The sequence below is a fragment of the Manis javanica genome, chromosome 3, assembly GCF_040802235.1.
Source record: "Manis javanica isolate MJ-LG chromosome 3, MJ_LKY, whole genome shotgun sequence".
Taxonomy (NCBI): Eukaryota; Metazoa; Chordata; class Mammalia; order Pholidota; family Manidae; genus Manis; species Manis javanica.
The window spans coordinates 113,878,100-114,022,278 of NC_133158.1; the positions used below are offsets into that span (position 1 = coordinate 113,878,100).

At 40.1% G+C, this 144,179-nt stretch overlaps 4 protein-coding genes across 11 annotated transcripts in view; all 4 read left to right on the forward strand.

The window, feature by feature from the left end:
• The first annotated feature begins 9,097 nt into the window (after window positions 1-9,097).
• On the forward strand, window positions 9,098-91,197 carry ATP13A3 (ATPase 13A3). 7 transcript variants are annotated; one of them, XR_005062880.2, is made up of 35 exons: window positions 9,098-9,623; window positions 10,417-10,460; window positions 32,782-32,881; window positions 34,138-34,311; window positions 34,960-35,142; window positions 35,444-35,514; window positions 37,031-37,111; window positions 38,273-38,342; window positions 43,962-44,096; window positions 44,571-44,643; window positions 46,920-47,051; window positions 48,051-48,230; window positions 48,373-48,530; window positions 49,267-49,455; window positions 50,983-51,044; window positions 54,934-55,084; window positions 57,347-57,463; window positions 58,067-58,084; window positions 58,173-58,326; window positions 58,428-58,548; window positions 61,817-61,941; window positions 63,967-64,142; window positions 64,625-64,747; window positions 64,829-64,908; window positions 65,517-65,559; window positions 65,648-65,757; window positions 66,062-66,158; window positions 67,060-67,132; window positions 68,763-68,940; window positions 70,256-70,443; window positions 74,678-74,766; window positions 80,842-80,922; window positions 82,440-82,526; window positions 87,805-89,295; window positions 89,480-91,197. XR_005062880.2 is itself a non-coding variant. In XM_073231888.1 (35 exons), exons 4-35 carry the CDS (start codon window positions 32,831-32,833, stop codon window positions 87,973-87,975), a joined length of 3,741 nt encoding a protein of 1,246 aa, XP_073087989.1. In that variant the 5' UTR covers window positions 9,098-9,623; window positions 10,417-10,460; window positions 16,831-26,020; window positions 32,782-32,830; the 3' UTR covers window positions 87,976-91,197. The 7 variants fall into 7 exon arrangements, 6 of the variants coding, with proteins under 6 accessions (XP_073087989.1, XP_073087988.1, XP_073087991.1 ...); XM_073231888.1 differs by adding an exon at window positions 16,831-26,020 and having other exon boundaries at window positions 87,805-91,197; XM_073231887.1 differs by having other exon boundaries at window positions 87,805-91,197.
• A 2,680-nt stretch (window positions 91,198-93,877) lies between these two features.
• GP5 (glycoprotein V platelet) lies at window positions 93,878-98,095 on the forward strand. The gene is made up of 2 exons (XM_017664680.3): window positions 93,878-94,640; window positions 95,732-98,095. The coding sequence occupies exon 2, from the start codon at window positions 95,734-95,736 to the stop codon at window positions 97,441-97,443; it is 1,710 nt and encodes a 569-aa protein (XP_017520169.3). The 5' UTR covers window positions 93,878-94,640; window positions 95,732-95,733; the 3' UTR covers window positions 97,444-98,095.
• A 24,326-nt stretch (window positions 98,096-122,421) lies between these two features.
• On the forward strand, window positions 122,422-132,149 carry LRRC15 (leucine rich repeat containing 15). The gene is made up of 2 exons (XM_017664679.3): window positions 122,422-122,559; window positions 130,262-132,149. The coding sequence occupies exon 2, from the start codon at window positions 130,267-130,269 to the stop codon at window positions 131,998-132,000; it is 1,734 nt and encodes a 577-aa protein (XP_017520168.3). The 5' UTR covers window positions 122,422-122,559; window positions 130,262-130,266; the 3' UTR covers window positions 132,001-132,149.
• Window positions 132,150-137,970: 5,821 nt separating this feature from the next.
• Window positions 137,971-144,179, forward strand: part of CPN2 (carboxypeptidase N subunit 2) — a 9,389-nt gene continuing 3,180 nt past the window's right edge. The window contains exons 1-2 of one of the 2 annotated variants that reach the window (XM_017664681.3): window positions 137,971-138,122; window positions 142,852-144,179. The exon at window positions 142,852-144,179 is cut by the window's right edge and continues 3,180 nt beyond it. In XM_017664681.3, the coding sequence (XP_017520170.3) occupies window positions 138,120-138,122; window positions 142,852-144,179 (1,331 nt within the window). In that variant the 5' untranslated portion in view covers window positions 137,971-138,119. Of the gene's footprint in view, window positions 138,123-138,174; window positions 141,375-142,851 lie in introns of those variants that run through there. The other variant, XM_037024172.2, reaches the window with a different exon arrangement.

Here is a 144,179-nt window from a genome sequence, read left to right on the forward strand (position 1 = left end):
ATATACACAATGGAATATTCAGCCATAAGAAGAAAACAAATCCTAACATTTGTAACAACATAGATGGAGCTAGAGGGTATGATGCTCAGTGAAATAAGCCAGGCAGAGAAAGATAACTACCAAATGATTTCACTCATTTGTGGAGTATAACAACAAAGCAAAATTGAAGGAACAAAACAGCAGCAGACCTCACAGACTCCAAGAAGGGACTAGTGGTTACCAAAAGGAACGGGTTAGAGAGGGTGGGTCAGGAGGGAGGGAGAAGGGGATTAAGGGGCATTATGATTAGCACACATAATGTAGGAGGGGCACAGGGAAGGCAGTATAACACAGAGAAGACAAGTAGTGACTCTACAGCATCTTACTATGCTGATGGACAGTGACTGTAATGGGGTGTTGTCTTGCCAATGGATTTCAGCCCCAGGCAAGTTCGCTATGGATTCAATGTGACCAAAGAAATTGACAGCAAAACTTTCTTGGGGTCAAAGGGTTATACCCAACTTTATTTCCAGGTGGCAGTTCAGTCACTAGAACCCCATTCATTCAGAGTGAGTCTGCGTGCAGCAAGCCGGTCTCTGCCTCTGGGCCCCTCTGTCTGCACAGCAGTCCTCTGGGCCTCTCTGCCTGCACAGCCATCCCCTGGGCCTCTGTCCTCAGCACTGCCCCCACTCCAGCCTCTGCTCTGCTCTTCTGCAGCCTTGCAGCCCTGCCACCGTGTAGCACCCAGAGCACTCGGCAGAGCTTTTAATATGGAGTCAAATTTCCCACAGGTGTGCAGTGAGCTAGTCAACCAGGGCCAGGTGAGAATCCTGGCCACAGGAACTCTCATTTTATCCACAGGTGTGTATGGGGGACTTAATAATATGGGTGAATGTAGTAACCACAATGCTGCTCATGTGAAACCTTTTAAGATTGTATATTGATAATATCTTAATTGAAAAAAGAAAACAAATCACAAAAGCCTAAAAAACTTAAAAAGGAATTTTTAGTAAATCACCAAAAGAATTTCACTTTGCTTGTCTTTACTGATAATATGAGCTCTTTGTGTTTAAGGAGTATGGTGACAAGGAACAGTGTAGAAATGGTGAGATTTTTCTGGTATTCTCCACCTTGAAGTCTTGTTGTCTTCCATTTTGTGCCTGTAGCTGTTTCAATTTGTAGAACCTGGAGCTGTTTGAACTCTGCTTCCTAGGCTGGTTTAGATTACAGGTGAACTCGTGGTGGAGGCGTTTTGGATCAACTCATTTTTGAAATGTTTATGAAAGAAATTCTTTGGCAATGGGACTTCCACACAGGAGCTCAATCAGTATGCCTTAATTTACTGATTCTGGTGATTCACCTTTGCTTTGAGGAAAAAAAAAACAACAACCTCAAAAAGAAGAGCAAGTATGTTTTCATCTTTGTTTCTGTAAGGAAGCAACTGCTTTCAGCAAACATATGATAACAAACAGCCTTCTGGTGATTGTGAGATACTGTCCCATGATTTATAACATGATGAAAATCTATCAACTCAAGTGGGGCAATCAGATGCCCTCTGACCTCCAGTCATTTCACTGAGCAATTCTTTTTCGGTGCCAGGAGCCTAAAAGAAATAGTTGACCACCTGTAACTGGGCTTGTTCCTCATTTACTCTAAAAGCCAGAGCTACTAGCTCTGAAAATAGGTCACAAGTGACTAGCAGTCCCTGAGACACTCATAGGAAGTATCTGCAAAGGTCAGGGCAAGTTTTAAATGATTATACAGGCCAGTGAATGATAGGCTTTAAGGAGCTTCTCTGCTTGGCATCTGAAGCAACCACGTCGGGGTGCTGCCTCAGAGACAGAATGACAGGTGTGGAGATGTGAGCCTGATGTCTGAGCCCCATAAAAGAGGTGCCTTTACTCTGCTGTGCAAAAAGCCCATGTCTATATAGGGGTATCTTCTTGCAGGACTCAAGGGATGATCATGAGGGATTTACAACATTAACTTCAGAAACCCAATATAATATCCCCAAGTGGAGAGTCAGGGTTGGTAAGAACAATCTCTGAATTAATTCTAACCCTGGGTTTTGGGATCCCATGAAGTCGGACATATATTTCAGTTAACACACATTTTCACAGGTCATTTGTTACTGAAGTCTACATCTTAATGTTATTTCACTGGCACAAATGTTAGGGTACAGTTACAATCTTGACATTATTTTTCACTTGTCTTATTGGTCCGGAACACAATTTGAGACCTGGTTGACCCTAGGGACTACTAGACTCCTAATAACCACTTTTTTTCTGTAAAGGGCCAGATACTAAATATTTTGGGCTTTGTGGGTCAAATGGTCTCTGTCAGAACTACCCAACTCTGCTGTTGTACCACAAAAGCAGCCATAGATGATATGTGAACGAATGAGCATGGCTGTGTTCCAATAAAACTCTTTTTATAAAAATAGGCAGCTGGCTTTGACTTGGGGCCCTAGAAGGTAAAAGTGCAGACTCTGTAGTCAGGTTCAAATCCTGACTCTGTTACTAGCTGTCTGACCTTAGAGAACTTGTTAATCAATCTGTGCTTTTATCTTTTCATCTCTAAATTGATTATAGTACTTATCCCACAGTATTGTTATAAAGATTAAATTTGTCTATTGCGAAGTACTTAAACAGTGCCTAATAGATAGTAAGTGCTGTATAAGTGTTCGTTTGATTATTAACCATCCTGTGAGGTGGGTAATATTATTCCCATTAAAACCGAAATTCAAAGAAATAAATGCATTGTTTCTGAGAAGGCTAAGACTTGAACATAGTTTTTCCAGCTCCAAGATAATTGCTCTTTTCTCATCAGAGGTAAAATCATTACCTCTAAACACAGAGAAATTCCTCCTAACAGCCTATCAGGCAGGCCTTGCTCCCAGACCATCATTTAAAGGGTGCTTGTATCTCTTCTCTCCCCAAGCCCTGAGGAATTACTATAAGAGGGAGTGTGTTAGAGCTGGTTTATGTGGCTCCTTAGAGCAGATTGTTAAACTTTTAGGATTTTGTGAGCAGCTTTATCTGTTGGTAGTTTGAAATTGGCCCTGATGGGAGTATTGACACTGAGAAATTGGCAGGTCCTAGAAATCAGGTCCTTTTTTCCTCTAGCACATGACCGACTATATGCCAGCAGTGAGCACTCCTTCAGCAGGGGCCCTGTGTCCTGACAGCAAGTAGGCAAATGATTTCTGTGGCATGTGACCTGCCATATCCCAGGGCACCATGGCCTGAGAAGAATACCGGGCCCTGGCTTTTGCTTCATGGCAGAGACAAAAAGATTACATACTTGGCTTTGCAACAGAAACGAGCCAGTGGGGGCCCCTGGACTCTGATTTCTAGACATCTGACTTACAGCTCTGCTCCCTGTTCCTGTTCTGACACACACACACACACACACACACACACACACACACACACACACACACACACACACACAGCTAAACAGGGACAGAATGGATTAGGAAGAGCTAAAGGAAAGAGGTTGTCAGGCAAGGCAGTGAGTGCTGTGGTATTTTTTTAGCCTTTCTTAAGGTGAAGTCTTCCTAATCTAAACACGTGTCCTCTAACCTTTTTTGGAAGTAGCAAAGGAAATACAAAAGAGGGCTGGAGTCAGTCAAAAGGACAGTTAGACTAGTCACTTCCTCTTGTGAAGTTGTGAACCTCATTTTTTGGCTCTATAAAATGAGAGTCATAACTATGTAACTGTCAGTCTGATAGAGTGGTTGTGGAAGTCTGTGATATTTTGTTACTCACTTACTCTGGGGACTTACTACTGAGTACCAGCATGTGCCTGGGCCTCCGCTAGGGCTTAGGGGCCTGAGCCGGGTTAGTTAGGTCATGAGGAAGTCAGAGTCTGGGTGCTTGAACAGATAATCCCTAAAGTCTAGATCCCAGAGGATGGATCATTATGGCTTCATTTGGTCATATAGATGAAGAGTTTGGCCCTGGAGCCAAGTTTCCTCAGGTGAACCTTGACTGCGCTCGTTTACTAGCTCTGAGACCTCAACTGAGTTATTTAACATCTTTTCTTATTCTGTAAAATGGGATTTTTACGATTCCTCAGTTTCATCTATAAACCCGGAGATGATAATGGTACCTGCTTCCTAGGACTGTTCTAAAGATTAAATGAGATAATACATGTAAAGTGTCCTCAGTTTCTTCATCTATTAAAAAATACAGATAATAGTAAACAATACTTTTTGTATAGGCATTATAGTGATGATCAAATTATGCACGAAAATATTTAGAAGTAAAGAAACAAAAATATGAGTACAACATGATTATTACTCAAGGATGTGAATGTAGTGAAAAAGCTGCACAGAAGAGGGACAGTTAGCCTGGGAGTTAAGAAAGGCATATGATGTTTGAGACTGCCATTCATTCATTCATAAGACTACAAACATTTGAGCATCTACCATATGGTAGGCTTCATCTCGTTCTGGACATATATGAATAAACCAAACTGGCATGGTCTCTGCCAGTAGCAGTACCCAGAGATGGCTTAGGGGTAGCCCAAGGTGTGCCATATGTGCCACTTCCCCGCAATTCCGAAAGTCCTTCCTTCATTTGTAAAAATGGACAACTGATGCTTTTTCAAACTTAATAATAAAGTGCCATGCAAACACAGTTTCAAGACAAACCTTCATTTCCTTTCCAAAAGATTGCCATGTTTAAGCCCTGTCTAGAAAAATTCTGGAACTGCAGCTGGTCTCCATCTTCACAGAGCTGGAAGTCTGGTGGGAGAGACAGGTGTTAAATATGTACATAAACTCACAGGTAATTAAAATCATGACAATGGCTATAAAAAAACTAAATGGAGGTCATCAGAAAATAAAGGAAAGAATGAGTGAAGAAGAACTGATGTGTACATATTTAAGCCAAGAGCTGAACTTGTAAGAGTTAGCCAGGCCAGGAAAAAGGGAAGAGAGAGAAAGAACACTTTTGCAAAGGCACTGAGGCAGGAAAGAGCTTGGTGCAATTGAGGAACTGAAAGGCCTGTTGTGGTTGGAATGAGGTGAGGTAGGCAAGGAGCTCTGGGGTAGGAGGAGCGTGAGCGTGGAGGAGTAAAGGCAGGAGGGCGGCAGACCAATCCAACACTGGGCCTTGCAGGTCAAAGAAATTCACGTTTCATTCTCAGTGAAATGGGAAGCAATTGAAAGCCTTCATCAAGAGCTGTGCTCCAAGTCTCATATTCTAGCTGCTGTGTGAGAATGGACTGGAAGGGGGGTGAGGGTGAAGCAGAGAAATGAGCTGGAGGCTAAGGCAGAAGTCTCAGGTGAGCCATGGAGGTTGCTTGGATTATTCTAGTGGCAGTAGAGATGGAGAGATATGGAAGGATTTGAAATGGACTTGGTATTGATTAGAAAGAATGACTTCCAGGTTTCTGGCTTGAGCAGTTGGGTGGGTAACAATGGCTAAGGTCAAGAAGCCTGGGAAAAGAACCGGCCTGGAGACAAAGGGTAAGAGTTGAGTTTTAGAAAAGTGAATTTATGAGGTAGCAGTGAGATATCATATGAAAATGATAGGGAGGTGTGGCCCAGGAACTCTGCAGAGAGTCCTGGCTGTGAGTTACGAATGTACGTACTGATAGCAGCCACAGCCACAATGCAGGAGGTCACCTGAGGAGTGCCTGTGGTCAGTGCTTTTATCCTTTCTTCAGGTCCCAGACAGCTTTGAGAAGCTGATGAAAGCTGTACTTCCTTTCGAAAGCTGTACTTCTTCCTTTCAAAGTACCTGCATTCAACTTTAAGGAACTTATAGACCCCCTAAAGCCCATCCACAACTGTTGAAAGGTTGATGTGACAAATTTAAAAAATAAACGATAAAACTTGTATAGAGAGAGAGAGAGAAATGGGTCTTGAACTGAGCCCTGGGGACCAGCGTCCTTTAAAGGCAGGACAGAAAAGCACCCACAGTAGGTGAGCAGGTATAAATAGAGAGGGAGGAGGAATTCCAAAAAAGAATTAGAGAAACTAAGAAAAGCATTTCAAGAATGCTGAGCTGTCTAGAAAGACAAGGTCTGGAAAGTGTCCACTGGAGTTGGCAACAGTGTTAACCTTTGAGAGGCTGTACTTGTGAAGGGCTCTCTACAGATGAGGCATTGCCTCTGCAAAACCTGCAGTGAGGGTGAGACACTGGATGCACATATGGGCTAATGTGAAGATTTGTGGGTGTTCTCTCTTGATGGTCTGTAATTTCTCAGTGAAATAGGAGGTAAGGTGAGGGTGAAAGGGGGCAGCAAGCAAGAGTGGGGGTCTGGGGGATGGAGAAGATGCAAAATAGTCTTTGTGGAACGTAAAGTTAGAACCTTCTGGGAGGACTATTATCTATTTGTGGTTGTGATCATGGGTTGGGTCTAAAGGGTGAGTTGGATCAGAGGAGGAAAGGGCTGGGCCCAGCATGAACAAGCAACCTGGACCCAGAATCATCATGGGTGAGGAATCAGCAATCCTTCCAGACCTTCTTAAGACTTCCTCCACTCTTTCTTCCCTTGGGCTTCTCCTTGTCTGGTTCTGCATTCTCCCTCAGCCTACAAACACGCTCAAGCCTTTCCCAGTGGCTCAGCATCTCCTCTAGTCAGTGTCCAAATTCTTCCCTTTCCATACCCAAAACAGCATAGTAGGGCACTTTTTTAAAAATTTTAAGTACTCTTTTTCTTCCTATTACCTGGCTTCCTCTCTAGACTAGACTATTCTCTAGTCTTCCCTTACCTGGCTGTGTATTTATTGCCTTACTCTGGGGATTTTGGCTGCTTCATAAGCCTGGGGCTCTTTAAAAAAGCCTGAGTGCATTGACAGGTTCCTGCCAGATGCCTTGGAGGTACACATGCAGCCAGAAGCTAGGGAAACCTCTGCAGGCTTTTAAGTAGGAGCATTTTAGATAGTTCATTCTAGATGCCAAGTGGAGGATGAGTTTGTCTGAAGGAGACTGCTAGGAGGCTGCTGCAACAGTTCAGGCTGGAAAGGGTGGCTGGACTCATGCCATTGGGAATTGATGTAGAGATCGAGGTTTTATAAGAGGTGAAATACACAGGACTGGGTGATCAGATAGGCAGAGGGCTGAATCAAGAATGACTCAGTCATTTCAACTTTCTGATGACTGTAGGTGGTGCTGCCAAAAGCTGAGGAAAGGGCCACTAAGGAGGTAGGGGATCAGTTCAGTTTTGGACATGTTAAGTTGGGCTGCCCCTGTGATATCTGCAGAGAGCTGCCTGGCAGGTGATTGGATATTTGGGAGTAATTTCTGTAGGAGAGGTCTGGGCTGGAGGTCGCTGGTTTGGTAATTGAAACCATGAGGCGGACATGATTCCCTAAGACATCTGAGTAAGAAGAGCTGTGGGCTTAAAGTGAAGTCTTGCACTTAAGTGCAGATTCACAATTGGTGTCACTTAAGGTTGCCAACCAAAGAAGGCAGAGGCTTTCTTTACTGAGATGTGAGAATTGGGAGATTGCACACTTGGAAACCAAGGTAGTATTGAGATTCCAAAAGGTAAGAGTCATCATCTGAGGTGTCGAATGTAGCAGAGAGATCCAGAGAGACAAGGTCTGAGGAATGAATGCCTGCCAAATTTGAGAATGAAGGTCATGGGTTACTGTTGCTTGAGCAAGGATGAGGGAAGGGTGTGTGTGTAGTAAGAAGAATCCAGATTGCCAAGGGTTGAGAAATAGGGAGGTGGAGATAGCCAGGGGGGAACCACTGTTTAAGAGGTCTGCATGAGAGGGAGAGAAGCACTTGAAAGCTAACTGGAGAGGGCTCTTTTAAGCCAAGGGTTGGTTTAATAGTTTTCTTTTAGAACTTGAGAGACTTGAGCTTATTTAAAGGCTGAGGGGAAACAGCCAAGAGCCAAGGAGCTGAAGAGGAGGGAGGAGGGGTGTTTAATGGCTCAACCCCATAGAAACAGCTCCTTGTTTACCTAATATTTTCACATGCCTTATCTCATTCAATTATTTGAACACCAGTGAGGTTTCAAACAAACAAACGGTGAGACTGAGACCACGGATTGGGAAGAGGCTCGGTCCAATGTGATCTACACACCACACGGTGTCAGAAAACATGTGGAAACTGTTGGGCTCTATACAACCTGGCGAGCCAGGAGCAGCAGGTTCCTGGCTCCGGAGGAGGTGATATCCGTGTCGTGGACTCTGGGCGAGCGTTGACCCAGATGAGGTGTCACCACTTGTAGCAACCCCCAGGAATCGTCGCCGAGTGCTGTAAACGGGAGCCGGAACGCTCTTTGCCTTAGACCCATTCTTAGGCTCTGGCAGCTAAGAATTCTGTTAGCGGCAAAGTGGAATAACAATAACGGCGATGGCCCGGCCTCCAGGGAGAGGAAGAGGTAGACTCAGGTAGACTCAGGGGAAAGACGGCCGGAGCCCGAGGTAGCAGGTGGCTGAGCGCGCTCGTAGCGCGCGCGTCGCCGAAGGGACGCGGTGAAAACTAAACTAGCGATTTGTGTATCCGGCTGGGGCCCTGCCTGTAGATAAATTTTCTGCGGAGGAAAGTATTTAATATGCTTCCAGCACTGTCGGAAGAAACTCCTTCACGCTAGAGGCGGTGGACTGGGCGCGGGGGGAGCTTTCTCCTGGATAAGCCTCCCAGCCCTCCGCGGAGACCTGGCTCGCCAAGCCAGTTGTCAAATAAGAATTACAGTTTTTTGTTTGTTTTTGGACGGCAGGGGTTGCTGTTAAGGAACGAAAGAAACCCGGGTTGGGAGTTTGGATCTGGCTTCCTCTGCATCATTTTAGCACAAGCTTCCTCCGTAACCTTGACTCTGGACAAGTACAGTGTAGGTCCTTTACTGGGCCTCAGATTTTCTGTACATAAAATGGGGATTTAGACTATGATCTTGTTTTTGCACTGCCAGGGTGGCGAATTCCACCTCTTCCTGTCAAAAAAAAGGCATCCTCCAGCAGTAACTCCCCGCCGCAACAAAAGCTTTTTTGGAGAGCTCTCTCCTGCAGGTGCTTTTCTTTACCCCCTTAGGGGGAAAAAGGCGAGGAGGTGGGTGGGGCCCAAGCCACCGCCCCGCCCACATGATCTGGGCCCGCCCCTCACGTCCCCTCTGCGCCTCACCGCCCTCGGCGCTGGGATGAGGCAATCACGTGACCTCACATCCGGCGCGGGAGTCCCGAGATCGCCGCGCGCGCTCCCTTGCTTGCCCGCCGGCTCTCCCCGTAGCTTGGTCTGGGCGCCACAGCGGAGGGGAGGGGGTGTTCGGTTCGCTACGTCTCTGGCGGCGGGAGGCCGTTTCGAAGTGCTGACTACCCCCCTCCCCTGCCTGCCTCCCCCTGCCGCCCTCCCTTGTTCTTGTTCTGCCCTGGCTGCACTCCGCCGCCGCGGGCGCAGTGGAGGAGAGCGCGGACGCCCCTGCGCCGGGCTCGGCCCGGGCCCAGCCGCGGCGCCTCCCTCCACTCATTCAGAACCCGCAGCGCGCGGCGGCGCGGGTGGCGGTCCGTCGCCTCGAGCCGGAGCGACCTGCGGCCGCCGGCGCGGGACGAGGGCGATGGGGCTAGGCTGAGGCGAGGCGGCGGCGGCGGCAGCAGTAGCGGCGGGCCGCGGTTCCGGACGCCGCGGCCCATCGGCTGCCCCTGTTGGGAGGCCGCCGAGGAGACGGCGCGGCGGCGGCCGGTGAGTGGCCGGGCTCTCCCAGGTCGTCGGTAGGATGAGGTGGGCGTGGAGCGGGTGGGAGGCAGTGATGGGGGAGCTTGGATGTGGGGATTGGTATTGTCGGATACCAGGTGAGCTTATGGACGGCCGCCTCCAGCCAGAATTGTGCATCAGTTCTCGGGGGGAGGGTGTGTGTGGGGTGGCGAGGGGAGCGGTAAGATCGCCGAATGGCTGTCGGGGACAGGTGAGACGAGAAGGAGGGACACACCTTGTGGATGTGAAGGCCTGGTGTGGGCATGCTGCTTGGGGGAAGACGAGTATATGTTGGGGCTCCGGAGTGGGATGGTAGACCAGCCCTTTTAGAAAGTCGGAGATGGCGTGGTCGGAGATAAGGGGTATAGGCAGGGTGCTTAATTGGTTTCTGCATGTGCTGACTGAAGGAATAGTGAATCCATCCTTAGCCACAGACTAGTAGAGCTCTTTTCTAATCACCGCTTTTCACAGATAAACTAAGTGAGGCCTGTAGAGGAAAGTGAATTTTGACTTCCCTAAGGCCTCTCTCTTTTATATTGAAGACTAGAAAAATCCAGGGCCCTTTTCTCAGATATTTCCGTGGCCATTTTTATGGCCTTTCCTCCTCTCCATTCCCTTCATAAACTTAGATTCCGGTGGGTGTATGACCTCTTTTTTGGGGGATGGTACCTAGTGGGCCGAAGGAATCGGATTGGAGATTGACAGTAACTCAGTTTGGGGCATCGCAGTTTGGAAAGCTTTTGTGACAGGTGTTTATTACCGTCGTTTCCTCTTCCCATAGATCTGACAGAAACATCCTTGGGTCTTGGTGTCTGGACATAGGAGGTATGAATCATTCACAAATTAACTACTTTCAATCATCAGTGTCTTAGAGCTATATTTAGTGGTTATATTAGTGCAAAATGAATAGGTATGGAGTCGTAAACGTAGAAACAGAAACCTATGTTTCTTACATGCAATTATAAACCAAATGAGAACATTTTCTGTATGTAATGACTATTTTAGATCTGAGTCAGGAAGTTTAGAATTTTTTAAAAATCTTAGAAATGTAGGAAGGTTAAAGCCTACTGCAAAATGAACAGTATCTTCTAAAGGCTTTGTACAGCTAGAAGTGAAGGTGTTCTATTTTGATTATCTTTTAAAGTGTGATTACATAGTTAAAAATGCTCTACCTTTGATGAAAACTCAGCCTCTTTACCAAGACATATGTATTTTTGTTTCATTGGAGTATATGTGACATTCTTTTATGAGGAGGATTGTAGTTGAATTGGCTACAATTGCCAACATAAATGTATGTGGACATCCCATTCTGGTTTAACAACTCCTTTTTTAGGGCACATCTGTTCCTGGAAGTTTGAAATAGTAAACCTATTATTAATAATTTTTAAGGAGGTTTGCTTTTGCTACCACCCATGTTTTTACATTATCCACCATTAGATCAGGTGATGGTGAGACAGTTAAGTGAAATTTTTGAATGTAGAACAACAAAGCTTGTTTCGGGGTAGGAAAAGTGGTGGCACTAATTGCCTCAATGTATAAGTAGCGCAGTTATAAATTACTGAAAATATTAAGTAGCAGTTTATTTTAAAAGTAAAGGTGACAGGCTTCAATTTGATGGCGATGTTCAAATTATGTAGTAAGAGGGGCAGTTTCTTTGTCCAGGCCAACTGGAAAGCTTTGTTTGGGGTAATTATAATTTTAATTTACAACTGATTTGAGATAAATAGGATAAATTCCTGCATAGGTAGGAAAATATTTCCACAGTAATTAAAACAAAGCTCTGTAAGCCTGGATGTCTAAACAGTATCTTTTCATGGGTTTCCACATAGTTTTGCATTTTAGAATTGAAGCTAAAATACTTACTTTGGTTTAGTTAGCCCTTAATAGTTGTCTCATTTAGGTAACTTCAGTTTCCTATCTATGTCATATTTCAAGTATGGATTCTTTTGTGGATAATAAATATTGGCAGCTACAGCATACTGTCGGAGAAAAGGCATGGACTTGGGAATCAGATTTTCCTAACTAGCCATTTGACTTCTATCAGTTCTAATAGTTATTGAGTAAGCCTACTGTATACTAAACTTAGAATTAAACACTTGACATGAATCATTTCATTTTCATCTCATTTAACAGATGAGGAAACTGAGGTTCAAAGATGTTTAGTTGCTTGGAGTCACATACACCTAACTTGGTAAATATAGAAATAGAAACCCCTAGTCACATACAGTAACAGAGAGCTAGGATTCTGGCTATCTTTAAAGTTCTTTATAATTTAAGGTGCTTAACTTCCCTGATCATCATCATCATCATCTTTTTTTTTTTTTAACAAAGAATGCAGTACACTTACTACTCACCTCAGAGTTTTGAGGATTATCTGAGAACATATGTTACCCTTTTTTCTCCTCCCAATCCATATACTTGCTGTGCTTATATAGCATGGTGGTTTTGTAACCATTGTGTGTATAAGGCTTTAAAATGTAAATACATTTATTCCAAAGATTAATAGCAGTCCCAGGAGATGAGCTGTGGTCAGAGATATGGTGGCATCCTGTAAAAGTTTGTCTTAAGTTATATTTTTTCTCCAATGGTGGGGGTGAAATAAGAACTTTAAACTTGTGAATGACAACAAAGTGGTTGTAATTTCTAAAATCTTAGGAGACAAATAGAATTTTAAAATGGTCTTGATTGCTTGGTTTAGTTAAAGCTAGGTTATTTACTGGTCTATTTGATAACCTAAACTAACTATGTAAGTGCTAAGTGTGAGATCTTGTGAGTGGACCACAAATCAAATAGTTAGCAGCTTATCACTTACTATAAAGACAACACTCTTAAAACAATTCACAGTAGTATGCTAAAAAAAAATAATCTAGTGTCTGACATCAGGCTGATACATTAGAAGGTTTGTTCCAGTGATGGAATGTATTCTGAATGTGTCCTGTAGCTCATCTAGTTAAATCTGGATCCAAGAGATAGCTGAGAGGATTTAGTCTTTGGTTTTGGAGCATAGTTTGTGTGAAATGAAGTTAACTGGCCTATGGAGAGAGTAAATCTGTAATTATCAAAACCATGTTGCAGTTAATGCACCTAACTAGCCCAGGAAACATGCAGGAGACAAGGAAATAATTGTTAAACTCTTACTAATTTTTGTTGATCTTTATGTTTTGAGAGTAGAGAAATAAGGGAAAACCAGCTTTTAAGATTTAGGTAAAAAAAAGAGAAAGGGTTCTGGGCTTATTTAATTTGGAGAAAAGTTTGTGGCATTTGTAAGGTAGAACTTCTTGAAGTTAATGGTAACTAGTGATTGTAAAAGTTGAGTTAAAAACATCCTTGTTAGATTAAAAATAGGGATAATGTGAAATGTCATGAATAAATGATAATTGGAAAAAATGATCACTGCTATAACAGTGACTTAAAAATGATTTTTATGGTAATCAGTAAGAAGGGAGAAAAATGGAATGAAGGAAAGGGAGAACTGTTCAAATAATGTCTGGGAATGAGAAAAGTTGAGTATGGAGATTGCTGAAGAGTTTCTTTCCATAGAACAGTTGTCCAGCGAAAACTCTCCCAACACTAACTCTAGTAACTTCTTAGATCCAAAGGCTCATAATGGGGCCTTTGTTAGGTCTGAGATGGTAAAACATTAACTCAAATAGTAAACTTTAAGACTGCCAAATTTAAAAAAGATCTTAGGTACCACAAGGGAGCTCCTCAAGGAAAGACGGTATAGACCTATAAAAACAGAGCTCCTCAGGCATGTTCCTTTAAAGGTACAGTTAAAAATGCATCTTTTACCCTCCTATCACCAAAGCCTAGTGATAATAGTGTAAGTTGAGAATGCAGGAAGTACCTTTGTTTGAAGTCGATAAATGTTAGATGGGATAAATTTAGTTTAGTTAATCTCTTAATGAAAATCTCTCTTTTGTTGACTCCTTAGCTTGCTCCCTGTGAGTCTTACTTTTAAATGAGCTCTCGACACTTAGATACTAGCTAGTTAAGAAATTTTAATTTCCAGGAAAAGTGAATTAACTGAGTAAAGTAGAATTTCTTGATAACATGATATGGAACTTGGTGATGTCTATAAAATCTTTCTCAGTTTTAAATAAAAATAGTTCTAATTGTTGAGTGGTAATGTGAGAGACAATTTTACCTCACTGATAGCAAGCTGGATTAATTGATTCCTATTTTCCTTAGTTTTTCTTATTTTCTTCCAGAGGAATTTGAGTTGGACATAGAAATACTGAGGTATGAGATTGGAAAATAATAATGCTGAATGGTAATAGATAGGTCTAGACCAGTCAGTCCCCTCTTTTTACAGAAAAGGAAACTGGTGTTTGGAAAGTAAGTGATAGCATGCTAAGGATCATTGGGTATTCTTTTCACCCTTGCCATTATTTTATAGTATCTGGTACATTATTTTATAGTAACCGGCACATCTCAAAACTGTGTGTGTGTGTGTACTGAAAACCAGTGTGTGTGTGTACGTACTGAAAACCAGTGTGTGTGTGTGTGTGTGTGTGTGTGTGTACTGAAAACCAGTGTGTGTGTGTGTGTGTGTGTGTGTGTGTACGTACTGAAAACCAGTGTGTGTGTGTGTGTGTGTGTGTGTGTGTGTGTGTACTGAAAACCAGCATCCAAGGATTGCTTTTGATTACTTGACAGACTTTTATTAACATTTTTAGTTAATTTTAAAATAAGTCATGGAATAGTGTTTTTTTCCACTTGTGAAATAGGATGAAAAATATGTAAGTTGTTAACTTTGATATAAAAGACAAATGTTTTGGTTCCTAATTATGATCTACAAAATTGAGTAAAGTGAATCACCTTTTATGTGAGGGCTTTGGGCCTAAATTCTCACTTAAGGTAAAAGTCCTATGTAGTCAAAGTTACCCTTGAAAAAGTCTTTTTAGAAAGGCACCAGTTTGAGAACTGGTTGTTAACTCCTATTCTTTCAGCTCCAACAGCTGGTTGATTTCCTCCAGCTTTTCGAAAAGGTTACTTTTTTGGTCAGCTGGATCGTAATAGGTTATGTGAAATACCTTTTGACAGGAGAATGGGACTTTTAAAATTAACTGAGGATTAGGAGATTTTCAGGTTCTATAGCTTGCTTACTCTGGAACAAGGATATAATCCTGACACCATTATTTTAAATATTTTTTTCTCTTGTTTTTCTTTTTTTGGCAGGACAGATAGTTGAATGGGTGTAATTAAATGCATATATGATGTAGCTGCACACTGTGAATAATGGAGAAAGAAATTAGGTATTTTGAAAATCTTCTGTCTCCCTAGGGTCTTACTGAGTGTTTTATATCACACCAAGAACCTAGCCTAGTTAAAAGTCTAGTAACAAAGTTGGTAATATTAGGCTGTTAGTACTTTGTATAATTTGGGGTTGATACTCAGCTACTTTCAGTGCATTTAAGATTTAATGTCCTCCTAAGTAATGACTATACCATCTTACTCCGCTGATAGTAACTGCAATGGGGGTGGTGAAGACTTGATAACACGGTTGAATGTTGAAACCACAATGTTGTTGTTGTTGATGTGAAACCCTCACAAGATTGTATATCAATGATCTTTAATTTAAAAAAAAGATTTAACGTCTTCCTTACTGCTAGCAAAATCTGCATTATTTTTAAAGAAACTATGTAAGCTGTTAATATTTTCCATGAAATTCAAAGTATCTTAACCTATACATCACCTTGGGATAGCACAGTATGAAAATACCAGACTTTTAAAAAACGTCATGATGGCTTAAGATGCCCTGGGAGAGACCATGGTGTATTGGTTAAAATGTGGGCTTGAGAGCCATGTACAAAGGATTTTGAATTCCAGCCTCATCACTTAACTAGCTCCTTAGTTTGCTTCTTCAGGTCTCCTAACCTTTTTTTTTAAAGTTTCTTCATTTTGACAATTGGAGTTAATAAAACCTACCTTTAAGAAGTGTGACGGTAAGAGGCTCAGTAAATGGTAACTTTTTGTTAGTTTAATTACATTTAAGATAGTCAAAACAAGTTGTGCAGGGGGGTGGGGGGTGTGGGGGGGTGGGGGGTGGGGCAGTGATTGATGACTGCTGTTTTGTTTTTTAACTAGAACAGTTGGCATAGAAAAAGACCACGATTTTACATCTTTGGTGACAATATCCTTAAAAGCTCAAGATGTTAAACTCATGTATCTCTAACATACATTTTGCATGTATTTTTGTCTTTCTCTTTATGTCTCTGGTTGTGTTTGCAGTCTTTTTCCCTCATGTTATGTGTTACTGTTACCCCATTGTCCCTTCCTGGCCACATTATTAATTTTGTTTTTTAAATAGTGTTTTCTATGCCTTAGTTTCATTTTGAAATACTGATTAGTGAATATGTCTATGTCTTTTCTTCAAAAAGAACACTTGAAATTTTATTTTACTTCTGTGGCCTTTGGATTGATTTCTTTAAATGTGGGTCATTGGTTCTTTATAGACCAAAGTTTTTCATCCATTTCTAGATTATGCCTTAGCTGCTTAAGTCATCAGTTTTCTAAGCTCATTTATAACTTATTTTTGTCCATGATTTCCTGAAGTTTCTCTTAAAATTTTTTTCCTTATTATTTTCCTAAACAAACAATGGAATCCTTATTTATATGCCAATTATAATAATAATATTTAGTTTACTAAGCAAAATGTAAAGTACTATAGGCAAGTACCTCGTTTTGTCTGGAACACTTAATTATTTGAAAGACTAGGCTAAACTATCAAATTCTTAGTTACAATAGATTTTTATTTCATGGATTCTTTTGATATGAAAGTATGCTTTTAATAGTTATCACCACCGCCTCAGAGTTAGTTGACAAAAATTTTGAGCTAACCCTTAATTATTTTCTGTTCAGGTTTTGGTGGGAAGACTAGTATAAACTGCTTAATTTGGTTAGGTTCAGAAGCATCCTAATGTGTTTTTCCCTGAATCCTTTCTCATCTCTGGTGCAGCCCATAGTGAATGACCCTCATATTCCCTTAAAAGTTATAGCAATTACGAATGATTGTGGTGCATTAGAACTGTGAATTTATAGGCAGTAAAGGAGGCTTGGCTATTGCCTCTTGGTTATTCTGTTAGGATTCTGTTGGCACATCTAAATACTCAGTTCTTTTTTAGTTTCTGTATGTGCCAAGCACAGGGCTAGAGGCTGGGTATGCACTGATGGATAAATTCTGCTGTCTTAGATCCCAGAGCTGTTGGACTGCACAAATCCTGAGGACACCGTTCACGTTGCATTTGTTGGGAATCTGGCCCTTTGGCCTCTTTCAGTTGAAAAAAATTCAGCACTTCCATCAAGATAAGTTAACCCACATCTTTATCATGTCAAACAACGCTCTTGTCATAATCTGATCCTGTGTTTTTTAGCCCCATTTTCAGCCATTCTCCAGAGGCTACCCTGTGCTCCATCCAGTTTAAGTAATTTGTATTCCTGACATTTTCTAGAATTTCTTACCTTTGTGCTTTTACCTATGGTATTTTTCTGCTTGTATTCTATCTATTATTTTCCCCTTTTTCTTACTGCCTCTTTGCTTGATGAACTTCATACCCTTCAGAACTTAGATCAAATGATAGTTTCTCTTAAATTTTTTCTGTCCTTTATGCTCCTCTTTTCCTGTTCCTCTCCCTGCTGCCATGATACCTACTTTATTGCAGCATTCAGCCATTTTGTTTGATATGTATTTACCACTAGATTGGCTCCTTGAGGTTAGAAATTTGATCTTTGTAATCTCCAGCATTTAGCACAGTATTTGGCACATGCAGACAATGACATTCTGACAAATGACTTTTTGAGAAATCAGAAGTGGTGATGAGTCATAATCATTCTGGCTAGAATGCTAATTTAATATCCAAAGATTTATTTAGAAATAGGATATTTTGGCAACTTTCAGTTTTCTCAATTAATTGGCTTTTCTCCTAAGTTAAGCAAAGGTTTGGGTTAGATTTCAAGATACTGTAGGGCTAGATTGAAGGAACTGCTTTAAATGCACTGGTGAACGTGTTGGTAAGACTTTCTGTCTGTAATCATGAAAATGGTCTCTAAAACAAAGCTTTTCAATTCAGGAAGAATGGGTGATTCATAAATTGCAGTAGTACCAGTTCAATCTCTGTCTCTGCCAGGAGTTCCCACTGCTGCGTAGGAGCAGATGAGGTGAAGAAGTGGGAACACTTCAGGGAAGCCCACTCAGGAAGACTCGCAGGCTCTTCCAAGGGCTAGCTTCTGAGTGGCAGAATTGTAGCGCTGCTCCCCACATCTCCTCCATGCTTACTTATGTGTTGTTACTTAGAGATTTATATTAGATTTGTCAGCTTTGAGAAGCTATAACTCATTTATGTATTAACTTCTGAGCAGAATAACTCTTAAGGAGAAGAGGAAGTAGTAGATTCTGAAGAACATACTGCAGTGGTGGGAGTTGTAGGATTAAATGAAGTCGCTAAGGGACCTGGGAAAGAGGGTGTTGGGAGAGCCGGGAAGGGGGCACAGGGGTGAGATGTGTGAACATACCAAAGCTAAAATTGACTTTGTTGTGAAATTTTGCCTAGAAAGACAGAAAGGATTTTATTACTTCTTCACTTCCATCCTCCCCACTCCCCCACCCTCCCATTCCCACCCTGCACCACGCTTGCCCTGTCTCATTCTTTCAGCTTTGCCTGGTTCCCAACCTTTAAGATTTTCAGTCTGGACATTCAGTATTGTGGGATAAGTGCTGTGACACATGCAGAGGGACAAAGGTGGGAGAAGTCCTCTGCTGAGAGGTGGAAGGAGCAATCAAAGCTTAGTAGAGAAGATAGTTGGCCAGAGTCTAGATGGATTAGTAGGATTTCTTTAGTGAGACCGAGTTACGGAAGGGTGTTTTTGGTGGAAAGAACAATATATAATGGAATGGAATCAGGAAAAGTACTCTTTGAGCAACTACAGATTGTGTTGTAAATAGATGGGATGTAAGGTTTGTGAGAGGTGAATGATAACCATTGGTGAATGACAGATGTTGTTGACAAGTAGCCAGATTCTGCAGGATTTTACACTGTCTTCCAGTTCATTGTAACTTTGTCAATGGAGTTCAGTTGGGCCTCTCTGCCCCAATTCCCCAAGTAGGGAAAAAGATGGTACTATGCACTGTAAGACTTTTGAGAGTCTTGCTAGTTACTAGAACTGCTTGACTTTGTTTAATCTTGTATTTTCTTCAATTTTTAAAAATTTTATTTTGGAGGGATTTTTATATCAGTTTGGGAAATGCTGCTGCAGACAATGGCAAGTTATTGACATTTTAAGCAGAGAGAGAAATGATCATATCTAGTTTGTTTAATGATTTGAATGAGGGAAACTAGAGAGGGGATCAGGACCTGAGTTGACACAGTGCCAGTGGAGATAAGGCATGGTGAGGTAGATTTGAGAGAGGTAAAAATGGTAATACGTAGTATCCAGTTGGATGTAAAAGAGATTGCAAGGAATCTAGGGTGAATTTCAAATTCCTGGCATGGGTTTTAAGGCAGATACATTCATTAAAGGAGTAGAGGGAATTGGCAGTGGTTGAGGGGGCAGGTTTTTTGAAAAAAAAAGATAATATGTGCATATATAGTACATATTTGAATATGGGTCTGGAGCTTGTGAAGAGATGAGTGCTCAAAATACTAATTGGTAGTTGTTACTGTAGATGTGCGGGTCATGCCACTCTTTTTTTTTGGCGAGAAGCAGTTTATTAGTGCTAGCACTGACTCAGGGATTTATAGCCAAAGGCTGAGCCCTGAATGCAGCCGGGCCATGCCTTTTATTCATTCACTACAAGGATAAAGGAGAGTCAGCACCCAAGAATGTTGCAGTGGGAGCTGTTAGTGTACTGTAGGTTCAGCCAGAATGCTAGTTATGTGGTTTTTTTTGTTTGTTTCAGAACAAGGATGGGACTTTTTTTTTATTAAGGTATCATTGATATACACTCTTAATGAAGGTTTCACATGAAAAACAATGTGGTTACTGCATTCACCCATGTTATCATGTCCCCCCCATATGCCATTGCAGTCAGTGTCCATCAGTGTAGTAAGATGCCACAGAGTCACTACTTGTCTTTTCTGTGCTACACTGTCTTCCCCATAATCCCCCCTACACTGTGTGTACTAATCATAATGCCTCTCAATCGCCTTTTCTCTCCCTTCTCACCCTTCCTTCCCCAATCCTCCCCTTTGGTAACTGCTAGTCCCTTCTTGGAGTCTGTGAGTCTGCTGCTGTTTTTGTTCCTTCAGTTTTGCTTCGTTGTTATACTCCACAAATGAGGCGAATCATTTGGTATTTGTCTTTATCTTCCTGACTTATTTCATGGAGCATAATACCCTCTAGCTCCATCCATGTTGTTGCAAATGGTAGGATTTGTTTGTTTCTTAGGAGCCTGGAGAGTATTAATAATTCAGAAGTGGGCAGAGGAAGTAGAAGCTTGGTTACCTGGCTACCTTCCCCACAACCCAGTCTAGCATAATATGAAGTAAATGTAATTTAGAATTGTGGAAGGTAAAAAAGTCATTTGTGGGCCACTTAGAAACCCAGTAACTATTTTCCTTATGAAAGAATGTGTTTCCAGTATACTTGGCATTCAAATGACTTTTTGGATAATGGACCCTTGAAAGATGGTGCCATCTGCATATCATTCCATAATTTGTTGGTAAGGTGTTTTGATATAAAGTCTCCCCATGCTTGACTTTCCAGAGAAAGTGAAAAATGCTAATCTTGGTTAAGTGAAAATGATTATTTTTTCCTGTTTTTAAAAGACAATATTGATTGAGAACAGGTAAGTAAATTAGATAATACCTGTAAAAGTGTTCTGTAAACTAAGAATCCCTGTACAAATGTCAGTTACTATTAATTGTGGTTGGCACAATACTTAAACAAGTTAATTTTTTTTTAATCCTGTATAGTGGGTACAGCATGACCACAAGAAAGGAGAAAGTTCAGATTTCTGTGATGGTTGTACCAGGAGTAAGACCATTATCCTCCCTAACAGCCATTTAAAGAGCTGTGTTTTTAAAATACTTTTTGAAAGGGTTTTGTACTTACTTTCTATCCTGAATCAACATGGGTAGTTTCAAATTGGGAGAAAGGAGTAAAGTGGAAAAAGACACATGTAATTTTAAAAGGTGATCCAAATGCCTGTCAGTTATAGTTGTAAATTAGCAGGATTGTACTTTTTGTACGGAATATATAGTGATCTTGTGCTTCTTTGTGGTTGGGTCTTCATAATGTCTAGAAGAATGAAGTGTGAACCATACTGTAAGATAGATGATGAGTAAAACTAATTTTGCTTTCTTCAAACATAATACAATAGTCCTGAAGGGAATCATGGTGAGTCAATGAAGAAAAATTATTTTGGGGTTTGCTGTTAATAAGAAAAACAAACATCTCTGGGGTCTATGTAAAACTTCTTAACACACTACTGAATACTTAGAAGTAAAATTCTGTGGCACATTTTCATTTGTTCTTCCCTCTATTTTTCTTCTCTATCCTATTCCCTTCTCATCCTAGCCCTTCCTTCCCACTCTGCTGCTCTGTCTTGGTGCCTGTCTGTGCACATTGTTACTTTGCATCTCAGTGTGCAACTGCAGTGTCATCTTTTTGAATATGTAAACAGGTTAAACTCACCATCTTACTATCAACAGTGCACTTTACTCGAGTGAAGCAACAGTACAGTTGACCCTTGAACAAAATGGGTTCAAACTGCATGGGTCTGCTCATATATGCATTTTTTTCAATATATTGGAAAATTTTTTGGAGATATGCCACAGTTCAAAAAAGCATTCTCTTTTTGACTACGGTATGTAATATAACATATAAAGTATGTGTTGTTTGTGTTACTAGTACAGCTGCTGGTCAACAGACTATTAGTAAAGTTTTTGGGGAGTCAAAAGTTTTATGTGGATTTTTATGTGCAGGAGCTTAGAGCTCCCAACCCTCATGTTGATCAAAGGTCAACTGCCAGGAACAGTTCAGACCAACTTGGGGCATGTACTCCCAGTAACCACTGCATCATGCCAGTTACCTGCCAGCAGCAACAATAAGATTTTATCTAAACTGCATCTTGATTTTAGCTATGAAAAAATGTGGAAAGATATGGTCTTAGAATTAATGAATGTATAAATTTCAAAGACTGTATTTTAAATTGTTTGAAATGTCAAACAAGTTGTTAGGGATTTGGATTAATAGCATTATGGGTTAGAAGAAATAAATAGTCACTAACTTGCATTAAAATGGAAGAAACATTCATTCATACACTAACGAAAACCCTTAACCTTACCTCTGAACTTAAATGTGTATCTTTTAATTTGGAGAATTAGGCTCATTTATCAATTTGGTTTGTTTATACAACCTGTTACTATATTAGAACTCTTGATTTGTTAATTCCTAATGTATTAAATGCCCATGCCACACAATTTTTTTTGGTACTTGTTTTAAAAATACTTATTTCTACTAGGTGTTTTGTTTGTAAGTATCCACCCCGAAAGGAAAAAAAGCACAAAACTTTTATACTGTATTTCCTAAGTCTAACAATGTAGAGGAACTTGAAGAAACTTAATGGTAACATATGTATAGGCAGGTACATATGACATGGATTTCTAGTAGGATTTTTGGGTCAGAGTACACAGGGATTTTACATTTTAATATATTGTGACTTGGTTTTCCAAAAAGGTAATACAGATTCACTCTTAATAGCAATGCATGCTGTTGTCCTTTTTTTAATGCTCCTTGTCTTTTTTCTCCCCTCCACCCCCGCCAGTTTAATGTTTTACGACATGATTTTATACTTTACTTGATCATCTTGTTAGGTTCCTGTGCTCTTTGTTATTGTTCTCCCTTCTGCTCCACAACAGATACCTAAATTTTGGTTTCAGACAGTTGTGAATTTAAGAATAATCTTTATTATAAATAGGATAATAATATTCCTCCCTTTCCCCTCACCCCATTATTATCATTATCATTTGTTTGTGTTTATTGCATGCTTTAATTTACCCATTGAGACATATGAAACAGAGTGCTATTATATAGGCAATTCCTATTTTCCTGTATTAGTATCTCCAGCGTAACTAAAACAACAACAACCTTATATAATTTCTCATCCTGTGATCCATCACTCTATAAGCTGCTGCTGTATCAAAGCCTGTGGAAAACTCAGCCCCTTTCCTTACTAATGTTGGAACGTCACCTGGTGGTGACAGTGTGCAACAGCAGGCTTTTTACAAAGGCCATCCTTGGGTAGGTCAGAAACCTTCACTGTTGGAATGTATCATATGAATGACTACACCTGCCTCAGTTTAGTGAAGTTGAAACCAAGACAGGTGAATGGACTTGCAAAACAGTTCATGTTGAATTAATTGTCACACAAGGACAAGTTAAAGCTGACTCTTGAGTTCTCTGCTCTTTTCATTTGCTTTTTCTATTTTGGGGTAAAAATGCCTATTTCCTACTATTCTTGATACAATAATGGACATGACATATATGTTCATTTAATGCTTATCGATGAATTAGTTTGATAAGATAATTTAGAATTTGTTGCTACTTATGCTGTGTCTCTGGCTAGTACTTTTCCTCAGTGTAGATAAAATGAGGAAAGGATATAAAAATAAATATAGTCAACTGTAGCTTACTGGAAATGTACTTGTTAAAGGAGCCCTCAAAAGGACCATTTTATCTTGCCTGGGGTAAAAATAACTTAAGTAAGACTGAGATCCAGAGAATCTGGAGAATTGGTCTAGTAGAGCACCATGAAGTGCTTTGAAGCCTCCTGCAAGTTCTTACCCAAGGTTGGAGGTGCATTATAGAATTAGAAGTGTACCACACCCATTCAGCTCTTAACTTTTTTTCTTTAACTACTTAAAAATATTCTTGCACTTGATGGTAAAAGCATTCAGAAAGCACTAAAGTCTTTCCCTCACTCCCACCCAAACATACTGTCACCATTAGTAGCCACTGTCTCCAATTTACTGATATATTTGGCTTTTGATTATCTTAGGAGTAGGGTGCCACGTTTCTTTCTAGGCTGTTTTGGTTCTGCCAGTTTTGAATATTCAGTTTGTAGGGCTGCTCTTACCATAGTGATTCTGTCTACTATTTCCTATTGCTTGCTGCTGTATTTTTCATAATAGATTATAGGATTTTGAAGTCAATGTAGCAATTACAACACTTTCATAGTTCTTGGTCCTTAAACATGGAGTTTTGCAAAGTCATATATGTGAAGATTTAAGGGGAAGTATAAGAGTTTAAGGTCAAAGTAGCTTGAATAAATTAAATAAATCATTCACAAAATTAGACATTGAAAACATGCAAACTGTTATGTTTTATATAAATGATTTTGTACATACTTACAATTTATCAAGAGGAAATAAAACAGATACCATTTGTCAGTCCAAAGGTACCTTTTCCCATTTTTTACTATTAAGTACTATACAATTGACTATAATACTCAAAGCTACTTTTTTACGTAATGATACTTACCACAGAGATTTTCTCAGGTTAAAAGGGTTAGTTTCTTTATTTAAATAGTGTATGTCAGAAAAGTGATGAAAAATATATGCAAGTGTGTTATAGTACAGCCTAAGTTGTAACTTTTAATGTTCTTAATATTAATCCTGAGACAATTACATCATCTTTACTAATTATAACTTACTTTGTTACAGCCACCACATTGTTTTCTAATATACAAAAAAGTATAATTGTACAAAAACTGCACTTTACAAATGTAAATACAGTTTTAGTTTGGTGTATGTTGGATACAATGGTCTTCCTTAAACCTAAACACAGAAACAAAAGCATGTATTATAAGAGAAAGTTCAAGATGGGAAGTGATAAAATGGGTATTGAGTAGAGCTTTGTTAAAATTTAACTGGTATCCTTGTAAAATTTCCATGTATTCATTAAATTATATTATGTCATTCTTATTGTTAGAAGCAGACTTGAAGTGTTAAGTTTTGCCCTCATAAAGAGTTGTCACAATTTGGTTACTCTATTTGGGAGATAGGGATTTTTTTCATTCTTTTTACATAAACATTTGTATATAAAGTAGAGGTTGTTTGGTGAGTTAAGATTTTCCATGTATTAGGGAACTTTTTATTTCAGTTGTAAAGGTAGAACTGCTTTTGAATTGCACAAGGTCATTTTTGATGCTCTTAAGTACCACAGATATGACACTGAAGTATTTAGAATGCTGGCTGTGCTGTTTATATTTCAGTCTTAAAAATCCTGTTGCTGAGTGGTCCTTAAAGATGGGTATCATCAGATCTTTATTTAACATGAGTATGTTTAATTCTCAGAAAAAAAATCTAGAACTGCAAAACAAAATGGGATGATTCGTTCAGCCTTTCAGCAATACAAGGCGGCCCAGAAGTCAGTGCAATTTTGATTTTTAAAACTCCAGAAGTGTATGTGACAAACATAAAAAATGTCATTGAGAATTTATTTTATATTAACTTAGTTTCATAAATTTTGAATAATGTGTTTTTAATTTTAGTTTTTAACTTCAGAACTCTGAAGTTGGCAAAGCCTGACTGAAGGAAAAATTGAAGTAAATTTATTATTCAAAATTGCTTGGCTTGAAGTTCTATTTGAGTTACAGATCATTATTTAAATCACCTTGTGAAATTGCTTATTTTGAAATTCTAGGCACATGCATATAGAATATCTTGAAACAATACCCTCCGTACACATTCTGTTACAATACTATTGTTACAGCTAATGAGAAATTAAGGTGTAAAGCAAAGATGGCTTGGAGGATTGGGGATTTCTTTGCCTGTTAATGCCAACTCATCTTGATATTAGATATGACTCTCATCCTAGATTAAAGACTATACTTTAAATGGTTTTTGTAATTATATAATGTGGGGGAAAAAAGTAAATTTCAGATATTAGCATTAGGTTTAGTGAGATTTGTTCCTGATACCTCCACTGTGTCTTGTGCTGCTGTTTTACATTTTTTTTTTGTTTTTTTTACAAAATACCAAGTTCATTGTAAATGAAAGGAAGGGTTTGGTTAAGCACAATAGCCTATAAGCTCCTGGCTATTTAGATAACAAAGGCTCAGGCGTGCCCTGTGGGATGGGACTTCAGTGTGCTAACTAGATAGGATTTGTTCAAGTAAGAAGAGCTCTACTAGTGGCAATCAGATGGGAGGGGGTGTATCTTCTGAAAACATTTAAAATCAGTGAATTAAAAAATCCTAAATTTTAATGTCTTAATCATTTTTAAAGCAGTTCAGAAAGAACCAAAACAAGTATTTGGCAGATAGTTCGCATTTGAATGGATTTTTATGCTTAGTTTTATTTTGTTTTTATTGTTAAGAGACAACTTTTGAAAGCGCTGCTAATATATCAGCAATTGGGAGGAATGATGATATAGTGTTTTTGGTAAGAAAAAAAACTTTTATTTGTTTTCTATGATCTAGAAATTGACTTGATAAAAAAACATGCACTTCAGCAAATCACAGAAGTTTTACTTCTGTAGGTTAAATAGATTTTAGAAATTTGATATTAATGCTTCAAATATCTAATTAGATATATGGCAGAATAATATTTAATATATATTTTCATCTTGATAAACATTTAAAAATATGTTTAGATTTTTAATCTTCATGGAGTCATAGAACTATTAAGGGCTTCCTATTTATGTACTTTAAAAAAATTAAATACACGTTTATAATATGTATATGTTTTAAATGTGTAAGCTGTTGCAATTGTCTCATTGGGTTTTACTAAAAAGTTTATGTGAAAGATGAATTGTTGGTAATTTCCTGTGTGGTAAAATATGTTTAAAGAGAATAGTAATTGGTGTTTCTTAGAGCACCTTTTTATATAAATTATTAATATTTCAGCTTTCGTAAAATTTTGTAAGATTTAAGAATTTTGCCTTAAAAAATAAGTGAAATTTTGGAGAAATAACACTTGCAAAAAGAGATAATATGGTCAAGAATTATATTTAGAAAAGTATGAAAATAGATTGCTAAAGGCAGTGCACCATGTATGGTAGCTCATTTAAAAATGAATCAGAGTGATTTTGTTTTGCAATGGTCAGTTTTTAACAGCAGAAGATGAGATGAGAAAGTTAGTTTTGTTAAACTGTGGTGAACCTGTCAAGAGATGTTTGGGGAAAAGGTTTTAAATAGTTATAAGTACATGGATTTAGTGAAAACATTGAATTTTAATGGTAATTCTTGTTCTAAAACTATAAAAAGCATGCTTATTTATCTAATACATTTTGCACAGAAAAATTAGGATTTACAAAAGTGAGGAAGGTAGTACATCTATATTTTTAGGCAATGGATGAAAGGCAAGAATGAAGAAGAGTTAGAGTCAAAATCCAGTTTTAAGAGTTTATGGATAATACCGGGTACATAATAGGTTGAATCAGTGGATTTGGGACTTAAAGAGGCAAAGTTCTCATGATTTATGAGTTTTGGTGCCAGGAATGAACTATCTTCTGAAAGTTTCTTCTATCTAAAAGCTTCAGGTGGGTGGCTTTTATTTTACTATTATGTACAATTTCTGCATGCTAAAAAATAGATTAGCATAATGAATTCTCATGTACCTGTCATTCCGCTTAAAATTCAGCTTTAGCAATTACTAACTCATGGCCATTCCCTGACTGATAAAGATAGGTTTTAATATTTTAAAATATTTTATTTTAAAGTAAGTTCAGACTTTCAGGTAAGTTGCTGTGTTGGTATAGAATTATTTGTTAAGTTCCAGATTATCCTTCTGATAATCTGTAGAATCTGTAGTGATGTCTCCTCTTTTACTCCTGATCCTGGTAATTTGTGTCTGCCCCCTTCTGTTTGTGTCTAACTAGAAGTGATCAATTTTATTGATCTCAAAGAACCAGCTTTTGATTTCATTGGTTTTTCTCTATTTTTCTGTTTTTTATTTCATTGATTTCTGAATTTTATTATTTCCCTTTAGTACTTACTCTAGATATAATTTGCTGTTCTTTTTATACTTTCTTAAGGAAGAAGCTGAGGCTATGATTTCAGACTTTTCTTCAGATACTAGAATTTAGTGTTATAAATTTTCTAAGTACTGTTTTAGTGGCATCCCACAAAATTTGATATCTTCATTTTATTTATTTGAAAATACTTTTATATTCTTCCTGTATTCTTAGACTTACAGATTTTTAAGAAGTGTTTTATTTTGTTGCCACATGTTAAGGCTTTTCTACTTACCTTTCTGTTTTACTGATTTCTAATTTAATTACATTGTTTTCAGAACATACTTGTCTGTTCTGAACATACATTGTATGTCATAACATATAACAAGTATGACTTGACTTTTTGTATGTGCAAGAAAGTGGGCTTTCTTTGTAAATGTTTTGTGTACATGTTTAAAAAATGTGTATTTTGCTGTAGTTGAGAATAGTGTTCTGTAAATAACAATTGGGGCCATTTAATTTGTAATGTTCAGATCTTCTGTGTCCTAACTGGTATTTTTAAATCTACTTCTGTCATTTATTGAGAGTGATATTGAAATGAAATCTCCAACAATAATTTTGTGACTTTCTCTGTCTTTGCATTTTCTCAGTTTCTGCTTCATGTATTTTAGTCTGTTAAATGTATACCTATTTAAGATTTTTTTTATCTTGATGAATTGAGCCCTTTGTCATTATCAAATGGCTTTATCCCTATTAATAGTCTTTTCTTTGACATCTGCTTTGTCTGATATTAATACATCACTCCAGCTCTATTTTGAATAGTGTTTACATGATATACTTTTGTTTTACTTTTAACCTACTTGTGCCTTTATATATGTTTCATTTCATGTAGGCAACATATATTTGCCTATAGTTTTGCTTTTTAAAACCATAACCACAGTCTCTGCCTTTTAGTTGCTGTTTAGGTCATTTGTATTTAATGTGATGATTGATGTTGTTAGGCTTAAATCAACCATCATTTTATTTGTTTTCTATTTGTCTCATCTTTTCCTCTTTCTTCCTTTTTTTGTCAGTTATATCAATTGAGTATTTTTTATGGTTCCATTTAATCACCTTTGTTTATTTTTTAGCTGCGAGTTTTATTTTAATGGTTTCCTTAGAGTTTATAGTATAGTTTCTAACTTACTACAGTTTACCTTCAAGTGAAATTTAACTACTTTCTGTATAGTATAAGAACCTTATTGAAAAAAAGAACCTTATAAGAGCATACTTCTGTTTCTCCCTGTTTATTTTGTGCTCTTGTTATGTATATTTACCTGCATAGTTACCACTTCTGGTGTACTTAGTTCCTTTGTGGAGATTCATATTTCCATCAGTTATCTTTTATTTTTCTCCTTTGCCTGAAGACGTTCTTTAATGTTTATTTATAGTGTAGGTTTATTGCTGATGAATTTTTTTTAGACTTTTGTATCTAAAAATATCTTTTTTCACTTTTGATTTTTGGAAGACATTTTTGCTGGCTATAGAATTCTCTTGAGTAGTTTCTTTTTCTCAGTACAATTAACTCTTGAATAACACAGATTTGAACTTGTGGGTCCAGTTATATATGGATTTTTCAGTAAATATATTAGAAGACTATTGGAGATTTGCAGCAATTTGCAAAAACATTTTTTTATAGCCCATTTTATTATAAGAATACGTTACATGTAATGTACAAAATATGTGTTAATCAACTGTTTATGTTACTGGTAAAGTTTCTGGTCAACAGTAGGGTATTAGTAGTTAAGTTTTGGGGGAGTCAAAAGTTATATGTGAATTTTTGACTACACAGGGAGGGTTGTAGTCCCTAACCCTTGCACGGTTCAAGGGTCAACTGTATTTCAAAGATGTTGCTCTGCTGTCTTTTCACCTTTATAACATGTTTTTTCCCCTCTGGCTCCTTTTAAGACTCTTTAATAATCCCTGAATTTGAGCAGTTAGATGATGATAACAAGCCTTGGTGTCATTTCTTAATGTTCCTTTGCTTAGTATTAGTTGGACTTTGTGAATCTGTGGGCTTATGATTTTTCATCTAATTTGGAAAATTTTGGCTACTATATCATTATATATTTTGATCCCTTTTACCCTACTGTATATTAGGGTGCCTGAAGTTGTCTCACAGCTTACTGATGTATGTGTTTGTTTTCCCTAGTCTTTTTTCTCCCCTTTTTCATTTTGGATATTCTATTACTGTATCTTCAAATTAATTTATTTTTCTTATGCAATATTCAATCTGCTGTTAATCCCATCTAGTATATTTTCCACCTTTGACATTGTACTTTTTATCTTACATTCAACTTGCTTCTGTTTTATGTCTTTCATGTCTCTGCTTAACATGTTCAATCTTTCCTCTTTTTTTTTTGAACATATCGACTATAGTTAAAACAGCTGTTTTAATGTCCTTGTCTACTACCGGTTCTATCTGTGTCAGTTCTGTGTCCCTTTCTGCTGATTCATTTTTCTCATGGTGGGTAGTATTTTCTGCTTCTTTGCTTACTGCTAAGCTTTAATTGGATGTCAGACATTGTGACTTATTGGTACTAGATATTTTGTATTCCTCTAATTCACTTTGGACTTTATTTTGTGAAGTTAAGTTACTTGGAAACAGTTTATTCTTTCAGTGCTTAAAAGCTCTGTTAGTCAGGACCAGAGTAGCTTTTAGTTTAGGGCTAATTTGGTCTCACTGCTGAATACTCTCCTATTCCTTATGACCAGTGAGGTTTTCTACTGTGGTTGGTGGTAAAAGGCACTCTTCCCAGCCCCGTGTGAGTTCCTCCCCCTTAATCCTTTAAAGCCTTCTTTTCCTGGCTTCTAGTAGTTTCTCACAATTAAGCACTGATCAATATACTCAATTTAAGACTTTAGAGGAACTGTCTTGCAGATTTTCAGTGTTAGTTCTCTGTATAGATCTCTCCTGTGGTAATCTGCCCTGCAAACCTGGACATTTTGGTACCTCCTCAGACTCCCTGCTTCATCTCCCCAACTCAGGGAGACTGATGTCCCCCTTATCCCCAAATGCCGCACCCCTAGCCCTTTTCCTTCCTTTTTCGTGATGTGCAAACTCTTCAGTTTGTAAACTGGGAGATGTAGAGCTCACCTAGTTTGTTTCCCATCTCTGTATATCAGTTTCCTACATTGCTTAATGTCCCATTTCCTGAAAACTTTTGTTTTGTATGTTCTGTCCATTTTGTTTTTTGCTGTTGTTCTAGGAAGGAGGCCAAGTCTGGTCCCAGTTTTTCCTTCTTGCTTGGAAGCAGAAGTTTCTCTATATAAAATTTGAAGTAGTTCCTTCCCTCAAGAAGCATATTTTATATTTTATGTGGTGGGATCAGAATTATATGTATTTGGTTATTGAAAGTGACTCTAATGAATCCTGAGTTAACGATTCTGAGATTCAGTCCAGAATTTAAGGAAGATCCACAGACTAATAAGAACACCAGAATGGTATACTTCAGTGGGGACAGTGTCAAGGCAGAGTACCTTTGTTTTATCTTTGGAGGTAGGCATGCTCATATTTAAACGTTGCAAGATTGGTCTCTACCTTATACATTTAGGCAACAACAGCTTATCTTTCCTACAGGGAAAAAGGTTGGGCCTGCTCATTCTTCCCATAGTTTATAGCAGTAGGTTAAGATCCTTTAGAATAACTGCCACCTCAAGTTGTATTGATTTGATGGATCAGTTTTATCATGGTGGAACAACTCTTGTAGTATGCTTCAGGGATGAACACTACCCTAGACTGAGAAATTGTTACTGCATTGCCTAAAGGGTTTTGTATGATAATGTGGCTTGTTTTGGAGAAATTGGACCAGATACCTCTTAGGCTTCATTTCCAAGATGGCACTAAATATGTATACACACACACATTGTAATCAAACTCCTTAGTTAGCCCTGACCCCATCTCCAGGGCTACTGGAAGTTAGAGAAGCTCTGAGTGCTAATGCAGTATGCATCAGTATTTTTAATTGGTTATTTTGTTGATGATATGGATCAAGATATCTATAGTCTTATATATAGGATTAGTTTGAAATTCTGCAGTTGGTTTTACTTGGCTATTAGTTCATACCATGTGAACATTAAATAGCTATTGCTATTTCAGCATAGATTCTTTATTGGATCATTCATTCAACAAGTATTTTTTGAGTGCCTACCATGTATCAGGCCTGTGCTACACAGTGAATAGATGAGTAGAGGTGTGGTATCTAGAATGAGGGAGGTAATATTACCATTGAGTTCTGCAATGGATCAGTCTAGTCTAAAGCAGTGCCTTTCAAACTTTGGCTCAGACCCTTTACAGTATCAAATTACTGTGAACTCTAATTAGCTTTTGTTTATGTGGGTTGTATCTATTGATACCATATTAGTTAAAAGTGGAATATCTTTAAAAATATAATTTAATAAAGCATAATAGTAATAAACTTTTCACATTCTAAGTAACATTTTTCTGAAAAATACCTATTTTGCAACCCCTCCCAAAATTGGCATTGTTTTACATTTTGCAAATCTCTTTAATGTGTGACTAACCTATACTTGAAATTTATCTCTTTTTTTAATACAAGGAAAAATATTTGACAGTGAGCTCCATGGATTTTCTACTACAGAAGCATCATGGATAGTCAGAAACAATCAGAAAGATTGCTTGGTGGTCTTGGAATCAGAATGGGGGAGTTGGTTGAGGGATCTCCTATAGGTTACATCTGCTACAGGAATTTACTCTTGAACAGGGATTGCCATTCATGTAATAGGTGCTCAGTGAATGTTTATTGGGTGATTAATAACCCCCCAGAGGTTTCTGGGTTGGTTTCACTGCTGGTGCTTTACCTCTTCACTATACTTCAAGCAATAAATTGAGTCGTGTAAAAAGCACTTTTAGATCATGACAGTTAAACAAAGCTGTTCTCTAAGTCTTGGGAATGAAAAAGAAAGATTCTATAGTAGTTTTTCTCAGAATTTAATTTTGTAGCCAGGCTATTGCTAGTATAAGCTAATTAATGAAATATACCAAGTTTTATGATAGTCAGTTAATGCGGGATCAAGAACTGGAACACCACTGAAAATGTCAGTAGAACCAGCTAGCACCATAGTGAGTACTCTCGGTATCAGTTAAGCTTTGATATGTGTATCACAAGAAGATACCTGTTCGAATGAAGTTACATAGTCTACTAAGATACAAAATGATATCTTAACATTTGTTCTTTTCTTCCCTCAGTATTCTTCACCTGTTCTGGAAGTGTAAGACCTTTCAAACCACTGTAGATATGGACAGAGAAGAAAGGAAGACTATCAACCAGGGTCAAGAAGATGAAATGGTAAACAGTTTTTATAGTTTACTTGTGAAGTGTGAATTAATCTCTGCAGTTTATTCTGGGGAAGCAGAAAAGTACATTAAAAAACAGTTAAGTCAATTGTTTTCTAATTCTGTGTTTTTGAATTGGGATTATGTAACATCTTTGTTAGTTTTAGTATGATTCCTGCCTCACTTGTGAATTGTTAAAATTTAGGAGAAAGAAGTATTTTTCTTCATTTGGTAATTTAAGTAGTTCTGTTAGCTAATGTTTAAATATAACCCCAAATACATGAGTTATAATTATGATCTTTAATAAAAAAGTTTAAAATCAGCTTAATTAAAAAAAAGACTTCTCAATTCTTGTTTGTGGGAAGATAGGATTGTCAGGTAAAATATAAGACACCCTGTTAAATGTGAATTTCAGACAATCAGGGAATAAATTTTCTGTATAAGCATGTCCCAGTATTGCCTGAGGCAAATAAAAATATTAATTTTTTGTCTGAAATTTAAATTTAACTGGTTGCTGCATTTTCGTTTGCTTTATTTGGCAACCTTTGTTAGGGTTGGGAGTAACTGAAGCAGTTGAAATCATTTGGGACAGGAGATCAAGTTGATCAGTTGCAGTGATAGTGGGACAATTAATCATTTGGGGGAAAAAAATGAAGTTAAAACCTACCTTATTTAAATGCAGTGTGGTATTCTGGGTTATATCCTACTTTAGAAGTAAAACAGTGGGAAATCTTAGGATGAGGCTTCGTTAATAATAATGTACCAGTGTTAATCTCTTGATTTTGAAAAATGTACCAACTTTTTAACATTAGGGTGAGCTGGATGAAAGGTATACAGGAACTCTGATATTTTTTAACTTAAGCAAATCTAAAATTATCCTGAAATTAAACATTTATTTAAAAAAATAAAAGCCCCTGCCTCATAGCAAGATAAGTTCTGGAAGAATTAAAGAGGTAAAAGTAAAAATGAAATTATAAAAGTTACAGGAAAATATGCTAAATATGAATATATTGTGTCAGTGGGCAAATGTTATGTTACTAAACATAATATCAAATGTAGACCATAACATGTAAATATCAATAGATTTAATTACTTAATAGTATAAATTTGACAATGAGTTTGTTAGAAACAAAATTTAAAGATTAATTTGGGGTTGGGAAAAAATGTGCAGTTTATGTGACAAGATCTAACAACCATCTGGAAAACAAAGAACTTTGCAATTTCTCATTTCATTTGATATTTAATCATGTGATCACTGTGTCCATGCAGGAGATTTATGGCTATAATTTGTGTCGCTGGAAGCTTGCCATAGTTTCTCTAGGAGTAGTTTGCACTGGTGGCTTTCTCCTCCTCCTCCTCTATTGGCTGCCTGAGTGGCGGGTGAAGGCAACCTGTATTAGAGCTGCAATTAAGGACTGTGAAGTGGTGCTGCTGAGGACTACAGTAAGTCCATGTATTCACTTGTGGCTGATTATCTGAGGAGTTAACTAATGTCTTTATGTGTACATTGTTCTAAATAATATGTCATGAGAACATCACTAAGATATAATCAGGAATACTAATTTTAGTACTTCTAAATCATCTGTGTTCAAAGTGAATGTTATCACAGTGGTTAGAGTATAAAAGAACCTTAAAGATGATCAGATCTACCTTTTCCTTTTAGTTTTTGAGACACTGAGACATTGAATGCTTGTCTGTCAAGGTCACTGGACAGTTAGGACTATATCCCAGATCTCTCATTGACTAGAGCAGCTGTCTTTCTACTGTATGATACTGCTGCATCCCAGATCATAGTTGGAAGCATTTTATAAGAGGCTTTAATATCTAATCATGGTATGTTGGTGGGCAAATTAAGAAATTACCCATGATTTTTTATATTGTATCAGTGAAGTATGTCATACAAAATGGTAAGCAATGGAAGGCACTTCTTGTTTGAATTTATGCATCTTCATGAAATGGTTTAATATTTAGTGAGTAGGAAGTAACACTTTTTCAATTAAAGCTGAGTAAATAATGTAAAGAATGGGAATCAAATAAAATATAGGCAGTTATATAGTATACATAATCGACTCTTTATCCCTTTCTTCTAAGGATGAATTCAGAATGTGGTTTTGTGCAAAAATTCGCTTTCTTTCTCTGGAAGGCCACTTGTTTTTGAGTCCAAAATCTACAGGTAATAAGGTTTCAAATGGCCATGCTGTCCACTTAACTGAAAATCTGACTGAGGAGAACAGGCATGGGATGAATAAATATTCACAGATTCAGTCACAGCAGGTATTGTGGATTTAGTTTCAAAGTTTTTTTAAAAACCAGAGTTGTTAAAATTTTATGCTATCATGGAGGAGAGCCTATAATTTTGTGTTTGAAGTTATTTTTGTTGAGATAAATTTATAAGTGTACAAAATACCTGTTTATTACTCTGTATAATGCAGTTTAGGCATTGCTAGAAAAAACATTACATGTGATCACTTATTTTAGCAGGTTGCTACATTATGATTGATTTGTGTTAGTAAAATTCATTGTTAACAAGTCATGGTAAATGGTTTCTGATGTAACGTTTATGTGTGTTCTACAGATTCGCTATTTCACCCACTATAGTGTAAAATACTTCTGGAATGATACCCTTCACAATTTTGATTTCTTAAAGTAAGTGCTTTCTTTTTGTTTGGATTATGAGTGTTTTGAAAATGTTCTAGTTTTTATTCTAGTGTTATGTAAAATTGAAGAGGTACTTACTGCATAACTTTTCATTTATTAACAATTTCCTGGTGTTACTTGAATACTCATTACTCATTTTAGAATAAATCTCACCTGCAACTTATACCTTAGAAAATTTTACATTGAAGTTGTAAGCAATATGAATCCCCTAATCCACTCTGAGTCTGAGTCCTTTTCTTTTTGAGGATTTAGAAAGTATCTGAATATCCTTGTCCCAAGTATCTGAATTATGTCTATAAAGATGAGACATTGTCAAATGTGTTAAGCTTTGGGTGGGGCAAACTGGAGTAATCCCTTAAAATTTATCTTTTGTGGATGCTTAAGTTATTTAAGTATTAAATTAGCACTCTATTTTTATTGCTGTTGTTAAAGTGATTATTATAAATATTAAGTGTCATTACCTGAGAGTGCCAAATGAATTCTAAATATTAGCAATACAAAGAGAATCACCTTATGAACATTTAAAATATTCATAGATGAATATTTTAAACACTAAACAGTTGGAATATTCTGGAATGGACCAGGGCACTTCCACATGGCTATTTTCGAAGACCATTCCTAGTTAAGAATCATTGCCTTATAGAATACTGCCATTTAGTTGCTATTTTGTTTTTAAAAAATGACTTGGAGCTGATCCCCGCTGCCTTTGGAGAAGTCATCTGCTTCAGTGGGAAAAAAATGTGAGACATATTTGCTATGTGGTTTTTGCCAACCATGGAAACTTACAGAGTTTAAACTTATCCCAATGGTAGCAGCTAATTATGGAGCTTAGTTTTCCTAAGAAAAGTGGAAAAGGATTGGAGTTAACTGATGTGTAAGATTCTTTTAGAGGTTTGTGACTACTGTATTAGTTGAAATAAGCATAACTAAGACATTTGGGGGGGAAAATAGCTATGTTGGTCAAACCCAGTTAGAATTGCTATAGATTTCAGACGTTGTATCATGTAAATCCTGGGTATGTATTAGATCAGGAAAGGATATGGATTGTGATTTTGTGGAAAGAAAATAAATGAATAAGATTTCTTAGTGTGAAGCTTAAAAAAGTTTAGAGGGGAAACTATATACGTGAAAAGTAAAGTTTTTCATTTTTAGTTGGAATTTTAAGCTAGTTTTACTTTACCTTTAATTTTACTAGTTTCACTTTTAGCTCTTACAACTTTGGCACAGTCTTGAAGGATAATATATAAACGAGTATAGAGCCATCTTGTCATGTGATAGATACATTGGATAACTTTGAAGTTGCCATGTTTGAGACTGAGACCTTTCATTGTTGTTTATCCTAGGAACTTGAGATTTAAAAACTCATTCATTATCTCCATTTTTGTTAAAGGGTTTCTATTTGTAAGGAAGTCTCACTTTACAATTAGGAATATAGAAAAATGAGGCATTAAGAAATTTGGATATTTTAAACTTTGTTTAAAGTAAAAACTTTGGATTTATTTAGGGGACTGGATGAAGGTGTTTCTTGTACGTCAATTTATGAAAAGCATAGTGCAGGACTGACAAAGGGGATGCATGCCTACAGGTAATTTTTAATCCAACTAAAGTTAGATCTGTTACAAAATTCCTAAATAAAGTAGTATATACAGTTTACCCTCTTACTATAGAGTTGTACATAGTAACAGGTATTTAAATATTAGAGACACCGTAGACAACTTGCTGATACTTTATTTGGGTAAGACTTCCTGGTGTTACTTGAATTTAAGAATTATAAAAATGTTGAAGTTGGTATTTTGAAGTTGATGTCCCTGAAAGTATACTGTATTTCATCAATTCTAAGGTGCCCATTTTTCCACATCTAAACATCTCTAAAAGGAAAATGTATGATACAGTAGATGGAGTGTCATCCTTTACTTGACAGCATTTTTATCTTTCTTGATGATACATAAAATAATGGGTATGTCTTATAATTGATCACATCTTAGATTTTCTGAAATATATTGAGAATTAAAAGCATGAGCTCAAATTTAGCACAAAGATAATTTGTAAATTGGGAGACATGATCTTTTTTAACGTGTTATTTGCTTATATGAGTGTATTTTATATTTTAAAGATAAATGCCGTTTTCAAAATAAATTAGAAATTTTCTTCTACTCCCATGTTTTTTTCAAAGGGTTAGAATATAAAAAATTCATTCATTCAGACATAATAGGAGGCAAGAATTACTCTAGCATGTAGAAAGTGCTGTTATAAGGAATTTAACTGGAAGGATTTAAGCAACTTAAGCATTTTTAAAGAAAGTCAAATGTACAATGTTTTGAAATAAACATTCTTAGTGTAGTATTCTTATTAGAAAAATAATACAGGACCCCTCAAACTTATTTATTTAATTAGTCTTGCAAAAATTAATTGCAGTCCAAAATTGCTGAGACCTGTTATGTTAAAGGATGGAAAAAGAAAGCTTTTGCTGACGTGGTTATTATAGACTAGTGGAAAAGATACTTATATAAAAGGTATGACACACTATGAAAGAAATTATAACAATATAGTTATCCAGTATTGACTACTTTGATGTAAATCTGGTAGAGAATTTGCATTGTAGAAGACAAGTATTTAGAGATGTGAATGTGTAAGTTCCAGATTTAAGGGCAGTCTGGGATTTGAATCTTTTCTCACGAAATGCCTTCCCTATATTATACTACTATTATACAATATAATATACTATTATTATATTTTCCTGTTATAGAAAATTGCTTTATGGAATAAATGAAATTGCTGTGAAAGTGCCTTCTGTTTTTAAGCTTCTAATTAAAGAGGTAAGACTATTGTGTGTTTGTACATTTGTGATCAATAGATTTGTCAATTTGAAAGTCATTTAAATAAATAATAAGATAATTCTTTGTTTTTTGTTTACTAACTATCTTTTTTTGTTTTTGTTTTTTACTTGGAAGGTAAAGGTAGTAACTCTGGTAGAGAAGTAATTTTTATCTTTCTAATCTTGTCCAATTTTTTTGCTCTTCTTATCTGTAGTTTTTTTTTTTTTGACTCAGGAAGTTGTATGTCAAAATCTTGCCCCATCTTACAGATGTATACACCTATCTTTTCTTTTTTATCTTATTTTTAAACAATTTATCATATTTTATTCATGTGATATTTTGTAGTACATTATTAGAAAGTAGACATTTGTACCAGAAGTTTGGAATATGAAACATGACTTGATGATTGATATTGAGGAACTTGTACTTTAGGCTGGGAGAAAATGTGTCAGTAGTTATTGACGTGACTGTTCTCAGTGCCATAGAAGGGTGTGAATAAAGGTTGTGCATGTAAAGGAAGGGAGTAGTGATTTTGCCTAGCAGTGTTAAACTCTGTAGTCTTCCTTCTGATTTTTTGGCTAAAGATCAAGAGTTAGCTGTATTGGGTGAATGCTTTGTGTAGAAATAATAGATTGTTTTCCATCAGTTCCTGAGAGTGGCCATGTAATGTTGCTTTAGAACATAATAGAGTGTAGTGAAAAGGAGTTAGAAAGCTTGGTTTATAGTAGAAAACCTTTCTCTCTGCTGTTGCGTTATCTGTAAAATTGGAGTAATTTCTTTTTAATTATCTAATTTAATTTTGAAGTAAAATGGGGCTATATATATATATATATATATATATATCTGGAAGTGCTTTGAAAAATAAAGATGCATCATCCTGAGAAGGAAGAATAAAGTGGGAGGGATCTCGCTCCCCAACTTCAAGCTCTACTCCAAAGCCACAGTAATCAAGACAATTTGGTACTGGCACAAGAACAGAGCCACAGACCAGTGGAACAGAATAGAGACTCCAAACATTAACCCAAACATACGGCCAATTAATATACGATAAAGGAGCCATGGACATACAATGGGGAAATGGCAGTCGCTTCAACAGATGGTGCTGGCAAAACTGGACAGCTACATGTAAGAGAATGAAACTGGATCACTGTCTAACCCCATACACAAAAGTAAATTTGAAATGGATCAAAGACCTGAATGTAAGTCATGAAACCATAAAACTCTTAGAAAAAAACATAGGCAAAAATCTCATGGACATAAACATGAGTCTGCGACATAAACATGAGTCTTTATGAACATATCTCCCTGGGCAAGGGAAACAAAAGCAAAAATGAACAAGTGGAACTATATCAAGCTAAAAAGCTTCTGTACAGCAAAGGACACCATCAATAGAACAAAAAGGTATCCTACAGTATGGGAGAATATATTCATAAATGACAGATCTGATAAAGGGTTGACATCCAAAATATATAAAGAGCTCATGCACCTCAACAAACAAAAAGCACATAATCCAATTAAAAAAATGGGCAGAGGGGAGAGAGAACCAAGATGGCGGCGTGAGTAGAGCAGTGGAAATCTCCTCCCAAAACCATATATATTTTTGAAAATACAACAAATACAACTAATCCTAAAAGAGAGACCAGAAGACACAGGACAATAGCCAGACTACATCCACACCCACGAGAACCCAGTGCCTTGCGAAGGGGGTAAAATACAAGCCGTGGCCCAGCGGGACCTGAGTGCCCCTCACCCCAGCTCCTGGCGGGAGGAGAGGAGTCGGAGCAGTGGAGAGGGAATGGGAGCCTAGAACTGCTAAACACCCAGCCCCAGCCATCCGCACCAGAGTGCAGACACACAGTGCGTGCATGGGGTGCTGGAAACTAGGGAAACAGGACAGTAAGACCTGTGAGCGGGTCCCCGCAGCCGGTGCCCTGGGGACAAAGAAAAGCGAGTGCTTTTTGAAAGTCTTAAAGGGACAGGGACCCCACAGCTGGACGGAAGTGCCCTGGGACACTTAGCCCAGCAGCTGCGAATCCCGGGGAACTCTGGGTGCCCGAACCCCCGCAGCGCAGCGCAGAGGCCCCTTACCGTGATAAACAGCCTCCCGCCTGTTCCCCCTCCGACGCGGCTCCTCCATATTGGAGCAGAAGCCTGAGGCAGGTCACGCCCACAGCAACTGCAGAGCTAAGTAAACTCCATAGCAGCTGGGCAAGATCAGAAGCTCTGTCTGCATGCAGCTACCCAGCACAAGCCGCTAGAGGCCGCTGTTCTCCCAGGAGAGGAAGGCCACAAACTGGCAAGAAGGGACTTTCTTTTACCCAACACATGCGCCAGCTCCCCACAAATATATCTATTGCCATGAAAAGGCAGAAGAAATTGATACAGACCAAGATCACAGAGGCAAAGCCTGAGAAGGAGATAGTCCTAACCAGTCTTCCTGGAAAAGAATTAAAAATAAAGCTCATAACCATGCTGATGGAGCTGCAGAGAAATATGCAAGAGCTAAGGGAAGAAGTCTGGAGGGAGATTACAGACTTCCGGAGGGAGAATACAGAAATGAAACAATCTCTGGAAGGATTTATAAACAGAATGGATAAGATGCAAGAGGCCATTGATGGAATAGAAACTAGAGAACAGGAACGCATAGAAGCTGACACAGAGATAGAAGGATCTCCAGGAATGAAACAATATTAGGAGAACTATGTGACCAATCCAAAAGGAACAATGTCTGCATTATAGGGGTACCAGAAGATGAAGAAGAGAGAGAAAGGTATAGAAAGAGTATTTGAAGAAATAATTGCTGAAAACTTCCCCAAACTGGGGGAGGAAAGAATCGATCAGACCATGGAAGTGTACAGAACTCCCAACAGAAAGGACCCAAGGAGGACAACGCCAAGACACATAATAATTAAAATGGCAAAGATCAAGGACAAGGATAGAGTTTTAAAGGCAGCTAGAGAGAGGAAAAAGGTCACCTACAAAGGAAAACCCATCAGGCTATCATCAGACTTCTCAACAGAAACCTTACAGGCCAGAAGAGAATGGCATGATATATTTAATGCAATGAAAGAGAAGGGCCTTGAACCAAGAATACTGTATCCAGCACGACTATCATTTAAATATGAAGGAGGGATTGAACAATTCCCAGACAAGCAAAAGTTGAGGAAATTTGCCTCCCACAAACCACCTCTACATGGTATTTTAGAGGGACTGCTCTAGATGGGAGCACTTCTAAGACTAAATAGATGTCACCAGAGAAATAAAATAACAGCAAAGAAGGCAGATCAAGCAAATACTAACTAAAGGCAAAAAATAAAATCAACTACCCACAAAAGCAGTTAAAGGAAGCACAAAAGAGCACAGAATAAAACAACCAACATATAAAGAACAGAGGAGAAGGAATAGGAAGGGAGAAAAATAAAGAATGACCAGACAGTGTTTAAAATAGCTCAATAAGTGGGTTAAATTAGACAGTAAGATACTAAAGAAGCTAACCTTGAACCTTCGGCAACCACGAATCTAAAGCCTGCAATGGCAATAAGTACATATCTTTCAATAATCACCCTAAATGTAAATGGACTGAATGCACCAATCAAAAGACACAGAATAATAGAATGGATAATAAAGCAAGACCCATCTCTATGCTGCTTACAAGAGACTCACCTCAAACCCAAAGACTATAGGAACAAAGAAAGAGTGAAGGAACAAAACAGCAGCAGAATCATAGAACCTAAGAATGGACTAACAATTACTAAAGGGAAAGGGACTGGGGAGAAAGGGAGAGAAGGGAGGGATAAGGGTGGGGAAAAAGAAAGGGGACATTATGATTAGCATGTATAATGTGGGGGGGGCATGGGGAGGGCTGTGCAACACAGAGAAGACAAGTAGTGATTCTACAGCATCTTACTATGCTGATGGACAGTACTGTAATGGGGTTTGTTGGGGGGATTTGGTGAAGGGGGGATCCTAGTAAACATAATATTCTTCATGTAATTGTAGATTAATGACAACAAAATAAATAAATAAATTAATTTTTAAAAAATGGGCAGAGGAGTTGAATAGACAGTTCTCTAAAGAAGAAATTCAGATGGCCAACAGACACATGAAAAGATGATTCACATCGCTTGTCATCAGAGAAATGCAAATTAAAACCACAATGAGTTATCACCTCATACCAGTAAGAATCGCCATCATGGAAAAGACAAACAACAACAAATGTTAGCGAGGTTGTGGAGAAAGGGGAACCCTCCTACACTGCTGGTGGGAATGTAAATTAGTCCAACCATTGTGGAAAGCAGTATGGAGGTTTCTCAAAATGCTCAATATAGAAATACCATTTGACTCAGGAATTCCACTTCTAGGAATTTACCCTAAGAATACAGCACTCCAGTTTGAAAAAGACAGATGCACCCCTATGTTTATTGCTGCACTATTTTACAATAGCCAAGATATGGAAGCAACCTAAGTGTCCATCAGTAGATGAATGGATAAAGAAGATGTGGTACATATACACAATGGAATATTACTCAGCCATAAGAAAAAACCAGATCCTACCATTTGCAACAACATGGATGGAGCTAGAGGGTATTATGCTCAGTGAAATAAGCCAGGTGGAGAAAGACAAGTACCAAATGATTTCACTCATCTGTGGAGTGTAAGAACAAAGGAAAACTGAAGGAACAAAACAGCAGCAGACTCACAGAAACCAAGAATGAACTAACAGTTACCAAAGGGAAAGGGACTGGGGAGGATGGGTGGGAAGGGAGGGATAAGGGCGGGGAAAAAGAAAGGGGGCATTATGATTAGCATGTATAGTGTGGAGGGGTCACGGGGAGGGCTGTGCAACACAGAGAAGACAAGTAGTGATTTTACAGCATCTTACTACGCTGATGGACAGTATGTGGGGGGGACTTGGTGAAGGAGGGAGCCTAGTAAACATAATGTCCTTCATGTAATTGTAGATTAATGATACCAAAAAAAAAATACAGATGCATCAATTTTAAGACATTGGGAGGTTAGTAATGACACTGATGCAATACTATGAAATTTGAGTAAACCAGAAGTCAGGTTGCAGGACTTTGCTGTGTCTTTTTTAATTCAGGTTTTAATCCTTAATTATTTCCTTAGAGAAAGCAAAGCAATGTTAACATTATCTCATATTTGTCTTCTCTTTGGAGTCCAGTGAATCTCTAACTTATAAATAAATTGGTGTGTGGAGTTCATAAATCACCATTTGTTACATCTAATTAAAAGTTTTGTATCCTTTAGTAGTCCAGTAAGTATTGGAAGTTAATGTATTTTATTGCTAAAGCAGTATGAAGAATGGCTAAATTCACACATTTAGTTGTTTCTGGCTGAATCTATATTTGGGTTTCATATGAATCTAGATGGATGCAAATTATTTAAGTTAGGCTTATTTAGACAAATTCTAGTGATTTAATGGTAAAAAAAGTGGTATGCTAACATCTTGCCCTACTCTTTGGGTAATATGTGTTGTCCTAGAGTACTAGAGAGCTTATTCTCTAAGTAAGCACCTTGTGGGTTACTTGTTAAAAAGGTGGAAAATTTGTATGGTTATGAACATCTGATTCAATCTGACTTAAAAATCTTGTTTTTTAGGTTCTCAACCCATTTTACATTTTCCAGCTGTTCAGTGTTATACTGTGGAGCACTGATGAATACTACTACTATGCTCTAGCCATTGTGATTATGTCTGTAGTATCAATTGTAAGCTCCCTATATTCCATTAGAAAGGTAAGTCCCGATTTATTACCGGTTTCACAACTGTATTTGTATTTTTTACAATAGTATATAAGGTGTGTAGAATAGTACTTGTTACAAAGTAATGTTCAATGCAGTTATTTTTCATTAAAGAATATGTACTTCCCCATGCCCAACTCCTTTTTTTTGAGGTGGGAGAAAGCAGATGCTTTTTAGAGTCAGACAACCACTTGACTGTTTAGAGACCATAGGGATCTATAGTTCCTTATCACAGACTAGAATACTGGAGGGCTGATCTGCTGTTTTCAGGGCTTTCTCATTAAAGTGCTTCTTACTTTGTGTTGAGCTAAAACATTGAATAATCTTTGAATCTTTCAGACTTGACATTTTTAAAGGCAGAGTAATATGCATTTACTGTATTAACCTACCTATTTTATAGCACCCTTACTTGTTAATATCTTGAAGAGTAGTTTTATGCTATTTCAAAATTTTATTTTCCTATTTCAGCAATATATTATGTTGCATGACATGGTGGCTGCTCATAGTACTGTGAGAGTTTCAGTTTGCAGAGTAGATGAAGGTAAGAATTCCATGTGACTCTTGGAAAAACAAATTTAAAAAGATACTCACTAAGCACTAGTAAGATGTGAAGCACAAGCCTAATAATGTATTATACATATACAGCCATTCCTTAAGAAATAAAAATAAGCCTTTGGATTTGTACTCATCTGTGAGTTTGTATCAAATTCAATCACTTACATAAAATTGTATTTTTTCTCCCCCTACAATGTACTCTGCTAGACCCTGGAGATAATAGTGGTTACCAAGATGGACATACAATCCTTGCCATCGTTGAACTTCTGTCTAGTTGGAAAAACAGATGATAAACCGTAACAATAAAGTATAACAAATGCTCTGATAGAAGAGGTCCGGGAACTTGTATATTACAGATAGCTCATTTACTGTAGATGTCAGGGATGACTTCTCTGAAAAAGTATTTATAAGTGGTTGAACTAGACGTATTTGTAAAGGTAGTAAGGTGGGAGTGAGAAGGAGAGAAGGTTCTAAGGCCTGGAAGTTATATAGTTTGGTCACTGTAATAACTGAAAAAAATTTGACGTGACAGAGGGAGCAGCTTGGTAATGACAGCCTTCTAAGTCATGTTGAGGAATTTGTACTCATTCCAAAAGGCAATGAAAAGCCATTGAAGAATTTTAAATTGGGGAGTGATCTGATTGTGTTTGCCTTTTTGGAAAAATCATTGTGGCTGCCATGCGCAGACTGCTTTAGAGGGGAGTAATATTGAAGGTATGAAATGGATCAAGTGTCAGTGTTGTGGAGATGGAGAGAAATGAGATGAGTTTGAAAGATGCTTAAATGTGGTTGTTGGACAGGGTTTGAGGATTCATTGGATGCAAGGTGATAGAGTGGAGTCAGCTTGGGGAGGATGGAGTTGGTGCCATTTAATTACATTGAGAACACTGGAGGAGAAGCAGGATTCTAGGGAAGGATCGTTTTGGATATGTTTGGTGAGATGTTGAAGGAGATAAAGGGGAGGAAGCATAGCATCATGGGTCTTGGGGGCAGGAGCCACTTGGATTTACTGAGAATATCCAGTCTCCATTGTTGTGGCTCAGTATAACACAGTTTGACCTAGCTGGTTGCTTCCTTCCCTGTGCTTCGTGGTCATCTCCTACTTTAGCTGGGAGTACCTGTCAGCCAATAGTCTTAGATGTGTACCTTATTAATGCCTTACCCCTTTCCGCTCTGCTGCTGCTGAAGGTATGGAGACTGCTGGGACATAGGTTCCATTCAGTTTGTGTCTTCCTTAGCCCCTTTGTATAGTCTAACAGATCATTGATGTTTTGTTTCCTGGTAGACCTAAGGGAAGTTGAATTTCAAGTGGTATTAAAGCTTTACAAGAGTCAAATTTTTTGAAAAGTCTTATTAAAAAATAAAGATTTCTGTATGTGCTTTGTGTTGATCATTAGAATTCTTTAAAAATTGTTTCCTCATAGCTTTGTAAACTACTACTTTGTTTCTTTTTAGGAAGGAAAGAGTATTTGTTCTATAGACGAACTCCACAAACAGTAGTTTTTTCCTCACTTGTTTTGTTTACAAGCCCGTGTATAGCTCTACTTCTGAGCATAGTATTAAACCTGGGAGAGGAGGAAGGGGGTGAAGAAGAAGGGGAGAAAGAGGCTGCCCATATATAAGGCAATCCTGTAGAAAAACCTTCTTTTACTTGGGAAGATCTTTTAAAAAACTGTTTAGCTAGCTTGAATATAATATGTAGATTTCTAAAGAAATAATGAGCTAGATAAAATGTTGTAATGTTTATTTTATAAATTAAAATAATGTCTAAAATATTAAGACTGAGGAGGCATTGAGACTACATGTTCTAAGTATTGGCAGTGAGAAAAAAATGCTGTAAAAAAAGTGTGCTAAAATTTTCAATACTCTGTTTCCAAGGGATTATGGAAATTGAGTATACCTGTTGCAAGGATATCTCATGTATGGATTTATTGTCTAGGCTGATGGCTAAAATTGTTCAACTGCAGTAATGAATATTGAAGCCCACCCACCTGTTTGGACACAGGGGACTTGGCATCACTTGTGCACGGTTGCCATCTTATCAGGAGACAGACTAGCTGACACAATTAAGACCATGCTCTGTTAGTGCAAGGACAAATATTACTTGTTGGAAGTCTGTTCATTGGGATTTTCCTGTTTAGCTCTGTTACACTTTTACCTTCTTATTGAGATCAGGTGATGTTTAGGTAGAACTTCTATTTGCTCTGTTTTTATTCAAAATGAAAGAAAATTCTTCTCAAACTTTTCTTTCTTTTAATCCAGAAATAGAAGAGATTTTTTCTACAGATCTTGTGCCAGGAGATGTTATGGTCATTCCATTAAATGGGATTGTTATGCCTTGTGATGCAGTACTTATTAATGGGACTTGCATTGTAAATGAAAGCATGTTAACAGGTAACCTCAACTAAATGAGTAACAGTCAGATGAGTTGTTGATAATGATAATAGCATTCAGTAATTACTGATTAAGTCATTTTAAAATTAGCTACTGCTGTTTGTATCCTTTACTTCTTGAATGTCATGTGATGGATCTTGAAGTTTTTTTTTTTTTTTTTTTTAATCTTGTGGGGACCAATTTCTGCATTATAGTCAGTCAGTCTGCTGGAGTTCACTACATGCCTTGACATCCTTTAGGCTACTCTTGACTCGAGAAAATGTTTTATAGTAAGGCAAGAGGCAAGAATGTTTGCTTCCCTGTGGATATGTAACAAGTGGGAATGAAGATTTTATATTTTTCTTAAATTGGAGAGAAGTAGACTTCAAAATTATTTATTTCCCTTTGGAAATTCATATTCTGAAGGTAGAGCTTTATATCATTTTATCACATGAATTTTTAATTTTCATAATCAGTCTGGCAAGTAAGTGATTGCTGTATGTTTTCAAACTGTTAGAGAATCCGGTCTTAAAACACATTCATACAGAAAAATATTCCCACACATTTGCCAGAAGTGTGAATGCTACAGAGAATTAGATTTGAACGTTGAAAAGCATTTGGCTGTTCATTATTGTTTGAGTGAGAGAACTACTGTACTGCTTATTTTTCTTTCTTTCTCTTTCCCCACATACCTTTTCTCTTCCTGACTGTGTGTGTACGCGTGCATGCGTACTAGGACTATGGCAACTACTTAGTCTTACTTGAAACTTGACAGTCATTTCCAAATTATTGCCTTTGAGTAATATCACTTTCAGGAATTGTGGGAGATAATAGTTGATATTTTGGGGCAAAGAAGTTCGTAGACAAAAAGCTGATTGAATAAGCTATGTTATTCACATATAAGAACTCTTAGTAACTATTGAAATACTATAACAACATTTAGGTATTTAACAGTTCAAGGTTTGTGTGTTTGATACTGACTTTTCTGCTTTAATTCATGAATTTTGTTTTTTTTTAAAGGAGAAAGTGTTCCAGTGACAAAGACTAATTTGCCAAATCCTTCAGTGAACATAAAAGGAATGGAAGATGAATTATATAATCCAGAAATACATAAGCGACATACTTTGTTTTGTGGGACTACTGTTATTCAAACTCGTTTCTACACTGGAGAACTTGTCAAAGCCATAGTAGTTAGAACAGGTAGAAAACATTTAATCTTTTCTTGAATGGTTTAGCATATTTGATACCTACTGAATATTTAAAAAGAGATTCTATTTGGGGAGATAATTCTCATTTTCTTTTAAAAATATAGCCATTTTCTTTTAATTTTTTTTTTTTTTAGGATTTAGTACTTCCAAAGGACAGCTTGTCCGTTCAATATTGTATCCCAAACCAACTGATTTCAAACTCTACAGAGATGCCTACTTGTTTCTACTATGTCTTGTGGCAGTGGCTGGTGTTGGGTTTATCTATACTATTGTCAATAGCATTTTAAATAAGGTATGTACAGGGGACTCAATAGGGTTTGATTCTTAATTATCACATTATGGCATATGAAGGTCTGAAATATGGCTAGTGAGACTGAAGAACTAAAATATTAATTTGAAGTAATTTAACTTTTAAAAGCCATATGAGACTCTGTATTATATTAGAACATACAGATAGAGAACATTTCCATCATAGCAGAAAGTTGTTTTGAATGGCTCTGGCTTAGATGGTCTTTTATTGCTCTCTTGTGACTTTAAAAAGGAAGGGTCAACCATACACTCAGTGAAAGTGTTATTTGCTCCTTTTTTTTAGCCTCTGGGGTATATGGTGTTAAAACTAAAACTACATGCAGTTACTTAATTGAAGATACTTCTAAGGGACCTTGTCAAATTTTTCCATCTCCTTTAGAAGCTGGCACTGTGTGATATTTGTAGTAAGAGTCAATATCTGAGAAATGTTTGTTGAACTTTGAAGTGTGTCATGTGTGAAGTGTATAGAGCTATTAAAATGAGTTTGCCTTGAAAATAGCTGTTATTTCACAGAACATTGACAATTCATTGAGCTTTCTGTTTGCAGAATCTCTAAAGGGAAAAAATTATAAATGGTTAATATAAGTAAATGTGTCTTTTTACACACTTATGTGTATAAAACTGAAAATGGTTTATAGATTTTTCACCAAAGAAATATCCATGTTAGGTTAGTAATATTTAACTGTGGAGTCTAACATTTATTTTTGTGTTAATTGTAGGTAGAAGCTGGTGAAATAATTATTGAATCTCTTGATATCATTACAATTACTGTGCCACCAGCACTTCCTGCTGCAATGACCGCTGGTATTGTGTATGCCCAAAGAAGACTGAAAAAAATTGGTATTTTCTGTATCAGTCCCCAAAGGATAAATATCTGTGGGCAGCTGAATCTTGTTTGCTTTGACAAGGTTGGTTCAGTTTCATAATCACTCCTAAAGATTACTTTGTAGCTTTGTAGATTAATATTTTGTGTATTCTTTGTCAACCAATTTGTATATATTTAATGTTCCTGTAGTTTTCCCTTTTCAGCTTATTTGGCACATGTATCACTTTTGTGTATTTCTTGTCACTTTTTTTCAATTTTTAATACTTTGGATGTTGCTTATTATCTTACACTCTGCAATTGTCTAATATGCATATCCAGATTTATATCTTACAGTAGTAGTAGTAAAGATGATTGGATCTTTAATGTTTTCAACAGAATAGGTTCCATACAGACATATCTACTGGAATTATAGTATGTTAAGCATATATGTTTAGTGTTTGCTCTGTGATTTTACTGAGTATGTTTCATAATTACGAAGGTCACCTATTTTATGTGGAAATGACAGATTTTGTACTTGCCTCTTATAAAGGGTTATCCTTTTCTCAGCTGAAATTAGTTATCCTAAAAGTTTTACTTTGAGAATTAAACCTTGACAAAAAAATCTTCCGTCAAGTTTTTCTGGGTAATTGATATGATAAGGAGTTTGATTTTTATGCTTGTTCATTATTAAAGGAAGAAAATGAGATATATCTTGCTTTTAAAAAAGGTTCATATCCCATGAGTACATTTCATACTTATCTGTTTAGGAAATTTCACTTATGCTTGTATTTTTTGAAATGTTACTATTAAAATTTTTAAATAGACAAAACTCTACAAAACATGCAAGTATAATAAACCCTCAGCTTTAATATTTATCAACATTTTGTCAACCTTTATCCCCTTGTTTTGAAGTTGGCAGCTTCAGAGGTTATTTTACCCACATACCTCAGTATAAAAGGTATTTAAAAAAATCATTTCCACAATGCCATTACTGCTTACTACACTTAATGAAGTTATCAATTCCTTAGTATTATCTAATAAACAGTTCATATTTAGATTTTCCTGTCTTTTAAAAGTGTCTCAAAATTTTACAGTTTATATTTTTAGTCAGAATACAAGTAAGGATTACCTTGGTTAAAATTGATTTGTAACAGTCACTTTTCTTGCCCCTCATCCCCAATCATCATACTGAAGAAACCAGGTCATTTACATCCTGGATTTGGTTGATTGCTTCCTCCTGGTGTCATTTAATTTGTTCCTCTTCCCTCTTTGACTCCTTATACCCTGATTTCTACTTTCTATGCAGGCATCCTTTATTGGTTGATAGGTTGATTTTGGTGCATGTTGTACTGTTTTTCTCTTTATGTAAGCACATAAATAGATAATCTGTTCTACATATATGCCCCTCTCCCACGCCTGCATGGAAGAACCATATTGTAAGAAGTGTTCTGTACCCTTTTCCCTACTTTATTCACCATGGAAGTTATTCTCTATCAAAAACAGAGGTCTTACTGGCTTCCTTTTTAACAGCTATATAATATTCCATTTTATATGTCTCATAGCTATTCATAATTTTTGATTTTGGACTCAATATAAATACTTTGTAATGTGTGCTTTTTGTTTTTTTAAGACTGGAACTCTTACTGAAGATGGTTTAGATCTTTGGGGGATCCAACGAGTAGAAAATAGATGGTAAATATTAGCTATACTTGATCACTCACTAGTTAATTTTTAATAAATATTTTAGTATATGAAACATTCAAATATATAGAAAGTAATTTGACAGATGGTTATGTGCCCGCCACCAAGATTAAACAGTTTACATTTTGCCATATTTGCTTCCAATCTCTTTTAAAAGATTTAAATTATTAAATCTTTAAAATTATTACAGATATTGCTATGAAGTCTTAATCTATCCCTTTCCTTATCTTTACCATAAATACAAGTTGTGTTCTGTTAATTATTTGTGCATGTTTTTATATTTTCACTGCATACATCTTTATAAATAAGAGCTACCTATAAACAAACATGATTGATAAATTGTATTATGTTTTGCCACTTTTTTGCCTGTTAATATTGTTTTCAAGATTTATCCATGTTGATATATATGGATCTAATTTATTAATCTTAAGTGTTGTTTAGTATTCCCTTACATGATTAAACCATAGTATCTATTCTTATACTCAGAGACAGTTTCATTTTTTCTCTCTTCTTCCTTCCACTTTTACCAACAGTGCTGCAGTTAAAATTATTAGATACAATTCCTTGTGAGTATGTGGTTGAGTTTCAGTAAACTAGCTTCTAGAAAATGTCAGTGCTGGGTTATATAGCACAGGCATGGCCTATAGCTTAGTCGGTATTGCCTAATTGCTCTTTAAGTAAAGGTGCCAATTCTCCCTCTCTCAGTGGATAAAGAGATCCTGTTCCACATCCTTGTCAGTCTTGGTATTGTCAGACTTCTTATTTTTGCCAAATGGAGAGACAGAAAATGGTACTTCATTGTGGCTTTATTTGCAGTTCCTTCATTATTTGCAAAGCTGAGCATGTTTTCACATTTTTGGAAGAAGGATCAGTGTGTGTCCTAACTTTTCTATTATGTTGTCAGTCTATTTCATTCATTTATTAGAAGTCCTTTGTATTTTCTGAGTGGTAATCTTTTTCAGTACTATGTATTGCAAAAACATTCTATCAGTCTGTCATTTTTTTTACTTTGTTGTTGTTTTAATGCTTAGAAGTTTTTTTTAATTGAAATATCATTGATATACAATCTTACAAAGGTTTCACATGAAAAACATTGTGGTTTCAGCATTCACCCATATTATCAAGTCCTCACCCCCCCCATTGTAGTCACTATCAGTATAGTAAGATGCTATAAAGTCAGTACTTGTCTTCTCCATGCTGTACTTCCTTCCCTGTGACTACTTATATTGTGAGTGCTAATTATAATGCCCCTTAATCCCCTTCTCCCTCCCTCCCCACCCACCTCCCCTTCCCTTTGGTAACTGCTAGTCCCTTTTTGGAGTTGTGAGTCTGCTGCTGTTTGTTCCTTCAGTTTTTCTTTGTTGTTAATACTCCACAAATGAGTGAAATCATTTGGTACTTGTCTTTCTCCACCTGGCTAATTTCACCGAGCATAATGCTATCTAGATCCATCCATGTTGTTGCAAATGGCAGGATTTCTTTTTTTATGGCTGAATAATATTCCTTTGTGTATTTGTACCACATCTTCTTTATTCATTCATCTACTGATGGACACTTAGGTTGCTTCCATATGTTGGCTGTTGTAAATAGTGTAGTGATAAACATAGGGGTGCATATATCTTTCTGAATCAGGGATCTTACTTCTTCAGGTAAATTCCTAAGGGTGCAATTACTGGGCCAGATGGTATTTCTGTTCTTACATTTTTGAGGACCCTCCATATTACTGCCCACAATGGTTAAACTAGTTTATATTCCCACTCTCTGTAGGAGGATTCCCTCTCTCCGTGATGCTTTGAAGTTTTACTACTACAGTTGTATTTATCATTTCTTTCTCTCAAAAATCTGTGGGATTTTGGTTTATATAGTTAGAGAGACTTGATTGGTTCATGTAATTTCAGTTGTTACATCTTGGTAAATAGTTTGTTACATTGTGACCCTATCCTAATAATGCATCTTGCCTTAATTTCTATTTCATCTAATATTTTATAGTTACATACCAGCTTTCCTCAGCCTAATGTTTGCCTAGTGTATCTTCTTTTCCATCTCTATGCTTTTTGATCTTTTTGTGCTATTGTGTTCACATTTGTGATTTCAGGTATATTTGAAATTGTTTCTAGCATTCCTAACTCCATTTCACACATACATTTTCTCATATAGTTCTCTCAAAATACCTCACATTTTCTGAGAATTTATAATCCTAATCTTCTACTACTTGTCCTTAAATTATTAATACTCATAATTAAGATCTACAGTTCATGGATGTCTATTGGTTTCTAAGCCAAAACAAACAAATAAATAAACTCCATGGACTATCGAGTACTTTTACTTTGATTATTCCCTTCCCTGCTTATATATACTTGTTGCACAATATTTTGTGATTATAATTTTGGGTTTATATGATCTGCATGCTGAGGTTTACCTAGGTTCATGCATATCTTTGCTAACCATTGCTTCTTGTATCCCCTCTGGACTAAATTGCTGTCTTCTGCATTACATTAGTAATTTTTGTTTTGCTATCACTCTTGAATGATGGTGTAACTATAGATTTCTAGGTTGACAGTTGTGTTCTCTCAACATGTTGAAAGTATTACTCCATTTCTCATGACTCCTTTTGTTATTGCTGTTGAGAAGTCTAAGTCATTAATTTAAAAGTGCAGTACCTTTTTTGCATTCTTTCAGATTGCCATTCTGTTATCTTAAATTTATGGGATTCTAATTCTGTCTTCTTTGTGTCTGTTGATCCATGAAAATTGTTGCCTGGTGTGTTTTTCAATTATGGACTGATCCTTAACAGGATATCTCTGTGAGATTCCTTTGTGGCTGTGTTATGGGAGCTTTTCTCTAGAGAATTTTGACCTGGCTAAGAGTGGAATCAGTGGTATTGACAAACTTTAATGTTACTTTTATACTTATTTTTTTGGACCAGGCAGCAGCATATATTCAAACTCAGATCACATCCTGAGTAGCATAGCAGTTCAGTTTAGGCCCTAAAGCCAGACTTTGTGCTGAATCTTTGCTCTGCAAGTTACATGCTATAACCTTGGTAAGTTACTAACCACTCTGCTTCAGTTTTCTCATCTATAAAATGGAGATAATAAAATGGCTTCCTATAGTGTATGAAGATGAATGAATCAAATGCATTTAAAGTTCTTAGAGCAGTGCCTTGCACATAGTAAATATACAGGTATTAATAATTTTCTTGAATTTTGGGTGGGGGGAAAAGAGATAAACTTATTCTTGGTAATAATGTCTTTGGGTCTGTAGATCAGTTGTTTCTAGTATTCTCTTTTTCTTCATGAGCACTGGCTATCTTGACTGAGAGGGATTCTGTCAGTATCAGCTCCCTAATTTGTATGTGGCCAGGTCTCCTGGTCCTGTGTAGGTATTAAAAAATCCAAGTCCTTAAGGTGCTAAGATGGCTCCCTTCTTTTCTTCTCCCCCAAGTAGTCTCTGTTCAAGTCTACACCCCACAGGTTTTCCTTTCCCTCAATTTCTGGCACTTGAAAATTTACCTTTCTTTCTTTTGAGGTCAGTTTTGCATTTAAAAGATTGTGTATTACACATTCATTTTATGTTTTTATATGAGTTTTTATATATTCTAATCTGCCATATGTCCATAGGCAGGAGTTTTAATTATTATATAGTACCTAGTGCTTTCTGTATTGTTATTTCTGGCCTAGTTATTCAGAATCTAAGATAATACTGTATTTTAGTCATTATTTTCATGGAGGGAAATGTTTTGAATGCCAAAGACTGTAGTGAGAATTAATATATGCATAAATGCAAACATTTGCTTTTTAAAATTAAAAAACCTGAATGTTGTTAGAATATTTCCTTGCATTTTGGGATTTGAATCTAACTCAGTGCATTTTTTATTTAGTTTTCTTTTGCCGGAAGAAAATGTTTGCAATGAGATACTGGTAAAGTCTCAGTTTGTTGCTTGTATGGCTACTTGTCATTCACTCACAAAAATTGAAGGAGTCCTTTCTGGTGATCCACTTGATTTGAAAATGTTTGAAGCCATTGGATGGGTAAGTTCAGTTTTAAAGCACAAATAACTTTAGGAAAATGTTAAAAATTACCTTGCATAGGTATTGTTTCCACTAGCTGTTTTGACAACAGATCATCTTATACCATTAAAAGAACTATGTAATTACTAAAGATACATCACTGGAGAAATATTCATAATTGTGTAAAAAGTGTCTGTTTTAGTTAAATTGACTAACTTAAACACCTTTAATAGAGGATGACATGCCCAGGCCCTGCTTTACATTTATAAGAGGAACCAGCTATCAGTGACTTGGGGCAGTAGGGCTGAGTCAGTAACAAACACAGTCTTCAGTGGCACAATTTGTTGATCATGGTAAAAAGTATAGAGTAGTTATGTGTCTTCAGTGTTCCTTTTTCCCCATCTTCTCCTTCCTGTGTCCTTACACACACACACACACACACGCGCACACACACACACACACACACACACACGTTTTTGTTTACAACTTTTTTCTGTGTGTTTGGTCATTGAGAATTTTAATTTCTGAGTACTTGTTATGTTTTCTGGTTTTTACCTCTTTACAACATTCAGTTCTTGTTTTATAGATTAATAATTGTTTTTAAAGTTACTTTCTGGCTTCTGAATTACTTATTTTTTCTGTGTCAGTGTTCTTTTTCCCTCCCTTCATTTGGTCTTTCTTCTTCATGCTTTTGGTTTACATCCTGATTGTGCTTTCATGTTAAGAATGAAGGTCTGATATAATAATTGTGAGTAGCTGTGGTAAGGTTTTTATCCTTTCCCGTATGTGTGTTAGTCTGTTTTCTTAAGAAGTGTCTCCCCTGAATGGGAAGGCTGACAGGATAGCAGGGTCTCATCAGCAGGCATTCTGCAGTTTTCATAGGAGTAGAGTCAGTCTTTAGGTTGCTTTCCTTACCTACTCCCACAGTGCTTGGAGAAGCAGAGCTTTATACCCTCATATCAGCAGCCCTTCCTCTTCTTACATTGGTAGTTCACATCTCTAGAGAATGGCGCCCTGGTTTTGTTTTTTTAGCTTAGGTCAGCTATTTTAACTAATAGGAAATGTTCCTCTCTAAATGCCCTCTTCTGTATATTCTACGCTATTGTTTCCCTAATTATTTTGTCCATCAGTATGTTTCACTTTGCTTTTGTCTTGATATTTGAAATCCCCTCTCTTTCCTTTCCTTTCCTTTCTGTTTATTTTCACAAGCTTTTTTTTTTAATGTTTATATTTTGAAAGGGAGGGAGATCAGTTAGGAAATAAGTGCTCTGCTATCTTCTGAGAGCCCACAATGAACACTCATCAAATTAATTCCCAAAGGTAGGTCCACTTCACTTTAGAGAGTAAAGCAAAATGAGATTGCATTATCTCTGATGTTCTTTAAAGCTTCTCTCCAACTGAACAGATTTTCAATAGATTTAGTGTTCTGTTTGTGAATCTTCTAAAACATGGTTTAAGTAAATGAGCTTGTGTAAGTGTGTTTTGTTGACTCAGAGGTGCTTTGATGCTTGATCTTACCGTAAAGTATCAACAGAATGTTTTCATGGAACTGGGGCACTACTATTACTTGACATGAATAATGTCATGAGAGATACATCTTAATTTCAGAGATATTAAAAAGTGTCCTAGAATTGTAAAAAAAATGGCTAGTTGGACATACTTCCCTTCTTCATTGTTTTCCCATAGATTTATTACTACACTACAGTGTGAAATTATTTTTTCTTGTGTATGTGCATTTAAACAAGTTTTTGTTTGAAGTCTTTCACCAAAAAATGTTTTTAAATTAAATTTCAAACAATTAGGGTAGTAGTAGCTTAACTAGAAGCATTCAAGCTGATGCACGAAACTCATATCTTTATACCTCAGTGTGTTCTTGGCCCCGTGCTTCTAATGATATCTGAGCTCCATATACTTTTGAGTACTCTCATGTTAAGCAGATAGGAATCCCTGGATAATATTAAAATTTTTTTGAATTGCAGGAATCTTGTGTTTTGCAAACTAGTCTCTATAATCTACAGATTGTAGGAGCAAAATGAGAGAAGTTTTTCTCTATTTCTTTACTCCACTTCTAAACTCTGCCTCTTTCCCATGGGTTGCTAGGACTTAAATAACTTCGTTTATATCTTGTTTTACTTATGTTAGTCATCTGGTAGTGCTCATTATTCCTTGGTTATGGGTTTTGTTTTTTTTTAAACTTCAGTAAAGATAGCAGTAATGTTTCTTTTAAAAGTGGAATCAGTCAATGAATATTATGAAGCAATGTGTTGACTGTTTTCCTTTCAGATTCTGGAAGAAGCAACTGAAGAGGAAACAGCACTTCATAATCGAATTATGCCAACTGTGGTTCGCCCTCCAAAGCAACTGCTTCCTGAGTCTGCACCTGTGGGGAGCCAGGAAATGGTGGGCAGTCCCTTTAAACTGCAGAATGCTGTTGTTGCTCATGTGTAATCCTTATTTTGAAATGTTGCTAAAAGATGAAATCATATGTCCTTATATAACTCTTAGGTCTGTGAATATTTTAACTGCATTTATCAGAAACTACTCCTGGTGTCTTGTTAACATTCTTTGTAAAACACTGAGATTTAATTCAGTACAATTACTTTTTCTTCCTATTTATTGCGTAGCTTATTAGTGACTTGTGATTTAGATACATGGTGATTAATCCTTTTAAATTGTATCTGTATTCCTAGGATTTAATAAAAAGAATATGTGAAAGTATTTTTTAGGTGAATTTTTAAATAAGTTCCTCTTATTTTAGTACTTAATATATTATGAATGTTTTTAGGAGAGCAGAACAGTTATAATTCAAGAGTATACTTTTTAAAAATGGGAGGGAATAGAGGAACAGTCTTGAAATCTTATTGGAATAATCAAAGTTTTGCTATTTTCCAGTTGTTTTGTGGATGTATATAATTGTGGTGGTGTTTTTTTTAAAACTTGAACATGTTAATGAATTTAATCTGTACTATTTTAAAAATTCTTTTTGCTTTGTTTTATTTTTAGGAGCTGTTTGAACTTCCAGTAAGTAAAGAACATTTATTAGTTAAAGATATTTGTTTTAATTCTTAAAAAATAATCAGTGCTTTGTGCATCTTTTGAAATTATATAGGCCATTTATGAGATAGGAATTGTTCGCCAGTTCCCATTTTCTTCTGCTTTGCAACGTATGGGTGTGGTTACAAGGGTACTAGGGGATAAGAAAATGGATGCCTACATGAAAGGAGCACCCGAGGTCATTGCCAGTCTTTGTAAATCTGAAACAGGTAAGGAAATAGCTAGGCTTTGAGTAAAATTCTGGTTATTTGTGTTAAGTTTGTATTTGCAATTCTAACAGTATACTTTATTATTGTTTCCTTTTTTAAAGTTCCTGTTGATTTTGAAAAAGTTTTAGAAGATTACACTAAACAGGGCTTCCGTGTGATTGCTCTTGCACACAGAAAATTGGAGTCAAAACTGACATGGCATAAAGTACAGAATATTAGCAGGTAAGGTTCATGAGTAGTTTTTCTACAGTTTTCCAATAATGCATCATTTATGTTTATATGTCACAATAATTTGCATGTAATTGGGAATTTATTAAATATTTATTGAATGTATACAAGCATATATAATGCAATGTTTGCTTTAGGTGATTGAGATAAAAATACAATTCTTTTGGAACTTTTTTAGTTCATTTACTAAATATTTAGAGGGTCTGCTATGTGTCAGGCATGCTTTAGGAACATGATTATTTGAATAAATATAAACCTAAAGAAGTTTGTTTTTCCCAAATGATCTATTTGCTTTTGCCCAGTGGTTGGAATCAATATTAATTTGGTCAGAGTATCATGAGTCGCAGTAATCAGGTATCATCCCCCTACCCCCAGAGGTCAAATGACATTAAGCAACATCACATTTACTTTTTGCCAGTCTTTCCTTTCTGTAATTTGTGTTCTATAGTACCTCTAGAGAGAGCTTTTTAACATTCAGAAATGATAACCTATTTCCTACTTAGAATTCTTTCTTATAAATGGCTTCCCATCATCTACTGGAAAAGTTCACAATCAAGAATATGCATCAGGATAAAACAAAACAAAACACACAGACTTGGTTTGAAAATACAGACACATAAGTATCAGAAAAAGACAAACAGTGGTTAATGAACAATGAAAACGATGGGACATGTTAGTTCTTGGGGAACTACAAAATAAAATAATGAGATATCACTTCTCTCCTAAGGTTGGCAAACTTGAAAAGATCAGTAATACCAAGAGTTAGTAAAGGTTTGAGACAAGTTTAGCAACATACTGTTCTACACTATTATAAATTCATAAAGAACATGAGTAGTACTTACCAAACTTAAATGTGTTTAACCATTTGACCCAGCAAGTGCAGTTCTAGTAATCTAGCTTAAAGAATTATTTCTACATGTGGGTAAGATTCATGTTTAAATAGTATAGATCACATAATACCAATAGGGCAGTGTTTAAATTATGGACTCTTGATACTTCTGTTAATTGTAGGTTTTCCCCCACTCTCTGATAATAAAGCATTCCTTTCAAACTTTTTTGTAAGCCGTAATGACGTAAAGCAAAGATGCAGTTACCATTAATTTGTATGGAAAAATTTTGAGTGTTCCCAGATCCAAAAAAAAAACCTTTCTTAGGCTTTTCTGAGATCTTAGGACACATCTTGCTAAGAATGCACATAATAAATCAAGATAAAGCATGGATGCTCACAGACACAATTTATAGCTATGGTGGCTTGATACTCAGCTGCTGAGTGTAGGTGCCTGAGAATGAGCTTGATGATGCCATTTTTGCTGGTCCTGTGTGTGCTGCCTCTGTGATGACATGCTACAAAAACAAACGTTGAATGCTGTTTTGGCTTTAAACCTTTTTCACTAAAGCAGAAATCCTCTTTTGGTTGGTGAAAACAGGCTAATGTAGATTTTTTCTAAAAGCAAAGTGGCTTATAGTCAACTTTTGAAAAGTGGAGCTGTTTTCTAGGCCCATTAAGTGAAAAGGATAGGGCAGTATAGTGCAATCCTATGTTCCTGAGTGAGAATTAAAGGAGTGGAGTGGATAGCCATTTAACTAAAAGGAAAAACTACATTAGGAATTATTAAAACAGAATTTTGGGGGGATGTGCTGTAAGCATGAATGTATAAAGAAAAGAGAGAGTTGAAAAGCAATAACCAAATTATCATGCATAGTTGGAAGCCACAGATGTAAAATATTATATTCATATTTTTAGGAAGGGCACCTTAAGCCCTTAATCTACAGCTTCCCCTTTTGTTCATTACCCCCTTAAACACTATTTAATTGATTATAGTTCTTGAGCCTGTCATATTCCGGACATCCTTCCATGCCCTTGGATAGGCTATTCCTTCTACCCAGAGTAACCTATCCCTTCCTATCTACTTTTTTCTCTCACCGCTCGCTCTTCTTCACTGTTCAACCAAGACCACCTTTGAGTCTCCATTCAGACTCCTTGTAGGAACAAATTTTGGCATTTCTCTTACAGCTTGAACGTTTACACCTTAAACTGATATTGTACTATTCATTAATTAGAGGGCACAACTTCCATAATCTGTACCATTCTTAGTGAGTTAGGAGACCAGCTGCAGCCAGAAACAAGTACCTCAGGAAAAAGGCCGCGGTGCTTTTTGACACAGTAGTTTCACATTGGTCCAGCTTTGTGCTTTGAAATGCATTTTTAGGTGTCACAGCTTGTTAACTGCCAAGAATATCGTTTGTATTAAGTTTTAACTATTCTGTAACACCTTTACCACCCATTGTTACAAATTATGTTTCAAAGATTGTTTAGATGTCATAGCTGTATACTTAAATGACCTTTATTGTTGAATTCTGTGTAGAAAACTACTTGATTGTCCCAAGTTTAAAATTTTTGTCTAAACCTCAGGTTCCCTTTCTCCAGTGAAAAAAATAATCCTGTGATATAATTTTGGTAGCTTGAGATTTTTTAAGAACACAGCTATCAATGAACAGACTTCATCTCCATTATAGTGATGAAGTGAATATTATTTTTGATTACATCTCTTTGCCTGTTTACCTACAAAAGTGTTTTAAGAGTAGAGATCATGCCTTTTCATCTTTGATCTCCTAACTACTAGTGTAGTATTTGGTGCATAGTAGATGCTCAACTGTTTGAAGGAATAGCATCTTGATAACTGTAGAATATCAGCAAATACTTTAAAAGACCCTTTTCTGGGTCCCAAGTAAATTTCATTGTCAGACTGAATAGTCATTGTATCATACCTCCAGAATCAAGAATTTGATCATGAGTTTTATAAAATTCATCAAAAACTTGATAGGAGTCCAGTATAACTAATCAAATGTGCTTGTGGTATATAGTTGTTTCCTTTTCACAATATTTAAGTTAGGGTATATTGTGAGGGGAATAGTAAAGAATAGATTTATGTTTATTCGTTTTGTGGGTCGATATAAGATGAATATTCTTTAATACTGTAAGTGTTTAGTGTCCTACAAAAATATTCATTTCTAAGTGATCTTTATATTCCCACATTTCAGAGGGTAAAATTTAATTTCAAAATGTATTTTTGGAAATTGTTTTTCCAGATTTGAATTTTTTTGAGATAATCAACTTGTAAATACACACATTTTTTACTTACTCAGCATATAAAATGTTTTAATGTATAATTTATGGATGTTTTAAATTGCTCTATCAATATAAAGATAACACTACTTGTTCTCTTGATTAAACCCTTATGTGTTAAAATTTTTCCTGCAGAGATGCCATCGAAAACAACATGGATTTTATGGGATTAATTATAATGCAGAACAAATTAAAAAAAGAAACCCCTGCAGTACTTGAAGATTTGCATAAAGCCAACATTCGCACTGTCATGGTCACAGGTTAGACTTTATAAAAGGACACAGAAAAAATTGAGTATGACTCTTAGTTCTAGATATGTAATATTGTGGAATGATCAGTTAAGTCATAAAAGCATAGTCTATAGTGGCTCCATTCTACATTGCCCTATTTCAGCTCTGAGTATTTTTCAAAGTGTAAAATAACTTTGCAATACTCCTTTGAGTGTAGTAAATTATATTTGTAGGAAGTATAGTAAAATAGTGAAGGGTACACTATAAAAATTTAAGTTCTGTTTCTTGTATCTCTCTTCAATCATATATTTCTTCTAGTACCTGTTGTATCTTGCCTTGTGTTAGTTATTTGTAAATTTGTTTTCTGTCCTAGAATATGAGATTCTTAAAGGTTAAGAGTATGTTTTACTCATTTTGGGGTCTTCTAAACTGTGCCAGATGCCTGTAAAATGATTAATAGATATTTATTACAATTATATTTTTATGTGTAAGAGAATATATATTTATTATCATTGCTTGAATGCACAATAGTGAAAATAGCCATTTTTTGTTTGTTTTTGGACTACTACATCTAAATGATTCTTCTGGTGTTATTACACTGTTGTGATAATATTAGATAATTCCCATTCCTTAGCTGTGTGAAATTATGGCAGCTCTTATAAGTTTTTTTTTTCTTAGCAAATAATTAGAATTAAGATACTCACATTATGGTATTTATATGTGCAGTAAGACTTATATAAAAAAGGAATGTGTACATTTTTGTTTTAGACTTTGAGATCCATCAGGTAGCAGCATGCTTGCTACCATATAGCTCAAGTAACTAAATTTATTAGCACTCCAGCAATTCTTGGTTCTAATGACTCCTTCAAAGCACTTTCCATCTCTGTCTCTTCCTGCTCTTTCTTGGCATGACAGATGATGGCTTGTGTCCAAGGGGATCTCTCTGGTCACAGGAAGACACCCCTGGAAATAGTGTGTGGGCACTGGAGGAAGCCTTAAAGTTCTGGCAGCAGTGGGCTCCCCACAGCCTTTGCCCACTTCTTCCTTTTGTTTACATTGCCTTTTCTTGATCCTGTCCTTATGGTGCTTCTCTTCAGTTCTTTCCTTCTCATGACTGAGAAGTTGTCTGCCTTGCTTCTCTTTACATCTTGAAAAGATTGTTTTCTTGTTACCTTGCTTATCTTTTTGCTTTTGTAACTAATTCTTTTTTTTCTGTAATAGGACTCTAGTGTTCTTGTAAAGACCATCAATCACTCCAGGTTATTTAGACAAATACATATAGGTAGCTCTGTGGCAGATATTGAATGGATACTGCTACTGCATGACTGGAAAAGATTGAGAATGTATTTGGCTTTGAAAATTGTGGGTGATAATGTTCTGTTTAGCATATACATCCTTGAATTATTTAAGGTTTTCTTTGAAAAGTATGTCCTGATTTTGTTATTTTTAAGCTCTCAGATTGAGACCATTTATTATCTTCATTTTGCCTGGCTCAGAAATGAGGACTGTAGTACAGTCTCAATAAGTACAGTTGATCCTTGAAAAACACAGGGATTAGGGGCACCCAACACAGTCGAAAATCCAAATATAACTTCTTGTTCCCCCAAACCTTCACTAATAGCCTACCATTGACCTGAACACATTCTAATAACATAAACAACTGATTAACCCATGTTTTTTTCCTTATTTTTTATTTTGATATCATTAATGTACAGTTACTTGAACAACATTATGGTCACTAGAGCCCCCCTATTATCAAGTACCCCCCACATACCCCATTACAGTTACTGTCTATCAGCATAGTAAGATTAACCCATGTTTTTTATTTTATATGTATTATATATTGTATTCTCACAATAAGGTAAACTAGAGAAAATAATTTTTTTTCAAATTGGTGCAAATCTCCAAGAATTTTTCCAATATATTTGTTGAAAAAAATCCACATATAAGTGGACCTGTGCATTTCAAACTTGTGTTGTTGGAGGGTTACCTGTATTTTTTTAATACATTCATGTCTCCATTTTAATTATGTATTTTTAATATTTTGAAAATTAGGTGACAACATGTTGACTGCTGTCTCTGTGGCTAGAGACTGTGGAATGATACTACCTCAGGATAAAGTTATTATTGCTGAAGCATTACCTCCAAAGGATGGGAAAGTTGCCAAGATAAATTGGCATTATGCAGATACCCTAACACAGTACAGTAAATCATCAGCAATTGACTCAGAGGTACTGTCAATATGAATTTTACCTTTTGAAGCTTGCTTGTTTGAATTGAGTCTGAAAGAATAAAAAGTGGTGCCTTAAAGCACAACAAAACAAAAATAAATGAAAACAGAAGCCTGGGCCATCTCCTAGAGACTCTGATTCATATTTTTATATTTAGTCAAAGTTGAAAAGCACAGTTTTAATGTATAAGAATCCCAAATATTTATCCTATTTTAAAAGTGGTGATAAATAATTCAGGTGGTCCATAATCCTCAGTTCATGGATAATTTCAAATTGAAGTTATTTACCTTTCCTTTATTTTTTAAAATATTATAGATTACCTTAAAATTGAACTTCTTTTTACTTTCAATAAATGTTAATCTTTCAGTGTCTTTTGTGAAATAGCAAATGAAAGAATTTAGTTCTTGACCAAATCTATTTAAAATAGGATTGTGTTACTTTATTTGGCTATCTTAATGTTGTTCTGAATGTCCTATACCTAGGCTATTCCAATGAAATTGGCCCATGATAGCTTAGAGGATATTCAGGTGACTCGTTACCATTTTGCAATGAATGGAAAATCATTTTCAGTGATACTGGAACATTTTCAAGACCTTGCTCCTAAGGTTAGTGATTTGTGTATATGTATATATGTTTACATGAATACATTGTGAACAGTATTTTAAAGAAATTCATATTTTTTACAGTTGATGTTGCATGGCACTGTGTTTGCTCGTATGGCACCTGATCAAAAGACACAATTAATAGAAGCTTTGCAAAATGTAGAGTGAGTATTGGTGCTTTTTCATTTTTATATTTTTATGAATTGTAGTTTCATTTTCAAACCTAGAGTGTAACTGATATTTCATGTATATATAATTGTCACCTATGAGATAGGTGACTTTAAGTGCCTCTTTAAAAGAAGCTTATATGCTCCTTTATTTAGCCAAAGTACAGTATATCCACAATACTTTTTCCACGTGTATCTGTGAGGTAGAGTTCATTCACTCAGCTTGTTAGATGTGACTGTAGTTTCAGTAAACAATTATACTTCAAGTTTTAAAGATAGAAATGTTTGCTGAGAGCCTTAGAATTAAGTATAGTAAGGACTGTGTAGGTCCAAGACATTTGTTCTAAACATTAGGAAATTGAGATGCCAAAATAATAAACTGATTTGCCTACTTTGTGACAGAAATAGCACAGTAACCCAGGTCATTTGACTTGCAGGCTGTTGCTGTTTGCAAAGCAGCAGCATGCCTATGGTCTTTGTAATAAAAGGATTTAATTAGTTTTGTTGACCTGTTAGCTCTTCATGATAATGTATTGGAGCCATATTCAGTTAAATATTTATATTTAGAAATTAATCAAAATTTTAATGTAATTTTTGTTTCTTAGTTATTTTGTTGGGATGTGCGGTGATGGTGCAAATGATTGTGGTGTAAGTATAGTTTTTGTGACTTATAGTTATTTCTCTAGCAAAGGTCATATTTGCAAAACTTAACCAGTTTTCTCCTTCAAACCATTAGGCTCTGAAGAGGGCACACGGAGGCATTTCCTTATCAGAGCTTGAGGCTTCAGTGGCATCTCCCTTTACCTCCAAAACACCCAGTATTTCCTGTGTGCCAAACCTTATCAGGTAGTAGCAGACTAAAAACCTTTCCATTACCTATTCATAACTTGCTATTGTGATATCGGAAAATGTCATCATAGAAAGTAATACAAATTTATTTTCGTGGTATTTTAGTGTATTTGGTCTGAAACTTACTAGCCACAGATTGATTGCTACTCCTCATCTCTTCTAATTCTGCTTTGGCTTTGTTATTTTGGTAAAGTGCTTGTTGTAGCTATTGAATGTTGATGTTCATTTGTCAATATGTACTTGTGGTTTGGAGGAGGAGTTTAAAAAGTTCTCATTCACATGCCAACATTCACTTTCATAGGGAAGGCCGTGCTGCTCTAATGACTTCCTTCTGTGTGTTTAAATTTATGGCTTTGTACAGCATTATACAGTACTTCAGTGTTACTCTACTGTATTCGGTGAGTACTGACATTGCTTACAGAGATAATATGTGTTAAGGCATTTAAATGGAGATACTGAGCATGAATGTTTGAATGCATTCATTAATTATGGAACTTACATTAGGAACATCTGTAAATTTGTCTTTACTGTATTTTGAGTAGCAAATAATAAAAAATAAAAAAGTATAAAAAAGAATAAAATCTCAGTCTGGAATAGTATTTTCCATAAGGCTGACAACTTTGGCTGAAACCTTGTGAATAAAAGATGATTGTATTCCTTTTTACTTTAGTGCAGATTAGGCAACTTAGAACTCTTCAAAATGTCAAGTGATGACATATTTTAGAATTGTAGTTAACTGAAGGAGAAAATATGTTTCAGCATTAGTTTGTAGAACTTTGTGCATTTGGAAAAGTGTAAACAGGTGATGTACATAATAAGTACTCCATTGAATTTTATAAAGTGACCTCACTTTAGATTTTTCTCTAAATGAACATTGGTGACACCCCAGTGAATCATGAAACTATCCCTTTTTATTACTTGTAAAAAGTATCAGGAGGGATGGTATTAGATATTAAGGAGTTTCAAGATACCAGTTTTCAAGAAAGTTGAATATTGTGATTAAAAGGTTGTGTTTTCTTTTTCTAAAGAAACTTATAAGGTTTTTATTGAATGAATAGAGATGCCACTTATACTAATATATTAAACCGAATGTTTGCAAATTATATTTCACTAATTTCGAAGGCAAATATATTTCAATTTCTGAGCAGGTCCAAATGTCATTTTGAAGTTGTCATTATGGGTGGGGGGTAACCCCAAAACCAAGGAGGAAAAATCTAAAACCAAATAAAAGTGGTATAAAAATAGTGCTATAAAAAATAGTTCCTGAAAACTAATTATGTTTTAAAAATTATTTCATAGATCTTAAGTAACCTAGGAGACTTCCAGTTTCTCTTCATTGATTTGGCAATCATTTTGGTAGTGGTATTTACAAGTGAGTATTTGCTTTCTGATTGCTTTCAAAGCATATGATATTCTGATGTAACTTACTTAAGCTTTGGTGAATTTACATGAACAGTTATAGCACAGTGCATACCTGTTCAGGTTCCCTGTAAATATGTTCTTTTATTACTGGTTATTTTATTTGTCCCATTTGTTTTATTCTCTCTCCATTTTTTTCTGAAATATTTGACAAGTTTGTGTTATTATACTCCCTTTGCCTCTGACCATTTTAGTTTATGTTACCCCAAAACAAAGCATTCTCTTATATAACTAAGCACAGTTATAAAGATCAGGAAATTTAACATTGCTGCAATATTATCTAATCCACAGCCTTTATTTGGGTTTTGTCAGATGTCCTAATGATGCACTTTATACCTGTTTTTTCCCCTAGTCCGCTAGCCCAGGATCTAATCCAGGCTCACAAACTGAAATTGTTATAACATTGAGTTGTCATATCTCTTTAGTCTTCTTTAATCCAGAATAGTGCATTGGTGTTTTGAGGGGCTTCTCGATGTTGACATTTATGAAAGAAAATAGACCACTTATGGGTTTGTCTGATTAATATATTCTCATTAGACTCCAGCTGTGACTTCTTATCAAGAATATCGCAGAAATAATGCTGTGTCCTTCTAGTTACAAGTTATAAGGAGACACAGGTTTTGGTTTGTTCCAGTTTTGATGATGTTAATATCAAGATAAATAATGATGGTAATAGGATATGACCCGTTTAATCAAATAGAATTAACAAGTCATACTTGAAATAAATAGATAATTGGCAGAGAAGGGAAAGCTCTTCTTTACAATATAGTGCTGACTTATAACTATAAAAAGAAGGATAGGCTTAGACCATGGAAAGACCCTAGTCTTACTGACATTTTAGGCCAGATAGTTCTGCTATTTTGTGCTTTATAGGATGCTTACAAGCCTCTGCACACTGGATGCCAGTAATACGTACCAGTTGTGACAACCAAAAATATCTCCAGACATTTCCAGATGTTCTTTGGGGGCCAAAATCATATTGGTTGGGAAACATTAAATTAGACAATCTTTGGTGAATGCTAAAACTAGTGAATGAGAGTTTGAAGAGGAGCAGGATTTTACACAGTCTCAGTATCTTTTTACAAATTACTTATTGATTACAGTGGAGAAACTTGGTGGACATCACCTTAATAAGTGGTCAATGCCTTTTTTAATGTCATTTTTATGTTTATAACAGCTTCAAGCCTTTAATATCTTCTTAAGAAAAAGAAATAATGGTATTATTTTAAAGGTAGCTTTGTAATTAAAGAATCAGAAATAAATTCTTAGTTAAACATGTAAGGGTGGTGGTTTACTTAACAGTTTGTATGCTTACATTTAGTATTCTTTTAACTTGTACTTGTATTTCTCTGAATTTCAATAGACTAAGAAGTACTCCTGATGCATTTTTGAAGAAAGCCTTAATTATTTACATTTACAGATTATTTAAATATGTATGACATCTGGCTTGGCTTTTGGACATTTTTCATAAGATTTGTTAGACAAAAAGAAATTTTTGAAGTCCCTCAGTGAGTCTGATTATATATTTTATAGTGATAAATTTATTTAGAGACAAACCTTTCCTCTTTTCTTTCTCAATATAGTGAGTTTAAATCCTGCCTGGAAAGAACTTGTGGCACAAAGACCACCTTCAGGTCTTATATCTGGGGCTCTTCTCTTCTCCGTTTTGTCTCAGATCATCATCTGCATTGGATTTCAATCTTTGGGGTTTTTTTGGGTCAAACAGCAGCCTTGGTATAAAGAGAGGTATCCACATCCACCGTAAGTTGCTCAATCCATTAAAAAATTTGTATAAAATGTGTGTAACATATATGCATAGAATAAAGTAAGTTTAATAATTTATTTTAAAAGTTTACATAGAGCTTGATTAAAACACTTAAATAATTTGGCCTGTATTTGACTTTAGACCATAGTAACTCCTTTTGTGGGAAGGTGGTCAGGCAAGGTCCTGTTAATAGCTACCAAGGTGGGGATGTTGGATCAGTTTCTTTATTCACTGTAGAGCCTTGCTCTCCTTACCTATAAAATGAAAAAGCTGAAATTAATCTCTAGGGTATCTTCTAAACCTTGAATGTTTGTACTTCTAACTTTTCTGTCCCTGGTTTAGGAGATGACCTTTTAAAACCAAAAACAATCTTTAAAAAGGTATTAAATGGTTCTCCTATTTGTTTATGGGTAGAGTGTAATACATTTTACAAATTAGGATACCATTTTAATGAATTACACTTGTAAGCTATTCACTGAAGTGATTTTGTAGGGTTAAATTTTCAGAAGCAAACAGTTATTTATAGTTTGCTTGATTGAGGGAGGCTGTCTTTAAAAGTTTCAGAAAACTTTAAGAAATTTACCATTACTCTTTGATTACATGTACATATATAAACACTGCACATGAAAAGGAATAGATAGAATCATTCTTAATCTTTCCAGAGTTAATTTGTAGCAGATGAACATTTTGTTACCCCTTGTCTGTGCTTACTGTAGTTAATGTTTTAGTACAGGGTATTGAGGACTAATCATACTTAACTCTATGTGTAGTTGACAGTCCTGCCTACTTGGCAGTAGCGATGAGAGAGAGCCATAGCCAGAGACTGTAGAGGGCCAACTCAGTGCCAAGTGCTTTGCTAGACATTTACACAAGTCATCTTCCTCACTCCCCACAGTAACCCTGGGATGGAGAATGTAGTATCCACACTATAGGTCAGGAAATGGGCTCAGAAGTTAAATTGTATTTCCTGTTACAGCTAAAAAGTGGTAGAAGTCAAACCCAAGGTCTGTTTACCCTTACTATGCTAAAGTTACGCCTAAAATTTAAAAAGTGAGAGAGAGTGGTGAAAAGTGAGAGGATCTTACTAATTATGAAGTTTCTTACTTCTGATTTTTTAACTGATTGGAATGTGACTAAAGAGAAAAAGCCCTTACTAATCTTCCACCTGTTGTATGTGTCTTACCGTGATACTGTTGGATTTTTTCCTATAAGCTTATTTCGATCATAGTAATTCAAAGTTAAGTTAATACTGGTTTCTTTTCAGAAATGGGTATTGTGTTTAGTAATATAAATTTTTTTTGTGTGTTTTAGTATTTGTAATACAACAACAAGCCTATATTGGAATTCTTCACATTTGTACAATGAAACCAAATTTGATACACATAATATACAAAATTATGAAAATACCACAGTGTTTTTTATCTCCAGTTTCCAGTACCTCATCGTGGCAGTTGCCTTTTCAAAAGGAAAACCTTTCAGGCAACCTTGCTATAGGAACTGTAAGTTTGATCTTTATTGTGGTTTTCACTCTGCTTCCCTTCTTTAAAATATAAGAGTAGAGTCAAAACTGTCCTTTCAAAGTAAATTGATCTTCACAAATAGAATGAACCTTGTGATTTAGGTATTTATTGTCTTGTTTTATTTTCATGGAAGCTGCCACCCTAAGTTTAAAATTAAAGCCACCAGTGCTAAGCATTTCCGGTTTTCACTCTTATTAACTTCTGGCTCCAGCTTTTATTTTTACAACCTATTGCAGAGAGAGTTAGAATTGGAAACAGGAACAGAGGTTCCTCAGTTGGAACTGTGGGTACTATACTTTCCTTCTGGTTGGTCTGCACAGCACCAGCTGCCTTTTCTTCATCTTTGACACTCATACAGCTATTGTTTACCTGGAATCCTTCATTTCTGTCACCTTTGCATCCACTGCAGAAGGGACCAATAGAATGGAGGCTTGTGCCTATGTAGATTTGTCTGCCCGTGGCAATAGGAGATAGCATTTTGATTGATTGCAATTAGGGTTTATGGGAAAAATACTCTACATAAATTAGCAGTTTAAAAATAATTTAGAATATACTAATATATCGACAAATCTGTGATACTAATATATGAAACAGCTTAATTTTTTTCAAATGGAACTTTCGACTTTTGCAGTATCTTGCAGTTAAAACAGTTACTCTTTTGCTGTAGTTGTGAGAAATGCCACTGTTTTGGTTGACAAACTGTCAGGTCACAAGTTTCCGTATGTCACAGGAGTAATAACTACTGTAGCATCTCTGTGTCATGTTTGAGTTTACAAAGCATTTTCATATACATGATTTATTCTTTATCTCTACCTTCTGTGGTTTCTAGGGCAGGTTTTATTATATTTTAAGCAGTTAAGATGATTCAAAAATAAGTATCCATAATATTGAAATGCTTTGGCTTTTTTTTTTTTTTTTTTTTAAGAACTGGTATTTCTTATCTAAGAAATAGAACTGAGAACCATATGAGACCATGCTTGGAACAAAAAGCCTTCCTGAGAAGGTTTATCACTGTATTTCTAAGAGGGTTTATAAGTATAGTTAACTTATTATAAGGTGAACTTAATTAAGGTTGACATATATATTTTAGTTTAGTTCAGTATTTTTAAATTTCAAGGACATATTGGAGATGCCCAAGGGTAGCAAAAACATCTATTAGAGAGCAATGCTTTCTTTATATAAAGCAAACTGTTGTCCAGAGTAGTAAACAAGACAGCAACATCAGCAAAGTTAATTTTAGAGACCTAAATAAATCCACCCTATTCATACTTTTCCAATAAAAATAAAGAGAGAGACTATTAGTTGCCCATTTTTTAAATGAATCTATTATTTGGGAAACTTTAATAAAATCAGAGCTTAAGATATTTTGTATTTCCATTTAATTTCCAGTTGACTCAAATAAATAGTAAGCTCAGTTGACCACTGGACTGGTTTTTTTAAAAACATGTCTTAAGAATTATACTTTAGCAAAAATATAGCAACAAAACTTTGTCCTTTTTATAAGCTGTGCATGTCTATCAGTTAAATTGAAGTGCATGCTGTCATAAAACATGCCTCCAGAAAAACACAAACAGCAAGAGTAAAATCAACATATACATATTTTGCAAATTTTCATGTCTTGGCTGTTATTAGACTCCTCTAGTCTTGGAATATAGTTGTTACTGAAGAGTAAAGAAAGAAAACTAGAAAAGAAAATAGAAATGACAAAGTATAACTGTATGGAGTAATATATTAGGTAAGGTATGAATATAGGTGGAAGTGAATGGCTAAAAGGTTAACGTTTTACTAGAGCTGACATTAGCTTTTCATTTTCTCCTACAGAATAGAAGTTAACAGTTCTTTGCTAGGACTTAGTAATTACTGTTCTTTATAACTAAACAATGTAGTATTTTAGGTCTACTTTCTTATTATTTTTAAAAATTAATCTCAATCCTAGGCATTTAAGGCATTCTTTCTAGAGTTTTTTGGTCTCTTCTGTTGGTTCAGTTTGAATGTAAATAGAACCTTATTTCAGTCTTTGGTTACCCGTTTTCAACTTCAGCTTAACCAAGTTATATGTTCTCATTTGACTGTGTGATCATTTCAAGGGCCATGACAATATTGACTTGATTCTTCACTCCTTTAACTAGGCATAACTTATGGGGATTTGGCTTCAGTTTTTGCTAGTTTCTTCCTTGATTCCCTACAGTTCATTGCTATAAAATCTAAGTCTATGAAGGCATTATTACTGAATTTGTTGGAGCGGATACCTATCCTTCAGGATAACATGGCCTTTCAAAGACAAGTAACTGAGTAAGGGAGGGGAAATAGGAATAAAAAGATGTGAACTTTGTGGTTGTGGATCAGAAGATCCCAGTTAATATTTTTGAGGAAGGAAAAGAGAGGTATATGTTAGAGCCATTAGTGAGTGTTGTAGGCTTACTTAACTTTATGTAAGGTTTTATTTCTGAGTCACTTAACTAAAAGGGAATATGAAGGAGATCCTTTATGGTGACTTATTTTGGTGTCATATTCCATCAGAAGGATCTGGTATCATTAACAACAAATCTGTGATACCATTACTTGGGATATACTTAATAATAACTAGAATTTACCTGTTGCTTTGCATTTTAAGTAGTTAATTCTACTCTTTCCTATGGGAACCTCATCATATCACAATTATATAGTTAAAAATAATTTGACTCTAAATGATTCGTTCTTGTTCACATGGCTTTGTGGCAAAATCTGAATCTTAGAAACATTCTAAAGCTTAAGAAACATTCTACCTCCAGTCCCCAGTCACCACCAACATTGAAGTTGTTTTGATAGCTGTCTTCTAGTGAAGAGTATTACCTGCACTTCAATAGGATTATTAAGGAATGATTGACAATGCTGGAGAATCCAGGAGCTGAGAGCATGTCTGCTAGAAACTCTTATCTCTCTTAATGAATGCCTGATTTTCCTATTCTTGGTTGAAATCCTTCCTGATCTTTTCATTTTAGTGGTTATATAAATCTGCCAGCAATCCACCTTCCCTGTCAAATTCCTTTGAATAGTGCCTCTTTTTCTTCCCTGGGTAAAGAAAAGATTCAATTACTTATTTTTTCCTTCACATGGAAATCTTGGCACATTTTTAGAAGAGTAATCAGAGAGGGTGGCACTAGGGAAAAGACAGGTGAAAATTTGAGAAACACTGGTTGAGGTGGACACAAGTTTTTTTGAGACTGGGTATATATGTTTTTTCATGTCAGGAAATAGAATCTATTTTTGCTTATAGTTTAACAGTGCAATAGAATTTGAAAAGCAGTCAATATGGGCTATTTATTGAAACAAAGCATTTCAGTCTCCATGTTTCTCTTTAGCATTTTTATTCTGACAATTTCTTTTTGTCCTTTTCTGATTTTGTTTTTCATTTGTTGTTTGTGTCTTCTAGCTAGCACTTTCCACTTTTCCTTTAACTGACTGTAATAACTGTTTGAATGACTATATGACTTATGTATTACTTCAGTTGCTATACTTATTGAATAGAATGTTATATTTCCTGTTTGCAGTCCAGTGGAATATTTTAAAAATAAAAATCTAGAAAAAGTTGCTTTTTTATGTAATGTGGGTCCTAAATTTTTTATCCTGTTGGTCATGGGTCATAGTTAAAAGTTTCCCTGTTTTTTGAGACTTATATGCATTTTCTGAGCTGTTTGTACTTGGGGTATCTAACATTTGTATACGTGAATTTATTTTAAAGATAAATTGAAATGCACATAGCCAAGTCTTGAGATACAAGATTGAATGTGTAGTTATTAAAAATACAACTTTGTGTTGTACTTTGAAATAAATGATTCTTTTTTCAAAAGTCAAAAATTGTTTCCTCACTTTTGTCCTGAATGTTAGAATAACTTTGAGCCTATGCTGCTAGAACAATAATTTGTGAATTTTATATATTGGGTTGATTATCTTATAAAGCTAGCTATCTGGGATAAATACAGATAAATTCCATAAATGTCTGTCTCTTATTTTTATGAATGCTAATTATTTTCACATCACATAAATGGGATTGAATGGTATATTGGGACTGAATGATATATCGTATTCTAGGAAATAACATAGAGCATATACTTTATCAACCTAAAAAGAAATAATTCAAATCCAAATTTAGGATTGGCTAATTACCAGTTGTTATTATATACATTTTTATTTAGAATAACTTTCTAAAAAAACTTTTTACTTTCTTTTTCAGATTTTTTTGTTGTATCTGTGATTATTTTGTATGTGTTCATATTATTCATCATGTTGCATCCAGTTTCCTCTGTTGACCAGGTTCTCCAGGTAAGGCTTAAGCACATCAGTTATTACTGGTTATCTGAGGAGTGATAGTATTTGGAATAGAACTAAAAAGATAGTAATAGGCAGGGAAATATTATTATGTGACACATTAGTATTTACTCAGCCATATGAGATGACTGGACGTTTTCTGTGACTTATCTCTTCCCCTCCTCTACTCTTATGTTACTGGGGAAAGAGACTAACTTGTTTTGTTTTTTCCCCCAGAATCTCTTCTTTCCAAATTTTTAAAGGTGTAGTGATATTAATCCAAAGATACCTAGAAAGAATGAAGAACATAACTGAAACAGCAGTTTTTATTGACTGCACCTATTACTTTTCTGTTCTTCAGTTTTTGCTTCTGGTTCTGTTTCTCTTTGTCTACAAACAAATTAATGTTCCTTTGTCTTTAAAAGTACAAAACTTAGATCCTCTTACTTGATCTAGAGAAACTAGAAGTAGTTATCGAACTACTTGAATAGTCTGCATGTGCTGCCTCTTCACTGTATTGAGTTTTTCATCTTGTCATTAAAAGCTTTATGAAAAATGAAATCAAAAGAATATACACACATATTTAAGTTGTTAAACCTAATAGTGACAAAATAACACCCATGAATCCCATATCCAACTAAAAAAGATAACATTACTGACAACAGTAAGGCACTATTGTGTACCTTTCTCCAGACACGATTCAGGAGCTACAGGAGCCACTATTCTCATTATTTACCTCATTATCTGGCTTTTCATTATATACCTAATACATATGTGTGTGTGTGTGTGTGTGTGTGTGTGTAGTTATAAAAGATAGTTTGCTTGCTTTTGAACTTTATGAAAATAGTATCTTGCTATTTGTATTTTTCTGTGACTTTTTTTCCCTTTCAGCATTATTTCTAAGATTCATTCATGTTAATACATGCATTTCATTTTCAGTGCTACATGTATTCCATTGTAAGAATATACTATAATTGATTTCTCCATTCTGTTGGTAAATAATTGGGTTTTCTGTAGTCTTTTCCTGTATTAACAGTTGCTGGTATGAACTTTCTTGTACATATCTCTTAGTGTATGGGAGTGAGTAATGGTATACCAATGAGTAGGGATGGGGCAGTTCATCCCAGGTACAATGTACAAGCAATGAGGGGGTGGTATAATGCCACAGAGGATTTAAAAATTGCTGAAAGCCCACTAAACGACCATCTGCTGTTAAATATCACTATGTGCTGGAAATTCTAAACAGTGTCAGTGATAACCATTCCTTCCACTACCATCCACCCTACCTTGGTATACCACAGGGGGCCAAAGTTCTTCTGCTGTGTTCTAGTATAATTTTGAGCATGTACTCCTCAGCTTTCTAAGATGTGCCAAGTTGTTTTCCAAGATAATTGTACCAGTTTATATTTCCATCACTGTATGAAATATTTTGTTCTACATCATTGCCAACACTTGTCTTATGGTTATAAAATGGCATATCATATTGACTTTAATGTGCTAATTAATTTTAAATTGCTAATGTGTTTGATCACTTTTCATATGTTTATTGGCTATTTTTATTTACTATGAATTGCCTATTCAAGCCTTTTGCCCATTTTTTCTAGTAGATTGTTGTCTTTTTATTCTTAGGAGTTTTTAATGTATTTGGCTATAAATGTGATAATTTCTTCCAGTTTATGGCTTGTCCTTTTGATTTGTTTATATCTTTTTTAAAAACATTTATAATTTTTACAGTAATCAAGTTTAACAATTTCTTTATGTTCTGTGCTTTTTATATCTTAATTTGGCAGACTTATCTATCTCAGGGTTATAGAGATTCTTCTTTCCTTACAATTAATTTTATGATAGCCTTTGAGATGGGGATTAAATTTCCTTGTTTTCCTAATGAATACCCATTTGCTTCAGTATTATTTATTGAATAGTCTCCTCTTTTCATGGTGTTCCTTCAGTGATACCTCTGTGCTCTCTGTTGTCCGTGTATAGACTATCAACCAGATAGCGGTTTTTTGTCTTTAGCTCTGTCTTCCAGTGTGGCAGTTCCATATCGTCCAAATTACTACGACTTCCTAAGAAGTTTGGATAGATGGCTGGGCAGGACCCCTACCCACACCACACATTGTTGTTCATCATGATCTTTTTGGCTATTCTTGAGATTTCTTCCTCCATGTAAATTTTAAGTTTAGCTTACCAAGTACCAAGAAAAGTAAAGCCCTCTTGGAATTTTTATTAGAATTACACTAGGTTTATAAATAAATTTTGGTGAGAATTGATTTAGTCTCCTTTTCCATGAACAATATCTGTTTCAACCTTCTTGAACATCTTTCAATAGAGTCTGACAGTTTTTTCTCTAAAAGTTTTTATGTAAGTTTTTGTTAGATTTGCTTTTAGAGTATTACAGTTTTTGTTTCTGTGATAGGCATTTGTTTAAAATTACGTTTTCTGATTCTTTCATGCTAGTGTGAACACTGCAGTTATTTTGGGTACTCATCTCATATCCAGCAATCTTGTCAAACTGTACTCTTAAAAATGTTCATATTCTCTAGTATTTTGTTTTAAATAGTCATTTATACATAATAACAAATGTTTTGTTTCTGATGTTTCAATCCTTAATGCCTTCTGTGTATTTCTTTTGTCTATTAACCATATTAATGTTGGTTGTAATGATAGCAATATGCTTGTCTTATTCCTGAGTCTAAAGGGAGTGGTCTTGATATTTCACCATGAGGTATATTGGGGGCTCTAGGTTGCTGGATATATACGTTTATTGGGTTGAGGAAGTTGCCTTCTACAGTTTTGTTAACATAATAAATAGATGCTTAATTTTATCTAATGCTTTTTGTACACTACTGAAATGATTACAGGTTTTTCTCTCTGGAGAAAGTAGTAAATTAGAGTTGACTGATATTCAAATGTTGAACTAATACTGCATTCCTAGAATAAATCTAATTTGTTCATGATGCATTCTTCTGTATATGCTCTCATTTGTTTTGCTATGATTTTACTTTGGATTTTTGCTTCTTTTTTTGCATAAGTGAAATCAGACTTAATTTTCCTTTCTTCCAAGACATTGACATGTTTGGGTATCAGAGTTGTAAGAGCTTTATGGAATGAGTATTCCATTTCATGGACTTTTCCATAATTTAATCCCCTTTGAATTGAATTTAGGTTGCTCCTGTTGTTTCACTATTATAAAGAATGCTGTATTTCAAGTCCTTACAGACTCCATTAAGAAGGACAAATGTCTGTTTAGAGTTTAAATGTACAGAAGTGGAATTGCTTGGTCAACATATCTAGAATTTTAATTTTTATAAATGCTGTGTTATTTAACTTTGAAGAGGTTGGCAGTTTATAGTCCTACCAGCAGTATTTGAGCATGTTTCCCTCCTTGCTTCCTTGAGGTACTTAGATAAGTACTTTAAGCCAAAGAAGAAAAAGCAGAACACATATTTGTCTCCCACTACATGTCTTCTGCTTCATAGCCAAAGTATTTCTTGGAAGAGTGCTATATTCAACTCATCACCTTCCTGCCACACTCATCATTGGCTTCTACTCCTGTCAGTCCACTGAAACTGCCCTTGCCAAGGCCATTAACAACCTTATTGTTAAGTCCAATGGACTTGTTCCCTTTATTTTTATTTTTTCCAGTAAGTTGAATACCCAGCAGTTTTAGACAGGTTAGCCGTAGCCTCGTTCTTGAGACATTCCCCCCGAATTTCATGATGCTTTCTTCTCTTCCGATTTTTTCCTACTTCTGTGACTCTTCATTCTCATTCTCCATTGTGGTTCCAAACCCTCTGCCTGTTCCTTAAATGTTAGTGTTCCACACATTTCTGTCCTTTTCCCCTGTCTTACCCTGTATGTTTCTAGTGATCTCATCTGTAGTCATGACTGTATCCATAGTTGCCATCTGTTTGTTAAAGCCTCTTAACTTTATTCCCTTAACCTAACTCTCACAACTGAACTTCAGACCTGAATATCCATTGACATACTGAATATTATATGCAATGATCAGTTCTCTCATTAAACATTTTTCAAACTAAGCTCATCATATTCTCCCTCAACCCTGCTGTCTCTTTTTCTTGGTAACCACCATTTATCCACATCAGAAGTATGTATGTATGTCCTTAACTTTTTCCTTTTCTTTTCATAGCCAGTCTGTTAAGAATCTCTGCTTGCTTATTCTGAATTGCTTTCTCTCTTTTTGCCAATCCCACTTGTGCTACTTAAAAGGAAACTTTTTCCTGTACTCAAAACACTTATGACACCAAATGTGTGGGAGTTGTTTCCACATCAGCCAATTCTCCAACTCTCTGGACACCAACTGGGTGTCTTGCAGTTCAGTTCTGACACTAACTACCTGGAGTTAGCTCAGACTCTGCAGGTTAAGGGCTCAGTCTGACAAGACTGCCCCCACTTCAGACATTAGTAGCAAGTCCCAGGTGATCACCCATAGTTCTGACCAACCAGCTATAAATTAGGTTTTCCACACTCCCCTTCTCAGGTTCAATAATTTGTTGTCATAGCTCACAGAACTCAGGGAAACAATTACTTATGTTTATTGGTTTATTATAAAGAATATAATAAAGTATAAAAATCAAACAAATATTCATATTTGACCTGATTGTTTATAGTTCATAATGCGTGATCAAAACCGAAAGTTTTTGTGATGACTGCCCTTGTACTGTTCACCATGTAAGAACTTATTCACTATGTAAGAATTTGTTGACCATGTAAGAACTTGTTTGTTATGCTTCAGAAGATTGGAGACTGACAAGAATTAGGCTTGGGGTAGATTAATGATTGTGCATTGAGCATTGACTCCCCTATACAGAATTTTATTGTTGTTAACAACCATTTGATCAATAAATATGAGAGATGCCCTCGCAAAAAAAAAAAAAAAAGAATATAATAAAGGTACAGATGTATAGCCAGATGTATAGCTCAGGTATATAGGCTGAGGTCTGGAAGAGTCCTGGGTGCAGGAGCTTCTGTCCCTGTGGAGATGGGATGTACCATCTTCCCAGTCTATAGAGGTGTTGACTGACCCAGAAGCTCTCCAAACTGTAGTTTAAGGGTATTTTTAGGGAAGGCTTCATGATTGGCATGATCAGTTACTAACTCAATCTTCAGTTCCTCTCTCCTCCCTGAAGGATGAGGGCATGGGGTGGAAAGTTCCAAGCTTCTAATCATGGCTTAGTCTTTTTGGTGACTAGCCCCTATCTGGAAGCTATTTAGAGCCCACCAAGAGTAGCCTCCTTAGAAAAAAAAACATTCCTGATAGCCAGAAAATTCTAGGTGATTTAGAAGCTCTGTGTTAAGACGCTCCTATCACCTCCAATACTCAGGAAATTAAAAGTTTTAAGAGCTCTTCGTCAGGAAATTAGACAAAGACCAAATATATATTTCTTAGTATGCCCCCACCACTTCTAGTTTGATAGTCTAAACTTGTCTGGGTCACTATAGCTGTATCCACCCCTCAAATCCTTCTTGGAGTCACGGGTGCTTTTCTAAAATATATTAGATATCGCTGCTCGACATGTAGCACAGTATATTAGGTACTCAGTAAATATTTTCTGACTAAAAGGATGAATGCATGAGTGGGATTTGTTTTTCTTTTATTTTTTTAGGCCTTAGAAATTAATCACAGATTTCAAAGTGAAAACTTTGATTGTATTTCTTAGACCAATCTCAATAGTTCTTTTATGAATTTGTCTTTATAACAGTTTGAAATTTTGAATATACTTCGTTATCAGATCAGTATCTGCCTCATTGTTTTAAAGACAGGGTTTTATTCTAAAAATAGGGACTTCTTAGAAATTCCTAATCAAGTAGAGCATGGGATTAGTCTGAGTGAATAGTATTTGATTCTAAGCTCAGCTATTTATTTTTAACCTTGATCACTTAAACTTTATCATCTGAAAAGTGGATATAATATCAACCTTGTGGCATTGTTGACAATTGAACAGGTAATGTGTGTGAAGGTGTTTGTTATATAACAGGAATTTAAAAAGTACTTTTGGAAATGAGGTTATAAAGCTATAATATCAACTATAAACTACACATTTAACTTGAAATTTTTTTGTCTTACAGATAGTGTGTGTACCTTATGGGTGGCGTATAAATATGCTCATGATCATTCTTGTCAATGCCCTGGTATCTATCATGGTGGAGGTAAGCACTTCAGATAATCAGATGGGCCTTGCTGCTTTGGGATTCTTGTTGATTTAATGTATGATGGGGGAAAAGGACAGGTAACATCATGGAAGTTTAGAAAGAGTTTTAGGTTCATTTTAGTTAAATTCATTTAGCCTTCTTTTCTGACTTTTTCCATAAGCTGTAGTCATTATTAAGGGATGTGACTTAGCTGCACTCATACAGATAGGTGAAAATAAGCAGTGAGATTGCAAAGATTAGTGATTGATAGAAATGAGAGAAGATTGGTACTCACGTGGCCCATAACTGGTACATCAGTGGCCATGAAATCAGAGTGGGTGTGTACCACCCAAGTCCTGTGATGTACAATAAAAACTTCCATGGAAGGGAGGAAAAGAGGGAGGGGAGCTTTCTCCATGAAGTGTAGTAAATTTTAATAGAGTTTATTTAAAGTATAAAATAATGATCATTATGAACCTACCTAATCTCAGCATTGATTACTGGAATTTCTTCCTTGGTATTTTCTTTTAAGCTTCCTCCAGAGGTCTGAAGTACTTTTTGATCCCACTGTATACGAGTAGTTACTGTCCTATTAGGATTGCCTTAGTTTAGCTTCTGTAAAAGGAGCTCGTAAGTTCTCATTTGCTGCTTGTTAATAAAATTTTGTCTGTTCTCAGAACTGTTATTATAATTCACTCCTACAGTAGCAATATATGATACAGGAGAAGGAGATAAAAATTGGAATTTCTAAGTTATGGGTTTCATAGGGCAGACTTTTGAATTAAAATTAGGTAATTTGTGGGGAAATATGTATACTTTAGTGATAATAGGTCTAGATTTGGAAATTATACTTAATTTGTTACCTTGCTAAAAGATGACTTAGTATTTAAATTTGGGCCATTGTAAGCAGCATGTATATATATTATGGTACTGATCTTTTAAAGTTGCCCAGTGGAATGTATTTTTGCTGTTTTATGGACAGTAGAAAACATACCCCGGTATTGTATTTTAAAAGCATTCCTTTTTCTAGTTTATCTTTTCACTCAATTGTTATTTAAGATAATAGTTTTCTTAAACAAAATTTTTAGGGAGTCCTTTCATAAACCCTCTTAATTTATTATTCTTGATGACTAACAAAGGAATTATTTGTGTTGGATTCTGATGAAATCATACTCATTTGTAGATAATGTGTATAGATATAAATATATATTTCAATGACAGTAACTCATTGTTAGGAAAAAGACTGCAGATTATAAGCATTATTTTAATGTAGGAAAGACCCGAAGGTTATACAAAAGCCATAGTTTGTGGAAAATTTAGAGGGTCTCATTTTTTCAATTTTATGATGATTTATATTTGTTACAGAAGTTCTGTTATACTTTATCCTTTTGCAGTATTAACTGATACTATCTATATGAAAACCAAGTCATATTTTTCACTAATGATGCAGCATTGTGTGAGTCTTTTTAAATATGCACATTAATAAAGAATGACTTAGTCATTTTTAATTCTTAACTCACTGGAATATCTCTCAGAACTTCTTCCTTGACATGGTCCTTTGGAAAGTTGTGTTCAATCGAGACAGACAAGGAGAATATCGCTTCACCACACAGCCACCACAGGTTGGAAATCAGCACTTACTCTGAATTCTTCACATTTACCTAGGCTCTCTTAGTTGTGTCCTCTGCATTCTGTAGGGTTGTGTTCTGTTCTGTGTTGCTTCAGCCTTTTTCCCTATGCCTGGCATTTCATTTGTTTAGAGTCCTAGAAAGTTCATGGCAAACATTTGTTACAGGCTTTTCAGGACTGAAGAAATTTCATCAGTTTCTTTTCCATTCCAATCCTTATCTTATGTGTGTCTAAAGGTCTTAGCCTCAGTGGTGGTAATTTTTCCTTTTTTCTCTGGCTTAAATTTTATGTTGTTAATCTTCATGAGTCCCATTAGAAGCTAAATGAGACCCCTGTAAACAGAGTTATGAGGTGGGAATTGTTCTTCATGGATCAGAATCCAAAGATTGAAATTTTGAGGAATAATTTCTGATTTCCTGTTAGTTACTGTGCTTTAATTTTGGGTGGGTTTTTGGCTTTCCCCCACATATGTGTCTCGTCATTCAGAAAAATTTTCGGGGAGACAGTGCCTGTTTTTGTACAAACCATGGTTTAGAACTTTTTACTTGGATCCACTAAGTAGCCTACTGTTTGAAAGCTCTGCAAGCTTGGTGGTAAAAAGAAGAGAAACATAAATATGCATATGAATAAAACCCATTCCTGATGTTAGGATGTTGAAGTATAGTTCTTGATAGAAGTATAGGTTAGTCTTAATTTTTAAACCAATACCATTGAATCAACTCTTAGCCAACATTTTGGGTATAGAGAATTTGTGAGAATAAAATCTCACCTCATTATCTGACCTATTGCTATTTGTAAATGGATGATATATGCTTTATGCATGCATGCTCTAAGCCTTTCACTTATCCTGAGACATAAGGAAACTTGTAGAGTTTAAGAGGATTCCCTGGCATTTCTGAGTTGAGTTACTCACTTATTTTTAGCCACCTTTTACCTGAGTAGTAACTTCCTGAACTTTACTTTGGAATTCTGCAGGCTCAATGCCCAGTGTAGTATCACAGGATCACTTTGTAAGAGAGGTCCTATAGGATGCCATTTCCTTTTCTAATGCTTCATGATTGGTAGTGACAGTTTCATAATGATGGGATGAGTCTAGAATCAGCTTTAATTTCTCTGTCAAAGCAGTGTGATGCCCAGTTGTCTCCTTAGTAGTGGGTATAACCAGAGCAGTATTAGGGGCTTATGTCCTTAAGCTATATCTACCCTGTATCTATATATTTTTTCCTTTTGGTTACTTCAACACCTCCAGGATCCTCCCAATCTGAAGGTATTTATTTGTAACTTCATTTTATACATAAAGAAACAACATTCAGTGGATTTGCCAAGGTTGTTTATCTGATGAGTGGGAGAGTTGAGAGTTGAAACCAGGCATTCTAATTTCAAGAAGAGTGATTCTTCCACTATGCAACGCTGCCCCACATACATCATTTTTGGGACCACGGAGAGGTAGATTAATATAACAAATAACAAATCAAAATGGAGACAGACAATAGTGTTATCAGTACCTTTTTATGTTAGACATTATAATGAGACATCTTGTATACATTCTAATTCTTAAAACAACCTTATGAGATAGGAATATCTTTAGTTTTTCTCTCCTAGTTTTCACAGATGAGAAGCAGTGGTTTCAAATTCAGGTTTATCTGGACCCAGGGCCATAATATTCCTATAACAAAAAGCCTCCATCTGTTCGTTAAAGACCAAATAAACTTTTAGATGTTATTTTTTTAATAGTAGATCTTTGCATTATGTTCTACTCAGCCCACCGAACACTCATCCAGCTAACCTAATTTAGATACGGGAATTATTTTTACCTAATAGTACTTAATTTCCCATAGTGATTCTTTTTCTTGATGCTCAGTGGCCTCAGTAAATGTCTGTTGAATCAAATTGAAAGCTGGTTAAGTAAACCATTTGCAAATAATCAAAGGTAAAATTTCTTTGTAGCTAATTATTTTTTCCTGTAATGTTCTTTAGCAGCCCCGATGTTAATAATTCTCTGACAAAGGAAGATTCTTGAGCTATCAAGGATTTTCTTCCCTGACCTCTACTCATTGAGTTTTAGTGGAGGGCTCCTATTTGAGAAGGTCTGTGCTACATATCTCTAATAAGTATTTGTGCCTGTCATGTGTCTGGTAAACTGAGGCCACTTAGTGGTAGATGTAGAACTAGAATCCTAATATATGTAGTTTGATCCTGCCTGAGGATTTGTTCCTGAGTATGTTTTCCTTTTCAGGGAAAAAAAAATCAGGTATTAGTTGTAGGCTACTTAGAACATTATTTGAGCTTTTAAAGATAGAATGTTAATTCTGATTGTCTTTATTTTATATGAGGATTGGTATGGAAGGAGATTTTAATGAAATCCACTGCACCATTACAACATTTTCCCCCCCAAGCATGGCCTTATATTTTAATGCTACCCATTAAGAGATTTCCTAAAAGACACACCATGAATGAACTAGCAATGGGGTTCTGGAATGAGCAGCTTGGAATGATCTAAGAAGCAGGAGAATTTAGCTGTAGATCTTTTTGAAAGCTCTCTATGGTCTCTCTGCTGGAGTGTGGTAGCCTTTTTCCTTTTCTGAGGGATACATTTGGTTATTAGACCACTCCTTTGGAGCCAACCAAAAGATCCAGGTGCTATGGTTACTGTGTTCTGCTTCAGGGAGGTAGTCCTGGGTGTTGGGGAAACCTCTGCTCATTCTAAGCCCATCATTCTAAGATGCTTCAGCTTCCATGCTGCCTTGTCGCACAGTGTTTGCCTTTCTCCTCTTGCCACCATCATCTCTCCAGCATGCCTGTAGCACCTTTTATGTTCTTTGCCAGTAAATTATATTGAGGATGTTTGTGTTTTTAAACTAACCTATGCTTGCCTATTGTGTATTATGTGTGTATGATATTTGGGGGAGTTGAGGCACAGAAACAAAATATGTTCTAAAAACAGCAGAAGCGGGATCATTAGTGTTTCTTGTGACTTGATTTGTGTTTTCTGAATTATAACTAGTGTACATTGCTTTTATAGGTACATGAGGATTTCTTTTTTTATAACATGTACCTTGATGCAGAATGAATACTAGTCAATTGTGATTTTGTTTGCAGTGAAATTAGTTTTAGTTTAATTGCTTACCTCACTTTCCACAGGTAGGGAGGTAGGGAACAGATTTTGGTGTGTGTGTGTGTGTGTGTGTGTGTTACATTTGAGTACACTGGCTGTGACTTTCCTTAACTCAGCCTTCTATGCAGTACCCTTCAACCAGCTCATCTGGGCACAAGCCTATGTGTTCTGCTTTTTTTTCTAAGTCAGCATTCACCATTAGCCTTTTCCTGTGATCCTTTAACAGTGCCACATGCTGTAAAATAAAAAGTGACAGCTTTCAGATTGATTTAGGAACAATGATCTTTTCTGCAATTAGACTGAAACACCTTGGGAAAAAAACTGATCCAAGTAATGAGCCATTACCTCAGATTAAATATTAAGGTTTGTTGTGGATGTGCCTACACTGGAAAGGAATTCTTTGGATCACCTGAAAAATCTTGTGTCTAGTCTCTTATGAATCCTAATGATAAATGTTTTCTTGTGGACTTCTTTTAAGGTGATGGTCATAGCTCTTGTTAGTTATGACAACTGCTAGTTGAATAATCTTCAAAATTGTATTCCTCATCCCCGGAATATAGTTACTGGTGAACACAGTTTTTGCCCTTAAATTCTTCGTACAGGGCAGCTTTCACTGTGTTTTGTTGATAAAGTAAGTAGAGGACCTTTAAAGGCACTTAGTTCTTGTTTACCATGCTGTCAGTGCTACCATGGGCCCACCCCACAGTTCTGGAGAAGTGAAGAGTAGTAGATTGCTGGTGGTTTGACTAAGGTGAGAAGGTGTACCAAGTCAAAGTATGACAAAGTTTTAAATAGTTTTCATTTTAAAGTTATTTTCGATGTTAACCATTGGCCAATTTAGAAACATGTTTTCAAAACGTGTTATAGCAAATTTGCCCATTTTGATTATGAAGATGTTTTGGGGGTTAACATTGGAATGTCCATCTCAGTTATGTCATGCTTCTATTTTGTGAGATTACTTGAGATTAGACTCAGGTGTAGCCTGGGTTTTATGTTCATGGCAAAACAAAACAACCTGGGATTTAAATTTTGTTTTGGAGAAGGAGCAGCCAGTATAATTAAAAATTATTCTTTGGAGGTTACTAACTACAAGTCTCAGTATAGTCATTGAGTTTTATTTCATTCATATAGTTCAGATTTCAATAAAGGCAAATTCTGAGGGACTTTGCCCTCAGAAATTTATATTTCTATATAATAACCAGGGACTCTGATTTCTTCTTCTCTAAGAATTACTTATCTAAGATCATTTTCACTAAAAATGTCAGGATTGATCAGAAGGATTTCAGTGACAGCAGAGCTTTTTATAATGGAATAAAACTTAAGAAATAGTGCTTGCTTTACACCTTTCTATTTACCTCTTCCCAGCAGTTGAGCACCAAGAGAAACCATCATTGTAAAGTGCTTTTTTATAGTAATGAAAATGTGCTTTTAAAAAAAGTGATTGACATTAAATGTGATCTAATTCCAATTTTGATGTACCAATATTTTCATCGTTTTGAAAGGTGGTATAAACAGTAACAATGATATTTTTACGCTTCTTTCTTCCAAAAATGATCAGGTGGCTAAGTTGATAGGAGCAATAGTACCAAAAGATAGTTTGGGATAGAATATGAGGGTTTCCATATTAAATATTAAAAATGTTTTCTCTTTCTGGATAGTTTAAAGTTATTCTTAATACATTAGGTGTTGTGAGTTATAGAATCATAGAAACCAGATAGGCAAGTTATTTTAAGAATATATCTATAAACAAGAGGATAGGTACATAAAACTAAATGAAACAAATTATATTGATAACTAAAAAATCTAATCTTAAAAAATACTGTTCCTAAATAATTGAAAGCTGCCTTTTTTTTTACATGGATATTTTTTCATCTGTCATGCTCAGAAGTCATTTCCTCTTTATTTTTCTGCATTATTGTACTATGTTTTAAGAAACTTGTTAAAAAACAAGCTGTCCTTATCTTACTGTGCTGATGGATAGTGACTGCAGTTGGGTGTGGGGGGGGACTTGATAACATGGGTGAATGTTGTAACCACAGTGTTGCTCATGTCAAACCTTCATAAGATTGTATATCAGTGATACCTTAGTTAAAACAAAACAAAAACAAGCTGTCCTTAATTTACTAGGGTATTCTTCTTTTCCCTTATTTTCTTAGGAGTCAGTGGATCGGTGGGGAAAATGCTGCTTGCCCTGGACCCTGGACTGTAGAAAGAAGATACCAAAGGCAAAGTACATGTATCTGGCTCAGGAGCTCTTAGTTGATCCAGAATGGCCACCAAAACCTCAAACAACAACAGAAGCTAAAAGCATTAAGGAGAATGGATAATGTCAAGTCATCACTATAAAATAGCAATACATCAGTCTCAGTGAGATGGTAGTAGCAGTATTGAGGAGAATGGAATTTCAGGATTTTCTGATCCTCTGTGTCAAAGTGGCACCATTTTAATTATGTCCCTTCTGATATAAGTAGCTGATTTGAGATTTTTTTTTAAACAAAACAAGAAAAAGGTTGTCAAATTAATAATCAGTCTGTGAAGCCCAATATCTTCATTCAGTAACTCTAAATATATGTACTTCCAGAATTTTCTTGATTGTTTTCCTCAGTGATAGATACTCTATACAGTGTGCAGAAGAAAGTTGGTATTTGGTAGACATTAGCTTTGGAGACTCAGTTTGCATCTTGAAACTTTCACAATCCCATTATTAGAAAAAGTGCTCATTTATATACAGTCCTAACTTTGTGGTTCATAAATAAAATAGGTGTTAATTAGCTTCCAGTGAAAATAGGAAGAAAGCCTGTTTTCATTTGATTCCAGTATTTCTTCCAAAGAATTCTGTATGTACATATACCAGTTCTCTTTGGTAGCTTAGATTTAGGTGTGAGTTTTATGGTGTTGCTTATAGAACAACTCAGGTAATTTTCATTTATGGTTTTATATTTTCTGTACAAATTGCCTGGGTTTTATTTTTCTAATCAGCAAGGTGCTTCACTGCCTTCTTCAGGTGTCCCTCAAAAGCTGTTAAGTGGACTGTGCGTTATGTGTGGTGTCAGTAGTGTAATTTGCTTGAGTTAAATGTTGTAGAAACTTTTACGCTAGGAGAAAAGGTTATTTCTTTTGGCTATTAATAGATGTAGCTCTGTCTTTTTAATATCTCTTCATACCTGTTTTTTCTCTCAGGTTTTATACCATTTTAAATATATTTTCTTCCGTTTTAATTACCTAGAGACATAGGAAAATTGTTTTTGTAATTTTTTTAATTTAGTTTTTGAGTTAGATTTGTATCTTCTAAAATTTTTAAGGTTTGATGTATGTCTCTCATCAATAATGAAGCTTGACAAATGAGTGATTTTGAAGGACTGCCGTTTTTTCAAAGCAATATGAACTTGGTGACTTGTCTTTTGCCATTAGGCGGCGCCAGAGGTCAGAGCTTACCTATTTTGGATTGGATGCTTATGAACAAGCATATTTGGGTGTGGAAATTTCTGGGAGGAAAAAAAATAAAGAATAGACATTCATTGAGTCAAAAGAAATGTGGAAAATATTTTTCACCTTTCTGTTTTGCCTGGTTAATGTTTAAATTCTAAATGAAGTAACTTTAAAAATTCCTTTATAGGTAAGATCCAGCAGTTTGGCAAAGCCCACAGGTATGATAAACAAGGAAACTGATTTTTCTGTAAAATGAACCCTGAACTACTTCCTGTGCTCTTTCCTAACCAGTAGCACGTTTGTGCTTTCCTCTTCTAGCTGATCACTATTTTTCTGATATTACCAATTTATCAAATATTACCCAGAACTGTAGAACCAAATCATTCTCATTTTATATTGCAGAGACCTGAATGATGTTTGATAACTGCAGAAAAATGTATGTTACACTCAGGATCACTGTTACTACTATTGCCACTGATGATTCTTACTAAAATATAACTAAAATTTTCTATTAAAGAGTATAATATGATATTAATACACATTAGATGATAAGGACAATTGTTCCATGAATGATTCAATGAAGCTATGCATATTAGACCTCTTGGCCTGTGAATTAGCACTGTTTTCTATAGTTCCTTACTCTTTTGGTCATTTTATAATTTCCACATTCATTTTCAACATGTAAAGTGTTACTCCTCAGTAGTTTCTCAGAATTGTAAATTTTATTCTTTGATTTAAATACTGAAACATACAATTAAATCAGTTGCTGAGTAGCAGCTTAAAAATCCATTATCATGTTGCATTTAACATACTTAAGAGCATGATCATAAAGAGCTATATATTTTTTACACCCTCTTTTTTTAAACATTTAGATTTTATAAGGGTTTTATATCTCATCTGTCCATATTGTTTTCAAAGGAATGAGGTTTTTTTAGGTAGGTGTACAAACATTTGTAGAAAGTTAGATTTGAACATAGGCGAGGTGGGTTGTTCGGGTTGTAATTGATGGGTTCTAGAATGTTATTTGAAGAATGTCTGTGACTCCAGGTGTGGGTCTTGCTCAGTGCCAGAGAGTCTTGTCTGTGTAGGTCACCATTACGTAGTGATTTTGATTCTGCATTTCACATTAAATTATTTGAGTGTAAACAGACCTAAATTTTAAAATCTGTATATATGTTATTTTAATGTATTAAGATTAATAAATATTGCTGATTTAAATTTTATTTATGCACATACTTAATGGATGGCGATGTCCGGTAAAGTAATTGTTAAATAATGATATGTAACTTTTTAACTTTTTAAATAAATAAGATTTTTAATGTGTGTCTCCCTCAGGGTTGTTTAAAGTTTTTTTTCCTCCCTCAAATATAAATAGTAGCGACTATATGTTTTGTATCTTCTAGCACCAACTGCTGTAGAGCAGTACTGCAAATAATGCTTGAAAAGAAGTGGCTAAGCCAACAAAATAAATACTTTTTATATTAGTTTTATAATCTTTACATTTGAAAGCTTTCCAAATTGCACTTGCATTAAAATAAAACTGTTGCAATTTTTACTCTATTTATTTTGTTTCCCATGTTTATGAAAATACTGCTCAGTTTCAAAACCATGGTAAATAATATATCACTATTTATGTTTTCTGTTCCCAGAATGGCTATAGATAAACAATATCGGGAAAAGAGCAAAATTCAAGCTTTAGAAAACATTCTAAGATTGTATGCATGCAATTTTGACATCTGGAAATAGGTTTTTGTATATTTATGGTGGGAGGTGGTTGGGAACTTCTAACAAAATGTGGGATGTTAATTTTGTATAGTCTATGGGTGTTTACACATTTTTTAATGTAATAAAATTCGGTAATTATGTGCACATTAAATAAAGTAGTTACTTCCTGTTATGATTTGTGAATTATTCTCTAAGACTTTGGATTTTTTTAAAGTAACTTTATATCAAAAATGATACTGCATCTTTATATTTTTTTAATTGTATTGCTGCTCAAGAATGGTACCCTGATGTCAAAGAGGTATTCATTAATTGTACATTCAGCACTGTAAATAACCTTATGAAATCTTTTTTGATGGAAGCTAATAAAAATAAAAATTTAAAGGAATGAAATAACATTCTTTTTCTGTGTCTTTATGTTTGTTTGTTTTTTAGATACAGAATACCTACCCCCTCTGGATTTATTTTACTGCTTAGTACTTTCCCATTTCCTTTTTTAAACTTTGGATTTTTGAAGGAAGTAAATAAAACATTCTACATACCACACCACATCTGTGACCATCCCATAGAAACCCATCAGTCAGATATAGTGTAGAGCCAAATGTTAAGTGTCAGGAGGTTTGAGGGAAATGGTGAAATATAAGACTAGGGTCCTATGTGTTAATGATTGGGAAGAATAAACCAAAAGCTAATACCATGTAAGACTTGATAAGTTTGAGGTGAGGCACATCCATGAGTATAAAAAGAACACTCCAAGGAGAGCAAGAATCTCTGGAGCAACCGCTGGTCATAGAAATCCCAAAGAAGGTAGGATTCAGTTGGGTCTTTGGGCTTGAACAGGAGGTGTTCCCTGTATCACGGGTTCTGTGGGAGGTATACATGCTCTCTGCTGTGGGCTGTGTGGCAGGTTGTGGTGTGATGGTTGGATGGGGAAAGGCCTAGTCTGAACCCAAATTCTCATTCACTTTGGTTTGTATAGCTAATCATGTCCCCAGAGCCTGCTGCAGTGGCACAGTTCTGCATGTCTCTCCTTCCTCTTCCCCCTGTGTCACTGCCAGGTGCTTTAATCTGAGTGTAAGTTGCAGGGAAGGACAGAGGGTGTTACAGGAGTTTGAATGAGACTGCCTCTGGTCAGGGCTGGGAGTTGTGATCACTCAAAGTGTAAACTCAGAGAGCCTGCTGTGCTCTGGCTTCCTGAGCCCTGACAGGAAGAAAAGCATATCTCGTCCAAGCAGACACCTAGTTTTGAAGGCCGAACCCCATAGGCCAGGCTTCTGTGACTTCTGTACAGAAGCTGCCACTTTGGACAGCAGATTTCTGACCTGAATGGATCCAAAATCTGAAGGACTTGAAACATCAATTGTTCAAAATTCTTCTCAATAATCCCCCATTTGTTCAGTGGATGCGGACTGTTCCTCCACTGCCTGCAACTTCTATACCTAGCTTATTGGGCAATTGGGATGTCCTGCTTTCTGCAATGAATAAAGCTTGGAGGTCATTCTGATTGGAGGTCTTACTGGTGAAATGGACTGAAGAAGTTTCACCAGAATCTGACTCAAAACTGTTACTCCAGTTTCACCACAGTACTTCTTCCCAGTCTCTATCACACTGGTTCCCTGGCATTTCATGACCTTTCACTTGGTATGCCTATGCATGTCTGACTCACTGGGCCACCAGGGTAGCTGGATTTGCTTCCTTTGATCAGAGCTGAGAGCCTCCCACAGTACCTAGCAGGGGCAGGGGCTTTTCTTGTGGTTTAGGACTGCATTACTTAAAAGGTGATTTCAGTCAGTTCAGCATATATTGGGCTTCAACCGCATTTGGCTACATCAAAGGCTGATTGGATTTCATGCTTTTCTACACCTGCAAGTGTCACACTGGCTGGGGGACTTCTTTCCCATCTGGGATAAAACAATTCAAGAACCACTTCTGCCGTGCCACCCAACTCAGTAATTCCAGAGGTTAATATTTATTCTTTGACAATGTAAGCATGGACTTTCCCAGTACTTTTTTATACCTTTATTCATACCTTTTTTTCCCTTAATGCCATTTTCCCTTCCAAATCTCTCTTCTGCATTAAAATTTCTTAAAAGTGATACAAGCACATATTCAAACGTCACAAAAAAGTATATAAATATAAGGAAGTCTGCCTGTTACCTGGTTTCTCCCTCCCAAAAGGTGAGTACTGAAGTTTCTCAGGTGTGTCATTTCAGAAAAAAAGTATATATGTCCTCATATAAGTATGTTTTAAGAAATCCTACACAGATGAGACATTTTATATGCTGTCCTGCCTTTGTTTTTTCGTATTCAGTGTATCTTAGAAAGTTATGTCAGTACTTGCAGCTCAGCTACATTCTTTTTAAAGTGCAAGGCATCCGTTGGATGGGTGTACCATAGAATTTAAATGACTATTCTGTTTATAGTCATTTAGATTTTCTTCTTTTTTTTTATTACATAAAATCCTGAAGTGTTTTTGTGAACATATCTTATGCATATCCATAGGGTGTATATTTTTCTGCAGTGGAACTGCTAGAGAATTTAGTATTTTAAATTCTGTTGATACTACTAAATTTTTCCTCCAAAACATTTGCCCCAATTTATATACCCATCAGTGCAGAATGAAAATGTCTCTCTCTTCACACTTCACAAAGCACTGGATATTTTCAGGCTTTGAACACTAAAGTTTATTTCAGTATGGCATTGGTGCATGGATTATCAACTAGAGAGTCTAGAAACAGACCCACACATTTGTGAGATGTTAGCTTGCTATAGTGCTGACATAGCTCTGAGGGAAGAAGGATGACTAGTGGAAAAAAAAATGGATTCAAGCCACATTTTGCACAAAAATCAATTCTAAATGGACTAAAGATCTAAAAATGAGACAAAATTATAAAGCTAAGAAATGGAATATTTTTCTGATGTGGGAGAAGGATATATTTTAAGAGACACAAAAAACCAAAAGAATTTTGCCTTTATTAACATTTCTGTCCATCAAAGGACATCAGACGGTGAAAGGGCAAATTAAAAACTAGTTGAAGACATTTGTAACACCTATAATCGATAAAGGATTAGTATCCAGAATACATAAAGAATACCTACAATTCAGTTTTTAAAAAGACATTTTGGATATAGGAAAATGGCAAAAGAACTATAATTTCTCAAATAAAGCACAAGTGACCCTTAAAAATATGAGGAGATACGCAAGTTCATCATTAAATGGGGAATTGAAATATAAAAGCCACACTAAGACAACTATACATGGCGAAAAATTTATAAAAATCAGTTCCAAGTATGGGCAGAGCTATGAAACACGAATGCATCATACATGAGTACAACTACTTTGGAAAGCAGTTTGACATGCCCAAGTCATGTTGAAATGTGAATACCCTTTAAGCCAGTAATGCCATTATTGAACATATCTGAGAATGTTTTTAGTCTTATAATATGCCCAAAGAGGGAGAGGAAAATGAGTAGAGAACTGTGGCATACCCAGAGGAAGTGTGGCCCATCTGGGGGTGTGGCTGCCGCAAGCATCCAGCTGTGCCACCCAACTTCTCTAGCAAAACAGAGTCCTGCTGTGCCATTTATGGAGAAACTTCGGTCCCTTCTGCTTTATTCATCTTTGACAGTAGGGCTTAGGTTATATATGGTCTCTTTCTCAGCTTGAAGATAATCATTGAAAACCGGAATATGCCCTCTGAGATAGCGTCCTCCCAGACTTTATTCTGGTGAAGTCTTTATCCCCAGGATGCAGGCGAACCTTCCTCTTCCTTTTCACAGTGCTGAATCGCAGGCGAAGCTCTAAAGCTTGCAGTTGCTTTGAGCTGCAGCACCATTTCAGGTAAGGCTGAATATTTTAAAAATTAGTATGGGCAACTGAAGGGACTGGTTAGTGTGGGTGAGAAATAAAATTTAGTACAAGAAATGATTTGTGTGAAATTACACTTGGGAAACATTGTTTTGGCAGATTAGTATTACTGTGGGTATTTCACAGATAATTCAATGCCCTCGAGTATTAATTTTTAATTTGTCATCTTAGAAATGATAGCTTCTTATTTATGGCTCACTCAGAAATACTGCTCTCAAATTCGAGCTCTGTGAATCCTGGTTAAGTTACTTAACCTTCCTGTACTTTAGTTGCTTCATCCTTTAGTTGGTGGTAATGATAGTACCTACTTCATAGGGTTATTGGAAGGATTCTATGAATTAATTTACTCAAGCACTAAGAACAATGTGTGGCATAGAGTGATAGGTTTTACTACCTGCTTTTCTCAGTGTGGCTAGCTGAGGATATTCACTATTTTGGGGTGTTCATTGTTTCAGTACGTTAGTACTGTGGATATAACACGATTGTGATTCGTGATTCGGGGCTGTTGAGTAACCTGTGCGCCCTGCTGGAGCTGCGGCTCGATGGAAATCACATCCGTTCCATTGCACCCAGTTCCTTTGATCGGCTCTGAAGCCTGAGCTTTTTGACTCTTTCCAGCAACCATCTTTGCTGTTCAGTTTCTGACTTGGTATATCCACCCCTGGGTAAGTTAGAATCAAGAACAGGGCAGTTTCAACAGTGGTGAGCACTTCTCTGTGATGTCTGGTGAGCTTGAACATGAAATGATTATTTTAATTAGTTCAATGTACAGATTCAAAAGTATGGGCTTTTCTATAGCATGAAAATGCTCTGTCAATGCTTTAAGCTGAGAGTAGAAAATAAGGAAAACAAAAGAATGAAACCTTGTAGTGTAGAAGGAATTTCTTCACCGTCTAAGCAATTCTGAACTCCTGAGAAAACAGGGATACTTAGTAGTATCTGGACAACATTCCAAGTCCACGATAATCGTGGCGAAGAGATCATGCCTTTGTAGCGTTCCGAGATTGAATATGAGCGTTTGTCCTTGCGTGTTGCCCGCAGACTTCCCTCTGTTGCCTTTTCAGACATGCTGAGGAGCACTCTGCTGTGCGCAGTGCTCGGAATCCTGGGGGCCCAGCCCTTCCCCTGTCCGCCAGCCTGCAAGTGTATCTTCCGGGACGCCGCGCAATGCTCTGGGGTCAATGTAGCACGTATCGCCGCGCTCGGCCTTCCCACCAACCTCACGCATATCCTGCTCTTCCGAATGGGCCGCGGCGCCTTGCAGAATCACAGCTTCAGTGGCATGACGGTCCTGCAGCGCCTGATGCTGTCAGACAGCCACATTTCTGCTATTGCCCCAGGCACTTTCAATGACCTGGTAAAACTTAAAACCCTGAGGCTATCACGCAACAAGATCACCCATCTTCCGGGCGCGCTATTGGACAAGATGGTGCTCCTCGAACAGTTGTTTTTGGACCGCAACGAACTAAAGGGCCTTGATCAAAACATGTTTCAGAAACTTGTTAACCTGCAGGAGCTCTTTTTGAATCAAAATCAACTCGCTTTCCTTCCTGCTAGCCTCTTCACAAATCTGGGGAACCTGAAATTGTTGGATTTATCGGAAAACAATCTGACCCACCTGCCCAAGGGATTGCTTGGGGCACAGGCTAAGCTTGAGAAACTTCTGCTCCACTCGAACCAGCTCATTTCTCTGGATTCGGGGCTGTTGAGTAACCTGCGCGCCCTGCTGGAGCTGCGGCTCGATGGAAATCACATCCGTTCCATTGCACCCGGTTCCTTTGATCGGCTCCGAAGCCTGAGCTTTTTGACTCTTTCCAGCAACCATCTCGAGTTTCTGCCCTCGGCACTCTTTCTTCATTCGCACAACTTGACTTTCCTGACCTTGTTCGAGAACCCGCTGGAAGAGCTCCCGGAGGTGCTCTTCGGAGAGATGGCCGGCCTGCAGGAGCTGTGGCTGAACCACACCCGGCTGCGCTCCCTGCGGGCCGCTGCCTTCCGCAATCTGAGCCGCCTGATGGCGTTTGGGGTGACTCTGAGCCCGCGTCTGAGCGTGCTCCCAGAGGACGCCTTCCGGGGCCTGGGCCAGCTCCAGGTGCTCGCCCTGCACTCCAACAGCCTGGCCTCTCTCCCTGACGGCTTGCTGCGCGGCCTAGGCAGCTTGCGCCAAGTGTCGCTGAGCCACAACCGGCTGCGGGCCCTGCCCCGCGCTCTCTTCCGCAACCTCCGCAGCCTGGAGGAAGTCCACCTGGACCACAACCAACTGGAGACCCTGTCTGGCGACGTGTTTGAGGCTCTGCCCCGGCTGGCGGAGCTCCTGCTGGGGCACAACCCCTGGCGCTGCGACTGTGGCCTGTGGCCATTCCTGGCATGGCTGCTGCAGCACCCGGGTCTAGTGGGTCGATCTGAGCCCCCGCGGTGCCGTGGCCCAGGGCAGCGCGCCAACCTGCCACTCTGGGCCCTGCCGGCCGGCGACCCAGGGTGTCAGGGCACCCCGGGCCCGCCTCTCTACCCTACCGCTGACAGCTCCTTCGAAGTCCCCACCCAGTCTGCACTGCCCGCGGCCTCTGTCCACCCTGCCTTGGTGCATAACAGCTTAAAACCGGAGGCCTGGGCCCAGCTGGTGGCCAAAGACAAACGTCAAGACCATAGCCTGTTCTGGGGACTTTATTATCTGCTTTTAGCCGGTCAGGCCATAATAACGGCGGTCATTGTGTTCGTCATGATTCAACTCAGCAAGCTCTTTCGAAAATTAATCAGTGAAAGAACTCTTGGTTAAGTCCATAGGAAAGCCTTCCAATTAATTAAAATGTGACCAGAGTATTGCCAGCTGCCCTCCTCTCCCTTCTCCCGCCTCCTCCTCTCCCTCTCCATCCCACCCTCCCTCACCCTCTCCCTCTCCTGGTCAAACCCACTTCCCTGTTTCCAAGGCCCTGGGCCTGTCTCCCGCACAGAGTAGGTGTCTGGTGAATGTGAAATGAATGAATAAAATGAGCACATGTAATCCAGGTGATGGTGGTTTTTCCTGGGGAAAGCATGGATTGTTCTCTTTATCTACTTCTCTTTGAAAGGCAGAGCTCTTCCAGTTCTTTCCCTTTGTCCTATTTTGTTTTTCTCACTTTCCTTACCTCTGCCCTGTGGGTACTTTGGGTGAGCGTTGGATTCCATTCATTCAGGGCATATTTTCATAGAAGGCCTACCCCGTGATAGGCGGGCAGATCTAGGACACACCGCCTGCCCTCCAGGAGCTCAGCACCCATTACAGCAGTGGTCGCTGCTGAGCGTCCAGGAGCAGGAGGAGGGGTGCTCGGAGAGTTAGCAGAACCCAGATTTGAGGGAGGAGTGGGACTCCCCAGGAAGCTAACTGCAGGGCTCAGGAGGGATGGCTGGCTGATGGTGAGAGTCCCCTGGGCGCTCCTGTGAAGAGTTGCTCTACATGGTCCTGCTCTCGTAAGTTTCTGCTTGCATCCTATGTGAGCCAAGTATGTCATTTTGACACTGAGTTGGTTTTCATTTCCTGCAACTAAATGCTACCTCATTTCACAAGTATTTATGGAGTACCTAGCGTATGACAGGTGTTCATGAATGTAATGATTAGCTTGGTTTCTAGTTTATTATGCTCAGATCACATTCTCATTTATTCTTCCAATTGAAAGCAGTAAAAACCTTGTTGCTTTAATTGGATGTCTGTGCTTGTGAGAAACAGTAGTTAAAACATGGGCTGGAGAGTTGACAGCCATGGGTTCAAATCTGAGCTCCGCCATTTACTAACTGCATGGGACTTGGGGCAAGACACCTAAATTCTCTAAGCCTTGGTTTTCTTGTCCCTGAAAAGGGATATGTAGTACCTCCCTTACAGAGTTGTGAGATTTAAAGGCAATAAAGTGTATGATGACTGAGACTAGTGCCTTGCATACAGTCAAGGCTCAATAAATGTTAGCTCTTGTTATTAAAGGGCAAGCAGTTATTTCTGCTGTCATGATCTCTAAGGAAGAGCTTCAAGTCACTTTTTTTGTGTGTGTGTACGTAAAGGTGAGAGCAAACCTTCTCATACAGGAGATGACATTCGAATCAGTTTGTCACCCATGGTTGGTCTCAGCCTCTGAACAACACCAATTGGAGATGGAGCAGGCAGAGCTGGGTTCTTGGCATTTGTAGGTGCACTTCTCTTTCAAGGCCAAGTTCAAATGTCTCCTGGTAAAAGCCCTCCCTGACTGTCCAGAGAGGCTCCAGTGTTCCCTGCTGTGAGCTTCCTGCAGGCTCTCAGGCATGGCGCACCCTCCCCACCCCTGTCTGGTCCTGCTCACTCTCCACTCTAGGGTGTGTATTTTTATGTGCCTTCTTCACTGTCAGCAGCTTGGCCTGGCCTGGTCTTATTTTTCCACTGCTCTAAATTTTGAAACTACCTACAGCATAAAACACAAGCTTTTTTGACAGACTGTAGTGAGCTACCTAGCTCTCTAAACCTCCGTTTCCTCACCTGTAGAGTGAAGAAACTAGTCTACCATTGCAAGGATGAAATGAGATAATCCAGGCCAAATAGGTCAGTGGCTGGTGACTATGGGGCACAATAGAAGTTGGCTATTGTTATGATTAATGCTTTCAAAGTATGCTGTGTTCTACTATGTCTCAATGCCTTTGCCTATGTTCATTAATTTAGCAAGTATTTGGTGAGTTCCTCTGTACCAGGCACTCTTATACATGGAGGGGTAGAGCATGGAATAAAATAGGTACATGCTTCCATGCAGTCTACATTTTGGTGTCCCCTCCAAATAAAACATCTTCCCCAAGCTCTTAGCTATTATTTTCAAACATTCAGAAAAGTATGGAGAACAATTTTGGAGATCTCAACCAGCTTCATGAAAAGTTTCAGTTTGTTTCAAATTTTTTTAACAGAATAAACTTTGATAAAGTTGAAGTCTCCTGTATATATCTCTTCCCTGTTCTCATTCCTTTCCTCTCATTGGAGGTTATCTACTTAATAAATCTGGTGATTTATATCCCTATGTATGTTTTTTATACTCTTATTACATGTGTCTATGTATCTGAACAAGCTTAAGTAATGCTTTGCCTGTTTTTAAATTTTAAATGAATGATGCTACTTTGCATATAGCGTTCTTCAATTTTTTTTTCCTGGGTTAACATGTTTTTGAGATTTATCCATATGAAGCACTTGATTTTAATGCACCCGTATTAATAGCTGCATAATATTCTATTGAATAAATATACCACAATTAATATATTCTCTCATTGATGGATATGTTTTCCCATTGTTTTTTCTTTTTTCTTCTAATTCCTCATCTTCCCAACTCTTGGTAGTGTCAGAATCTTTAATTTTGTCAATCTGATAGGTATGAAGTGGTATCTTATTGCTGTTTTATCTTGTATTTCCCAGATAACTAATGTCTTTAAATTTATTTTAAATGTGTATTGAACATTTGGATTTCTTCTGAGAGTTTTCTGTACATATACACTGACCAATTTATAATGGAACATTAAAAAAATATTCTATTTTCCTTATTAGTTTGTAGGAATTCTTTATAGATCTAGACACTAATCCTTGTAAATTATGTGCTTTGAACTTGCCTTTTTCAGTTCTGGTTCCTAATTTCACTTTATTTTTGCTCTCTTGTGAAACAGAAGCTTTATTTTTAATCTAGTTAAACTGAGCAGTATAAGTTTATGGTTTGTGCTTTAAAAAAAATCTTATTTAAGAATTTCTTCTTAAGTCATAAAAGTAGTCATATATGTTTTCCTCTAAAGTTGTAAAATTCTGTTTTTCACAATTAGGTCTTTAATTCACATAGAATTTATTTTTGTATATGGTGTGATGTAGGGAGCATACCTGTATTTTTCCAAATATCCACCTCTTGTTCCAGACCATAAATCACATAGTCCATTCTTTCTGCACTGATTTGAAAAGCTATTTCTGTCATTATCAAGTTCCATGTATATATAGGTTGGTATCTGGGTTCTGTGGCCTAAACCATTGGCCTAGTTATCTATCCTACTCACTGTCTTCATTATTGTAGCTCTAATAATTCTTGATAAGGGGTCCCCACTCCACCTTGTTCTTCAGAAAAGTCTCATCTACCCTGGGCCTTTGCAATTCTCCATACATTTTAAGGTCAGCATGTCAAGCTCCACTGAGAAAGCCTTTGGGAATTCTGATAGGAACTGCAGTCAATCTGTAAACTGCTTAGGGGGAGACTCCAGTCTTCACAGAACCTAGTACACTTGTTTGTAAACAGGGTTCATCTTCCCATGTGTTTAGGTCTTCTCTAACCTTTCAATGAGGTTTCAGAATTTTTTTCGTAAAAATCTTGCACAGATTTTGCTGGATTTGTCCCTTGGTATACTCCCTGTTTTTTGAATTACTGTTGCTATTGTAGATACTACCTCTTAAAAAATTACATTTGCAAACTGCTTATTACCAGTATATAGAAATGAAATTTATTTTCACACAATTAGTATATCCAAAGATAATTCTAATAATTTTCTTCTTATTATTAAACTTCATACCTTTTATTTATTTATATTTCTATTTAAAAAATCTTATCTGCACCAGCTACAACTTTCAATACAGTGTTTAATAGAAAAGATGACAGAGAACATGCTTAAATGAGTCCTGATTACAAATGGAGTGTCTCTAATAGTTCATCAATAAATATGACATTTCTAGCTTTAGCTTGTTAAGTACTTTAGAAATCATGAGTAAATGTTAAATTTCATTAAAAATTTTTATATCTGGTAAGATGGTCTTATAGCTCTTCCTCTTTAGTGTATTAAGTGGTAAATAAGATATACAGATTTTGAAATATAAATTCATTCTTGCATTCCTGAAGTAAACCAAGCCTGGTCATGCATTTTAAAAGTACCTTTCTAGATTCAGTTTGCTAATGATAATTTTATTATCTGTTCATTAGTAAGACTCTTGTAAATTAAAAAAAATACCTTTGGCTGATTCTAACTGTATAATCCAAATTCTATAGCCTCAAAGTGGGTAGGAACGTTTGTAAAAAATAGGATTATTTTTTCCCCTGCATATTTTGTAGAACTCCTCTATAGTTTTATTGTGTGTGCTGCATAACAAGTGCCTCAAATCTTAGTGGCTTAATACAACAAAATTTATTATCTTATTCTGAGGGTCAGAAATTTGAGACCAGCTGCACTGTGTGGTTCTGGCTCAAGATCTCTCCTGGGTTATTGAAATGCCGGTGAAACTGTGGTCATCCTGACAGGGGTTGCAGTATCTCTTCTCACATGGTTGCTCCCAATTCTTTGCTGGCTGATGTCAGGAGTCCTCAGAATCTTTGCCATGCGGCCCCCCTCCTAGGGCTGCTTGAGGGTCTTCATGACATGGCAGCTGGCATCCCCCAGAGCTAGTGATTCAAGAGAGATATCAGAGCAAGAGTCACACTGTCTAATTTTAGAGTTTAGCCTCGCAAGTCAGGTTTCATCATTTCCATGGTATCTCCTGGTTTATGCAGGTCAGCCCCATTTACGATGGGAGGACATGACACCAGAGTGTGAATACCAGGAGGAGGGGGCACAACTTGGTGGGGGGTTTGGTGGGGGTGCATTTTGGAGCCTGGCTGCCACAGTATGTGAAAGTGTGGGTGGTTTATTTTTAATTACTGATCTTTATAGATCTATTCAATTTTCTACTTCCTCACTTCTTTCAAATTACACATATTTTAGGAAACTGTTCATTTTGTCTCTAAATTTTTGAATTTCTTAACCTATCATTTTTCATAATATTTTAATTTCTATTTTGCTTTAAAATCTCTGCTGTATCTGTGGTCATCCCTTTTTTCCCATTCTTAATGTTGTTTACATCCATTTTTCTTTTTCTCTTGATTAATCTTGCAGTATTTTTTCCTATTTTATTAGCTTTTCCTAAGAACAAACTTTGGGCTTTTTTACACCTCTCTCTATCGTATCATTGTTTTCTATTTCATTTACAGTCAGCTTTTACTTTTATTATTTCCTTCCTCTATTTCCTCAAGTCTATTTAGTTGTTTTTTCCTCTTGACTTTTTAGGTCAATACTTAGCTCATTAATTTTTAGTCTTTGTTCTTTTTTAGGATATTAATTTTCCCTAGCACGTCTTTGCAACAATTCTTGTTTGAAGCTGTGATACTGTTGTTAATATTATTCTCTCTTATTTTTCAGTTCTGTTTCTTCTCATTTCCATTATGATTTTTTCTTTGAACTGAAGGATGCTTTTTTTCCTTTTTTTTTTTTCACCTTTCAGTTACTGATTTCTAACTCAGTTGTCATCTGTATGATCCCAATTCTTTGAACATCTTTGAGATTTGTTTTATGGCCTTCAGTCAGCTTTTGTAAATGTTCTCTACAGTACTTGGAAAATGTTGAAAAAAATTTCTTTTAAATTGGGTCCAGGATATTATATAGCCATTAAATAAATCTTGTTAATTGTGCTGTTCAAGGCTTCTATAAACTTACTAAGTTTTAGCTTTTGCTTGATTAATTACAGAAACAAGTTTCATTGTGAATTTGTTACATTCCTAAGTCTACCAATTTATATATATATATGTAATTTTTATATATTACACATATAAATCATATAATTTTAAATTTCTGTGATGCCTATTGTTTAATTGCTCTTTTTATAGCCTCTTATTCTTATTTTATGTATACAGTCTCTTTTGGATTTTTCTTTGGATACTAGCATTTACAATTCTGTAGTTTTTAAAGCTCCTTTTTACTTTCTGAACTGTGCCTATCTTTTCTGGGATTTTATTATTGTTGTTTGTTACTTGTTCTTGTTGATTCCTTGGTTGTTGGTTCATATTTTACAAGTGAGGCAGTAAAAGCAACCAACTTTGAGAACTTTGTGCACATGGGCAAGAGTTGCTAACTGGCAAGCTTCATGTTAGGGTTGTGGGGTAGGAAGCTGAGCATTATACTGGGAACCTCTATGGGCCAGAATGTTTGTGGAGGGTTGTTTTCTCTAGGACCTTATAATTTCTTTAAACAACTTTTTTTTGTTTGTTTTCCTAGGATGGAAGCAAAAGCAACTGTTCCACATACTAGCTTTCAAATAACTCCTTGGTTTACTTCCACGTCTTATCTCAGCTGTCCTGCATTGTACCTGGTATAATCAATTTTCAAGCCTCTCTGGGGCTTTGTTAGGAGAATGGATCTCTCTGCTTGCTCTGGCTGTGGCTTCCTCCTTCTCACCTACCTTCAAATATTCTGTCCCATAAACCTGGTGAAATATCCAGTCCTTTGATAATCTTCTGCCACTCCCCATGATGTTGTGGGTTTTCACCATTTCAATTCCTTTACTACCATCTAAGTGGGATCCAAGAATAGAGAGAGGAGACAACTAGGTATGTAGTCAATTTGTATGTTTAACTCTAAGTCTATCCAAGTCTCTTCTCCAAGTTCCCCATTTTGGTAGTATCTGTGGCTTTGTGTGGGAAAATTAGGTCTTCTTGTCCTGGTCCTGGGTTCCTTCTGTACTTTGGGCCTCCCCCGCTACCACTGTGTGTTGTAATTGGCTTCTCTTTCTGAAACCACTGCAGGCTGGGCTCTGAATCTCTGCTGACATGAGGACTGATCAAGTCTGTTTTGGGAGAAGTCAGTCTGGGCTTCCCAGCTTTTAAAAATCACCATTACAACCAGGGTGTGCCGAAGGTAGGGAGATTCCAGGAGTCACTGCCCATTAGCTGCACACACCCTCATTAGGCATCTGGAATGTTACAAGATGATTTCATCAACATTGTAAAGAGACAAGCATTAATTGAGTGCAGTGGCTGATCCTGAGTACCAGAGCCTGAGATGCCCAGGGGGAAAAAAACAAGGAGCAGCTCTGCCCAGTGACACCCTTCCTCCACCCGCTTCCACCTCTCTGCAGGTGCTTCCAGGTGCTCCCTGGATTTTATTACCCCAGCACAGATACTGATATTTCCAAATCCAGTCCTTTGGAGGGTTCTGTGTTCCAGCTGCTCCCATATTCAACCAATCTTTATTAAACAGCTAATACATGCATGGTACCATGAAATCAATGTTCCTAGCCCTCACAACTGACCTGGGAGGAGGTATTATTATCTCACTTTACTGATAAGAAAACTGAGGTCCACAGGGGGCCAGTAACTTAAAGTTGGGATGGGCAGAGCTGTCATGTGAGCACAAGCCTCCTGGCTTCTAGTCTAGAGCTTATCCAAGATTCTCCTCACCCCCTCCACTGCATCTCCTGGTGTGAATGGGGTCAGCTGCCCAATCTGGGACCTGCTCATCAGGGATGCAAGCACCTACTCACGTTCCTGTCTGTAGACAACCTGGCCTAAGAGTTCTACTACACCAAGCCTAGTGGGAGTTCCCTGAGAACTGAGCACTATTTGTAAGGGCCTTGGCTGGTAAGAAGGAGAAAAGAAGAGAGAATGGAGAGAGAGGAGTATGAATGACAAAGGGCTAGGGAAAGAGGTAGTTGAGGTGGGGAGGAAAAGAGAGAAAAGAGGTAGAAATCTAAGTGCAGGCCATTGCTGAGAGTTGCTGCAGTTCTGCCCTGGCCCAGCAGGAGCCGACCAGAGCCACCTGAGGCGTCCTTGTGTGCTGGGAACTTCTGGGGGCTGGTCTGAGATGTGGGGCTCAGCTCTGCCACTGACTCAGTTTCCCCATCCTCATAGTGGTGTTACAAGAGTCAAAAAAGATAATGGATACAAAAATGCATTGTATAATGAAGCATTGAAGGGTCCTCTTGTTGCTGGCACACCATGAGGGTTGGGTGGTATCTGTTCAGGGGCCTGCACACCCCAGAGTGAAACTGAGAACAGTGCCGCCTAGCACCAGGAGACCCAGGAATGAAGGACATCCACAGAGGAGGCAGCGGATAACAGAGCTGCAGGCATCTTCTCGGCCAGGCTCTCCTGCGGCGGTGTCCTCCCTCCCCGGGCCCCACAGCTCAGAGCTCCAATCTCTCCTCCCGAGCACCACGGCAGGGACTACCAGACTAAGGCCTGCCAGATCCCCAGCTGCCCTGGGCAGAAGGCAGAGAGCTGGGCCTCCTCCCTGGCTCCAACCCTTGCTAATTTATATTCACAATGACATCAAAAAAGAAACAGGAAATGTCAGTATTTTTGAATTTATGCCCCTTCAAGCTCAAGTTCAAATCCAGCTTCAATTCAAATTCTTTTCAGTTGATAGATATGAAAAGAGTAGGGAAGATGGCATCAGTGAAGTTCTATAGGCCGTCCAACTTTGCAAGTAGTAATGGTCTAATAATTTACCAGCCTCATGACCTCCCCAGGACATTTGGGTGGAACATGGTCTCTCCAAGGCTGAGCCTCAGGGAAACTGCTGGATGTGTCAGCCCCCTGGGTACCCTGACCGTCCCACTGCCGAGTACCCCTTTCTAGTCTAACTACAGTAACTCCTGGACACTGTGAGATCCATTAACATTTCCAATGATATTGAAAACAGTGGCATTCAATTTAAGGAGGACGCTTCTCTGTTCAGAGTTGTCAATAGGAATTAATGAGCTGCTTTGAAAGGTAGTGAGCCTCTCAACTACAGAAACGATCAGGCAAAAGCTAGCTTTTTCTGGAGAAGACTTAAGCAAAGAAAAGCAAGCCATAAAAAAAAAAAAGACAAAAACTAGTCAATATTTTCTTGTCTCCACGCCTTGTGCAAGTACATTCTTCCTGTCAATTTCCCTTCCCTTATATGCCAGGGAGGTCCTGAATAAAACTCTGCAAAGCCTTAAGGGATCCATTCAAATACGGTGCCTCATCCCCCAGGCAGACTTCGTTGTTTCCTTGGGTAGGAAGAATAATGGCTGTCAAAGATGTCAATGTTCTGATCCTCAGAACCTATGGATATATTTTACCTTATGTGGCAAAAGGGACTTTGTAGAAGTGATTAGGTGAAGGACCTGGAGATGGGAGGAGTATCCTGAATTATCCAGGTGAGCCCAATGCCATCACAACGGTCCTCCTGAGTGAAAGATGGAGACAGGAGGTTACAGAGAGATTTGAAGATGCAACAGGGCTACTGGCTTTGATGGTGGAGTAAGGGAGCCATGAGCCAGGGGATGCAGGCCACCTCTGGAAGCTGGAGAAAGGGATCCTCTCCTAGAGCCTCCAGAGGGACCCCAGCCCTGCTGACACCTTGAGTTTAGCTCAGTGAGACCCATCTGGGTTTGTGCCAATGTGTTACAGCAGCGATAAGAAACTAGCCTTTGCATTTCCATGCCTCAGTCACAGCATCTAGAATATCTTATTGTAATCCCTATGCACAGATCTCTCTAACTGGCTTCCTCAGGGTAGAAACTCCATATTAGCAGTTTTTCTACCATAGTGCTGTGGAGCTCAGTACACAATAGGTGTTCAGAGTTGATTCTCTCCTGATGAATGCGTAATATATAGCTGGCCACCAGAATCAGACCTGACAGGTCAGCTTCAACACAGGCAGAGCTGTTGGGGGAATTCACCCTTGGCCCCACTGCCTTTTAGAGAGTTCAATAGTCATCCTAACTGAGGTTTTGGAAAATCAGGATTTGCCACCCATATTTAATGAGCTGCAGGTGCCCATAACTGCTCTCTCTGAGCAAGTGTGGTTTTCCTGTCTGGGTCTCTGAAGCCTGGATCACGGATTCTAGACAGGAAGGAAAAAGGGCATGTGGACCAGCTTCCTTCTTAAGCCTCTAGAAGGAGAGTGATTTGAAATGGCCTTCAACTTGGATGTTATGTTCAATCCTAGGGAGTCACAATTAATCAAAGGCAGAGAGTGTAGTAGAAGGAATGAGGAGAGAGTATGGGAGGAATGTGGTGAAGGACCAGAGCCCAATTATATGGAAACTGGTTGATTTAGCCAGGAGTGTTCTGCCAGGAAAAGAGAGGATTCAGGGGTGCTAGTCACTGAGTTTCACCAGCTAAGGGAATGGGGAGAAGGAAGGGATCTGTTCTATGTAGTGTCAGGGATAGAATAATGACCAATTGGTAGGCAATACAGCTGAGCAGGGAGGATATTTGGGTTGAGTCCAAGTAAGGACTTGTTCAGGGCCATCCTCTGTAGGAAAAGCCCACCACGTGGGGCTGTCAGCTGCCACTGGAATTCAGGCTGTGGCCAAACAACCTCAGAATGGAAGGAATTTCAATGTTTGGTGGAGAGAGCTGCTATGAGGCTGGTGAATGCTTGTTAACATCCTTTCTGCCTCACATGGTCTGTGATTAATTGACACTGCCTTATAGTGAACTGGGTGAATATGGGTGTAACCTACAGCCTAGGCACTGGCCACAGTAGACACTGGCCATGGCCTTGTTGAGCTGACCTGCTCTGAGTGGAAGAGCAATTTGCAGGCCTTGTGTTGGCGTGGGCGTTTGACACCCTCAGGTCAGTTCATGTCCTCAAGCGCACACACCTGAAACCAGCTGCCCCCATAGCGGGCTTTTTGTATCTTGCTGTTTCTGGGGAGTAGCCTCTCACTGGCCCACAGAGGCTTCCTTGGGGTTTATATCCCCAGATTGCTTTGCAAAGGCTGAATCCTAGGTTCACATACAGTCCTAACAGAGCTGGCCCCTGGCCAAAGTGTGCATCTGATTTTCCCCCACCTTCCTGTGCTCCTTCTTCTAGGTACCCAAAATCTCCCTTCCAAGGATCAAGTCATTGTTCTGCTACTGACCAGCTGTTTGACTTTGAGTGAATTCTTTCCCTTCCCTGGGTTTTAGTCTCTCCAGCTGTAAAATGGGGGTCTGGACCAGAAAGTCCTTCTCACTCTGATGCTACAAGAACCCAGAGTCTAGGTCCTGAATTGAATCACTTACCCTCCCTTGTCCATGCACCTCTCCTTTCAAAGACACATCTCTGTCACCTGTGTCCCTTCTCTCCCCACCTTCCCCTCAGGCTGTACTTGAATGGCTGACCCTGCCTATCTCCCCCCTAACACTTAAATGGCTATGGAAAGGGGCTTTCCCAGAGCAGGTGGAGAATCAGCGTCCCTGCCAGTATGGACTCCTCCTGCCTGCACTCGCTTTGCTGCAACACATTTTGGCTTGTTGTTTGCATGGTTGGAGGAACCTGGTGAGGTTTGCTCAGAGTCCCTGGTTCAGTCTGAGCCATGGCTGGGCCTTGGGCCCCCTGCCTCCTGGGCAAGCTTCCCATGTGTTCCACAGCAGCTACCTGCTGCCTGGGCCCTTCCATGAGGAGAAAGCTCATTCTCTGTTACCAAGCACGGAGTCTCACTTTTCCTCATGAAACAGCAAGGTACCCTGGTTATTGTGCTCTTACCCTGGCAGATGGCTGGGAGGAATAGGTATTCTTGGAATAATCATGGTGAGATGTGGGTGACGAAGCACGCAGTGGCTGGCAAGGGTCTGTGTGAGAGTTACTCCATCCGGAAGGTCTGCTGGGCACTCACGGCACAGAGAGGCACTTCCTCCCCAGGACTTGGTCTCTCCCTGGTAGCATCTGGGAGGCACATCAGGTCAGCAGGTGCTGTCGGACTGGGGCAGACATGCTGAGTTCAAGTGCTTCCAGGAGAGAGGGAGAGAGACAGAGGGAGAGGGTGCAGGTGGACTCCCAACTCGGCCGCACCTCTGGCTGCATGACCCTGGGCAAGTTTCCTCCTGTCTGGACTCAGTTCCCTCCACTGTACAGTGAGAAGGTTCCTTTCAATGCCATTGACATCCACACACCTCTACTATGGTGAGGCTTTGTGAACTCAAGAATCTTCTCTGCGTCCCTGGGACTCTTGGACCACAGGCCCTTGGACTGCAATTGAGGCTGAGGCAGCAGGGTTTGGGTATCTCAGTGGTTGGATGTGGGAGCCAGGGGCAATGGAGACCCCTGTTTGGACAGCCCTGGGGCCTTCCTTGCTGAAAAGGTGCCTGATTCACACCCCCATGACAGTGTCATAGCTTCCTCAGCATGTCATCGTCCTGACAGGCCTGCAGTGCCAGCCTCTTAAGCCCAACCCAGCCTTTGGACTTGGTCTGTGGATTGACTTGCGGGCTGTCACTTAAAACGCCCTGTTGAAAACCGATTCCTGTATCTCCCTTTGTTCCTGAGGAATTCCTGCTTTTGTTCAGGTTAACCAGGTGGTTCCTTTGTTGGGCATTTAAAGACTCTCCCTTTTAAGGCACCTTGATTTCAAAAGAGGTCAACTCTGGTGTGGGTGGGTCTGTATTTTCTGGAAAAGAGCACCTTGGGCACTTGGCCTAGAGGGCAGGGTTCGCCTCTTGGTCATCTGGTATTATTCAGAAGCTCAGGTGAGAGGAACAATATTCTGGGAGAGTTGCTGTGGCTCATGCTCTCCTCTGGAAAGCCTAAAACAAGTCCCTCAGGCAAGCAAGAGGCACAGAGAGCTGGGATCTGGATCACACATGCTGGACCCTCTGTAGAATCTGCTTCCTATTTTATGGTTATTTGCATCACCTCATGGTGGAAGGTAGAAGGAAACCACCTGCTGGACGAGGGCTCTGTCTGTTGTTGGCATGCTTTGTGTTGAGGGCATTTGGACTAAGTGACAAAATGTCCATTGCACAAAGACCCTTGGGAGAAATGTGCACTGGGTTTATGTCCAGTATCACTTCTGCTCCTCCTCCACTGCTGGTCATCATGGTGTCAGCATCTATAAAATAGGCTTGGCTTCCTTTTCTCATGCCTGCTCGAGAGCTTAGAGGCAAATGCATGGCCCACTTTGGCAAGGTTCCCCTCCTACTTCCCACCTCTCTGGTTGTCTTACTCAGTTTCCCCAGCAGGCTCAGCCTCCTCTCCCCAGTCATTGAGTGCCGAGAGCCCCCAGAGCCTCTGCCCATACCCTTGTGCCTCTCAGTTTCTGCCTGCCTCCTGGGCAGCCTTACGAGCCCTGATTCCTTCACTGCCTTCTGTAGCAGGACTGCAGTTGGCTACATCGGGCCGAAGCTCTGAGGACACTGGTCGAGAGGGCTCTCTTCACATGCCGATGAGCACAGAGGCAGCCCACCCGAGTGCTGTGTGGGCACCCCGGCGACACCGATGTCTCAGTTCTGTCTGCTGATCCACCCACCACCTGCGGCCCAACGTGTCCGGCCCCATAGCAGAGGCACCGCCAGCCTTGTGCGGTTTCAGGTGCAGAGAAAGGAGAAGAGGTAGGAGGAGGGCAAAACTACATGCTACTTTTTCTACCTGTTTTTAAAAAATAAATGGATTTTTTAAATTGCCACCCACATATCCATACAGACAAGGATGTAAATGATGTGTGCAGCCGGATGGATTGTCACAGAATGAATTTTAAGGTGTTCACGTTGAGGCTTGTTTCTGGATCCCTTTGAGTCCTTCACTTTTGTTTTTCCTTCCTTCTTCCTTCTTGTTTTTAACTTACTTTGTTATGTTTTATTTGAGCTACTTCAAATCCTTTCTGGAACCAGGCAGATAAGCATAAACACACACAGATGAACGGGTGGATGGATGGACACACAGTTCTCTGACATGACCGACTGGGCAGCTGTTCAGCCCAGACTCGCCAGGGTCTTGAGGACCATGACTCCATTCTAGATGTGATGACACACCTCCCAGGAGGGGTGGGCAGGTGCATCAGAGCAGGGGGAGAGACAAGGGTCATCCATACTCAGCCCTGACGCCAGCTCTCTCCTCCTCCGCACTTGTCACCCTGCCTCTCAATACTGTTAACCACTTCCCACCTTTATCCAGGTTTCCACTTCTAATTAGCACCATCACAGCATCCCTATCTTCAAAATCCTCTGCAGTCAGGAGCAAAGCTTAGTCACTTCCCCTAATTTGCCCACAGGGAAGTGGCCAGTACCAGAGAAGAGAGTCTGTCTCTCCAAGGATTCAGGATGTGGCTCTGACTGCGGCGGACCTGGGCTCATTACTGTCACTTCATACTCCCTCCCCCCCACTCTGCCCCAGAGCAATAATAGCTTCAAGTATTAGGAGGAACAGTTACTTTAGCTGTCTTATTTCATATGCAAAGGTTCATCAGAAGGCAACCTTAAGAAGTAACATGTTGCTTTTCTGAAGAACATAAACTAATGGTCAAAAAGTATTGGCTAAGACAGAGAATCATCCCAGCCGTTGACTGAAACTGTTCTGGAATTCCGTTTCCGTTTCTAGAAAAGTATAGATTTAAACTAGATGAAATCTAGAGTCCTTTCTAATCCCTGTCCTCTCCCTCACCTTCCAAAATCATGGTTTGGGGTTGGTAGTGGTGTAAGAATCCTGGCCGTTCTTAGGTGGCAAAAATTTTTCTGGACCTATAAGCAGTTGTTTGAACAAAGGGAGAAACCCAATTCTTTCTGATATCGATTTCATTTGGAAAACTTTATTAGATGTATTTCTTTTTTTAGCAAGTCCTTCACAAAAAGGGGGTGAGGATGGGGGCCAAAGGCCCGGATGAACACTATGAAATGTCCACTTTCTGAGCAACCTTTCAAGGTAGGAGATCGAAACACTTGAACCCTCATTCACAGGGAGGATGGGGTCTTTAACACATGGAGAATTTAAGGAATGTTTTCTTCATTATAAAAATCATAAGTCAATTACAGGAAATGAGGAAAAAACATAAAAGAAAATTACAGGGGAGGGAAAGATGGCTCATATTCCCATCACACAGGTTGGACCTTGGATTTTTCAAAGCGAATGAGGAATCAGATTTACAGATGCCTCAGCTGGCACAGGTCTCCAGAAGGAGCTCCAATTTGAAAGCCCTCTTCAAGTCTTACTAGGAAAGCGAGTCCTCTAAAGGCTCTAAGCACAATGAAACGCCTCTGGACAGGAGACAGGCTGGCGATGGGCCACAGCAGTACCTGGACCCAGACACACTGGCTCTTGTCCTGCATGAGCACCCCCCCTCCCCACTCTAGCCTAAGGAGACCTGGGCTGCCTTAGGACCCTGGGAGACCTTCCCCAGGCCCCTGGAGCTTCCTTCCTTCTGCAGGACTCAGCTTTGACATTCTTGTCCACTGTCCCCTCAGCTTCCTAAGAGAAGCATCTTCCTGCTCAAGACCCTCTTTTACCTTCTTCAATCCTAGATCCATCTGAGTTCACCTTGATTCCACTGCCTGTGCGGTGGGAGAAGGCTGGAAAGCAGGTTTTGTTCAGTGTTTATCAGACAGCTGTCTGGTTTGGGCCTGGCGTGTTGTGGTGGGAGGGTCTGAAATTAGTCAAGGTGGGTAAGAATAGGAACCATGCACAAATTCTGCCCACCTCCCTCCTCTTTTCCTCCCTTCTTTTCTTGCCCTTTATCAGATGACATGGGGGGAAAAGATAGGAGTTTTCCATAGAATAATAAGCAGTCATAGTGGTTATCTCATTAAGTGGTCTGTCCTCACTTCATGGATGAGAAAACTGATACCTAAAGTGTTGTTCAGGTCCACGTTCTGGGCTCCTAGCCTTCTAAGTCTTTCTTGAACCTGTTTAACTGGCTAACTGGTGTTTTCCTGTTCCCTTTGGGGTTGTACACTGAGAGGAGTTTGTCAAGGGACTGATGAGCCAGGCAGTCTTCTCAAAGTGGGGAGCAGGGCCACAGTGGGGCTTCCCTCGATTGAGCCCATATGCCCGTGTGTTTATGTGCAACCTTCAGTCATGTAGGGCATTCAAAACAGACCTGTTCATTCATGTAATAATTAAAGAAGACCCAGAAGCTCTTCCAGCCTGTCTCTGACCTTTAATTAGGCGCGGCGACGCTCCAGAAGCTGCTCCAGCCGTGAGGACTGAGCAGTTGCTAGCTTAAACATTTCAAAGTCTGCTGTTTTATTGTGACATAAAATTTGGAAGTTTCATATTAAAATGTACAATTAAATGTAACTTAAATAAATTGCTTTAGGCCAAAGAGAACTTTTCCCTTCTTCCTGCAACCAGCTCCATCCTCTTCCCACCACATCTGTTAACTGTCAGTTTCAAACTCTCTGGGTCCTTTGAAGGAGAAGGGATGGATGGGATCATTGAAAAAAAATGTTTAAGAAGACCTTGGCAAGCTTACCTGTGTCAGTCCAGACGCTCAGGGACCCCCTGACTGGGCTCAGACTCTCCTGGAGGCTGGAGGGCCGAGAAGGAAGACTCTGAGGCCTGTTGGTTCAAGTGGGCTGCTCTCTTGAAAAAATAAATGAAACAGTACTGACAGCCCACCCCCCAACCTACAGAGAAAAGTTCATGTTTCTCAGCCAGGCATACAGGGCTTCACACTCAGTTCTCCATAAAAGCTCAATCTCCCCTCAAACACAGCACCCTGCCTGGCCTTTGGGCCCTTGCTCACACCCTGGCCCTTGCCTGGAATGCCCACCCACCCCAAGCCCTTTTAGAATCCCATTCATTCTCCTGTGCCCTGCATCCACCCCACCACGCCCTGCTTGCTCTGTCCTGCTGGTCAAACCTGTCCCTGCTCTGTTCCCTCAGGACACAGCCATTGGTGCACTTAGGACTGGTTTGAGTTTGAGGTGTTTTGTTTATTGTTTATGTGTCATGTCTGAGGCTGAGCTCTGAGCATGCGGGCTGGTGCTCATTCCAGTTTTTCTCTGCAGACCCCCAGCACAGTGCCCAGCTAGAGCCCAGCTGGTGGCCACAAAGCTTTGCTGGGGCGTGTGTTCATCTAGACTGTGAGGCTGCCCATCCCTCCTGCCTATATGACTTATGGGGAAAAGAGCATTTCAGTTGGGGGCTAAACCTGGGCAGAGGAGGGTCCTCTTGAGAAACACTTGAAGCCTCATTCACAGGGAGGATGGGGTCTTTAACATATGGAGAATTTAAGGAATGTTTTCATCATTATAAAAATCATAAGTTGATTACAGGAAATGAGGAAAAAACAAAAGAAAATTACAGGAGAGGGAAAGACGGCTCATATTCCCATCATCCAGAGATGGGCCCGTTTTCCTCAAAGGCTCAGACATGTCCGCTGGGTGAGGAGAGCTGAGTTCAGCCCAGAGTAGAGGGGTGGGTGCCACAGCCTGTCCATGTCCAGGTGAATGGGGAACCAGCCTGCTTAAGACTGAGTTTCTGTGTTCTTTATGTTCTCAGAAAGGTCTACTTTTAATTTCATAGAAAAACGTTTCTCTAATTATGGTCCTCAAGTCTGTCCAGCAGAATTCTACATGAGGATTGCTTTTTGAGTGTGTGATAAAATTTCCATAACATAAAGCTGGCCATTTGACCATTTTAAGTGTACAGTTTAGTGGCATGAAACATATTGACATTGCCGTGCAACCATCATCACTATCCATCTCCAGAACTTTCTCAGTGTCCCACACGGAGACTCTGTACCCTTTAAACACTAACTCCGCATTTCCCCTCCCCCCGCCCCTGGCAGCCACCCTTCTACTTTCTGTCTCTGTGAGTCTGACTGCTGTAGGCCCTTCATTTAAGTGGGATCAGACAGCATTTGTCTGTTTGGATACTTGGGTTGCTTCCACCATTTTGGCTATTGTGAATAATGCTGCTATGGACACGGTTGTACAAATATCTCTTTGATCCCTGCTTCTAATTCTTTTGGATGCATGTGCCTAGAGGGGCATTGCTGGATCATATATTAATTCTATGTTTAAATTGTTGAGGAACTGCTATATACTCTTTCCCACACCAGCTGCATTCCCATCTTACATTCCCACTGGCAATACACAAGGGTTTTAATTTCTCCACATCCTTTCCAACACTTAACTGTTTTCTATGTTTTGTATTGGAGCCAACCAAACAGGTCTCAAGTGTTATCTTACTGTGGTTTTGATTTGCATTCTCTAACCACTAGTGGTGTTGAGCATCTTTTCATGACCTTATTGGCCATTTACATATCTTCTTTGGAGAAACGTCCACTCATGTCCTTTGCCTGTGTTTTAATTGAGTTGTTTGTTTCAAGATTGCTTTTTTAAGTGTGAAATTCTCTCTCCACCCACTGCTCCCAGGCTTGACAACCTCAGACCAAACGCCTCCTTGGAGCACTCATGACTGTGAGTGCATCATCACTGTCATGAGGATCAGAGCGCCAGGGACAGAGAGCAAGCTCATGACACTTGTCTTTGGAGAAACACCACTAATAACTGGGTATGGATGGAGATGAGTCTGGGAGCTGTCACTGGGGATTTTAGGAAGGTGACTGTCTGCTTGTTTATTCCATTAATATTATTCTGTGTATTTTTAGTGTTTCTGGATTCATTCTTTCCACATGAGAATGGTGTTCAATACTTTAAACAGACCAAACTCTGCCTCTCTGGGACAAATAGGAAGATTATAAAGTCATTTCCTCAAAGACTGCCCTTTTCCTGACAACTGAAAAACAGCAATCCTATAAGAAGAGAAGGGTGAGGAGGACAGGGGGCCTCCTGCTCACTGAGCACGTCCTGTGGTCAGAACCTGAGCTGGGTGTTTCACACTTGCCTTTTCTTCTGATCCTTTCATCACTGACTTTAGGCAGGGTGTTACCTGAGTTCACACACAGGACAAGGATGCTCTTGGAGATGGTTAGCTCACCAAGATCCAAGCCAGGTGGAGGTGGAGCTGGAAGGCACCCTGGAAGCCTAAACCCTTTCCATGGTGGTGGGCCCTTTGACTCCTGGGTGCTGAGGTCCATGTCAGGAGCCTGTTTCAAGAAGAGAATGTCATTCCCTCTATTTCTGCTCTTTCCAGTCTTTCCTTCTCTGCTTGACAGTCACACTTGGTCTCTGACATGTTTAATCCTCTGCCGTCCTAAAAAGCCCTGTGTTCCCTCCAGGACTGGCCTTCCCCCGGGATGCTGCCCTTTTACCTGCTCCTTCTGCTCCCCCCCTTCTACACTACTGGCCAGGGCCTTGTGATGGGCTTCCTGAGACTGTGGGCCTCACCCACCCACCCTGCCATCACAAACCCTGTCCCTCACCCTATCCCACTGCTCCTACTGCCTCCCTCACTGCTCTTTCCTGGGCCCCCTCTCCTCTGTCTGTCTCATGATATCCAACGTGGGGGCCCAAGCTGCATTCTGAACCCTCTTCTTACCTCCCTCTGGACCCAGACCCCTTGAGAATCTGATGAGAGTCACAAGCTATCTCCCCAGAAAAGCATCCATACACAGCATATTCCCACATACTTTGACAAACAATTTCAGAGAATTCATAGGCTGCATCTTCCTCTCAGTATGTTAGGTGCAGAGAATCTGCTTTAATGGGTGGGGCTCACGGACTCCAAATTAAGCACCAATTCTGGGACATTTCCACTTTATCTACAGCTTCTTAGAGCTCTAGCCCCACCCAGACCCTTCTCTGAGCACACACCCTGATTTCAGACTCCACTGGACAATCCACACTGTGGTCCCTTAGGGCTTAAACACAACCTGTCACAAGTGATTCTCCCCTTCGGCCCCACTGCCCCACTCTCTTGTTCTCTAGTCCTCTTAATGGTATCTACCATCCACTTGGTCACTCATGATGAAAACCTTGGCCATTTTCCCTCATGATTTTTTCTCTTTTATCATCTGTGGCATGGACTGCTAATAGAATCTCACCAATAGCTGCTCAATCCTACTTCTATTGCTATAAAAGTTTTAATTTTGTATACAGTGTCAGTTCAAGATTACACTTCCCTTGCAAGAAGGGACAGCCATATGGCAAAGTTCCAGCCAATGGAACATGAGAAGAAGTGATATGTGTAGCTTCTAGATCATGCCTTTAAGGGGAAAGACTGAGCCCTTCACTTTCTCTTTCCTGCTCTTCTTTTGACTGGACTCTGAATGTGAAGGCAGGAGCTACAGCAGCCATTTTGGATATGTACTGAGGATAGCAGAGCAATTAGACAGATGGAGTGCCAGTCCCCAATATAGTCAAACCACCATTTCAGGCTTGATGGGAAATATGGGAAATAAACATCCATCTTGTTTAAGCTCTTGCTATTTGGGCTTACTTTATTGGTGTGGCCTAAACTTATCATAACAGCCCCACTGTTTCATCCCACTTACCAACCTAACCAATCCATCACCATGTTTTACCAATTTCACTCCTTATATTATTACCTCCTGATTCAGTCTCTTCTGTCCATTCTTATTCCCTGGTCTTGTCTCAGGCTTTCATCATCTCTCATCTGAGCTATTGCTATAATTTTTTTTTATCAGGTCTTCCTGCTTCCATTGCTATCATCAACCCCACCCCACCACCCTACAGCAATCCATCCTCTATACTGCCGCCAGATCCAACCATCTACTATACCTGTGTTTCTCAACCTTGGCACTGTTGACATATCAGCCCAGATAATACTCTGCTGGGGGGGCTGTCTTATATGCTGGAGTGTATTTCAGCAGCATCTCTGGACTGTACTCAGTAGACACCACTTGCATTGTCCAAGTCATGACAACCAAAACTATCCTCAGACATTGCCAAATGTCCCCTGGGAGGGGAAAAATCACCTGTCATTGGAAGCCACTGCCCTACACCCATCTGACTGCATCTCCCAGCTAATCCCTTCCACGGCCCTCCATGGCTTACAGAATTGGTCTTGGTTGGTGAGACCCTGACTATGTTGCATCTTGTATTCTTCCCAGGATGGTGTTTTTACCAAGCCCTCACGTGCACCCTGCTTTCCAGTTACCTTGAATATTTGCCACATACTGAACGTGCCTTTGAGTCTTTGCAACTGCTATTTCTTCTTATTAGCCCAAACATCTGCTTGTACTACCAGGCTTAGTTCAAGGGCCTCCTCTTTGGAGAAGCCTTCCTCCATGGCCTAGGAAGTCTCAGTCATTCCCTTGGGTGGTCCCATCCCATAAATGCCTTATACTTGAACATGAGAGTTCATGTGTTTGAGTCCCTGTCAGGACTGACTCACTTCTGCACCCTGGCACTTAACCAGGGTCTGCTACTTACCGAATGCTCAGTTTGCTGAGTGAATGCTGGGCTCCTGTGAGCAGCCAGGATGGCTGAAGGAAGGGACTGTGTGTGATGAGTCCGAACGTGCCGGTGAGGAGGCAGCTTTGGAATGGAGTGAGCCTGGTCATGGGTCCCAGACGTCTGAGGGGCTGGCCCATGGGTAAGGGCAGGCATGGTGGGGCCTGACGTCGGGAAGAGAACCCACTGGTGGAGTGTATAGGCTCAAACACACACACACACACACACAGCTGATGAAAATTTCTCTCACCTGTACTGGTCCTTCACACTTGTGTTGGGGAAGGTTTTTTAATAAAACTGAGTAAATTGACAGACTTAGTTGGTGGTGTACTCGTTCACAGGCCTGGTGTGACAGGCTAGCCACAGTGAGCCTGTTAGTCTTGGAGATTTGCTGCGCTGAGGAACACCTAAACTCCCCCTTCAGAGAACAGCCATCGCCTTGGGGATGAGCTGGGAACCACCTGGGCCCTCGGGGCCTCCTCTGCCTCCAAGAAAGCTGGGCCACCATGGGGTGGGAGCAGAGCAGGTGGGCACAGGAAGGGACAAGGGTCCTCAAGGCCTGGCAGGGCCAACTCCATGGGCACGGAAGGGCCCTGCAAGGGGAAAACTGATGTTTTGTATCATCTTCTCACTTTCTGTGTGATCATGATGGAGATTGTTTTCCTCGCTGTTTCCCGTATGTTGAAATATTACTGAGGAGTTACACACTTAAGGGTTTCCTCCCCTAAAACCACTAAGTGAAAGAATATTATACATATTAATCTGCTTAATACATCAGATATACTCTTCTTCTTCAGTAAATAAAAATGTATCCCATCTTTTTAAATCGGCTGCTTGGTATGGGTACTCACCATACGTGGAATCATTACCCCAAGGAAGGATGTTTGTGTGGTTCCCAATGATCTGTTGTCGTAACGCATGTGGCGCTGAGCATTCTTGAGTATATAACTCTGTGGACACACGTGATTGTGTCTGTGACCCCAGTGAATGGGCTTCCACATTTTGAATTTTGATAGCTACTGTTCTTCCAATTCATATTCCCATCAACAGCGCATGGGACCATGCACATCCTTGCCAGCCCTGTGTGGTCTCCATCTTTTGTGTTCTGCCAATCTGCTGGGGGCACTTCATCGGATGCTACCCGTGCCCCCATCCCTGAGATGAACCAAGCAGGGTCATTGCTGCATCTCTGGAGGGTCCTGTGGGGGGATTTCCTTCCCGGGGAGGGGGCTGGATGGCATGCCCTCCAGTTCCCCAGATTCTCTGCTTATTAACGAAACTAGAGAAACGTATGTGGGTGGGAGAGATCAGAGTTTCCTGAAGCCCTGAGGCAACCTGGCCCTTCTGGGTCTCCCCTGGGGGGCTGGGAAGTGAGCCCTGAAGTTCACAGGGCCTGTGGTGGGGAATCAGGACTGTACTTTCACCAAAAATAGATCTTGCTTCAGGGGGCCGACTGGGGCCGTTTTGCTTTCTCTAGAGTGTGCTTTCCCACAGAAGAGGGAATCTCAGTGAGGTGAACCTCAGACGTCCTGTAGCTGGATGCCTACAGCCACCCCTGGTCTGGAGAACTGGTCCTTCCTGCATGGCCCAGGCACTGTACTGAAATTTGTCCTCTCATGAGGACCAAAGAGATGACAGGAATGCTTTGAGAACTGTGCCCTGCAGAGATCCAAGGGTGTCCACAACACCTGGACACCTGCAATGCCGCTCTCTCTGTGGTGTGGCCTGGAGTGTGCCTCTCCCCTCCTCCAAACCCTTCAGAGGCCCTGACGGCCTGAAGAAGGACATCACACTCTTCAAGGAGGCATCCCAGCCTCTGCAGTGAGGCCACGCATGCTGTGCTCCAGTAAGCTCGGTGTTTGGTCTCTCTCCTGCTCGCTCTGACTTGATTTTCCTCAATGCCCTGCCCCCACATTTCCAGACCCTGCCCATTTTAAGGCCACCTTCTGCATGAAACTCAAGCCCTATCCTTGTAAATGCATGCACATTGATTAACATTACCCGAGGAGGGTTCTGTCAGTGACCTCATGCCCCTCATCCCCTCCCGTGCTTTATTCTGCCCCAGTCTACACGCAGCACACATTTATCTTAGCAGTTATGTGTGTCCAAGCCCTGGATGGTGGTAGAGATAGTATACAATCCATGGTCTAGGGTTTGAATTTTGGTTTGGTCATTTAGAGTGTGACCTTAGGGAATAGCTAATAGCCTCCAGCCTCGGTTTTCCTATCTGTAAAATGGGGGAAATTACTCCCACTTGCCAGATTATTTGGTAGATTGGTGGTTCTCAACTGTGTGCATCTGTGTGTACATGTGTGTGCACACACACATGCTCCCCAGGGACATCTGATAACATGTAGAAAGACATTTTTGGTTGCCACCACGTGGGAGGGATGCCACTGGTATCTACTGAGTAGTGGTCAGGGATGCCCTAACTATCAGACAATATGAAGGACAACTCTGCACAAGAAAGAATTTTCTAACTCCAAATGCCAATAGCAGAGAGGTTGAGAAACCTGGTATAGATTAAATAACGTATATTTCATCTACATGATGTAAGGAGGTGCCTATGGCTCTCTGGTCCACAGCGGGTGCTTCATGCATATCCATCCATCCTTCCTTTCTCCCCACCGAGTATCAGCTCTTTAAGGGCAAGAAAAGAATCTGATTCATCCACAGCTCCCACTACAGGGCCTAGCAGAGAGTGGCTGAATGTTGGGATTAGAAAGGAAGGAAAGAAGGTAAACAGGAGATATTCTGGCAGGTTCTATGGAAGAGCTACTGAAGACCCCAATTTCAGGATGTGGAGGTGCCAGGGTAGAAAGAGGGAGTAAGTTCACCAGGTGGAACATTATTTGGAGGGGAGGCTGATGGTTGAAGAGATGGGCTGGAAGCTGTGTGGACACCCACTCTAAGCATTGCCTGCCCCTCAGGGGCTCGTGTGACTTCATGGACAGAGCACTTTTTGTTTCTGACTCTGAATCATGGTGCCACGGTGAGGAGGAATGTGGCATGATGAAGGCTGAAGGGCTTGACCATGGCGAGCCACCCAAATGACTATTTCGGTAATAACACTACGCACTTTTATGTCTTCCCTTTATGGCAGATCTCAAAGCATGGTGCAAACATTAATTAAGGCTCTTGGGATTCCTTTCCATGAGGCACTGTGTGTAAATATCACTCTCCCCACTTGGCTGAGAGGATAAACTGAGCCAGGGAAGGGCAGGTGGCTCAGCCCAATGCACCTCATGCCTTATTGATGCTTCTTCTTAGAGGAGAAGCTAGGGTTTGGCAACTTCCCCACCCCTCCACCTATGATTTCTTCTTCCCCAGGCCCTCCTGGTGGTACCCCAGATGGAAGTGGGTCCTCTTCCCCCACTGGGGTAGCAGGGAGGGAGCCCCAAAGCAGTGCTGATGGTTCAGGGAGCCCTTCTTTCTCAGAAACGTCCCTTGACTGCCTTGTGTGCCCACAGTATTGGGGGCAGAGGGGACAGAGGTTGATGTCAGAAAGGAATCAAACATTGTTTTTAGGAGGAATACCATAGGGTAACTTTATCTTTCTTGGAAATTTAAAATAAATGCTTTTGCCAAAATGCTAATAATAGGTGAATTGGGTTAAGCCAGTAAAAGTGTTCTTTTGTGTTACTCTTGCAAATTTCCTGAATATTTGAAATTATGTTGAATAAAAAGCTTAAAAGAAAGAGAAAAAAATGAGTGTTTTTTCCAGAGCCACAGGTCTTTTAAAAAGGAGCCGTAATGGCCAATGCAGCAAGTAAGTCCAAAAGGAAATATTGGAGGAAAGGGGAGAAGAGGAAAATGTGTCATTTTAAAAAGATATGTGGCAAAAGAAATCCCCTTTGACTTGGGCACTCAGGCCACGCCTTCTTTGGTCGTGAGGTCTGTCCTCGCACTTGGGGCCTGCAGCGGCCTGGGCCGCGCCTCCCTGCCTCCCACTGACACTGCCCCCTGCTGTGACTCATGCCAGGACCGTTTAAATACGGGGAGTGCCTGGCCAGCTGCACTCATGCTGCAGCCTTGAGCCATCCCACATCCTGCTCTCGGGCTCCCTCTGGTCACCGGCGGGTGCCGAGCTGCTGGTAAGTAGGCAGGCTGGCCTCCTGCCTCCTGCCTCCCTCCTACCTGCCTGGAAGGATCGATCCAGCTATCATTTCTCCGCACACCTTTTCCTGCTGACCCCCCACCCGAGGGAGAGTCTCCAGAAGGCAGGCTGGCGCGGTGCCCAGGGTGCTCTCAGAACTCGGCCACGTGGAGCTGTGCTGGAGAGGCATGTGGTCTCTGTCCCCCCACTGCCCAGCGGGCCAGGGGCCACTAGCCCTCCTCTGCAGACCCCACCAGCCTCCTGCTCCACTTACTCTTACTGTCCTGTGATGTCAGCCTGGGGTGCTGACATGATGTTTTGGTCTGGCAAGGGGCATTGGAAGCTAGCTGATGAAATTGTCATACCAGTTACAACTGAGTTTACCTCTTTCTGGACCCTAGATTTCTTGGGGAAGAGTTTCTCTTTTGAAGATTCAGGTTACTTGAACTCATGTCCTCTTCCCTGGTACTTCCCGTGGTGGCCACCTGTGGTCAGGCCTGTCTTTGAGCACGTCCAGGACTGATGTGGTTTCCCAGGTGAGAGATGTGTCCTCTTCACAAACTCATACTTGCGGCCAAAGCGACTTCGGCAGCTGGTGCTGACTTTGGATTTCCAATTTCGAATTCAGCTGCGGACTCTGAATTGTTTTGGGTTCTAAGTTTGTGTGTGGCTTAGGTGACCCCATTCTGGCAGCTTATGCCTCCTGCCAGCTGCAAGTGTCAGGTGTGGCCAAGGTTTCCAGCTTTGAGAGGTGAGGGTCAGGGCTGGGGATGCATTTGTGATGAACGGGGTGTGCATTTCAAGTTGCAGCCATCATGCCTTCCCAAGCATCTCTGCTCAAACACAGAGGCAGGAGTGGGGCCAAGGAGCAACAGTGGCAAACCAGAACTTCTCTAAGGCTTCCCACCTATGCCAAAGTCTGAGGAGCCAGCCTATCTCCAGGGCCAAACGTGTTACCTTAGGGCAGGCTGCAGCTCTCTCCTGGCTGACACATCACACAGACCAAAGATGTTGGGTGCCAGTCTGTCAGGCCCGGCTTCTCCTTTAGGATTATCTGGGATTATACCACTGTAGGTCAGGCGGCTCTCAGATGTGTTGGTGCCTCTGCCTCTGTAATTTGGAAATTCTCTTATGGCTTTCACTTTTTTTACTCTGTGTCAATTGAACATCTGGGGTACATTCAGGGCCAGACAGTGCCATGTGCCTGTGGTCTTGAGTCAGCCAGGCGGGCTCTGCAGTGATGAGACAAGCATGTGCGCGAGGTGGGGGCCAGGGGAAGGGCTCTGAACAGACCCTGCAAGAAGTTGGAGCATAGAAGGCTCTGCCAGGACAGAGAGATGCTACCTGGGCTTGCTCAGTAAAAGGAAGGGCTGGTGGGTCATGTGTGGGAATAGATCCAGATATGGACAAGTAAGGAGAGATGGGAGAGAAGCTGTCCCAACTCAGTCCTGCCAGCAAACACTCCTGGAGCTGTGATTGCACGTGGCAATTTGCTTGCCTAAATCCTGACCGCGAAAGATCAACCGGTTTTGCTGTCTCCCTGGGCTTTTGGGACACAGGATTTAGAAACCGCTTTCAAGATTCTTTGATGAGGAGCTGATCCATTTCTATCTAATTTGAGCCCCCAGGTGTTATTACCCTGAGAATGGGGCTGTGGTCCATGGCTTCTTTAATAAAAGCCCCTGAAGGGATCTTCTTCCTGCTCTGCTGGCAAGTTTGTAAGTATCTCCTGTGCTTTTGCCAAGCTAAATTACAGCCCTGCTCTGGCTTCTGTAGGAGGCCCTACCTCCCCAAACCCTGGGGCTGGAAAGGACTTGCTTTTTCTTACTCATTTTCTTTTTTAAACAAATGAACAATATTCTGGCTTCAAAGGGCCATGAGAGATGAGATCAACAATTGAGCCAGGTCAGCTGGTCTTTCCTAGGGGCTCCTGGATGCTTTGCGTTTGGGATAGAGCATTCCCAAATTGGGTAGAGCCCTAAACGGGGCTGTGTGCTGAGATTACAGATTAACCCCTTCAGGTGATCTCTTCTGTTCCTTCCCTCCATTTCTTTAGGTCACTCAGGCACACTGAGCAGACACAAGCATCAGAGGAGCCTGAAGGAACATCCCCTAAGCCATGCAGTCTGTGAACTGGGAGATGTGCCTGACCTTGGCTAATAATGCTGGGTAGCCGGCACGAGACTGTATATGACGAGCCTGAGATCATTAAGACGGAGAGAGCAAAGCTGCCTTTCCACCCTGCCAGGCACTGCCAGATATGTGGCTGACAAGGTCCTGAAGCCCCAGGATAAGGTTCAGGGGTTCCCCAAACTCTGTGGTTAAGAAGAGCCCTGATCTGAATGTTAGGAATCTTTAACTGACTGTGTGACTTTGGGCAAATGTGCTCCTCCCTCTGGACCCCTTAGGTTTCTATTTACAAAGTGACCAGATGGTCTGACCAGATATTCTCACAGGCCCTTGTACCTCTGATGCCCAGGGCTCTGAGTCCTGCTTCTGGAAGAAGCTCCTAGTGCTGGGTTTAACTTTGTACAGACTTATGACAGGGATGCACAAAGGACCACCAAAGGAATACTGATAGAGCAGGCTGGACCAAGCCTGCAGCCTGACCTTCAGCATCCCTGATCCTGGGTTCAGTCCCTCTGTTCTTGGCAGTAAATGACACAGGTCCAGAGCATAGTGTCCTAGCCAGTTAGGCTTCAGCTGGTGCTTCTGAGTATGGAGTGTGGACAACTGCATCAGGGTCAGTTGGAGAATTTGTTAAACATTCAGGGTCCTGGACTGACCCAGACCCAGGGATCAGGATCTTGGTGGGTAGAGCCTCCAGAGATCCTCATTTTACTCAACAGCAGAATGAACAATAATTGTAAGTAACATTTTTTGGGTACTCATTTTGTGCCAGGAACACGTCTAAGCACTTCACATGTATTAACTCATTTAATTCTCATAGCTGCAACTCTATTAAGCAAGCTTCCCAGGCACTTCCAGGAGATTTTTATGTAGGCTATCCCCTGTTTAGGGAGGTGGGGAAGTCTAGATGCACTGAGCCTCTCAGCCAGACAGTGACTTCAGACCCACTGGATGGAGCACTGGTGAGCAGCCTGATGGGGGCTGACATGGGCCGTGTCAGAGGAGATAACCCTTCAACAACTCCAAGCCTAGCGTCTCCCTCAGCTGGATGGGGCAACGGCTCATGCAGAGGTGGTCATGCTTAGGGAGACCTCTACGGGGAGCAGGCAAAGGCCAAGGAGGGAGATCGCCTCTCTAGGCCTCAGTTTCCCCAGGTGCACCTGGAGGGGCCCTGACCAGAGGCTCCCTAAAGTCCCTCTCAGCTCTCAGATCCCATGAGACGGCTACTGGCTATGTGCAAATGCACCAATCAACAAGTGGTACTGCCCTGACTAGAAAACTTCTGAAACTTAATGGGCATGAAAACGGGTACGTGTTCTTCAAGCCTTGGCATGAATATGGGGCCGGGCCAGGTGGCACTGCTGGCAGTTTGCTATGACCTCTAGGGAAGAGAGGATGAGGAGAATGGTGAGCTCTCAGGCCAAATCTCCTTTCTGTCACTGGTCAGATGATATCAGCACTGCCAATGTCCTTGGAAGTCTTTACATGAGGGGAAAATGAGGCCTACAGAATTTCCCTAAACTCACATTCCAACTGAGTGTGAGGATCAGAGAAGCACATCTGTCTCTCAAGCTCTTTCCAAAAGCTTCTCTCCGTGGCTCTGAAATCAGAAGGCATCTCCTCCCAGGGGAACTCATGTTTAGGGGATGTGAATGATGGTATTAAACCAAAAAGGTCCCAACCCTCCAACTAGCAAAGCCCAGAGCTTCAAGGCCAATTACATGTCATTTTCTCATGAGTCATAGGCAGTTCTTGCTAAAGAGACCCACAACCAGAGCGTCTGGTCCAAGAGCTTCTGCTCCTGGGCAGGGACTGCGTCAGAGTGCCCAGGTGAGCTGTCTGTCTGTCCTGTCTGCTCAGCTTGCTGAATTTCTGGGCCAGTGACAGACACCAGGCTGCATCCCCTCCCAGGACAGGGCTGGATGGAGTCAGTTGAGCTGATGAGGATGTGTTTGGCTCTTTGGGGGAGGAGGGTGTAATTAAGGCAGCTTTGTGGGTCTTTAACTGGCATGTGTCATGGCGGCCAAGCGCCCGTGGGCAGCGTGGGCTATTAGGCTACTGTGTGTTGGGCTCCTGTTGTGGAGGCCTGCAACACATGCTGAAATGCAAGGACTGGCTGCCTCCCCAGCTGTGCTTCTGCAGCCTCTCCCGCCCTGGAGGGCTCTGCAGCTGGGTCTGAGGCCAGCTCTTGGGGACCACCTCAGGGCAGCTGGTGCCAGCCATGGCAGTAACAAGTGCCAGAAAGCAGGAACCCCTGCATGTGGTGCTAGGGGGGAGAAGGGGGTGCTTTGCAGATGTGAGGTTTATAAAAAGAAAATTTGCAAATTCTTACAGTATTTGTCAAGCTGAGTATGGTCCATTTTAAGCAGTAGAAGCTCTGTTCCCATAAGGGAATTATCTTTTCCCTCCTCCTCCCGAGTCATGAGGCTCCCTCCCCTGGCCCCATTCTGAAGCTCGCTTCAAGCCCCCTCCCCAGCTTGGCAGTGTAGATTCAGAGAAGGTCTGAGATGGGTCCTCAGAGGGTACCTGATTCCACACCTTCATTTACAGGTGGCGAAACTCGATAGAGACTGCCCTGGCTTGCCAGGTTACGGACACTTAATGTCGTCTCTGATACTGGGGCCACAGCACCACTTTGAAGTGTGCTGCGCATAGGAGTATATATGAAAAACAATTAGAGCTTCATGTTTCATAAGTCCAGGGGGAAAATCTCTCACACACATATATACCAAGGGAATGGGCAAATGCCAACACCAGTTTGCACAGACCCCTGGGGGCACAGGCACAGTTTTTCTGGCATCCGAATCTCATATCCTTAATCTGGGACTCATTCTTAGAATTCTAAACTCTTGGGGATGGACAGGACATGAGCTGTCATCTAGTTTAATACTATACCTGGTGTCAGAATCTTCTCTCCAGCCTCTTACCAAGGTGTTGCTCAGCCTCTCAACATGTTCAGTGACTGGGCGCTTACAGCCTCTATGGGGTTGTCCATTCTGGTTTGGACAAAATCTCTTTAGTGAGGAATGAAAAATCTCTTATCTCATAGCTTCTGCACATTAGTTTTGATCCCTGAGCCACACTGAGCAAGGATATTTTCTTTAGCACAGACAGCCCCTTATGTAAACTAGGAAGTACTTGTAGGCTCCTCACACCTTTTCTTCTGGCTATTAAGTCGCAGTTCCTTCAGTGGGTGCTCACATGTTCTGGCTTCTGGGTGTCCTCACCCATCCTCTTACCCTTCTCTAGAAGGTCTTCAAGAGATCAATTTGTTGTTGCCCTTCCTGAAGTTCAGGGTGGAACTGAGCATAGCAATACAGATGTGGCCTGATCAGGACAGTAGAGAGTAAGACCATCACCTCCTTTGTTCCACATTTAATACTTCTATTAATTCACTCTAAGATCATATTAACTTTTGTGGGCAGTCTCCTTTCTCTGTTACCATCAAACTCCTGGAGTGGAGGTTGAGTCACTCTTTCTGTGTTCCCTGTTTTGGGTGTTCATTTTCTGCTCTCAAGCTCTGGACATGACATTTGTCTATACAAGTTCATTCTTTTAGATGCGCCTGTAGCTTTATCTGGCCCCATTCCTTTGCATCTAGACTCCATTGACCAAGTTATCTTTCTTTCTTTCCTTCACAGTTCTAGATACTTATTTAGGTCCGTAATGTAAAAGTACAGCAAGGTCAAGGCTGTGAATAGATTTGTGAATGAACAATCAGTATCTGGGTTGCTGGTGAATAAACTTGGGTTCTGTCCTCACGGTAAGCTTGCTGGGGGCAGGGGAGGGATGCATTGAGTTGAGGCTAGGTTGAGAAGCCTGGACTATTCTGAGTTATGGGCAAGACTCAGGACTCCATGAGTTCAGGGGAACAAAGAGAAGCCAGAGAAATATCTTCTCCACCCAACCAGTGTATGCTTTATATGCCATCATTTGAAATTTCTTCCTCTGACTCAGGTTTTTGCTCCTTAAAAGGAGAAGCACTACATAAATGATGAAAGTGCTCACCCAGGAACCCAGAGATCCAGGCTTTATGTGCAGCCTTCAGCTTCCCTGCTTCCATAAAATGATGGGAATGTATGATCAGCAGTTCTTAATACTTTGGGAGTTAGAGACCCCACTGAACCTCAGATGGAAGCTACAGATGCTCTATATGTACACAGAAATCTTCAGTCCCTTCACTAAGGTTAAAAGACTTTGAAGCCTTCCTGCCCCCAAGAGTCTGTGAAGTCTGCATTGTGGAGGAGCTTAGAATGGCTGCATGCATTTGCTCAGCACTGTACAAGGTGCGGTCACATCCTCTCTTCAGTCGTTCTTCACAGTGGCCTCAAGAGGGGACAGAGGTTGCCACCCCACTCAGTAGATGAGGGAGCTGATCTTGGAAGCCTCAAGCTTCATTGAGGGTCAAACATCTAGTTAGTGGTCATGTAGGGCCCATATTCATGTAGGGCCCAGGCCCCATGTCTCATGTCTCCACTTTCTATACATTATATATATATAAATGATCATTCCTGACTTAAAACACTGCACCTTACATGAATTTGGCTCCATTCCCAGATCAGTACCAAGCCTGTGGGAGCTTCTGGACCTACCACCTTCTAGCTCAAAGTGCATCCTAAGTTTTCTGGGACTTACTTAGGTCCACTTAATGTTTCTTTGTGGAAACTGGGACTAGCACTCAGAAGGCAGACCTCAGGCATCGGTTTAGCCACAGCAGCCCCTTCCAGCAAGACAGGAAGCAGTACAAATACTTTCTTTTATTGGGAAGGCGGTTTGAACTACATTTGGGTGAAGCATGTGTGAAGGAGTTAACCAAGGGGCAGGCTGTTGGTAGCAGTGGTGGGGCAGGGCCCAGGGAGAGGAAAAGCTGAGCTTACCCTTAGTCTTTTCACCTGATCAGCAGTGTGGTCCCACCTCTGCAGGCTGCTGCAGCTCCTCCCAACAAGACACCATGCTTGTGGCCTTGGCATCTTCCCCTAGATTCAGGCCCTATTTATTTGATCTCCTTTGCTCTCATTTCCTTTCTGTTCCTCCTGAGGAGCCCATGTTCAACCAGCAAGTTCGGGTGCTATGAGGGATACAGAGATGATAAGATACTGTTCCTGCCTTAAGGAAGCTATAGGGATGAAGGTTAATTTCTCTGCTCTTGAAAACTAGAGTAGAGAAGGAGACAGTTGGGAACACAAGGAATGCCATATGGGGCCAGCTGTGGCATGGGTCATAATGGAGTTTGGGAAGGCCACCTGTATAGGAGGGTAATTAATGCTGACTCCTGGGATCTGGGAAAGCTTCCTAGAGATGACTGCATTTGAGCTGGACGAGGAAGGATAGGAAAGATTTGGATGATGACAGTGAGCAGTCCCAGTGGGGAGGACAGCTTGGGCACAGGCATGGAAGAAGGAAGGCATGGGGGGAGGTGAAGAGGTTTGCTGACCAGACTGTAGGTTGGGTATGTGGTGATGGGGTTCAAGGGCAAGTCAGCATTTGGCACCAAAGGTTGATGTTGCCTTAAAAACAGCTGCAGTGTTCTTGAGATGACTCCAACTCATGTGTGCTCTCTCCCCTTGCAGAGGCCATGCCGCTGAAACATTATCTTTTTTTGCTGCTGGGATGCCAAGCCTGGGGTGCAGGGTTGGCCTACTATGGCTGCCCTAGTGAGTGTACCTGCTCGAGGGCCTCCCAGGTGGAGTGCACTGGGGCACGCATTGTGGCTGTGCCCACCCCCCTGCCTTGGAATGCCATGAGCCTGCAGATCCTCAATACACACATTACTGAACTCAATGAGTCCCCATTCCTCAACATCTCGGCCCTCATTGCTCTGAGAATTGAGAAGAATGAGCTGTCTCACATCATGCCTGGTGCCTTCCGCAATCTAGGCTCACTGCGTTACCTCAGCCTTGCCAACAACAAGCTTCAGGTTCTGCCTATTGGCCTTTTCCAGGGCCTAGACAACCTGGAGTCACTCCTTCTGTCCAGCAACCAGTTGGCGCAGATCCAGCCGGCACACTTCTCCCAGTTCAGCAACCTCAAGGAACTGCAGTTGCATGGCAACCACCTAGAATATATCCCTGATGGTGCCTTTGACCACCTGGTGGGCCTCACCAAGCTCAATCTGGGCAAGAACAGCCTTACTCGCCTCTCCCCTAGGGTCTTCCAGCACCTGGTCAACCTCGAGGTTCTCCGGCTATATGAGAACAGGCTCACGGACATCCCCATGGGCACTTTTGATGGATGTGGGAACCTCCAGGAGCTGGCCCTGCAGCAGAATCAGATTGGCGTGCTCTCCCCTGGCCTCTTCCACAACAACCGTAACCTCCAGAAGCTCTATTTGTCCAACAACCACATCTCCCAGCTGCCCCCTGGCATTTTCATGCAGCTGCCCCACCTCAACCGTCTCACGCTCTTTGGGAATTCTCTGAGGGAGCTCTCTCCTGGGATCTTTGGGCCCATGCACAACTTGCGAGAGCTTTGGATTTATGACAACCACATCACTTCTATACCTGACAATGTTTTCAGCAGCCTCCACCAATTGCAGGTCCTGATCCTCAGCCGCAACCAGATCAGCTACATCTCTCCGAACGCCTTCAATGGGCTTATGGGGCTGCGGGAGCTGTCCCTCCACACCAATGCACTGCAGGAGCTCGATGGCAATGTCTTCCGTATGTTGGCCAACCTGCAGAGCATCTCCCTGCAGAACAACCGCCTCAGACAGCTGCCTGGGAATATCTTTGTCAATGTCAACAACCTCATGACCATTCAGCTGCAGAACAACCAACTGGAGAACCTTCCCGTGGGGATCTTTGATCACCTGGGGAACCTGCGTGAGCTGGGGCTCTATGACAATCCCTGGAGGTGTGACACAGGCATCCTTCCACTCCGCAACTGGCTGCTGCTCAACAAGGCCAGGCTGGGGACAGATGCCCTTCCCGTGTGTTCCAGCCCAGCCAGTGTCCGAGGTCAGTCCCTCATCATCATCAACATCGACACTGTTGTCCCTGCTGTTCCGGTCCCAGCAATCCCTGTGGTGCCCAGCTACCCGGAGACGACCAGCTACCCTGCCTCCATCTCCATCTCCTCCACCACTGGGTTCATCAGCCCTACAGTTGGCTACACCGAGCTGAGCACCATTGAGACCATTGAGCGTGACACGTGGGCCTTGACGCGGGTGCCGAGCGGGCTGGCCATCGCTGCCTTCGTCATCAGCATCGTGGCCCTGGCCTCCTCCCTGGCCACCATTCTGTGCTGCTGCTGCTGTCAGAAGAGGAGCCAGGCAGTCGCGATGCAGATGAAGGCGCCCAACGAGTGTTAGAGGCTGGCTGGGGCCAGGCTGGGGCGTCAGGGCCCGACCATCCAGGGATTTCACTGTCCACCCCAGGCCCACAGGGCCGTCCGCTCCTCCCTCGCTCTGGCTCTCGCAGGCCCCTCTCTCCACCAGGGACAACCAACTGGCCATGGCAAAAACCCTGTGGGTTTCTAGTTCACATCCCCGTCTTCCTTCAGGAAAGGTCCTCCTCCAAAGCCTCACCAGCTCTCCTCCAAGAACAAGCCTCTCTGTGCCCGCGCCCAGCCTCAGGCCCAGTCACTGTGTGCCTACTCGCTTTGTGGGATAGTCCTCTCCTGGACAGCCCCTCTCCCACATAGTATGTAGGTTGACTTCCCTTCTTCTGCCGTCCTGTTTGTGGAATGGCTCTACCCTGTCCCCTCAAGGGAAAGGGCCCCCTCGATTTTCTGCTTCTGAAGGGGGGTGAGTTCTCTCCTCAGAGAAGGCTTCAGATCATGCAGCTGCTTTCTGAGGAACTGCCAGGCATCCTGGCTGTCTGGGTGCTGTGAAAGAGAGATGGTGGAATGCTGCTGCTCAGCTCCCGGAGATGGAGTCATCCTCAGTGTCTCTCTCATGATTTTTATCTAGAAAAGGAAAAAGGAACCAATGCAACAAGCTCAGCCTTTCAGATTCTGTTATTAATGAACTGCAAATTTGCTTTGAAAATTTTAGTCCTTTAAGGAATAAACTCATGTGGTGTTTTTGACCCCTTAAAGCATTAAAATCAGCTTACTGGTACTGGAGGGTGAAAGCAACCTGCTACCTGGGGGTCCTCGTGTTCACATCTAGGGCTTTTCTCTTTTAACTTTTTATTGAAGTGTAGCATACATACCAAAAAGTGGGAGCATGATAGTGTACAGTTTGGTGGACTTTCACAAATGGTACATGCCCTTGTAATCAGCATCCAGACCAAGAAATAGGACAACCTCAGGATCCTCTGGCCTGGGCTTTTACTGAAAGGCAGGACGAGGGCCTTGACTTCGTTGCTCCTCCTTTTTTTGCTTCTTTGACCTGGGAACTGACTCCCTATGAGCCAGATGGACCCTCACTACCCCTCCAGCAGTCCCTGCAAAGGCCCAGCTGCCAGGGCTGGAGGAGAAGATGTGGATATGCTGTGCCCCGGGTGGGAGATTTTATTCGATCCCCAGGCCTGAGGCACCCAGACAGGCCAGGTCAGAGGCAGCTCAACTACAGAGACCCGCACAACCACACACCCTTCCCTGTCAGCAAAGCAGTGCTGCTCATGGGAGGCCCCTCGGCGTGGGCCTTTCATGGGCATGATATGCCTTGATCTGTTTTTAATTTTCACTCTCCATTTGGAGGAAGTGAAAAAGCTGAGAGATGAGATCCTTTAACTGAACATCCACATGTCATGGAACTCAGCGATCCCTCTAATGTCATGGTGAAATTCTCCATCAACATTACAGTCAGCTAGACACTCAACTTCAAAAATCTCACCCATGGCAGGCAACAGCAGGGTACGCAGATAGGTCACACCAGGTTAGGGGCTCTGGTTCTAAGAGCTGAGTTGCTTGGACCAGGGTTATTCTCTTCCCTGAGTTACAGTCCCATGAATACCTGCCCTTGCTACTCTTGTTGCTACATACATACATACTGACACTGATAAAGACAGTATGCTCAGGGCAACACCTGTCTTCTCTGGACCACTGGTCTACCAGTTTAGAAGTAAACACAGTGAAATGGAGAATGTCCATTTCTGGAGGTGTCCAAGTCTGCCCAGAAAAGTGCTGCAGCCAACTCTATAAGGATTTGGAAATCTGCCATTCATTCTGATTAGCTCTTACCAGTTCCCTCCGCCCCACAAGGCAAATATGAAATCCACTGGGGCCTCAGCAGCATGATGCTAACTGGCCTCCGAAAAAAGGGTCCTGAAAGGGATATGCTTAAGAACTGGAGTACTTTGTAGATTTTCACTTTCTGTCTCAGAGAATCTGGGAGAGATGGGGGCCATCAGAGGCAAAAGACATCTCCCCAAGGTAAATCTGTGTCTCCAAGATGTTTTCTAAGTATTTGTAGCAACTGGTAGATATGTACCAAGGCTTGCCAGGGCCAAAAAGGAAGTGAGCCCAGAGACTGGGGCATGAGCTTCATTCCACTGATGGTGACCTGCCATTGATCCTGGGGCCAAAGGGAAGCTCAGCCCACTCTGTTCCAGACAGGAGGCATGGCTCGGCACTGCATTCCTCACGGTGCTCCTGGTGAGCCAGCTCCAATACCTCTTTGTATAAGAGCACAGGTGAGGAAGGAGTCTTCATTATCCAGTGTGCCTTGCCAGTGTGGACCCAGACTGGGTATTTCCAGCATTGGCCATAACACTGGAATACCTTCTCCTCTGGCCCAGTATATCAACATGTGCCCCAGGCCAAAGGCTGGCCTGAGGGCAGCCATCCATCAGATGACTCCACGCACGAGCTCCCAGGTTGGGGTGGTGGACCCTTTATCTGACTTTCTGAGTTGGCCTGTTCCCTTCCTCCATTGGAGTGGATAGGCTGGAGCCCCTGGGCCTCATCTTCCTCGGCAATCCTCTTGGCCTCCCTGAACCATGTTGTCTGGTCAGAGAGCTAGCAGAAAAGCTGGTGGAGTTTCCTTTCCAACAGGATGATGTATTTGCTCACTTTTCAGGACTGGAGAAAGCTGCTTGGTCACCGTAAAGCTAAGGCAGGGCACAGAGTTCCCTTTACTTTCCCCCTTGGCTCACTGGCTTCTAGGTCACCTTGCCAGTACCAGAAGCTTCCATATGGGGTGGAGGGTCAATGTCAGAGAAAAGAGAATAAGAACCAGGTAGGCCCACTGTTTTTCAAAAATGTTTTCTGTGCATAGGTACACTTTAATGCATTAACAGGCATTTTCTTTTTAACCCTCACAACCCCCCTGACAACTACATTTACCCCCCTGTGACAGGGTGTGAAACTGCCCGTCCTTCTGCAGTATTATTCAATAGGCTTGGGTTTTCCTTCTTTCTATAACTGTGTCCAAGACTTCATAGCCTGTCCAGGGCTTTCCTTTAAACCAAAGAAAATAGAAGTCACTGTCCTGTCGCTCCCCATGCTCTAAGCCATAAGAAACTCACTTGGTGCTAGGTAGAGCAAAAGCTTTATAAATAGAGAAAAAATTGTAAGACTCATCTATCCATTGAAGAAAAATTGGCCCCTCATGGTAATTATTGGGCTGTGTGTATATTGTTCCTTCTTTAAAATTCAAAGGCAAAGCATTGTTCTCAGAACCCTTTATGGGCAACCACGCAACTTTCACAGCATTTCAGATGTCAGTGTGGGGTGGCTTCAGGAGTCTATTTCCAGATTCAGGAAGCTCATGAAGAGCGGGCAGCTAGAGGGGACTATCTAAGCAGAGCTGGTAAGCAGACACTGGCTGGGTCCCAGCCTGTAGCTGTAAGCCGCTCCAAGATTTCAGCCCACGGACTCCACAGTCAGAACTGAAGTGGGCTGTTGGGGAGGTGATGGTGGGCTCCGGGAGTCCAGTCCTCCCAGTCCAGCCTATCTCCTTCTCTTCAGAAGAGATTGTTCTCGCCAACTGGTTGCCTTCACGCTGCTGTCAAAAGTAGATCACGTTTGCCTTACTTAGAGAATTGTTGCAAATGGTCCCAGGTGCTTGGTGATGTGTTTGGAGATTTCTAGACACTTGGGTTTTGTAGAGTGTGAGCCCTGGTGGCCAGGGTTGGGGGCCCATCTCTGCTGGATGCCACCTCTAACAATTTGGTGTATCGAATCAACAATAAATGGTATACACAGCACAGGTGTGTTCTCAGTGGATGTCTTGGCTAGGAGACCTCACACCTGCTGATTCATCACATGTGTGCAAGGCTGACCCAGAAAGCCCCTCATGCAGAACAGATTCCAGGCTGGGCAAAGGCCTTTGGAAAGTGTGCAGGGACCAAAAATGAGATAACAAATGACATCTGCAGGCCACTGTGGCTGAAGGGGCTTTAAGAATAAGTTCAACCCCTTTTCTAGGTGAAAAAAAGTGAGATCAAGACAGGAAATTCCCATAGTCACTAGCGAACTAATAGCTGAGCTTGGACTACAGCTAGGCCTCCAGAATCCCAAGCTGGGGTTTCTTCTGTGTCACCAGAAAGGCAGTGAAGTTTACTGAGCATGCATTTAAGATGCTCACACACACATGCACACATATGCCCAGGCTCAGGGGGTAGGACTCTCCTGCACATCTGTGGATTCCTATCAGCGCTTAGCACCAGGCTCAGTGAGTCACAGGCTCCCAGAAGGTATCTCCTGAGTGAAGGTGACTCTCTCCAAAGTGTCTGGTGTCCCTAGGACTCTTTCAGGCCTCTGTATTCCAGGGGCTGCTACGGTGGCTGGCATAGGTCCAGGGCTTAAGAACGGGTGACCCCTGCTGTCCTGTTATCCCACTGCCATGTCCAGTAATGGGTCCATATTTTCCTGGGTTCTCTTAGCTCTTAGATGCTTTCTGCCAGGTGTAAGCCCCCAGGAGTCTGGGCCCTTCAACGGCTGGGACAGGGCCTTGGTGTCCTTCCCTAACCACAGGATCCACCCACTCAGACCAATTTCTGGAATTTCGGATTATGGAAAAGGGGGTTAGAGTCTTCATCCCCGTCTCCCAGAAGGTCCTTGGATCTCTGCTCCACATATGCATGCACACACAGGCCCAGTGTCCTTCCAGCTGCGTGTTATCTGCAGTTCGATCTCACACGTGTGTACAAACAAACACACACACACACACACACACACACACACACACACACACACACACCTGCCCAGGTCCTCTACCACACCCATTCCACAGGCCTCAAATGTGGATCTGTTGAGTCCCGAATTTCTCTTGTCTGCCACAACACTGACACAGAGATGAGCTTTCCTTCTGCAGGTGAGCGTCGCTGCTGTAGAACCTGTTCAGAGCACAAAGCAGGCTGGGCTGCTCCCCAGGCCTGGTGATGTGTCTCCTCCAGAGGTGTGCCCTCTCCCCCCAGCCAGTCCTCCAATCTGCCAGCCTACCCCTGCCAGTCTGGCTGCTACAGTGGGTAGGGCCAGGCACACTTTTTTCTCAGCCTTTCTCTTTTACACACTCCCGCTGCTCTCTGCCAAAGTTTGAGTCTGTAATGTCTCTGTGGAAAAATGCTTCCTTGCTACACTCTATCAGACCTCTGCAATGTGGCATGTGAAATCTGCTCACGTGCAAAAGAAATAACTAGTTCAGACCTGAAAAAGAGTGAGCTAAATATTAATAGCAGACAATCAGTTTTAAAACCATCAGACTACTTTGAATGATAGATTCTGGGCGCTGAAATGATCTTAGATTGTTTAAGTCATTCCTGCACCCCTTAAAATATATACACACTCACACACACTCGCCTACACACACACACACACACACACACACATGTGCACACACGCACATACTCATCACCTTGCTCTGCAGCCCCTGGATGAAACACCTTGAGAGACAGGGAAACCATGACATCCCAGAGTAACTCCTTTCATCCTCCCATAGCCCTGTGGTGAAAGCATTCCTCTCTACCTTGGGCCAAAATTCACTTGCCTGTATCTCTCCCCCTTTTAGCTGACAAATTGTTTAGAAAGTTAGTTCATTAAACAAACAAAACAAAACAGCAAACCCACAACCCTCTTCAAATTTCTCCTGCTGTTGAGAGCCAACCAGGTGCCTGTGGCCAGCAGCTCAGGTGAGCTCAGACTCCTGGGGACCACAAGGAGGGATGTGCATTTGGACCCCTGAGAAGGCCAGTCCTCACCCCTGAAACAGCCTTCTGGAACTTTCTAGGGCTTAGTGGATGCCCTTGAGATGCTAAAGGTGCCAAGCCTGTGGCCTTAGCTGGATTTTGGCCTCACTGGGTCCCTGGGAATAGTTCAGGGTCATTTTGTAATCTTCAGAGGCCTTGCCCCAGATTCTTTCCTCTGGTCCTGTGACCCTGGTGACATTCCGGGAACACTCAGGCCACATGAGGGGAGGAACTGCTGCCTGGAACTTTGATCAGCACCAGGGCTGCTGGGTTCACATGGACCAGAGACCATGCCAAACACCCTCTGCTCCTGACAAACAGTCAGGGCAGTTGGTCTCCATCCGCTCAGCCCCTCATGGTAGGTCTCCTGCGGTCGGTGGGGGCGTGGGAGGAATCTGGCCTAGAGTCCTGGCTTAGGGGGCAGGAGAGGGGCTGCCCACTCCTCCCCAGTTTCAGAGCATGTCCCTGATTCTGGGCAGGTGGCACTGTGTCCCCCTGCACTGGGAGGGGAAGCCACACTGTGCTCAGCCAGGCTGCTGCTGGGCTCAGGCAGGAGGCAGGTCCCAGCATGGGGTCCTGAGATAAAGGTCCCTGGTGCCCAACAGTGGGGATGAGCAGGGTGACCCTATGTCCTGGTTTGCTTGGTCCTGCCCTTGTTTATGCCTGTCATCCTGTAAAATTATCAGGAGCTCCCTTTTTATTCCCAGAAGCGTCCTGGTTTAGATAAGAAAGTATGTAGTCACTCAAGGAATAAAACATGTATGCAGTTACCTTTTACTGAATAATTACTATTTGACAGATACTGTTAAGTGCTTTGTATTTACAATCTGATTTAGCATATTTATTATCCAGTTGAGTATGGTCCAAGCCCAGGCAGCCAGTAGGTAGTGGCATCAGAATTCAAACCCAGGGCACAGTGCTGCAGAGCCTAAGTGCTCCCCGACTGCATTAAGCAGGATGAACAGTAAGACCTGAGTTACAGGGTATTAAGAGACACAAACATATTTTGGTTCAATTCAGCACACAGGGCCTGGGCATATTCTCTGTGTGCAGCCCTGGCCCATGTGCTGGGGTGCCCCTCCAGGCTGGAGATGCTGTGGGTGGTACAACCCCAGCCTTGAGGGGCTCACAGTCAGGTGCATGCAACTGACTAGAATACAGAGGAGAAGGACCCAAGTCTTCATCAGAGGACATGACGGACCTGTGAGATCCAATCCAAAGGAGGTGCAGTCAGAGAAGGCTTCCCAGGGGAAGGGTGACATGCACTGGCCTGGGAAGATAAGTAGAATGGGGACAAGTAGCACAAGGGAAAGGTCGCACAGCATTCTAAAATGGGGGGAACTGTGCAAGAGAGGCTAGAGCGGGTGCCCTATGGGAGCCTTTGAAGGAAGGACAGTGCCAGGTTCACAAACTCCCCTTATTTCAGAATGGTCAAGAATGCTAGGACAGCTGACAGACAAGATCCTCTTGAGCCTTTGAAATGTAATTGCAAAGCAGGACAGAAATAAAGGAAGCCGTTACCATGTGTTTAGAACTGTGCTGTGTGTTTTACACAAATATCTCAATTTTGATTACTTTTAACCTTATTACAAAAGTGATACCTGTTCATTATTTTTAAAAACACAGAGAATATATGAAGCAAAAGGAAAAAATTAAAACCCCCACAATTCCGTTTTCCAGAGGTAACCACTGCAAATATTTTGTGGATAATCTGAAGCTATCTAGGGGCCCATCAAGAGTTGCTTCATTAACATAAACTCAGGTGTGGGGCTCATTATGAATGACATTTCCTCTCTTATCCCTCAGGAAATGCCAAGGGTTTTTGGAGCCCTGTGCCAGGAATAGGAACGACGACCAAAAATAGCTTTCTTACTATATTACAACATCACAAACCCAATGCTAGTTACCTCATTCGATTGCCACAATAATCCTAACAACGCTGTAATTTAGGTGACATTATTATTATCATGATTGTTCTCAATTTATCAGCACAGGAATGGAGACTCTGAAGGCTTCCCCTGCCTGGGCCACTGGGCAGCAGGTAGAGGAGCGCCGGCCAGCAGCGAGGGGCAGAGGCATGTGCCCAGCCTGTCTGACCACCTGAGCTTGGCTTATTTTCCTAGGTTGACAGAAAAGGAGATGGAGGTCTAAGGAGCAGCAGGTCTTCCTAGGGACCTAGATGAGGCAGTCCGGGGACCCTGATAAGCCACAGAAGCCTCTCTTTCTGTTTCCAGATGTGCTGGAGCCCATGGGGCAGAATCCAGCACTGTTGGCAAGGAAGACACCCCTGCAGACATCCCCGAGTCAAACAGTAGTCCCCCGGGGGCTTGGAGCCCGGGCTCTGGTCTCCCATTACCCTCTGGAAGGAGTAAGGGTTAGCTCTGGAGTGGATGACAGACTGGCTCATGGCACACACAGAAATGTACCAATCCAAAAGCAATTTGAGATGGGGAAAGAGTCTATTTGCAACCAGTCAATTCCCTCTACCCCTACCCCCCTGAAAGTCAGACTTCCTTGGCTTACTGAAAGCATGGAACATGTTTGTGGGCATTTGCTGGTCTCTTCACAAATACAGAGGTAGTTTCTCAGATGAGAAACAAGAATCTTCTGGCTGCTGTCCCAGCCTCCTCAGTGCTTAGGCAGGGGCACTTCCCATTTCGAGAGCCCCCAGTGACCTTCTCTTGAGGGTGTGTTGGGGAAGGGACCTCAGCTCAGGGCATCCTGGTGAGAGCCATCAGAATCTGTGCTGCACTGAACCAAGGACAAAACAATTACCCGCATCTTTGGCTAGGAGGAAAGAGCCTGACAAACCGCATCTCACTGGTCCATAAATGGGACAGTTGGATGATCTCATCAGCTTTTTCATATATAACCTCTCTGACTACTTCAGAACAAAGCTGGAACTGACTTGAACCCAAAATAATTAGGTCACTCATGTTGCTGAGCCCTCACCGTGTGCAAGGCTCTTGGTTTGGAACTTTCAACACATATTCTCATTCAGTCCTCAGAACAACTCTGTGAAGAAGGTAGCATTGAATCTTGCTGTTTCGAAGGTGAGGACATTGAAGCTCAAAGAGATTAATTAATTCAGCCATAGCCACACAGCTTGTAAGGGATGGAGACAGGATTTGAACCCAAACTGTCTGACTCCAGAGCATAAACCCTGAGCTATTCTAGAGTGATTGAGAATGAGTCTGGGGCTGAGCAGAACCAGGAGGCACATACTTGCCTGGGGCTTGTTCCTGACCCTCTTGTGTCCTGAGTGGCAGGCAGACGCAGCTGCTGTTAGAGAGCCTCCCTACTGCGTTGTAAAATCCACCTCCCAAGGCTTTCTAAGCATCAGAGGAGCCTCAAGGGAGGTATGAACTTTCTCAAAGAGAAATTGTCCCATCTCTATTGATTAAGCAGAAAAAATCCTGGGAAAAACTGAGAGTTCTTAGGAGTCTGAATGGGAGGAGGGGGCTTTAGTAAGCACCTGAGTTTGCTTGGAGACTTTTGCTTCTGGAGCACTTTGTCCTAAAGCTGAATCTGATGATGAAGGAGGCAGCCAGTAAAGGGCAGCAGAGAGGCAGCCAGCAAAGGGTGCCTGGGGCAAGATTTCCCGACAATGGTGAGTTCTTTCTGAGAACAAGTAAACTGAGAAAAATTTGGATTATGTTGCATGAGGGCTTCCTTTTTCTTTCTCTTTTCCTCCTTTCCTCCTTCCCTCCCTTCCTTTCTCTCTCTGTTTTTCTTAAAGCCAAATGTATTCTATCTAAAGGGCATTTTGATCTTCCTACTCTTGGTGTTCAAACAACCTTTTCTGCAGTGATGGTGGCCTCCAACCTTTAACAATAGTTAACATAGTTTATTAATTGCTCATTCTATATCAGACACTGATCTAAAACCCTCACCTATATTTACTCATTTAATCCTCACAATTACCCTAACATAGTAGGCACTATTATTATTCCCATTTTATAGATAAGGAAATTGAAACACAGACAGATTAAGTAATATGCCCAAGGCCACACAGCCAGAATATGATGGAGCTGAGATCTGGACTCGTAGAACTTGAATCACTACAAACTATGTACATGACACAGGTGGGAGGAGGAGTGATCTGAGGGCTGCATATCCCCTAAGGGGGCAGTTAAGCTCCAGGTGCTCTTAGCACAGGGGAATGTGTGCACACTGTCTCTAAACCACCCTGAAATCTGGACTCTTAATGTGATATTTCCCAATTTTTTACATGTTGGCAAATGGTTCATATATAAAGACTGAGCAATGAAACATACTTGCAAGTTGCATCAATCAATTTGTGACCTGTGGGTGGATGCTGCCATTAAAATAAATAATTAACATTTAGTAAACTAAAACCTAGTCCACTTCCCTTATTTAAGACAAAACCACAAACCACAAACCTACTGGTCTATGGAATCCCTGGGCCTGGACCCTCCTGTCCACGCAACATTGGAAAGTTCCCTGTGCTGCACGGTGGGGTGGGGGCAGAGGCCAAGGATAGCCTTCTGGCAGCAGTACTGAGTAGCAGGCGGACTTATTTTAAGATAAAAGCCTGTCTTGTTCCTGCAGCTGCTCACTGGGATGTGCAAAGAGCAGATGGTAATTAGGCTCTGAAATGTGCTGAGATTTGGAAACTCAGGGTTAGTCATGGTTTAAACATTTCTAACTCAGGAATAATCTGCCCCTATTTTACACGTTATTGTAACAATTCCAAAATACCCATGGTCTCCTTTTACACTTCTTTCATGCCATTTGTCTCCTTTCTGCTACTTTCTCCAATCTGGAAAGGACATGGGAAGTCCAGGAGACCTGGGTCTTGGTCCTGCCACTAACCCGTGAGGTGACTGTGGACAGGCCACCTGACACCCTCGCTGTTGGGAAGTCAGAACCCTGGTCCCACAGCCTTGCAAGGCTGCTGTGAGGTAGTATGAAAACAGCTATTTAAAAACATACACTGCTGCCCAGACGGTGGTCTCCCTGACACAGGTGACCCCGTCTCTGACTCACAGAGGGTGCGCTGGCCACCAGGCCACCTGTCTTTGATAAAGGCGCCACTTCTGTTTTCTCTTCTTACTCTGATCTAGGAGATGCTGCTTGGAGCATGGCTGTGCTGGGCCTGCCTCCTGCTCCTGGCCAGGCTCGCCCAGCCCTGCCCTGTGGGGTGTGACTGCTTCATTCAAGAGGTGTTCTGCTCCGATGAGGAGCTGGCCACCATCCCGCTGGACATCCCACCACACGCCACAGACATTGTCTTTGTAGAGACTTCGTTCACCACAGTGGAAACCAGGGCCTTGGGAGGTAGCCCCAACCTGACCAAGGTGGTTTTCCTCAACACCCAGCTCCGCCACTTGGGGCCGGATGCCTTCGGGGGTCTGCCCAGGCTTGGGGACCTGGAGATCACCGGCAGTGCCCTTTCCAACCTCAGTGCTGACCCTTTCTCCAACCTGATCTCACTGGGCAAGTTCACCCTCAACTTTAACTCACTGGAGGTGCTGCCCGAGGACCTCTTCCAGCACATGGATGCCCTTGAGTCCCTCCAGCTGCAGGGCAATCAGCTCCAGACCCTGCCCAGTAGGCTCTTCCAGCCTCTGAAGCATCTGGAGACACTCAACCTTGCTCAGAACCTCCTGGCCCAGCTGCCCGAGGAGCTGTTTGAGCCCCTCAGCAGCCTGCAGACACTGAGGCTGAGCAACAATGCACTCTCCAGCCTGCCCCAGGGCGTGTTTGGCAAACTGGGCAGCCTGCAGGAACTCTTCCTGGATGGCAACACGATCTCGGCACTGTCCCCGGAAGTGTTCTCACAGCTCCTCTGCCTGGAGAAGCTGTGGCTGCAGCGCAACGCCATCAGGCACCTGCACCCCTCCATCTTCTCCTCCCTGGGCAGCCTGACCTTCCTGAACTTGCAGGGGAATGAACTGCGGGCGCTGCCTGCCGGCCTCTTTGCCCACACCCCCGGCCTGGTCGGCCTGTCTCTGTCCCACAACCAGCTGGAGGTTGTCACTGAGGGAGTATTTTCCAACCTGTCCAGCCTTAGCTCGCTTATGCTTTCACACAATGCCATCACCCATCTCCCGGCAGGTGCCTTCAGGGGCCTTGGGGGGCTGGTCAAGCTCTACCTGGGCAGCAACAATCTGACAGCCTTACACCCAGACCTCTTCCAGAACCTCTCCAAGCTTGAGCTGCTCAGTCTCTCCAGGAACCTCCTGACCACGCTCCCAGAGGGCATCTTTGACACCAATTACAACCTGTTCAACCTTGGCCTGTACGGCAACCCCTGGCAGTGTGACTGCCACCTGGCCTACCTCTTCAGCTGGCTGCACCAGTATAGTGACCGGCTCTTCAACATCCAGACCTATTGTGCAGGCCCTGCCTACCTGAAGGGCCAGGTAGTGCCCGCCTTGAAGGAGGAACA

Excerpts from the sequence above, each read along its gene's own strand:
- ATP13A3 (XM_073231888.1), top strand. The coding sequence starts at position 32,831 with ATGGACAGAGAAGAAAGGAAGACTATCAACCAGGGTCAAGAAGATGAA. Across the intron at positions 32,882-34,137 it reads AGGGTCAAGAAGATGAAATG|GAGATTTATGGCTATAATTT; the intron begins GTAAACAGTTTT and ends GTGTCCATGCAG. Across the intron at positions 68,941-70,255 it reads GAGAGGTATCCACATCCACC|TATTTGTAATACAACAACAA; the intron begins GTAAGTTGCTCA and ends TGTGTGTTTTAG.
- LRRC15 (XM_017664679.3), top strand. The coding sequence starts at position 130,267 with ATGCCGCTGAAACATTATCTTTTTTTGCTGCTGGGATGCCAAGCCTGG.
- GP5 (XM_017664680.3), top strand. The coding sequence starts at position 95,734 with ATGCTGAGGAGCACTCTGCTGTGCGCAGTGCTCGGAATCCTGGGGGCC.